This window comes from Acomys minous (assembly GCF_964271855.1).
Source record: "Acomys minous genome assembly, chromosome: 2".
Lineage (NCBI taxonomy): Eukaryota > Metazoa > Chordata > Mammalia > Rodentia > Muridae > Acomys > Acomys minous.
The window spans coordinates 118,896,336-119,040,514 of NC_140484.1; the positions used below are offsets into that span (position 1 = coordinate 118,896,336).

Here is a 144,179-nt window from a genome sequence, read left to right on the forward strand (position 1 = left end):
GGGATGTAAAGTGAACAAATAAATAAATAAATACATTTTTTAAAAAAGAAAAATATTGATACACAATTGGACTGAACGGGATAGGCAAAATGGATTTGGGGAAAATTGCAGAGCTCAAATATGATCAAAGCAGATTGTATGAAATTCTCAAAATTAAAAAAAAACCCTGCATTATATTCAGTTAAGGCTTAAATTCTCTCCATGTCCTCCAAACAGCAAGTGGCTATTGATGAGGAGAGCTGCTGCCTATCAAGCAGTATTGTTAGCCTCAGTCTGGGCCTCTGCTCTCTTGAGCAATCCTCCAGGGCACGTCCTCAAATATTTCACATAATGGGAATGTTGTAACTTCTCTTGATACACTGACAAATAAGGGCATTTCCATTACAAGGGCAATCTTCCATGCAGGTGAGATTACTGTGTTGAAGAGGAAGCACAGACAACTGTTACTTTCACTGCTTTGTTTGTAGAACATTGCACACCTGTGTGCTCTCATCCAGTATGGAAAAACCCTTTATAGGTATTGTTAGGAACTCAGGGCACTAAAAAATCTTGTCCAGTTTGTCCACTAGATGGCTCTTCTTATTTAATTTGTATTTCCTTATGACCAGGGTTCTGCATGGTTTTGTGTCATAGTCACTTATTTTTCCACAAAACAGCTTTCCATATACGATGCTTTCTTTTCTTTCTTTCCTTCTTTGTGTGTGGGGGGGGGTGGGGGGGGTGAGGTGTTTTTCTTTTTTGTTATGTTTTGTTTTGGTTTTGGTTTTTCAAGACAGGGTTTCTCTGTGTAGCGTTGGCTGTGCTGGACTCCCTTTGGAGACTAGGCTGGCCTTACAAAGATCTGCCTGCCTCTGCCTCCCCGAGTGCTGCGATTACAGATGTGTGCCACCACCTCAGCATATCCAACCCACTTACTTTTAGTTAAGACATAGCTCGATTTTATCTCAGATTATTATATTTTATGATTTTATACACTTAGTTTTTAAAGCACAGCTAAGTGAACCATCTATTATTGTATGACTCCGAGAATAATACACATGTGTTTCTTCATGAGCTCTTTATAGTAGCACAGGGGGATACATGTTATAGTAACATTTCTTCTCTGAGCAAATTGTATCTCAAAGATGTTTAGAGATCTGCCTAAACCCACATAGTCAATATGGGTCTGGACCCATATTGGGGTCCGGACCTCAAAGTGTATAGATTTCTCACCCAGCTGGACAGTCTCTCACTTCTTCCAAAAGAGACTTTAAAGTCACATTTCCTTCCTAGCCTTTGAAGAAAACAGTGAAGAGGTATCAAACAATTCAGCTGGAGATAGACTTGAAGTGGAAGAACCGTGGGCTGCTCTTACAGAGGGGATGGTGGTCCACGCTCTCCCATGGGCGTGGCTGCCTCTAGGGCTCGGAGTTACCGATAGTATTTCGGTCCGCTTATTCTTTGTTTGCTTATTTGATGATCCTGGGATTGAACACAGGTCCCACCCAGCACATGCTAGGTAAGCACGCCACTGCTGAGCTACGTCACCAGACCTCTTTCTACTTTTTTTTTACTTTGAGAGGAGGGGCTCATTAAATTGCCCCGGCGGCCCTTTAATGCGTGATCTTCCTGCTTCCATTTCCGGAATCTGGATTAAATCTCTCAAGGGAAAGCCAGGGTCTACCCCTGGCGCCAACACATACGTGTGTCACTTAGAGCTCCCTGGGCGTTTGGAACTAAACAGATCTGACATTGGTTTCCACTTCTCCCCCTTACCCCGATCCCGACTCCTTCGAAGTTGTGTCTCTTCCTCTACTCAGCAAAAGCACTGGCTAGTCAAGGCCAAACGATAGGAATCGCTTCAGCCTCTGCTACCAGAAGCAGACATCCCTGCACCAAGGGAAAAACTCCCAAGCTCAATACACTACCTGGTTCCTGGCCGCAGCCAGAGCCTGCTATTGTAGAGCAGGAGCTTCCTAAGACCCGCCCAGAGATGACGCGTGCTGCCGGGCTGGCCTGTCTCCAGACCTGCCAATTTCAAGAAGGGGCGGTATTGTTTGAGAACGAAGACCAATTCTGAAAGGGAGGCGGAGCCCAGGGGCGGGAGCCTAAGCTCCGCCCAAGGCCCGGTTTTCCGCCTAGCCGAACCAGTACTGCACTGCCGGCCGACGGAATGGATCTGTCCTGGGCCACACAAGAGAGTGAAGTGGTGGCGGAGAAGATGCTCCGATACCGACGGGACACGTCAGGCTGGAAGAAGTGCCGGGAAGGCGTGAGTGAGGGACTGGGCGGGAAAGGAGGTCTAGGGACGGCTCCCAGGGGTTGAAGTCCTCCAAACTCCCTGGCTTCTCCTCTACCCAATGTTTTCTGCACCCTGGACCCAGAGGTGGATTGAGAGTGAATCCACTGAGGGCGGTGACTCTCTAGGATTCCTGGAGGTTCCTGCCCCCTTTCGTTGAGAAGCACACTCAAGGTCACTGGACTACGAGGTTAGGATTGGACCTGAAACTCCAGGTACCAAGTCTTTCCTCCGGACATTATAGCACAACCAGAGAGTGGCAGGGAAATATTTTCCTTCCTTAATGCTTATGGCATAGCTTATGATATACGTACATATCCCTAATTTGCTTAAGAAAGCAAAAGTTCTTGATGGCATTTAAGACTCGAAAGGCTCCTGTAGCCCCTGGAGCCAACCAACCAGGATGTTGGCTGCTCATCGACTGCTATAGGGGCAGCTACCTCCACGAGGAATCCCAGCTGGGCCAGGAACAGGTTGGGTGACCTTGGAGAGCCTTGTCTTGAGATCTCATCTCCAAGGTTTCCTGTAGCTCTAAAATTGTACAATCCTATGCCTTTTGACAGAATGGAGTTTTGGTTTCCTGGAGGCCATCCGAGGAGTTTCCAGGGAATCTGTAAGTGCACACCTTTAACAAAGCTTGTCAGAACCTTCACTCCCTTTCTGGTGTCTCTGGTGTTAACCCATGAAAGATTCCAACCCATCCTGGCCCTCTGTGATCGCCAGTCATCTTCCAAAAAGCATTAGTGTGTGTTTTTTTAATCATTTCTAGAAAGCTGTGTTCTGTGAGGGGTTAGTACCTGTTGACACAGGCTGGATGGGAGGCGGGCTAGCATATTTTAACCCCCCCTTTCTGTCGGCTAGCCCTAGAACTAGGAGGTACATGTAATAGACCTGAGGTAAATCCTAAGATAAACAGGTTTAATTAATGCCATGGGTCATATTCTTCTCTATGTTCCAGGTACCGAGGGGAAGGGATTCTGTGTGGGACACCAGAAGAGGTGTGGCATTGCATAAAGCCAGCTGCTGGAGGCGTCCGGGAGAAGTGGGATGACAATGTAACCAGTTTTGAAATTGTCCAAAGCATCACGGATGTAAGTGTCTCTGGATGTGTTATCTGTAGTGTCTTGACCTGCTCCAGTGACTCGACCCCACCTCCTCTGAAGAAGGATCTAGAACAATTATAGATAAGAGGAGAGCCCTGCAGGCAGCCTAGCCTTGGCCCTGGCAGGAAACTGTGATTCTCAGAGTCCCAGAAATTGTCAGCAGAGCCGGGGGCCTGTAGAGGAGGAAGCACAGGGCAAGCCTGGGCTCCCCATACACGGAGGCAGCCTGGATTGAGACTAACAGATCTAGTTGGAAACATTGTCCCTTGGCAGAGCCATTTTTTAAATTTATTTTTTTATTTTTTTACATATACATTTATTTTATTATACATATGTACAATAGACTACCTATGACAAAGCCATTTTTGTCCTTTGCCCACAGTAGGCCCACTGCAAGTGGCCACTTGTGGATTGTACTTTAGGAAAGCATGTGCCCTGCCAACTAGCCCTGCCCAATGGAAAGCCTTGGCATATGGCAGCGTTTTTCTGCAACTGTCTTGTCTAGTGTGGGGGCCTCAAGTTCCATGGGGCCACAGAGCATGAAAAGGTGGCTGGTTTGAGGAAATGAATTATTCATTTTACAAATCTAAATGTAAATCTAAATAGCCACATGAGCTAGGGGCAGTTACAGGAGACAGCTCCAAGCTTGATGAATCTGTCCTGGCATCATCTATAACTTTAAGGGCTTTCTTACTTTTGACCACAGAAGCTCAGAAGAATAGAAAATCACAGTGAAAACAAATTTACGAGCAACTAGGGGAGCAGACCTGTGTAATTTGAACGTCTGACGCTGCCTGGTACCTACAAAAGCAGGTGGCATTGTGAAACCTCAGTGTTCTGATACAGAATCCTCACTTCTGTTCGGACTGTTGTTCATGGCAGTTTATGTCAACGTTGTCTGAAGGGTAGGGCAGAAACCTTGGGGACAAAGGTAATGTTATATTCTTAACAGTCAAAGATGGAATCAAAACACACAGAGAGGATGATGATGTTTTTCAACTCTTCCTTCATCCCTCTGGTACTACCAGTAAGAGGACCATGAATCTTAGGCACTGATGTACCTTAGATACTATTTAACTTACACCTTTCCCTTACTACCAGACCAATACATGGCCTGGGCTGGGACTCTAGCGATTTTACATGTAATTTGCAGTTGCCTTTAATTTATGACAGGTGGTTCTTTCTTCTTTTTTCTTGTTTTTTTGTTTTGTTTTTTTTTTGTTTTTGTTTCACTTTCAATAGTTAAATAGCTTTATTTCTAAATACCAGCTGGTTTAAGTGTGGGCATTTGAAGAGTCATACTAAATAGATATGGCTTTCTTTTTCTGAGTTAAGTGACACCAGCACTAGAAAAGGGAAGAAGAAGAAGAAGAAGAAGAAGAAGAAGAAGAAGAAGAAGAAGAAGAAGAAGAAGCAGCAGCAGCAGCAGCCAATGCAAAGAGAGTATACAAATTAGTATGCACAAATGTATAAAGTCAAACGACCCTTGGTTAATGCCTTATATATTATACAAATGTAAGAACAGAAGGACTTGCATAAATGTGTGTGTGTGTTATACATATGTGTATGTATGTATGTATGCTCATTTGTGTGTAGAGCCCCAAAAAGTGTCTCCCACAGTCACTCTCCACTTTATATATTGAACAAGAGTCTCTTGCAGTTCTAGCCAGCTTACTCCGGGCATTCCCCGCCTCCATATCCCTGCTGGGATCACAGCTGAACCAACACTCCTGTCCAGCCTGTGTGTGTATTCTAAGGAATCCAAGGTCCAGTTCTCGCACTTGCACATCAAACACTTTACCTACCAAGCCACCCAGGAGTCTTGCACATCATCTTTTGGAAGCAAAAGTGGCTCTGTCTCTTTAGCACACTTGCACCTCTGAAGTTGCCAAGCGCACACAGATAAAGGAGCCAGCAAGAGCTGGGCCCCGCTGTCATACCTGTAATGCCAGCAGCCAGGAAGTGGATGAATGAGGACTTGAGGACAGCCAGACTGCTTGTGAGCTCCAGGCTAGGCAGGGCTACATCTCAATTCAATAAGCAAAGCAAGTCACCAACAAGAAGTATGGTTTTTTTCCTTAATCAATCTGTAATTACTTTTCCTGAACAGCCCATTGAATTTTTTTTTTTTTAATGACAGGGTCTCTTTTATGCAGCCCTGGCTGGCCTGGAACTCAAAATATAGAGCAAGCTGATCTACCCTGCTTCTGCCTCCTATGCTGGGATTACAAGCTTACACCACCAGGCCCAGCCTCTCACTCCATTTTATCCCTTACATAATATAATGCATGTGGGTTTTTTTTTTTTTTTGGAGATCACCAATTTTTATTAGAGATATTCATGTAAATTGGAAAACAATTCTAATCATGTATTTCTTTTGCTCACAAGACCTTTTTCTTTTCTTCTTCTTCTTTTTTTTTTAAGTGCTGGACTGAGGTATGAGTGTAGTTGATTAAGGTATCATGATTACATTAGAAATTGGGATGAAGACTGGTTAAACAGAAAGAGAAGCATATTTTTCATCTCTGCATGAGATAGATGTATGGGAACTCTTTGTTCCCATTAGTTCATGTGTCCGTAAAAAGATTTGGCTTTTTGGCAGAGAGACACAATCTTCAGCAGATCCTAGGCACAGAAGGAGAGAGAGCGCAGGCTGCTGGGGAACTCAGACATCACGAAGAGCAGAGAAGCCAGGGACAAGTGGGGTCTTGTTCATTAGGTAAAACGGTGAAGGTAAGAGGCAAAGACCGTTTCTTTCAGGTGGCATTCATGAGCCTGACTTGGACAGGCCACCAGCCTCCTAATCCCTAACAGAAGCCAGGCAAAGGGTGTGTGGGTGAGACGTGCACCTGGAGTGAACTTCTGTCTGTGTGACAACTGCCTCTGTGGGTACAGACGTAATCAGAAGATGTTACGGCTGTAGAAAAATAATAATTCCTTCCACTGTGCCTGCTGCAAGATAGAGGAATTTTTAAAAAATGGACTTGTTTCTTGGACTATGCTTAAGAAAGGAAACTGACATACTGAGCCCAGTGTGGGGGCGCCATGGCCGAATATTGCAGTCAGAATGCCTGAAGATCCTTTGCATCCTGAGGGGTTTGTTCCCCAGGCAGTGCGAGCTAGGACAGTGAGGGAGAAGACCCTTTTTTCAGATACACACTGTTCTCAGGGGAGTTACTGTTGGTTTTTTTTTTAAGGACATGGAGATTAAATGATTTGGAAAGTGATGAAATCATCATCGCGGCCTCAGTGCACCCACGGGATGTGGCCCTAGTGCCCCAGGCTTCCCTTGGCTTCTCCTGCTTACAACTCCTCATATTGCCCATGCAGTTCATTTCCCAAGCGCTGGTTAGGAAATGCACTTGTCTTCGGCAGGCCTGAGCACCCCGCCCCCCCATATTTTGGCAGATGCTGTGTGTGAGCAGAACCTCTACGCCCTCGGCTGTCATGAAGCTCATTTCTCCCAGGGACTTTGTGGACTTGGTGCTAGTGAAGAAATACGAGGACGGCACCATCAGTTCTAATGGTAAGTAATGGTGGTGTTTAGTGGCTGTCCTAGGTGTTGGGCTCTTTCTTATGCACCCCTAGGTCTTCAAGGAAACCTGGGTGATTGGAAGCCATCGGCAAGCTCGTGTGTTCCATCTGATTCCCTTGTAGAGTTGAGATTTTAGGCTATAGGGCCTGAAATGGGGAGACCATATGCCTGAGCTTTATTATGTCCCGGATTTTGTCAGCACTGTTTTTATCTCTGCTCAGCTCATAGTTCATGCCATGGGCATGCAGATAGCAGTTGATCTCATTTATGGCAGCGTGTCCATGAACATCCTAACCACGTGGTTGTTTTCTGTCCCATTTGCCCTGTGGGGAAACAGAACCCAACGAATCCACTGCATCTGCCTCTGGAGAAGATCGGGGACACATCCTCACTTCCCGTGGGCTGAAATCTGAGAGCGGAACCTTTTCTCCCACCCTGAGCCTTATATTCTAGAATGTTCTTTCTTCTGAAATCCTTAGAGGGTTGGAGAAAACTGAGCGTGGGAGTGAGTGCATGTGTATGCATGTGTCTGAGCATGTGTGTTTGTGTGTAGGGGGGTGGTAAGCATACGTGTATGTGTGGACTGGAGTGAGTGGAAGTGGAAGGCAGTTGACAGGTGGCAGGACCCCTATCTGGCCTGCGGGGGCTTCAGTCTCTGGGCCTGTACGGATGGTAGATCTTCTGTGCTGGTGGTGATGACCTTGCTATCTGAAGGTGAGTTCACTGACCTTATGACTGTCTTCCAGCTACCCACGTGGAACATCCACTGTGTCCCCCAAAGCCAGGTTTTGTGAGAGGATTTAACCATCCATGCGGGTGCTTCTGTGAACCTCTGCCAGGGTAAGGAAAGTGGGTCGAGAACTTTGTCTTGGACCTAACCACTGTAAACTCTGAAAACACGCACTTTGACTGTGATGTACAAAAATACAGGCAGCGATGGTACAAAAAGCATTGCCACAGTAAGTACTCAGTGGCATGATGTGCCATTGTAGGTGGCACCTGGCAAAGTTGTAAGGAGGTGGGGTTTTTTTGTTTGGTTGGTTTGGTTTTTTTTCAGGACAGGCTTTCCATGTGAAGCCTTGGCTGTCCTGGACTCACTTTGTAGGCCAGGCTGGCCTCGAACTCACAAAAATCCACCTGACTCTGTCTCCCCGAGTGCTGGGATTACAAGTGTGAGCCACTGCACCCAGCTACCCAGATTAATTGTTTTGTTGTTTCGTTGTTAGGTTTTTGTTTTGCTTTGTTTTCTGAGACAGGGTTTCTCTGTGTAGCCCTGACTGGCCTGGAACGCCTCTGTAGACCAGGGCAGGCCTCAAACTCAGAGATCCTCTTCCCTCTGCCTCCGAGTGCTGGGATTAAAGGTGTTCACCTCACCACCAGATGTCCAGCCCCGCAGAACAAGTCAGGCAAAGGTCCCTATTTGCAGTTCCATTGAACAAATAAGCAAACTGAGGTCTAGGATAGTTAAGAGTCGTGTCCACAGTCCAAGGCCAGGAGTGCAGTGCAGTGCCCGAGCTCCAGATCCTCTGGACTCTGAAGATACCACGCTAGAGAGGCTATGTTGCACACAGTGACCGCCTTCCTTTACAAGAAATGGGGCAGAGCTCAGGGCCTCAAGGACAGTTCTGAGACCATGTTGTGGATCAGCCCTGGAAAGGAGCCAGAGAGCCCTGAATATACTCTCACACACAGCCAGGATCTTGCTAAGAGCTGCTATGTTATTTTGACACAAGGCTTGCAAGCAGATGTGGGTGATACAGAAATCACCATTGGAATTATACAGTAACCTTATGCCTACAAAGAGCTCCCTGGGCAGCGAGTTACCCGAAGGTCCCAGGTTTATTAGGAGACCCATCCAAGTTAACAAGGAGGGAGATTGCACCTGCTCTTGGCTCTCTGAGTTTCCTGCAGATAGCCAGAGGGGAAGTTGTAGGCTTCCACCAAGTCCCAGGAGGTAGATCTCGGTACCTAGAACACTGTGTCTGCTCAGCTGGCTCTCCAAACGTCTCTCAGAAGCCTTTTCTTAAATGTCACAAAGTTTGGGGTTTGATAGCAGTAAAGCCGTGCCTCAGCAGGCACAGATGCACATAGCTCTGTCCCAGATGCTCTGACATGGGCCTAGAAAACTACGCTTGCTCTGTTCCCAACAATTAGATGCTATGGACTGCCTTAGCTTGCCAGGCAGATTGTCGAGGAGTGTGTAGACAGGTGAGAGCAGAGCCTTTTCTCTTTGAGGCTGAATCTCAGGGCTGGTTTAGGGGACACACAGTATGCAAGCTTCAGGTTGCATTAACAGTGGAGATGGCACAGGTTCTCTGGGAGGGGTGGCTGGGCCAGAGAGGTTAAATAACCAGGCCAAGGTCTCAGAGCCAGCAAGGGATGGAGCCACAGTTTAAACTCAGCCATCTTTCTTCCATATTAACTATGTATTTGTTTTGTATTAAGACAACAACAACAACAATGGATAAAAAAAATCTGTTGTCTAACAGCTTAATTCTGATAGGGTGAGAGAAGATGAACAAGGCAGAGAGGAAAGCAGTTATGCTCTATGCTTAGGGTGAGCCTGAGCTCCTGGTTCTGCTTGCTCAGGAGAGGGGATCCTGCATGTGGGCTTCTGCCACCCCTTGCCAGAGGCTCTTCACATACATAGAAATTAGCCCTCGGTTCTATAAAGCAACAGAGTTCAAACCTTGAATATAAGGTTCCATGTTTCCACTAAAATAATGATTGAGGACTTCATGAAACTCCAGTCCATATAAGCTGTAGTTACTATTATGTGATGCTTTAAATTAAGATTGAGCAACAACAACAACAAAAAAGTCTGCTCACAAAATACCAATAGTGAGTTGCATGTTAAGTAACATCTTATGAAGAATAGTCAGCTTTTCTACACACACACACACACACACACACACACACACACAGCTGAAAAGAATGGCAGTTAATTTTCAGTTTTGCAAATTCCTTTCATGTCAGACATAATAGATGCTCACACCTGTGACAGTATATTGTGGGGCTACAAACCACACAGGCAGAAAACTCCACTGTGTGTGTGTGTGTTTCATAGTGAGCACTGGCCTGGAAGGAGTTTTAACCTTTGACCTCTGGAAAGAACCGAAAATGTCCCAGAAGTCCCCCAGCCATCGGAAACACAGCTAACAACAGTCACAAGGAGCATCTCCTCCTGTCCTGCCCAGGGCGTGGCACCAGCTCCCCAGTGTGTTTGTAGCGACTGTGCAGTGTGTTCCCTGAAGAATATGTTATGCAGTACAAGGAGGGTGGGAAGAGTCCTGGGCACTGCATCCTGAGCAGGAGTGGAAATGACCACCATGTCTGGGCCGCTTCTGCTCATCAAGGCTCCATGCTGGATGCTTCCGTGGTACATACTTAACCCGTCTCTACTATTTCTTTCCTCAGGGAGCCCAACAAAACCAACCTGGTCACCTTTTTCCAGACAGACCTGAGTGGCTACCTCCCTCAGAGCGTGGTGGATTCCTTCTTCCCTCGCAGCATGGCTCAGTTCTACCCCAATCTTCAGAAGGCGGTGAGGACGTTCCGTCACTGACAGCTGCCTCTTGGCAAAGGGATGCCTCCAATCCTTCAGGAGCTCCAGCTGTTCAACCTCGAAGACCATGGAGAGCTGCTGTGGCCTTTTGAGATGCCCTAGTGAACAGCAAGTCTCGGGGTGCCATTCCAGAAGAGCAGCCCATCCCCCCACACCCACCCCTTCTTCCCCTCGGGCTTGGAGTGGAAGGAACTTTCTGTCAACTTGACGTGGTGCACATGCACACATCTGGCAGGGCAGGCCCTGCTATGGTCACCTGACAGCAACATTCCTCAAAGACCCTTTGATTCATTGTGGTCCAGGGCCCTGCGTTGCTGGTTGCTGTCAGATACCTTGTCTCTGTGCTGGTCCTAAAGGGTCATCATCCATTCTGGTCACTGAGTCCTGCTTCCTCTGGCATCTGGAGCTCCCAGACTCCTGTGTTTCTTTTCTGATATACTTTTGTATACAAATTTTTAGCATAAGACTTACCCCCTTACAAAGGTATAAACTTGGAAAAATGACGTTTTTTAAACCACTGGATAAGCCTTAAGGGAGAACGCTTTCAATCTAACCTTTGTTGCATCCTCCATCCGAACCATCTTTTTCTATCTGTTCTTCCCCTCATAAGTTAATGCTCATGTCCCCCTGAAACCAGTTTGTATCTGCCCCAGGCCAAATTGTATCATTGGGAGCGAGTGGGCGGGGCCAGCTGCTCCTGTGTGCACACTGGACTGTGGGGAGAAGAGCCTCCTGGCAAGTACTTCACTGTGACCTCAGTCGAGGTGCTGGAGCAGGACTGCTCTGGTTTCCTGGCCCCACCAGGCTCTGCAGCTGTTAGAAAAGTAAGTCTCCTGTGCTAGCAGGTGTATCTGACAATTGCCACAAAGCCTGCCATTCCAGCAGGGATAAATGGTGTCTCCTTAGTGAATTTAGATTCTTGTTTTTCATCGTATGAAGAAAGGAAAGACTCCTGTCAGCCGACATTGTCTTCAGAGAGATGATTCTCTTCCCCTTCCAGCCAGCTGCTTCCCTTTAGCAGAATGCAGTAACTCTCTGCTCTTTCTCCATTTGTTCTTTATGTTCTTGTAGGGTGGGGGTGGAACGTAGCCAGTGAGCTCATCTGGACACATTTTCATTCTGATGAAGCTGGTTCAGGTGTTTCCTACAATCTGTCTGGTTTTCTTGCTGCTGCTCTGCTCCCTGGGGTTTGGATACTGACTAGTGATCTCTCTCTCTCTCTCTCTGTGGTTTTGTTGGATTTTTTTTTTTTTTTTTTTTTTTTTTTTTTTTTTTTTTGAGACGGGCTCTCTCATTGGCCTGGAACTTACCATGTAAGCTGGGCTGGATTTGCCAAGCGAGTTCCAGGGATCTCTGTCTTTCTGCTCCCCCCTCCCCCCAGGTCTAGGATTACAAGCGAATGCCACAACATCTGCTTTGCTTGTTTTCATTTGGTTGCTTGGTTGTATTTGGTTTTCTCTTTTTTCTGGTCTCTAGGGATTAAATTCAGGTCACATGCTTGCCTGGCAAGCATTTTACTGCCAGCTATCTCTCCAGTCTGTACCTTCTACTGCTAGACCAAATTTACCTTCTATTAAATCTAAAAGGTTGATATAAATGGTATCTTGAATTCCTCATCTGATATAGGACAGAATTCAAAGTGGACTGGAAAAGTAAGCATGCCAGCTCCAGTAACGTGCCATCATTTCTCAGAGTAAGTGAGACTGAGCTATGCAAGAGTCACTGAAGGCCTTTACATGGCCAGAGGAGCCTGGCTGGGGCTTGTGAGTCCACTTCCAGCAAACAGTTCCAGCTTCCAATTCTGGAGAAGCCAGAAGGTTACAGTAGCAAGCTCCATTGGCAATGCCCTGGAATAAATCATCTCTGGTGTTTCGTCTGCGGTCCTTGCCAGGCCTTCCCATGTTACCCGTAGTTAATAGGATGACTGGGGATGAGGATTTGAACCCCTGGATCAATCCCAGTAGAAACCATACTTGCTGTGGATAATCAAGAGTCACATTGGGTTGCACTGAGCTTGGCTATTGGATGTTCAGAAACAACCAAAGCAAATATCCTATTGGCCATGCACATGCTACAGACATGCTGGGAGGCTTTCTGTTTTGTTTTTGTTGGTTTGTTTTGTTTTGTTTCATTCCCTGCTGTCTGTGTTTTAAAGCTCCTGGGCCTGCTCATGTGTACCAGGTCACAGAAGGAACCACGGAGTCTCTGCCCTACCACATCTTAGCCAGACAAGCCATGCATTGTCCTGAGGCTCAGTAACCTCCAATCTACTGGCACAGGACTGCCATTAGTGCAGTGGCTGTGATCACAAACGATTATCACTTAACATCAAGCAGAGTGCCTGACCTGTGACGATAGGACATTGGTAATAATTTTTATTTTATGCTCATATCCTGCAGTTTATGCTTCGTTTCCCCGCCCACATAGCATGATCAGCCCACTGTGAGCATGGTGAGAAAAAAAAAATTGGAGGAGACAACTTCAGTGAGGCAGAAACAAATGTTACTTAAAGCTTTTGGAGTGGGTGGGTGGGAGCTTTTGGGTTGAGTGTACATGGTTGGCAGGAGCCAGGGTACTGGAGATGCCTCATTGGTACGAGGAGGAATTGCAGGTGTGGCTAGACATACTTTATAGGGGAGAGGAAGTTTAACCTGGCTACCAGGCTATGTGACCTCCTGGGGCAGGGGGCAAAAGTCGGGGCTACATGCCCAAGGACATGCAGGCACGGGGAAAGCGGTTCTACTTCCACTGATCTCAGAATGACCCCGTTTCCTCCTCCATCCCACAGCTCTCCAGCCCTACATCTCTCCCTTTTTGTTTTGTAAAGAGGAGGTATCATCATAGTCATCAACCTCTAGTTTAGAGAAAGATGCACAAGGGATGCTCAAGAGAGATGTGGGACAAACAGGTTTGAAGCCCTTTTGTATTTGTGTGTGTGTGTGTGTGTGTGTGTGTGTGTGTGTGTGTGTGTGTGTGTAACTGATCTGCTTGCTCAATGGAGGCTGTGAACATTCCTATAGAGGTGTTCCTGTCAGCAAGGCGTTTCCCTCAGATATAAGACCTGACAAGAGACTGAGATCTGGCAAGCTGGGTGTGGAGGGGAGTAGCTCTTTCCTGTAAGGGCGTGGAGACTTGGATGAGCAGAAAGGATGGTGGGTTTAGCTATTGAACCAGAGCCTGGTTGGTGGTGACTTTGGCAGTGTTGCTTACTTGCTGTTTTAGGAATTGAGGGCCAGGAGGAGGAAGGTCCCATTGGACAATGCACGGCCAAGGAGGGGAGAGTATGGATATATTGGGATTCTAAACGGCTACTCATACCCTTTTGGAGGACAGTCCCCACTCCTGTAACTTTGTTATGTCTGCAATAAGTTTCTCTAACAAAAAAAAACCATCTCTAGTGGTGGGTATTGGGAGGGTTGGGCAAAAGCAGAATTAGAATGGAGAATAACAAAGACAGCCATAAGAATGGAAGAGAGAGAGGCCTGTGGGGGCCCATGGCCTGTGGCCACCAGGTCATGGATGCCTTTGAGGAGATCTTGTGGTCGTGTGTATGTGTGTGTGTGTGTGTGTGTGTGTGTGTGTGTGTGTGTGTGATCTCTTTTGCCTCCTCAGTGCTTGAACTATCAACAAGAAACAGGCCATCTTCTTGGTTGTTAGGGTGATGTCAGATACTTCTGGCTGGAATCCAAATAGGCCTGGGCAAGTCCTGTGGAAAGACCCAAGCAAAACCCCTTCCTGTTTTGAGGAGAGAGTTGGGTCTTTTCCAGAGTCCATCTAAGGGATGATGCCCTTGTTCCAGGATGGGAGGAATTACTCTTGGTATGTGCCAGTGGAAGGAGATAGGAGGATGTTTAGAATTTGTGTAAATATTAAGTATATTTAGAGATGCTAGAGCCATTGCTTATTGTATATTGGGGAAGGCGGGAATTTTTGTTTTTGTTTTTGATGTTGGCCTTTTAGAGCTGTATGCGTTCTTTCTATAATTCCTTGACCCTGGGGATTGTAAGCAATCCCTGAGTGATGAGCAGTCTTCCATTTTGAGCAGAAGGTCTTGAATTTGGAGCTAGTAAAAGCAGGGCTATTATTAGTTTTTCTCTGCTGAGGAATGCCCATGATGGGAAAGGTAGAGAGCATGTGGTGGATGCATCCTTTTTCACTTTCTCCCATTTGGGCTGTAGCCCATATAAAATGCGAGTATGTGTCAACAGTGTGACAAAGACATATTTTTGATGGCTGAATTGGGGAATGTGGATGACAGCATTTTGCCAGAGGGCATTGCACTTGAGACCTTGGGGGTTAGTGCCCATAGTTTGTAAACCTGGGGTAGTAACAAAAGATGCACAGAGGAACAGACGTGAAGCCCTTTTGTACTGTGTGTGTGCGTGTGCGTGTGCGTGTGCGTGCGCGTGCGCGTGCGCGTGCGCGTGCGCGTGCGTGTGCGTGTGCGTGTGTGTGTGTGTGTGTGTGTGTGAATGGAATTGATCTGCTTGCCTGATGGAGGCTGCAAACATTCCCACAGAGGTGTTCCTGTCAGCAAGGGCATTTCCCTCAGATATAAGACCTGACAGGGACCTGTGAGATCTGGCAAGCTGGGTGTGGAGTAGCTCTTTCCTGTAAAAGGGTGGAGACTTGGATGAGCAGAAAGGAAGTGGGTTGGCATCTAGTTTGACAAAGGATTTTGATAACCAAAGAAGCAAATTAATAGCATATTCAATCTCTGAGAAAAGATTAAAGGGCCCATTGAGGGCTAAATAAATAGCATACCTTATATCGGGGAAAGTGATGAGTCAACTCCCTGAATCAAATAATGTGTGTGGGGAGGGGAAGGGGTTCATCCTTGGAGGAGTATTACGTTATTGTCACAGCTCCCCTCTTTCTCTACCAGTAAATAATGAGGGAGCCTCAGTGGTGGGCTTCTTTGCAAATGGGGGAGAGTGGTAGCTACCGCAACAGAGGAAGGGCAGAAACCCATCTTTTGTTAGGATGATGATTATCAATTTGTCCCATGAATTCAATTAGGCTAATAGCAAAGCAGGAATGATTTCTGAGTAGCCATTGGAATATTGGAGAGAAAAGAGGGGGTGACAGGGATATCTGGTTCTTTTCCTAAGGCTTTCAGGGCATTATCCCTGCCATTTCTAGTCATAATAGCTAGTGCCTCAGTCAGCCTCAGAATTCTAGGTGCATTGTACACTGGGGTGTGGAGCCATTCCAGTACCCCCTGGGGCTGATACAGTGCTCCCATGAGAGTAGGGGAGGGGTTAAAAATAAAAAGCTGTACAGGTATTGTTGGATCATATGTGAATGCCACGTCTTTGGGGGCAGCATCAATGGCATCCAAAGCCTCAAATGTATCAAAAGAGAGAGCTCCTGGGCCACAGGGGTTTTTAATCCCCTTTTAGGAGATCAAAGAGAGGCTGTAGGGTGCTTGCTGGTGGGGAGGGAAAACCACAGTGGAAACCAATTAAGGTTTCCCAAAAAGCCTTGGAGGGAAGTGAGAATTAAGGTTTGAGGAAAGGAAAGGGTGGGTTTAAGAGGGTGTGTTGAGGTGAGGGAATAAGCTGTATTTTGTGAGGAGATACTTTTAAATCCTAGGGAGGATAAGTAAGATATTAATTGAGTTGGGAGGGAGAAGTGAGAAAGTCTCCCCACAACAGTGCTTTGGCAATGCTGTGGCAAACCTGGAAGATGGTAGGACTATTTACCATCTGTTGGGGGAAGATTGTCCACTCATATTGTAAGGTGGGCCCAGAGTTTTGTAATGGCGGTTACTAAGAAGGCAAAGCATTGGCAATCCCATGGGTGGAGAGGAACAGAGAAAAAGCAGTCTTTACTATCTTTTGCTGGCAGGAATGGCAGAGAAGAGAGGTGGTCCCCTTTGGGGCATGGTTTTATTAATGACCCTTAAATCTTGTAGCAGTGTTCATCTGTATGAGCTCCTTTTTATAGTGAACACAGGGTTATTCCGTGAGCTGCAGGAAGGATGGATATGGTAAACCTGGGGTTGTTCTTTTATTAACTGTGTGAGCACTTCAAGTTCCCTTCTTGACAGTGGCCACTGTTTAACCCATATAGGCCCATTCGAGAGCCAGTTGAGGCAGCGAGTATTATACTTAACAGCAGCCTTTAGAACTGAAGGGAACCCAGGGTTTTAAAGTTTTTATGAGTATAATTATTATTACGGGTACAATCATTTACCGTATTGTAATTTTGTTTTGGATGATGACTAGTGGAAGTAACTTCCAGAGCCTCCAGGATATCTCTTTCTAGAAGATTGGTGGTGATGTGACCCACAAGAGGTTGTGTCATGCCTGTAGACCCATCAGGGCCCCTGATTTGTAGGCTTGTTTAGTGGCAGAGGCATGGGAGCAGCCTCCTTTGCTAACTAGCTGAGACCTGGGAATTAGTCCCTAGTCTTCTGGTACCTCTTGTTGTCTTAAAATTATTTCACCTGCTCCAGTATCACTGAGGCATTTGAATGGTTTGCCACATGTTTTCATGGTTATCTTTGGGTGGGAGCCTTCTGAGATGTTGGAGACCCAGAAAGCCTCCATTGGAGCAGCTTTCCTCTTATTGTCAGGGCTGAGGGCTGCCCTGTTTTAAATTTAAAGGCTCCAGTAGCTTGCTGTCTTTGTCATAATGGGAGAAGCAATCTCTTTTTCAGCAGGCCTCCTACAGCATTGGGACAGACTGTCGTGGGGTTGGTAGCATTTCCGGTGGAGGAGGCCCCCTTAGGGTCTTTGTCTTTCCTGTGTCCCTTTTTGCCACATTTGAAGCAAGCACCTTCTATTTTTTATTGCTGCTGCAAAGGCCTGGGCAATGGAAGCAGCCTGGTGGGAGGCTGTCCTAGTATCCTAACTGTCCACAACTCATCTATCACAGTGTTCACCTTTGAGGCCTTGACAGGCAAGCCTGCACTCAAAAGTCATGTCCTCCAAACTGGTGTTTTTAAAAAAGGAGGTCTCTGGCTGCAGAGTTGGGGATTTTATTTTATTTTTTAAGATTGTTTTACTTTTAAGAATAAAGACAGAGTCTTTTGAGGTTTTGGCAGAGGAAAATCAGGGAAGAGGCAGGCTCTTGTGAGCCAGAGGGTGGGGTGAGTTTGTTCTAGGCTGGAACAAATTGCAATGGTGCACCTAGTCATGATATCATGCTGCCTGGGCTGCCTGCTGGCTTCCTGGCTGAAAAGCTCATTGCTTTTGATGAGATGAAGAGTTTCCCATGAAAGAAAGGTCAGAAGGAAACTTTCCCTGGGGCCATGTAGCTCTGTGGGGGAATTTCCCAGAATCCACAAATGTCAGAGAGCCAGTGGCCACCCTTGTGGTTTTTAAGTGGAGGATGCATTACCAGATTTTTTTTTTTTTTTTTAAGGAGAAAAGAGTTAGGGCTTATGGATAACACCCAAGCAGGCTGTTAGGGTCAGAGCAGAGGGCTGGGGCTCTTCTACCAACCTCAAAAGAGTAGCCTTGCCCAGAACGTCTCAGCTGCCTCCTCACCGAACCCAGTCCCTTGTGCACCATAAACTGAAAGTAAGAGGAAGAAGGAAAAACCAGACTTCCAGCCCTCAACTTGGGGAGGCCAGATGGGGGCGCTGATTGCTGTCTTTTCTAGGGCATCACTCACCTTCCTCCTGTGTTTCCTGGCAGTCTCTGAACCCCATATTAGGCATCAGCTGCCATTTGTACTGTTTCCCTGCTTTTTATGGCACGATCTGCCAGTCACCACACTAGTGCATCCTAAAGTGGGAAATGGGGGGAGGGGCCAGGAACCGCCTGGGGTGAAAGAGACCTCAAGCAGCTAGGAACGCATCCAGAAACTGGCTTTGTGGGAGACAGCTTCCGTGAGACAGCTTAATTGGGGAAAACAAAGGCTACTTAAACCTTTCGGTGATGGGTAGGGTCTTTAGGCATGACTGTACATCATTGGCTGGGTCCTGGTTCCTGGGGATGACTCATTCACATGAGGAGGAATTCCAAGTGTTGCTGGACATGATATAAAGTGAGAGGAAGTTTAACCTGGCTACCAGGCTCTGTGGCCTCCCAGGGGCAAGGGTCAGGGCGTGGGACTACATGCACTAGGACAATCAGGCATGGGAGCAGTCCTACTCCTCCTGCCAATCTCAGGATGAGATTTCTGGGGTTTAGACACATCTCCACTCCGCTATTGCTCTGGGCCAGCTGCCCCCTCCCTGGCCCCAGTACCACAGCTCTCTGGCCCTACAATATCCATTCCTGTTTCATCTTATAGACACCCATCCCACACCTTAATGCACAACTGCACTTCTCCATCTTCTGGCTCCACCCTTTTTAGGATGACTTCCAGGCCCAACCTAAAACAGTCTTTTAAGTGTCAGGCCAGGCTGCATCTTACGGAAATGATCCTGACGGCCTATCTCCTTTTCCTTAAACCCAGGCAGGCTTCTGTTTGCTCTCAGTGGGAAAACAGTGGAAACAAAGCTATGAGTCATCTTCAGAGGCAGAACATTCAAAAGGCACAGCTTCTACCTGGCCGTTGTGTGCCGAGGATGTGTACCAGTCATCCCGGCATCATGTTGAGATGTACGGGTCGTGAAGAGACTTCTCAGTCATCACCTAGCACCAGCCCCCAGAGGCACAAGCAATGCCCATTCATAGGACCCCAACCCAGCCTTGAGTTGCCCTAGTTGAAGTTGAGGGGCCAAAGGGAGCTGTCCTCCCAGAGTCCTGCCTATCCTGCAGATTTATGAGAGAAGAAAAAATTGCTACCATGAGGTAGCTTTCATAGTCTCTAGGTGATTTTCAAGCCAGGACATTGGTTTCATGGCAAACTCCGATACAACCATTTTATTATGGCACCAGAATATTATCACTAAGCGGTCTATATACAGTCTATAATTTGTATCAGCCACCTCTGTGTGACTCTGTCCTGACATTTACAACAACCCTCTTGATGGGCAGTATCTCAGAAGGTCCAAACCTGAGCAGCAGCTACCAGAAGCACACCTGGGCTTTCCTCAGCCTGGGTGAGGTGGGCAGCGGAGACCCTGAGAATCGGCAGTTATGGGAGCTTCATGCTCCTGCTTTGTCTTAGCATTGACGCCCTGTCTAGGAGTCTGCAGAAGCTGGTGTCGGCTTGCATGGCAGGCCTTTCCTTCTGATGACTATAGTAACAGGTCCATCAGGTAATGCCTTGATGACATTCCAAGCTTCGAACCGTGAAAGACCTTGCACGGCAGTGCCAGCAAGCTGCAGGATTTCATCTCCTGGCTGGACTGTCTCATTCTGTTCTGTCCCTGTAAAGAAAGAGATGACAGGTGATCTTGGGCTTCCTTGGGTAGCAGGAGCAATAAAAGGTGCTTTCTGAGGAAATGAGAAAGCTCAGAAGTGTATAGCGTACCCATCGTTGGCCGCTTGCCAGTGGTTCTAAAGTGAAGCATTTCACAGAATTGTGTCTGAGAGCTCGGACACCAGGCTCAGCTCTTTCTGGGACATAAAAAGCTACAGTGCACAATCCATGATGTTTTTAAGAGAGGAGATGACAGGCAGCCCCAAGCCAGAGCCTGGTTAGAGACTTACATAATTCCTGGAGAGCCCTTGTTTCTTCAGGTCCTCCCTATCCTTATCCCACTCATACTGACTCCCTGTTTCTGATAACATCATCAACATTGTGCTGGAAGGAGTGTGAAATGGTGAGACATTCATGAAGCAATCTTGACAGGGCTTTTGGCTTCAAACATCCTGGGAGGAACTCTGCGTCCACCCAGAAAAACATAGCCCTGCATGTCACCCACTCAGTCAAAGATGTATACAAGAACTACAAAGTAGCCAGGCACGGTGGCGCTTGCCTACAGTCCCAGCACTTGGGGAGGCAGAGGCAAGTGGATCTCTATGAGTTCGAGGCCAGCCTGGTCTACAAAGTGAGTTCAGGACAGCCAAGGCTACACAGAGAAACCCTGTCTCAAAAAAAACAATTCAAACCAAATACAAAAACAAAAACAAAAAATAACAACAACAAAAAAAAACAAGAAAGAAACTATAATGTCTTCTTTTATTGTTTATATTTAAGAAACGCCCCCTCCCATTTATCTGACACCCTGGCCTGTACCGATTGTGAATAACAGTATGATAATAATGACATTATTTTTAATATACATAATAATCAATTATATATTTATAATTTATAATTATACCATTATAGAATTTATAATTTATATTTATAAGTATATAATTTATAATTATATTATTACAGAATACATAGTGTGTTTTATGTTATGTAATAATTAATTATTATAAGTAATTATATAATAACACTATAATAATATGATTGTGAAGAATAGAATAATAATGAAAATATAGTAAGGAATATTGAGCAAGCACCACAGCAGGCATTGTGCTTGTGTCCTGTACTCATGGCAGTATCCCTTGTGGGTACATACCAATGGACTCCCTTTTCACAAGCATGAAAACCGAAGATGGAAAACCTCACTCAGAGCTTGAAAGTGGCTAGTCGTAGGGTCTAGGTTTGAACTCTGACTTACAGGCTCTGTGATCCACATCCTCTGGTACCACACCTGCCTGTAGCTGGAAGCTCATTCCCATGTGCTGTACATAGGCTCAGAATAGCAAAGTGACTTGCCCAAGGTCGTGCTACTGTACATGGCAAAATTGACCTTAGAACCTAGGTCTTGAAGCTGGCTTTGGACCAGTGCTCCTTTATCCACATGCCTGGTCCCTTGCCCAAGGCTTCCAACTAGGAAGTGGCAAGGAGCTGCAGGAAAATTTGCATGATAACTTAAGACATTCATCATTTTCTCAGGAAAATCTATACCCAGCTGATCCGCACGTCAAGTCGTCTGGCAGCCCAGTCCATAATGAATAAGACATCAAATGGGAGATAAACACAAGAATCAATGGATCCAGGACTAGGGTAAATCTAGCCGGGCTGTCAGACAAGTACCAGCCTCTGGCTTTACTCAAAACATTGGCATCCTATGCATCATGGATTATCTAGTTTGTTTGAGACAGATTCGTATAAACCAGGTTGACCTTTCACTCACCTTGTAGCCAAGGGTGACCTTGAACTCCTGGTTGCCCTGCCTTAGGCTCAGTGCTATCACAGTTGTATAATTGTTAAGTACATTGCACGGAAATGATGCTGATCTTTCTCAATGTATCTTTCGGTGCCTCTCAACTCTGGCCCTCAAGCCAGGGCCTAACTTGCCTCTTCGTAACCTTGGTCCTGCCAAGCTGAGCAGAGCCCAGGGCTCAGTCATGGGAGACGACCCAAGAAAAAGAGAAGTAAAAACATGGCCGAGAAAAGGCCCAAAGTCACAAAAGCAGAACTGAGCACATAGGCATCATCATGTGACTCAAAAGGGTGTGGGAAACCACCGTAGCCCAGAAAGTTCCCAGGGTTCTGGGTTTGGGTGTTTGCTAGATGGCCACAACTGGAAAGTATGTAGAGAAAGAAGATTAAAAAAAGGAAAATCCCACCTTTGAAAATCCTGTTGATAGTAAGAGGCTTATCTCCGTGCAGGGAGCCCTTTCCTCCCTCCAGGCTGAAGCCCAGCCCTGCAGAGGTCTTCTCCAGTGTCACCGTGCAGACAGTGGCCTCCACTGCAGAGGAAAGCAAATGGGTTTGGTCAGTGGTCAGCCATTATCCCTGGCCCAGCTGCCCAAGTTGATGCTAGCTGCTTAACCACACGTGCTCACATTACTGCAGCACACCAGGCATGCCGGGAAGGTGTGATGCTGGGACCACACATTACTTCCCAGTGCCACCAAACATGGATCTAAATGGATAAAGACAGAATGTGGCTCCCAAGGGGCCCCTTCCACACCAGCCCCCAACCCCATGGCACTGGGAACACTTACTAGAGTCTACAGAAATGTCACTGGCTGCTGAAGCTGATGCCGCGGAATCAGTAGAGGAGTTCAGGTCATGAGAGGTCTCCACGTTTGCCCTCCTGGTGACAATCACAGCTTGCCTTGGGTCCCGAGCTTGGCGGAGGATGGCTAGGGCATCGTTGTGAGTAGCCCCCTTGAGAGATTTGCCATTGATGGAAAGGACCTCGTTGCCTTTCTGAATTGTGCCTTCCTGAGAAGCCAGCCCATTGGGAAACACCCTGTGAACCTGAGCAAGGCAAAGGGGTTAGGACCCACAAACTACCCAAATCAGAGCTCCATTTGTCCTGGCAGTGCTGGCAGAGGCCTCCGCGTCCCAGAGACGTTTAGGCCAAAGACAGCATAGGCTGACTCTATCTCAGGCCTGGGCCTGCAGTCCTCTTTTTCCTTCTCTACTCAGGGCAGAGCCCACCAATAGGGATGGCTGGTGGGTACTTAGCACTCTTCCCCACACGATGCCCTTGACTGACGCTACAGCCCCATCCAACCCAGGGAACATCTGCTGCCTTACCTGCTCTAGATTGCATTTCTGAGAATGGTTTCCTGGCAAACCCAAGTCTATGCCTTATTGATGAGTATTTATAGGAATAGGTTGCTAAGATCAAAACAATCTGGGGACACCAGGCTAAACAGATGCTCCACAAACGTTCCTGTTTAAGTATGCTAACAACCTAGCACTTGTATGTGTGTCTGATCAGCTGATGGACAAAGGCATGTTGGACGAGTACAAAAATAAATTTGTTTTTGTAACCCAGAACTCATTGTTCAGTATGAGTTTTTATACATATAAGAAGGTATATATATATATACATATATATATATGTATATATATATATATACACATATAAGAAGGTATATATATATATACATATAAGAAGGTATATATATATATATATATACACACACACACACACATATATATATGCACACACATATATATACATATACATGCACATGTGCACATATATAGAGATCGTTTTTTTAAAAGATACTAGCAACTCTACAATGCCAGTTTTCATCTTGGCCCTCTGAGTAAGCAGTGTAATAACATGGCAACTCCCCAAATGCATTTCAGGAGAGCTTAGCCCTTCTGGAGAGACACTCGGGTCCCATTTTCTGCAGGAAGTACTTGAGGTACACTATCCTAAGGCTGCCTAGACATCTCCGTTCTTTAACTTGCCTCTTTCTCATTTCTGAATGATATTTAGAATTTTAAAACAAACAAACAAAAACAGGCAATCTTATGGCCAGAAAGACAGCTCGGTGGGTAAAGGCATCTGCCATCACACCCAAGTTTGGTCCCTAGATCCCAAGCCTGGATCATGAAGTGAGGGGGTCAGAAACCATCTGGATCAGCAGCTGGATAAAGCTGCTGGCTGAGGACAGTAACTCTTGCTTGTAAGATCAACTAGGCAGTAACTGACTAGGGGTTCACAGGCAGAGATGCCTAGACTACAGGCCTGCTGCCCTCACTCGCCCTTTCCCAGACTCTAGGCCCTGCAGAACAGGAGGCTGGGCTACAAGCTCTGCAGGTGAACACTGTGGTGTGTGTATCCTGGGCACAGCACTGTAATCATTATACCCCTTGACCAGATCCCACTGAGGTCCGCCAACCAACATGTCCACATCAATATTGTCCACTTGATCACACTCATTCTACAAGTGGACAAAAGCAAGTAGCCCCCTCCTTTGCACGAGTTCATCTCCTGTGCGTTCCTTTATACATAGTGTGGGAAAGCCTAAGGTCCTGGTCTAGAGGTTTCTAAAAATTGCCCCGTGGCCATAAATTATACCTAATACTGGCAACCATCATGAGCTACATTTCCAAAGTAAAGTATATTATACTGTACCAAAGCTGACACCAATTCATGTGCATGTATGCACACACATGTGTTTGCACATATGTGTGTGTTCATAGGATCACGTATATGTACATACATGTGGAGGCCATAGGACAAGCTCGGCATGTTTTGCTTAAGATGGGGTCTCTCACTAGCCTGGAACTTGCCCAGTAAGGCTAGACTGGCTGACCAGCAAGCTCTGGGAATCTGTCTGTCTCTGCGTGCCCAGCTCTGGAATTACAGATGTACTTCCACGCCCACCTTTCCTTTAACATGAGTTCTGGGCATCAAACTGAGTTCCCCATGCGTGCAAGGCAAGTTTTTCATTGACTGAGATACCTCCCTGATTCTGGCCTCTCTGTTTAATGTATCCTCCACATATTTTCAAACATATAGGGATTAGGGCTTTAAACCGTGCAAACTTCCCATTCAGATGGTCTGGTGTAGAACATGTATGTACACATACGTGTACATGTGTTCACATATACTCATACATATGCACAGTATTTTTGATGCTCCATGTGCGTTTCGTGTTTGTTTTGGCATACTGGGGCTGTTTGGGGTCCACAGAGACCTTAAGTCTGGATCAGATAGGAGCCCACAGTGTGCCTCTTGAGAAGGATGGACCCAGTGACTGTCCTTTAAAACTCCCGTCCTGACCCCTGCCCAGTGGCCTGGTGGTCCCCAGCACAACATCGCTGACACACTAGTCTTCTCACCCCCAGCAACCCACCCTGACTCTGACATGCCCATCCCAGGGCCACTCACCGTGATCACCTTGTTTTCTAGGTCCGCCCCTCCTGCCAAGCTGAAGCCAAGCCCAGCGCCTTCTTCCTTGTGTAAGATGGTGACGTGAATGCTGTCTAATTGCTGTGGGTGAAAATACATACATTCACAAACGCCGTACTGCAGCAGCGTGAACAATTTAGCACATGCTTTAACACCACACCGGTTTGTTTTATTAAACACCAGCTGGGCCAGTACTACCACCTCCTCAGACGTCAGTTTCATCATGCAGAAATTACAGGGAGCTTAGGAGGGTAAACAAATGTATGTAAGCCAGCAAGCCCAGCTCTTTTCCTCTCCTACTCACCCTTTCATAGCCACCTCCCACAGACCGGGCTGCCCATTGCAAAGGCAGCTAGAGAGCCCTGCAGGCTGGAAGATGCTCCTTTACAGTGGCATCATGCGACAAGGGCAGGTGGTGGGACTTGGGTCAAACTCTCAGAGGCCAGTGCTGTTTCACAAGTGCTGACCTCTCCTTTTAGCTACCTCAGAAGAAGGCAACCCTGGTGCTACTGGCATGTTCCCAGAAATACCAAATACTAGGACTTAGGACATCCAATGACTTTAAAAGACCGAGTAAATGTTATTTTCAGGCCCATAGCTCTTGGGCCACCACCTTGTAAGTGGCACTAGGAAATAAAAATATGACCAAGCAGTACCTTGGTTGTGGGATACCAGAGCCCCTGACTCCCAGGTCAGAGGAGGCACATGAGTGGAAAGGATCCATTGTCCCACATTGGCCCACAGCTTTGGGATTATTTGAAGTTGTATTTGTGGGTATGGGTGTGTTGTTGTTGTTGTTGTTGTTTGGCTTGATTTGTTTGTTTGTTTGCTCATTTGGGGGTTTTGTTCTTTTTATAAGGGTTGGTTTGGGGGGGGGGGTCTTTTTGGGTTTGTTTGGGTTTTGGCCCTGTGGGTGATTTGCCATACTAGAAACAAAGTCTTCTCCTAACACTTTAGAGAGGCGGCTCTGAACTTCAAGGTTTACTTTTGTTGTATTATTTGCATTGAATCAGGTCCTGGGGACTGATGGTCCCTGCAGGCTACAAGTGACAGCTCAGAGGCATCTTGGGCTCAGCCGACTTGACCACCACACCCTTGATCTTGGAAGGGCAGCTGTGACTCCCACTAGAAAAGGAGTGCCCTGCCTTCCCAGGCTTCATTATCCCAGTGCAGGAATCGGGGATGGACCCTAAGAACCTTCCAGGAAGTGATCTCCATGAGCCTGCCTCCTGACTACTAACTCCAGCTCTGGCTGGCTGCTTCCTCTCTACACGTCATTGGCTGTGAGCAGCAAGTACGTGGGAAGTGCGGCTTTCAGAATGTTGTGGCTCAGGCACACAGGCCCTCCTGAGCTCACCTTGAGGTATACAGCAGAAAAAAGGGATACTTCAAGGTGAGAACTTACCTCACCTACACTATTTCCCACTGGCAGTGTCATACAGCACCTCTCTGGACACATTAGCTCATGGGATGTTGACACACCGTTGGGCTTAAGCTTAGAGACAGAGCTCCCTGGCTGTGTGACCAAGAACCTTTCAAAAGATGCCAGGACAAAGGGCCTGGCCATACCCCCGCCCCCACTATAGTCTCTCCCTCTCTCTCTCTCTCTCTCTCTCCATCCCAGCTAAGATCAGGTGTTATTATTTGCTGTGTCAAGTGACATGGTGTCCTGCTATCACAGACTGGACAAAACTTGGACCATGACAAGCCCTAAGACCCATAAACTTCTTTAGCTCCTTTCCCCTCTGGCCCAGCTAAGATGACCAAACAGCCCTGCAGATAAACACACAGGAAACCTACCTTCAGTGTCACCTCATCCAGAATTCTCACTTCCTCTATGAGTTGTTTCAGTTCCTCTGAGCTCAGGAGGGAGATAACTGACTGGCCAGGCTGAGAAGAACAGTGGTCCTTGTCCTCAGTCTCCCTGGGCTCGGTAAGCCCCTCTGAATATTCTCTCAGCTCTGAAAGGCTTTTCACAAGCAGAGACAAACACAGTGTAAAAAGCAAGATTTTCGAGCTACTGCCTCCTACAAAGGGCTCTGCTCTTCAGGAAGTCTGCTGTTTGATAGGAGAGCTCCATCCTCAGCAGCATAAACAGTAAATAAGTCACAGCTGGTTCAAGAGGGAAGACCCAGACCCAGGCCTGCAGCAGAAGACATCAGATCCCCCATATGAACCCACACCTCTGGGAAGCAGGTGTCCCCACCTTCTAACCCCAACTAAGGAGGGAGCAAGGCGCGCAGGCCTGGACTCTGCTCATAGTTAGGCAGGGTGCACCTGAAACAGGACCAAAAATATCTTACTCCCCTGCCCAGGTGTTTGTTGCAAAGAGTCTCCTGGCCTCACTCGGAGCTCCTTAATTTGAGAGAGGACCTTTTAGATATGCGTCGGCCTCATGTATCTTTGTGGGCAGTTTACCGGGGGCCTGGCCATGTCCCCCACTTCTCATCTCAGCCAAGGTGAGCTGTTGTCTAAACTACTCCTTACAAGGGAAGACAGAGCTACAATGCTCATGAGTGCACACACACACACACACACACACACACACACACACACACTCACATGAGATGAAATAATTTTTTTATCTAGTGTATCTGAGAAATGCTTAACTGTTGTATAATGTAAAATAGAAGAGTGGGGACTGTGGACAGCAAGCAGGGTACAGACACTCACTTCAGGGAGAACCCTGTATCAGAGGCCACGGCTTCACCAAGACCCTCTGCGGCTGTGTTGTTGCAAGGTGGTTTTGGAGACGCCCTGTCCTTGGAGATGCAGCTGATTTGGCCACAGGAGACTGAAGATGGGAGGCACAGTAGGGACTTCATGACAGCCGATGACAGCTGGCTGCTGATGGAGTAGAGCTTACTTGCCTTTTCATCCAGCAGCTTTGTCTCACAGGACTGTGTCCTGGTCAGGGGGAAGCTCCGTGCCCGCTGACTTGGCATCTTGAGGCCTGGGCCCTGAGAGTCCTCAGTCTGTGCAGTCAGTAGTCTCAGGAGAGGGTCTGGAGACAGCGCTTTGGGGCTAGGTCGCTGACCTGGGGGAGGAGACTCAGACATACCTGGGTCGCTAACCTCTGAGGCATTAGGGAAGGCTGTGGGCATAGGCTCTAGCTCTGCCGGCCTGTGCTTAGCAGAGACTGTAGCTCCTCCGCCCAGGAGACCAGAAATCTGTCCTCCTCCATCTTGCTTTCCTGGAAGTTTTGTGATCTCGCCAGTGCTGGGCTGCAGGCTCAGCCTCTGAACTCTCCTGTCTGGCAACTGTGAGGAGCCAAAGTTTTCGAAGGAGCTGATTCTCTGCCTGATTGAGGAGGAGGCCTGAGAGTGTGGCCCTGGGGGTTCCCTGGAAGTGGGTGTTGGCTGAGCGGCTGAGGCTACTTCTGGGAGTCTTCTGGGATCTTGGACACGATTCCTCAGACCTTTCAAGCTCTGGCGAAACCACGCAGGCTTTGGGGCCACTGGGGGCCCCTTCTTCACAGCGCTGCCATCTGCTGGCTTGTAAACTCTGGGAGCGCCATTGGCAGTGTCGATTTTTGACAGGACCCCCTCTGGGTGGCCTTGTGCCCCATCCTCTTCACCAAGGCTGGTGTTGGGCTGTAGTGGCACATGGCTATGGTTCTCACTCATGATAGGGCTAAATAAGTTTTTGATGCAGTCAGAAATTCGAACCCAAGGGTCTTCAGCGGTGGTATCAAAGCTATAGTCCATGCGCGCCTGCCTCTTCAGCAGCGGGTGTTTTACGGGGGATGCTGGACTCACTGGCAGGCAGAAACAAAGCCAGAAAGCATTACATTCTACTGGGAATTTTTTTTTCCTAAATTCAAGTTACAGTGCAGAACAGCTCTGGAGCAGAAACAGTGACTATGGTGGACGCCGGCTCCAAGGGCTGTCACCTCACTGAGGTGCCAACAGGCAGAACTGGAGAGACAGAGAGTGCCATCTACCATCTTAGCATCCTAGAACTACATGTGTTCTTGGGAAATACCTGCTCTGTCAGGGTAGAGGACTTTAGTACTCAGAGTCAGGCAAGAGCCCATGGCGCCTGACTACCCACTCAAATGTCCACTCAAATGTCCTCTCCACTGTCTAAAGTAACCGCAGAGATAACTTACAAGAAGTGCAAAGCAAAGGTAATTCTTTCGCCTTTTAAACTTTCACTCTACAAGTCTCATGTTGGTCGCCACATTTGACTCGGACTATCTATGTCATTCAAAAGCAAGAAGAATGAGTGTGTCCACTGGATGAGGTGACAACAGCCTACCGACGCCCTCTCATTCCATAGGTATATCATGTCACACACCTCTGTACCTGCCCTTTCCTGAAGTCACAGAGTCATGGGAGTGTGATACTCTGACCAGCTTGCTTGGGAAAAAAAAAATGAGTTGTTCTCAATCAAAGGAATTGATCAAACTGTTCCAGGTAGAGAAAAGCTGTGGCGTGGAATTTGTACTTTGGCTACACATTGGACTGAGGGGGTCCACTCCTCAGTTCTGAGTCCATGTACCTGCGCTATAGGTAGCCTGAGCAATGAGGATATAGTGTGCCCCACAAGATGTTATACTGCATCATCCACTTTGTACCCATGATGTTCTCAGCCTTCCATGCCCAAGGGACAGCATGGCAAAAGCTTTCTCAGAATAAGGTAACATTAAACCGACATCTGTCTGCATGGGTTAGGGAGACTCTGCATTCAACTCCCTTCCCTAGGAACAGGGGAGGTTGGCACCCAAGTCCTAGCAGTCAAGAGGGAAGCCACTGGGACGTCCTCTGTTTAACCATGCATCTTCCTTCTCTGCTTAAGACAAGGCTGCTTGGACCGCATGTTTCTCGGAGAGTGTTCACATGAGAATGCACCCTTGCCTGAGAAACACTGCTTCCTCCTATGCCTTGTCACAGTGCTCAGCCTCAAGGGAAGCAGAACACTGTAGTTGGTGACACCAGAGAGGAGCCATTCATGATCATGAAGGCCTGCTTGGGTAACTAGTGACTCCAGGAAGTCAACACGTAAAGCCTGGCCCTCTCGGCCCATTTCCGCATTCACAAATCATTCAGCCATAAGGGGTTGATATGATAAAAGTTAAGAGTCCAAGGTTTTACAGGCAGGTCCTCTGCAAACTAGGGTGTGTCCTCAATAAGACGAGTAAGAGAAGGGAGGGTGGAGAGGTGGAGTCTCCCTTGGTGGAGCACCGTCTCTGGGTGAGATGTCTAGATCATTCCGTTCATAATGTCCTTAATTCTCTACAGGCCTTCATGTGCTTGGGGACTATGGCTTGTCACCTCCCTATTTTACTCTTCTGCCACATTGGGAGCTCCTCAGGGCGGGAACCAGTCTGTAGCATCCCTTCCTTTCTCATCCCTGGCACCAAGCGCAGCCTCACAAATCTGCCATTCACTTGCTGGCTGCAGTGAACTGCATGTTGAGATTCTATATAGCCTTTGATACTTGCCGACCAGTGAATGAGCCCACAAAAGCAACACAAATTGCCCAGAGTCACAGCTAATGATGGGTGAACCCAGGATCCTCTGTTCTTTCTAGTAAGCCACTAAAATGCCCAAGATCTGGCATTGTATTTAGGGGTGTACCACTTGGACCTACCATTGCTAGCCACCTCCCTGACATGGTGGCCATCGGCAAAGCACTGCTGAGGCTTTCCCACGCTGCACTCTCAAATTCGTTCCTGATGAATAAAGTGTGCAGTCTTGCTGACACCCATGTAACACAGCTGCTCAAGGTAGCTGCGTTAGCCATAATCTTTGGATATATTCCCCATATAGACCTCAGGGATGCCTGCATTACCACCACCACCATCCCAGAATCACTGCTTCCACCAGGAAATCTATCTATTAGTCCAAAGAGCACTTCCATTGTCCTTCTGCCCCAGCGTCCTGGACGCCACACTGTCCCTCAACCCCAGTCCCTGGCTGTGTCCACTGCGTCCATGAAAAACACTGACCCCAGACCAAACTCTAGCTCCTACTTGATCCCGTAGAACTTTCCCCAGAAATCTATTCCTTCTGGAAGATTCCCATGGTGTCTCACCTGGGCTGGCACTCCTCCTTGTCTCTCCCTCTGTGAAAGATGAAGTCTGCGTGCTGGCTGCAGGTCCTGGGCAGCAGGCAGCGGCGCAGGGGGCTCTCCCTGCAGTGTCTTCCTGCAGCAGCAGTGGCAGCAGCTCTCTGGTTTCCTGTGGTGTAAACAGGAAGCCAGACCGTGTCAAAACGGTAGCTGTGAGAAGGCAAGGCACTCTTTGATTAGGACTTGAAAGTGGATATTGAGACACCTCTGGAGGGAAATTCACAACAGCCATGGGGAAGGGGTTCTTTCCCCCAAGTGGGCTGTGACTACGCAGCTAACCCCTCGTAGATGCCCCAGGGGTCCCAAGGCTTCCAACAACCTGCTGTGTGGACATGCATCATAGACACTGAACATTACTGGCCATCTGTGATGGGTGTAAGAGGTGAGGATAATAAAGGTGCTGGCTCTAGTTTGCTTACAATAGCATGTTGGCCAACTATCTGATCCAGGAGGATACACGCAGAAGCCAAAGAAACTGCCCTTTAGTGTTGCTTAAGTTAGGACCTAGGACCACTCAGAAGAAAAACATGTCAATTGCTGGCTCCATTGGTTTTAAGTTTTTAATTTTGCATTATTTATTTGTTTATTGTGTTCACAACACACACATAAGTATCAGAGGACAATGTATAAGAATCCCTCTGTTCCTTCTACCACATGAGGATTGAACTCAGATCCTCAGGCTTGGCAGCAAGCCCCTTTATCCACCTAGCCTTCTCACCAGCCCCAATTTTGTTTTCTTCTGTTTGAGGCGAGGTCTTATGCATCCTAGGCTAGCCTCACACTTACTATGTAGTCAAGAGTGACCCAATGCTTCTGCATCCAAGTGCATGGATTCAAGGCGTGCACCAGCACACTGGCTTATAAGGTGTTGAAGGTCAACTCTAGACTTCTTGTCCACTAGAATCGCACTCCAGTGATTGAGCAGCACACTGAGATTCCCAAGGTACATAGTACCTAGTCAGCACCCATGTTCTGGCTCCAGTAGCACCTAGGATGACACCACCAATCCATTGCAGATTTTTTTCTCTCTCTCCATGGAGAGGCCTGCTGCATCAGGACCTTCCTTAAAACAGTTCTGTGAGGAGCTGGACCAGGTACCAAGTAGCCATCTACTACTAAGGTAGAGTTACCACAAAGCCTGAGTGAGATTCAGGAGCCAGAAGCACGCATCTTGGGCCTCAATAGCACAGAAGGCTTGCTAGACAGATGCCTTGTGTCTAGTTCTGGAACAAAACGGAGACTTTTCAGGAGGCAAAGCACGGTGCCCTCTAGAAGAAAGGCAAAGCCAGGACCCATCTAAATGGTGCTTCTGATACATGTGCGTATGGAAGAGAAACATTTTGCTGTCTGGGGTGGCTCCCAAGTCCTGTTCACTCAGGAGTCATGTCATGATGGGCCAGGTGACAAGGCTATAGGCCTTCTTCCAGATGACAGGCAGAAGCAGGAGCACTTGCCTGCTGCATTCAGTCCTGTCTCGTCCCCTTATACTGAGCTTTTCTTATTCTTTCTTCATGTTACATTGCATCCGCGTGTGCACTTGTTTACATGTATACATATATTATTGGCTAGATCCAACACATTCTCACATGATCACATGGTTTATTTCTGAGACTATATCATGTCAGTTAATAGTATACATTCTAAATCCACTCATTTTCCTGGAAAAAAATCTTGAAAATGTTTTAACTTAATTTTTTAGAGTAGAGAAGTATTCATATATATGAATATATATACATATACCTTTCTTCTCTCTCTTCCCTATGAATATATATATATATACACACACACATACAAATAGGTACCTGTACATTTGTGTGCTCCTGCGTATGTGCATATGGGTGTGGAGGCCAAAGGTAAAACTAAAGGTGTTGTTCCTCAGGGGCTACCTACCTGTTCTTGAGGTGCTCTCTCCCTGGTCTAGAGTGCCCCCAAATTAGGTGAGGATGCCTGGCAGCAAGCCCTGGGGATCTGCTGGCCTCTGCCTCCCCATGGTGGCTCTTTACTGTTGTTTTGACATGGGTTCCGGGGCTGAGCTCAGGACCTCATCCATGAAGGCAGGCCCTTTACTGATAAGCTGTCTCCTCAGCACCCATATTTTACCTTTTAGTCAACACTTCTGATGTTGCATCTTCTTTGGACCAGATCTTTAAATTCAACCCTAAACTTGATTTGATTTCTAAACAAAATTTTCTCAGGCAAATGTTTCCTGGCTTAGCACTTGGTAAATGGAGGGAAATGGAGGAAAGAAGACAGGGAGGGTGAGAAATACAGATTCAGCAGAGAAGAGATAATAGTTCTCTTAAACATGGAGGATCTCATATTTTGAGACCCTATGAGTGCAGTGCCCACAGAGGCCAGAAGGAGGCGTCGGATCCTCGGGAACTGGAGTTACAGGTGGTTACTAGCCACTCTATAGGTGCTGAGGATAAAGGTTGTATCCTTTAGAAGAGCAGCCAGTGCTCTTGAGTCATCTCTCCAGCCCATGGCGAATATCTTGAAGGTCGTTTTGGTAGAGGAAACTGGGTTGGTTTCAGTTACAATAAATAGAAAACATGAATATAATGCTATACAGATCTGATTGAGAAGGATCTTAGCACCTTAAAGAGAAAAAAACTACAGTGAGGAACAAGAGAAAAAGGTAGGAGGAAAAGATGAAGAGGAAAATGGAGGGGGAGAAAGGGGAAAGAGGGGCTGAGGGGCTGAAAATGGAACCACAGGCAATAACATCCATTGAGAAAGGCCCAAGAATGGCCAAGGATGTGTTAAGAATGATGCAAAAACATCAGTTGCTTCCTGTTTTCTGTCAGGCTAGAATCTGTCTTTGTGATCTCACTCCCTGCATAACAATGATCTGTTGGTTGTGTGAATAAATTATAGAAGGGGTTGCTGGCCATGTGAGACGATGCAGGGAGGACAAAAAAGCAATCACAGAATGGCCTTTGTGTTGGTCTGGGTGATGTTGCTGGTGAGGACAGGGAAGGAAGCCAAAGGCAAGGCAGATTGCTCAAGATGTGGGGTGCTGAATCTGAGAAAGGGGGGGGGACTGAGGAACAAAGGAACAGAGACAAAGAGATGCACAGACAGAGAGACAGAGAGACAGAGAGGGAGTGTGGGCACACGCACACACGCATGCACACATGCAGGCACATTTGTTTATATGTGTCTATGCGCTCTCTTGAATACCTTGGCTCTTTGCCTGGCCTTCCCTGCAGAAAACCTGCTTCCTCCCTTGGCTATCTTACTTGGCAATGCTCCCTGACCTACATGTGGCCCCACCCAATCAGGCAGCCCAAGACATGTGGCCCCACCCAATCAGGCAGCCTAAGACATGTGGCCCCACCCAATCAGGCAGCCCAAGAGATTCATCAGGACACCTGTTTACCTTGCCTGGGTCTACAGGAGGAAGGTAACATGTCTACTTCCCTCACACTCATGTTTCTGACTTGCCTTCTGGATTCAGTCTCAGACCCAAAAGCAAGCAAGTATTTGCTAAAAAGGGGAGTTGGATAAACAGATCCACAGCATGGCCCCATCCCTAGTCAGTCCTGTGCCTTCAGCTGTCTGAAAGCCTGCATTTCCTGTTTTGGTAACATGGCTTCTGCTTTCACTGAGTCTTCACTAGGGAATGCAAGACTTTCTTCCCTGCAATCACCTCACTGAAGTTTGTCAGAGTCCCAGAGACCCTATCTCACCTATAGCAGCCCTCACTGCACACATACCCACAGCAATGTGAGCTTAAATTCCTTTTCTGTGAAACTGGAACCCTCACCCTCAGACTCTAGCAAGGACGCAGTGAGACAACATACATAAACATATCTAGCACAGTGCTGTGGTGGTTTGAACAGGAATGACCCTCATAGACTCATGTGTGTGTGTGTGTGTGTGTGTGTGTGTGTGTGTGTGTGTGTGTGAATGCTTGGCCCATAGGAAGTGGCACTTTTAGGAAGTGTGGCCTTGTTGGAACAGGTGTCGCTTTGTTGGAGGAAGTGTGTCACTGTGGGGGGTGGGTCTTGCTGTCTCTCATGCTCAAATCCCAGTGGGAGAGTCTCCTGTTGCCTGTGGATCAAGATATAGAACTCTCATCTCCTTCTCAAGCACTATGTATGTCTGAATACCATCATGTTTCCTGCCATGACAGTAATGGACTAAGCCTCTGAACTGTAAGCCAGCCCAAATGAAATGTTTGCCTTTATAAGAGTTGCCGTGGTCATGGTGTCTCTTCACAGCAATAGAAACCCTAACTAAGATAATGCCCTTCATTTAAAAGTCTCAAGTTTCAGGACCCCTCCCTGTCCTGCCCACCTGCCTTCCTTGAAAGGACTGAAGGAAGACAGTCTTGACTAGGTGATGGGGGAAATGACCACTTCCAGGAGGAAGTTAGATACTGAAGGGAGGGTGTAATTTTCATAACAGCCTGTAGAGGGAGCCACTGAAAGAAGTCCTAAATAGCAAAGGACATCTAGACTTAAGAGAGGCTAATTTCCCAAGCCACCAACTACTGGAGGCAAAGTTAATAGGAAAAGATGGGGCCAGTTCCTCGTATTCCATAGGCAATTAGTTCTCCCTAACTTTTAGTTATTTAGGCCACAACTTGTGGGTAAGCAGAGAACTTGAGAATCCTGGACATAGCCTCCCCCATTGGAGTGAGCCTGCTGCTGATCCACCATGAGGTGAGACATATATGACCCATGCAAAGAGAACCCTGAGTGTTAGTGACAACAGCTGGCAGGCCTGGAACTTCCATTTTGGATCTGCAAAGCTTCTCTGATCTCTTCACAGTGGGCCTAAACACAGTGTTTCCTCTATGTAGAGTACAGGAAACCTGCAGACATTTCTAATGCTCAAGGGCCGCTGTGCAGGATGCAGGGGACATGCGTCCCGCTGCACATACCCTCCTACCTGGCTGCAGGTGGGCAAGGGGTGCCCAGAAGGGTCTGTGACCTTCTTTTTCTCTTCCAGTTTCTTCTGAGGCTCGCTGTCATTTTTAAAGTATTTTCTGGGTGGAGGCTTGGGTTTGGAGGATGTCGGCTTTCTCACCAAAATCTCAAAAGATTTCTTCAGCCTCAGTGGTGGGTGGCTGTCTCTTTCCAGGCTCTCGGGAAGGGGCGGGCTCTCCTGATGAGGCCTGGGTGGGACCCCCGGACACAAGGCCTCTTGTTCCTGCCCTGGGGGCAGGCTGGGACTGTGTGTGCTGCCTTCACTCTCAGAAGGCTGTGGCTCCCCACCTGCACTGCAGGGACTTCCCCCTGGTGACCCAGACATGTAGCTGCTGTCACTGCTGGAGCGGACCATGATCTTCTGGGCCCTTCGATGTGGGGGTGCTGAGTGCTTCTCCCGTTCTCTCTCCAAGGTAGGCCGCCCATGCCAGCTGCTCTCCAGCCTTTTGACACCTGCGTGGGAAGCACAGGGAAATGTCCTAAAAAGGCCAGAAACCCCTGGCTGTGGCCAGGAGAGTTACAGGCGCCACCCTGTGCATCACAGTGCTCAGTGGAAGGCACCTCAGACTTGGAGACTGGTGGTCTTGCATTTGGACTCCAGTGAATTTTCTAACTTTGAGTTGAGAAAAGCATTCAACCTTTCTGAGCCTGCAAGTGGCAGACACAGAGATGCCCCGTTCACACCATCCAACATTACTCATCGAGCAAGAGCTCCGTGTTCCAGCTGGGAGGAGACCGGTGGCCAGCCTTTAGCTGTGAGCCTCTCCATGGCATTTCGGCTGCAGAGAGCTACCACGCCAATGTAGGAGCAGCCCAATTCAAAGAATGGTGGAGGTGAGGGCAGTTTCTACAGATCTACCCATTCCTGCCAACTCAGGGTAACTTGAGTGGATCATGCTAGCTGCAGAGCCCCTGGACTGGCTGAGCTCAGCTCCACAAGGCTCTGTTCCTTTACTCAGCTGCCTTCTGCAGAAGCTGGTCCCCAAGAAACCGAAAAGACATCTTACGTGCTACACATCAGCATCTTCACCCTGGGATCAGTGTAACGCTCCACTTCTGTGCATGTGAAAGGGGCAATTCTAATGCTGCTGAGCTTGCTTTGAGGTTCAAGAGCAAAGAAAGAAACCAAGTGGAGGTGCTTTGCACCCCAAACTTGAAGGGGTATAACCTTCTCCCAACAAAAATTAAACCACATCCCCCTCTTCCCTTCCTTTCACACCTCACACCCCAAAGGTGGTTTTCTGAACACTGGCCTGTATACATCTCCAAAATGCTATTTTTTTCTAGTGACAAATAGTCACAGCTACCCTTTGCCTGAAGCTGCAGCTCAAGGGACTGGGAGCCATGGGGACCTGGTCATGTGTGGATTCATTCGGTGGGGCTAGAAGAGCCAAAGGGGCCCTCATGAGACAACACCAAAGCCAGTGGGATTCCAATCCAAACATACTTTAAAGGAAAAGCTTTTTGCTTTATCTCAGTCACAGAATGATACGTCTTTATCTGAGAAGACTAAATCACTAAAGAAAGGCATGAAAGCCAATATTTTCCAGCACCCAGCCACCCTACCCCTACCACTGCTGACAGGATTCCCCTGCACCCAGTCACCCCACCCTTACTACTGCTGACAGCAGGGATGGGGGCTTCCCTGTCAACTCCCCTGTGCTTCTGTACATCTGGGGTAGGTGGAGCCCTAAGTAGGTCGTAGTGGAAACCAAGTACGGTCCTGCCATTTCCTCTGAATGTTTCCCCACACACGTTGGCCTCCTTGCCAATATCAGTGCTGGGCCCTCCGGGTGTCCTAGCAGATGGGTGTCCTGAGGTGACCTGAGTCATGCCCAAAGACTAAGGACAGGAACCACCTAACAAGCCAGGCCCCTGGCCAGTTTCTTCATGTGACTTTGGCAAGGAGCCTTCCAGGGCCTCACTTATTCTGATAATATGTACATAAAAAATTAGATATGAGGGTTTGGTGAAGTAATACATTAAATCAAGATTAACTAGTAATATTCAGTGTCTATTATTACAGAGTAGGAATTGCAAAATTAAAGCCTACAGGGGCAATATATGGCAAGGCCGTCTGGTGGGTGAGGAAAGCGATGAGAAAGGACTGCAGAGTACCTGCCGCATTTAAAACAATACAAACCTTGTACTTTGCACACAAAGACAAAAACGTGAACCAAACTCAAGTGGTGGGACCCTGTCTTTCAGCCTCATCTGGTGCCGTGCATGCAGACCATGATGCTCTCACAGCGAGGAGGTAGAGGGTGGACCAATGGCTAAACCCCAAGCTTTCTGAGGAGAAAAGGATATTTCAAGTAAGTCTTCACCCCCGCCCCTTACCTTCCAAGCTCCACTGGTGCCTCTCCTTTCCAAATTTGATACCGTCCACAGCCTGAGCCACAGCTTCCTTGAGTTGCTGTTCAGAAACCTGGAAAACATCCATAACCACCTCAAGCAAAAAGTGGAGGCAGACGCAGCGGACTGCAAAGGCTGTACCTGCCATGCTATGGCTTCCACTTTCCGCTCTGCAAAGAATTGACGAGTTCAGCTCCCAGAAGTGCTCTGGGCAGCAACACTCCCCCACAGTCTACCAACAAAGGCATTCCCAGTGAACACCTTGGCTCTCCGACCTTCTCATCACCACTGCAAAACTCTAGGTAAAAGTCACCCTTTTAAGTTATTCCCTTTGCACTGATGTCACCATCCATGTCACAGCCATCACCACGATCATTATAGGGCCTGTGTTCTGCCTCACAAGCCATCGGTCCTTTTATACTAACAGCTCATAGTTAAATGGGAGGGGCTGGCTCAGTGGTTGAGAGCACTGGCTGCTCTTCCAGAAGACTGGGGTTGTATTCTCTGTACCAGCATGGCTTGCAATGGTTTGTAATTCAAGTCCCAAGAAATATGATACCCTCTTCTGGTTTCCTTGTGTACTGAATGATGTAGTACACAGACAAAAGCAGGTAAGCACACACACACACACACACACACGTATACATATGTATATATGTATATATGGGTATGTATATATACATGTATATGTATATACACATATATGTATATATATATACATACATAATAGTTAAGTGTGAGTCTAGGCATCAAGGAGACATACACCCCCTCCCAGTTCTCCATCATCTAGATGCATATGCTTAGACATATTGCTTAACCTTCTAAGTCTCACACTCTTGTTCTGTGAATTATAACAAAAAAATCTTCTTCACAACATAGAAATAGGGAATTTTACAAAGTAGATCATTAGTAACCCAAATATGGGAAACAAAAGAAGAAAACTTAAATAAATAAATTACCTACTTTGGAGAGATGGCTCGGAAGTTAAGAGCACATATTGCTCTTACAGAGGACCAGAGTTCAGTTCCCAGCAGCCATGCAGGGAGGCTAACAACTGCCTGCTTCTGGCCTCTGAGGGCACCTGCACTCACATGCACACACCAACACAAAGAGACATATACATACATATAATTTCAAACAGTAAAATAAATAATAAAAATATTAGCTAACACCAAAATTTTAAATTATTCAATCTAAAGACATGGTTGAAAAGATAACTCTCAAAATGGGAGACAGTACTTACAAATCATGTATCTAGTAAAAAGGTAAAGTGCAGACTAATATAATAAGAATAATAACAAAAACCAAAGTTCATTTAAAAAAATAAGCAAACGGAGTGAGTGGAGATTTCTGCAGAGAAGATATAAAGACGGTCAACAAGCACATGAGAAGAAGGTCAACACCACTAGCCACTGCATGAAAATCTTAATCATAGAGAAATGATCAGTTCACACCCATTAGGACTGCGACTCAAACAAACGAACCAACAAACAAAAAGGACAAGTCCTGGGGCTGGAGAGAGGCCTCTGTGGCTAAGAATGCTTGCTGCTCTTTCAGAGGACTAGGATTTGCTCCCCAAACCCACACTAAACAGATCTGGGCCACCCAGTGCCCTATTCTGGCTTCTCTTGGCAGCAGCACAAATAAACTGGAACCTTTGCGTACTGTTGATGGGAACGTAAAGTGGTTCAGTGCCTAGGGAAGACAATACAGAGTCCTTAAATAATTAAGAACAGAATTAGCAGATGACCCACCTCTGGGCATACACTCCAACAAACAAACAAACAAACAAACAAACAAGCACAGGGTGTGGTGACTTGTGCCTTTGTCCCCAGCACTCAGGAGCAGGAGACACTTGCAACATGAGATTGCTTCAAGTTTGAGGTCAGCTTGAGCTATGTGGTGAATGTCAGGGCAGCTGGAACTACATACAGTGTGAGACTCTTTCTCAAAGGAACAAGAATTGAAAAGATATCTCAAAGCCGTGTGTGTACACCTCATGTTCTGTTTTCCATTGTCATAATAGTCACAAGTAGAAACAAGTCACAATCCACTGAAAGCAGAGTGTCTAAACAAAACGTAGCCTATGCAGAGAACGGATTGTTAGCCATCCTTAGAAAGGGAGGCAAATAGCCCAGGTTATGACATGGCTAAACTTTAAGAGTATAGTGCTAAATGGCTTAAGGCTGTAAAAAAAGCACAAATGTGTCATGGCTGTGCTTATAGGAGGCATGGAGGCAAAACCAAAACCAGGAAAGTGATTACTAAGAGCTCAGGACAAAACATGGTGGTGATTACAGAACAGTGTGGGTGGCCTTGGGCCACTGAACTATACACCTGATCGCCTGCTTCTCCATGACTCATAAGCTGTGTTCAAGAAAACTATTGAGTAACTCCATTTTCCCGTCAAGCCTTGGTTTCCTCATCTGTGAACTGGAGAGGAACAACCCAGTGACTTTAGAGCTTGGCAAACATGGCTGACTTACACTGAGGAAACATGAAATAAACTCAATAGTTTCCCAAAGTGGCCTGACCTACCTATCACCATGGCATCAAGTTTCAAGTCTAGGTCCAGCCTGACTCTAACTGTGAATCATTAGCCCTCACTATAGCTGCCTATAGAAAGCCTCTATCTGGACATCCCAGAGACATCTAAGCCCCAACATTTTACCTCCTAACTCCGAGGTCATTTCTCCTGTCCAAATCCCTTATTCACATTCCGTCTCTTAACCCAAAGCTAAGTAGCCAGGAGCCACTGCAGATTCTATGCAAGTATGGTTCCTTGTCCTTTCTCAAGCCTCTCTTTATGCCTTCTGTGTAGTTTAGAGTCTCACCATCCATTCCTGTCTTCTAAAAAAAATTCTAAGCTCCGCCCACTTTATTCTGCACACAGATTAGAACAATAAGATATGAACCTGTTATGTTTATAGCCACTGGCCTGTAGTTTCTCACCAGATCCAGAAAAGAGCACAGATCTCCTGGCAGTGTGGAGGCGTTTCACAATACAATCCCAGCTGACATCTGTTCTCACTCTTGTCTGGTCCGCAAAGCCTGCCGTCCACTCTTCAGCAATGGCTGGCCCCTTCAGTCTCTGACTTTGAACCTTGCGCTCCCACATACTGAAAGGATTTTCTGCAGCCTCTGCCTAGAGAAACCTAACCTCTGGTGAATGGCCTCTGCTTCCTTAAGCCCTCCTCTTCTGTGTGGTCTCTTTATCAAGGCCATGTGCTTCTTCAGGACTCTGCACTATGAGTTTGCTGGCCTCTGAATCCTCCTCATTGCTAAGCTCCAGACGACACTTCCGTTGTGACTGCCTACCAGATGCACACACAAACAGATCTTCTGCATTTGCTACATGGGACTCTGAGTTTCTGCCTTCCTGTCCCCAAACTTGTAACTCAGTTTTAAGGTTTTTTTTTCCCTAAGTGGGTACCAATTGTTTCTGCCATCTTGTATTTGTCAGTGGATCTCTGCTGGAGAGATTCATTCCTACACAAAGTCTGGATGGGTTTGGAGGAGCAGGGTTCAAACTCTAGTCAGGAACATCTTTGCTCCTATCCAGTTCTTGCTCTGACTTTCATACTGAAAGAGTGAGCCCACACAGAGGAAAGCCCAGGGGCACATTACCTGTGGATCCGGATGTCGGCTGACTATGATGGGAACTGGGCCAGGGTCGCAGTGGCTCAGGATTGTGTAGACTTCATTGAGGGTCATGCAGTGCACTGGAGAATCATTGATTTCCACGATCTCGTCACCGCACCTGAAAAGCACCCACAGGAGCCTCTAAAACAGAAACTCATGACTACGACAGAAAGAGGGGTCACCTCTCAGTAACCCGCTCCTTGCTCCTGTTCATGGCCTCTCATCAAGCAGACTTTCTTTACCACTTGACCAAAACTCAAACAGGGAGGGTTAAAGAAGCAGTTGACTCCTGTCACTGTGTGGAGTGGCCAGTGTTTCCACACCCAGAACGGTCAACATAGATAGAAGTTCATCTGTCACTTTCCCTCTCCGTCTCCCATTGATCCAATCAAGACTGAGCTTGAGGTTTACCCTGCCCCCCCCACCGCCCTACCCCCCCCCCCCAGCTGATTAACCTCCATGAGCTAACTCATCACATCCCAGGGCCTCAGTGTCTGGAAGTATCTGGGAGGAAGGACTGGGAAGAAAGTGCTAAAGGGAAAGAAATAACCGAGGAGGGAAGGGACAGAGGTCCTTGCAAAGAGAAGCAAGGACAGCAGCCGAAGGGACTTAGTTTAGTTCCAAGGTGGGACATGGGTGACTGGCGACTGCTGTGGTTTAGAGTGGTTCCTTCCAAAGGCCTTTGCACCTTAATCCTCTAGCAGCACTACTGAAAGGTGGTGAAACCTAGGAGCTGGGGCCCAGGGTAAATCTTTCTGGTTTCTGGGGGCACTGTGACTGTGTCTTTGCAGGGAACACTGTGACTCTGCCCTCGCCTCTTTTCAGCAAGAGGCGAACACCTTGTTTTGCCTTCTCTTCCTGTCATAATGTGTTTCCTCATCACAGATCTATATGCAGTGGGAGAGGGAGACAGACAGAAGTGGATCCTCCTGAACTGTGAGCCAAAAGTCAACCTTTCTTCTCATGAGGTGATTGCCTGAGATGTTTGCTACAGTAACGGAAGGCTGGCTGGCACAACCACGGAAACAGAAAAAGGCTGAGCTAGAGAAAACAGGACTATTGTATTGTTGATATTAACTGTCCCAACGCAAGCTAAAGTCATCTAAGAGGAAGGAACCTCAATTGATAAAACACCTCCAGAATGTTTCCAAGCCTGGAGAGCATTTATTTAGTGATCAATGGAGGAAGACCCAGCTCACTGTGGATGGGGCCAACCCTGGGCTGGTGGTCTTGGGTTCTATAAGAAAACAGGCTGAGCAAGCCAGTAAGCAGCACTCCTCCATGGCCTCTGCCTCAGCTCCTGCCTCCAGGTTCCTGCCCTGCTTGAGTTCCTGCCCTGACTTCCCTCAGTAATGAACAGTGATTTGGAAGCATAAGTAAAATGCACTCTTTCCTCTTCAAGTTTCTTTTGGTCATGGTATTTCATCCCAGCAATAGTAACCCTAGCCGAGACGTGAACTAACCCGTCTCACCCTCACAGATGGAGAAACTGAGGCATAAATGATGAAATAGCTTCCCTACTACAACCTATATTGGGGATGGACACTTTCCTGTAAAGCGCCAAGGGTAATGTTTTGTTTGCAGGACATGCTGTCTGTGTCACAAGTGCTCAGCTCTGTCATTGTGGGTGTCAGCTGCAGCCCTGGTCAGCAAACAAAAACAATGTTTAAATAAAACCAGCTGGGTCAGAATGAGAACTTGAGACTCCTGATCCTGCATCCCCTGCTCCCCTTCTGTGTTCCTGCAGAGCTGATCCACTTATCATGCCAAGATTGCACACATTCTCAGACGTAACTGAAGACCCCTGCCATGCAGCATGAGACAGTCCCTACCCCAGTGTGGGCCTCTGCTAGGAGGCAGAAGAAAAAAAAAAAAACAATCACCCCCAACTCGAAGTTGCATCCTCCGGCCCTGCAGCCAGGTGCCCTGACTCTGAAGCTAGGTCTCAGTCCCTGCAACTGAGCCCCTATCCCCGCAGCTGCGTCCCACGCACAGCTGCAGTGGTTCTCCTGCAGATGGCAGCACCCACCTATTTCCAGCTCAGCACCGCTTGCCACACCACCTGGAGCAGGTTTGCCTTCCTCACACAGCAAAACAAAATGGAAAAAAAACAAACAAACAAAAAACCAGGGCAAAACCTTCCTGCTTAGCAAAAGTGTGTCCTGGAGGCCGATAACATCTGTATCACTGGCAGATGTTAGAATGGCTGCTAAAGTATTGTGACATGTTAAACTATAATCAGATTGCTTGCTGACTGCTGTAGTTCTTTGCGGAGAACCGTGACTGCAGTATCGCTCTGAAATTACTTTGCTTCTCTCAGCAAGGGCATGCATGCACACAGCTGGTTTGCATATAGAGCTGACAAGTAAACCTCATAGAGATGCCCGTCTGTAACACCGTGGATTCTGTCTGTCGAATCTGAGTTAAAATATGTTTCCTCTCTGTTTGCCCTCACAGCTTAACATCTCAGAGGCCATGTTTATTAAGCTGTTACATGCACACAGGTTTCTTGGGAATCACTGACACTGGACTTAAAAGCTCCGGGGTGGGGCTGTGGAGATTCTGTATCCCGGCCTCTTTCACGGGTGATTGACATGGCCGCTGCTGTGGTATAAGTGAGTGAAGCCTGAATCGTCTGCCGTTTCTCCTAAAGTCAATCCCGGATGCTCCTAATTGATGCCATCCCTGCTCTAAGCCAAGGGTCTGTTCAGGAGGAGAAATGAGGACCCACCGCAGCCGTCCATCCAGATGCGCCACAGATCCCGGCGACAGCGTGTGAACGAAGATGCCCGAGATGCATTGGAAGTAGGGGACGCTGCACAGGCCAATGCCCAGGCCAACACCGGCCTCTGGAATGCAGAATGGGGGAAGGGGTGGAGAAGTGAGCTTCCCCGGGCGTGGGGGCACTAGCCTATGAGGTGTCGCTGACACCTGACGTTCTGGGATGGACAAGTGTCCCTGCATTGACACTCATTCCACTCCTGTGTGCAGAGTGTCACTGTGTACAGGGGCCATTTAGGGACCAAGAGATGGCCAAAGCAGACAATGAGGAGGGGGCGTGGGAAGGTCAAGTTGAGAAACACTAGGAAATGAGAGAGGGGAGACTGCTGGGAAGGAGGACAGAGGGATGTGAGCTACAGGAAGAGGAACGAAGGGAGGGGGCCATGACATGAGTACTGTGCAGGAAATGAGTGGCGAACGTGCTAGGAAGTGGCAGGGCGCTTCTTCCATGCTACACCGACCACTTTTAGTGTGAGCCGTGGATGGCAATAAGGAGCCAGGATGAGAAGATGGAGCAGAGAGTTGGCTAGCAGAAACAGCTCAGGCCGAGGTTGGAGGCTGGGATGAGTGTACTATGTTGTTGTAGGTCCAAAAAGGCCAGTGTGGGTGGAACATGGGCAGTCTTGTGGAGAGTGGGAAGGGATCAAGGGCCAGGTTTAATAGGCCTCGTGCACAGGTGTACAGAAACAAGCCCCGTTGAGCTGAGAAGGGATGCCATGGGGCAGTCACGAATGAGGAAGTGGCCTAATTTAACTTCCATCTTTACTAATATGCCTGGCTCTATAAGGAGAAATAACTAGGCATGGTTAAGAAGAGGAGCGCAAAGGTTGTCGGGAAGGTCCCCTGGATAAAGAGGCTAGCAAGGGGAGAAACGAAAGTGCAAGGAATGTATGTGTGGTTTTCTGTTATGTGCTTGCTAATCACTGTAGCAAAAGGCACTGCCTGGGTTTAGAGGGCACAAATAAGCTTGCAGAAACAGGATGAGGAGCCAGTGGGATATGGCTCAGCTGGTAAAGGTAACTGACTTTAATCGAAAGAACCCACATGGTGGAAGGAGAGCATTAACTCCCACTAGTTGTTCTCTATGTGGGATGCACGCACACACACACACACACACACACACACACACACACACACACGCACGCACGCACGCACGCACGCACGTACACAGGTGCACACTACATAAATAGGAAGGAAAAAGAGAGAAGAGGGGAAGTGAGGAAGAAGGGAAGGAAGGAAGGAAAGAGGACGAGACCTGGTGTCAAACCCAAAAGCCGTAACATCCTGCCAGTCAGCATCATTCTAGGCTGTTTCCATGCAATGGGGGCCTGGGCAGCTCTGAGAGAGGTGAACAGAACCTGGCCCAGCACCCCTACCTTTCTTTAGAGACACTTCCACCATGATTCTGTAGTTGGGCTTGGCAGTGCTGGCGGGAGATGCTGGCGTTTCCAAGGAGAAGGGGCTTCTGTCCTGAGCACCACACGTACTGGAGCTCAGGGAGCGGCACAGAGGCGGTGACAGGTGGCTGCACAGTGAAGGAGGTGTGGTCAGGCGAGTCCTCACTGTCAGGGTCAGCAGTCCCTTCTTGGCTTGCTGGAAAAGAGTGGCAGTGTCTAGCGTGATTCCCGGACAAGTGAAGAAAACACAGCGGGTAGCAGTGATGGATGTGCCCCAGGGAAATGCAGGTGAGTGTGCATAGGTAGGATACAATCATGTGACAAGTTACACATGACATGTGTCCGTACACATACATGCAGAGTATACGTATGATGTATGGGTGCATAGCCCAGATAGACTCTTGAATTGAATTGAGCTAGCTGAATGGAAATGCAAAAGTAGCTTTTAATGGTGTCTTCAAAACTCCAAACACAGCCATAAACCTACTAGTATAAACACATGGCATGTTTTGAGGCAGCTTTATAAATTTTAAATAGTTTGAATGTCCCTTGATAGCAGTTTTGATTATACTATGATCTGTAGAGGAATATCTTTAATACTGTGGCCAAGGGCAGCATCAGCTAGGTAGGTACCCTGCAAAGGGTCAGTTTTTAATTTTGTGAGTTCAGAAAGTTTGGCTTCATTGTCTGAAGTCCCCAGAGCATGGACATAGACTGGGAAGTCACCTTGAACTTCTGCAGAGCGTCCTGGTGTGTTAGGCCAGCCATTGATTCACCGTTGAGTTCCAGAATTTCATCACCTGTCAGGAGACAGAAAGACAGTAGCTATCAGGCTTTCTTCAGGCTTTCAGCAAATACCCAGGACCTCATGTCCTGCTTCTGTGTGTGCCTTCCAAGCCTGGACCTCAGCCTTTTGGGTTCACCACACTTGAGTAGTGCCTGGGGCCACCAATCATCAAGTTCTGACTTTGCCACATTGAGATGTAACTGTTTCCTTGCAGCTTGCCATAACTGTTTCTTTTTGGCGTGGATCCTGTTTTACACAGCGTGTCTGTGTTAGAAGCCAAGGATGCAGAGAAGCTCAGAATGGTGGGCCTCTGAAACCAAAGGGAACAGTGACAGAACTCGACCCGCGTCACGAGAAGACTCCATATGACTGAGAACACACACAGCCAAAGTATTTTAAAATCTTCCATCATGATAGCTCACGGCTGTAATTCCAAACCTTAGGAATTACGGGCCACAGAAGCACTAGAAGTTGGAGGCTAGCCTGGGCTATTCATCGAGTCCACAGCTAGCCAGGGCCACAAACCAAACAGAATCAAAACATAATTAAATGTGTGCTGAGAAAAGGATAGAAAAAGCCAAAGCTTCAGAATGTCCATTCTTAATTCCACAGGTTCTGGCTTTTAATTTATCAAAATATCTGTCCCAAAGGGCCAAATAACCCAGTTCTGGGCTTTCCTGTGGTAACCTGATTTGGCCATAGCTGGTGAGCAGTGATGAGCCTAGGTTGTGCCAAATCCATTTTGCACAGCCTTGTGGGGGGAAGGAGAACAAAAACAAATTTTCAGTAGCTTTGATGTGCACAGCAAGCTTGTCAGGGCCAGGATATTCCTCCAGAGTAGATTTGAGAATGTCATTTTTGAAAACAATTTGGCCAATTATTTGAAGCTAGAGCCAGGAATTGGCTGATTAAACAGGAATTGACTGGTTGAAATTCTCTGTTTTTTATTATTGCTATTAACTTAAGGGAGACAAATTCCCAACACCACCCCCTAATGGTTTCCTTACAAAAGTAACAAAACCGCAAAGGCACACACCCTGGATTCTGACCCACACTTCTTCCCCTCTCCTTGCCTCCTATTCTTTTCCTGATTTTGGTTTAGCTGTTCCTCTAAAGCTGTGCTTGGCCTCTCCATTCCCCCCCCACCTCCCCCCACCCTTCACCTCCTCCACACTTTTCTTGTTAAACCCCTGAATTCACCTTTTCCCAGAGCTCCCTCAAAGGGCCACCACTTTTCTTTGGCCTGCCAGACAGCGCCATCTAGTGCTCACCTAGGCACACTTGCCCTCCTGCAGTTGCCACTTACTTTTCCACGGTTAGCTTCCTTGGCCTTTTCCTTTTCCAGTTGGCTGAGACTAAAAACATTCAAGTTACCCCACTATTCATGTACTCCCTCGTCCCAGGATCTGTCTGTTCTCATCGACTCTAGACTCCTGGAAGAGTTACTGTTCCAGACAGCCTTAGGAACCGCAGTCAGCCTCCCATGCCAGCCTCAGCTCTTCTCTTCTGCTTCCTGACTCTGGCCAGCACACTGCATCCTACAGACCGCTTCCTGACTCACCTCTCCGACAACAAATGAAAAAGTCCCCACTGCCCACATGATACAATCCTTACACCCAATGCTGCTCAGTGCTTGGGTTGCCAGAATTTTCTGTAAAGAACAAGACCATAAATATTTTAATCTTTTTGAGTCATACCATTCTCTTGTTATCGTGGCTCAACACATGGCTGGACCATCAAGGCAGCCATGGGCTTATATGAGAGAACATGCATGAAATTTAGATATTGTCCTAATTTACACATGTCACAAGAAATCAAGATAGAATGGTTTTTAATGTACTGTTTTTTTAAATTTTTTATTAATTCATTGATGATTGGCTGATGTGTATGAGTGTTTTCTCTGCATGTGTATCCGTATGCCTTGTGCCCTCAGAGGCCAGAAGAGGGCATCAGATCCTCTGGAACTGGAGTTACAGATGGTTGTGAACCACTGTGTGGCTGCTGAGAATAAAACCCCCGTTCTCTAAAAGAGCAGACAGTCCTCTGAACCACAGGACCATCACCCCATGCCCCGATAAAATATTTTTAATCATTTAGAGAGGTAGATGCCTTCCTTTTTTTGTGATATATGCTTGGCCTCTGTGACTATAGTGTCCTCACTACCTTCTGGATAGCTCAGTATGTTACAGGTGGTTGGACTGCCAACCTGGCTCACAGGTACTGTCCTGGCATAAGGAATCCTTTCCAGCTCTGCTCTTCCTGTCCCCTTCCTTCCCTTCCCTTCCTCACCACTCCTCTTCTTTCTCTTCCCCTCCCTTCCCCTTCCTACCCCTTCCCTTCCCTCCCCTTCCCTTCCCTTCCCTCCCCTCCCCTTTGCCTCCCTTCCCTTCCTTTCCCTTCTCTTCTTTTCTCTTCACTTCTTGTCCTTGAATTTTGCCCCCTGCCTGAAACCCATATATATCTTTGGTCCAGGTGGTTTGCTCAGTCATCCAAGCACAGATTTGAGGTGGGGCAGGGGCTGGCAGCTGTGTCCTCCAGGTCTCTTACTCACTTAGAGAAAGCTTCTGTTCTATGGTGAAATGACTGAAAAGGACCAGACTCCATCTTAGGCCTGTTGTCTATTTTAACACGCACAGGCCTTCAGCCCTGGGACAACAAAGGGACCATCCATTAGCCAAGGACAGACAGTTGTTCCCAGTCCTGAGTCAGATGGCTGTTGCTGACTCCACACATTGCTGACTCTCTGGCCCTTACCACATCCTGCTGACTCCTGCCTTGTTAAAAGTAATTAGTCCTCCTGGTACTGACCAGTCGAGACAAGACTGCCCTTCCTCTTCCTGTATATGGCTTTCTGCTTATGGTTTTTGTTTGTTTGTTAGTTTTCTTTGTTTTGGATTTGGGTTTTGGTTTTGGTTTTGTTTGTTTTGCTTTAAAAAGATGGTGACAAGCTTGCTCTTTGTCCAGGTTTCATTCTTGAGATTGAGACTGCATCCCTGGCTGCCAGTACCTGTTGCCTGCAAAATAAACTTTTTGCTCCACTACAGGGTGTCCTTGGTGTTTCGTTTGTGCGACTCCTAGGCCCAACAATGGAGATAGGAAAGGAGCTGAAAGGAAGCAGCTGGAGTTAGAAGGAAGGCAGAGGGGAGGGCTGTGCCTGGGGGAAGCCATTAGCAGTTCAAAAGAGGACTCCGATGTCCTCTTTTGAAGGCCTAGATGCCACCCTGCCTGATATGCTTCTCCTGCAGGAGGGCCCACGTTGTGGGCATCTGGGTAATAAAGGGTGATGCTTTGGGTCAAAGGTTTCACCTCTTCCAGAAACACGAGTCTCCAGATGAAAAGAATGGAACATGGAACTGAGATCTGGGCCAGAAGATCTCCAGTTCAGCCAGAGGTGATTTCTAAGCAATTTACTGCTCTTTTAGCTGGGCTGCCACCACCTGGGCAGTTGGCAGTGGGGAGCTTAGAGCTCTGAAACCCAAGCCAGGTGGCAACAGAGGGCCCTGCCTGACTTGGACAAGGTGGTGGCTGCTTTGAGAACAGCCCATAATGTAGGCTCAGAGTTCTGAATCCAAGAAGCAGTGGTGGAGCCTGGTTTGGTTTGTGTGGACAGAGAAAGAAGGCATCAGCAATCTGTGCTGACACTCTGGTGAATGGCAGCTTGACTGCAGCCAGCAGCACATGGCTGCCTGAACAGAAGTCAAGTCCAAGGGTCCAGCGGTAAATTCTTTGGGGGGGAAGGGGAGCCCTTCTTTCCCCCAGAATAAAATGACGAGCCTCAGACGGTCTTGGTGGAGGACTAGAGTGAGAGAGAGAAAGAGAGCATTTATTTTGCGAATCAGGGACATTATAAACCTTGGGCAGTGGGAGGGGTTTCAGGGATGAATGTGTTTGATTCGCTGGGGCCAGGAGTGCCTGGGATACTTCATTTACATACGGCATCACAGTCCTAGCATGAGAAGGGGAGCACAGTACTGAATTAGCCTATGGACAGCAGGGGTGGGGCAAGAACTTTAGGTACAGTTAGAGGTATGGAAAAGGTCACTGATTGAAAGCTAACATTCAAAGACCATGGGGGGAGGGTATTTCCAGGAATCCCCAGGTACAAACAGAATGGGTTTCTTATTGGTAAGGGGTTGGTCCTGTATTCTCCCTGAGGGCTATGTGATGCTCCTTAGAGAATCTAGGATTTTCCCAGATTAGGCAGAGAGGAAGGAACCCAGCTGACAAAGGGAGTCTGTCATTTTAGCACCGAGATCAGGAGCTTTCGGGTAATGTCAGATCTCAACCTTAACAGCAGGGTCCAGCAGTCGTATCTGTTCTTTTGTGGATTAAGTTATGAAAAAAAAAAAAAGATACCTCTTTGTCGATTCGGCAGAATGGCTGGCTGTTTCTAACTGACACTGTGGAGAGTAGGAATGTTGCAGATCAAGAGCCAATATTATCTTAGGCTATCCTTGGTTGCCTTAATAGCCATGTATCACTCACCACCTTTGTCCCTGAATGATATTTTTCAGACTATCAGGTAAATTTTTCTGAATGCATTAACTCAGTAGATCACTACCTTCCACCAACCTAAAAACTAAGAATTGTAACACATGTCTTCGAAAACCTAGAGCAGAATTTCACCCACTTTGCCACAATCCACCTGCCTGGTGTTCCCACTGCTCTAGGTGCAGTGCCTTAACTTCTGACTTCCCTTCCTTCTGTGACCAGAAAAGAGTCCGTATGACTCCCTTTGTGGCAACCGAGATGCATGCTCCTGGGCCATGTGCACTCAGATTTGACTCAGAATAAACTTCCACTTACTCCCACCGGTGTGAGAACTGTGGCCTGTGTCCATGTGCTCTGTATCCCTGGAGCCTAGAGCTTAGTGAGACCCTGAGAACTGTACCCACTCATCTGCCAGAAGATGGAGGAAGGCAGGGAAGATAAAGGAGAGGGAGTATCCGTGAGCCCCAGAAACTGAACAGGGGCACTGGAAAAGAAGGCATAGAGTCAGCAGAGAACAACGGCTTCAGTCCCATGGTGACAACAGAACCGGGGAGGGGAGGGGAGGCATTGTTGCCAGGGGATGATAGTCTGGCCATCACTGTGATGGAGCCCTTGGGGAGAGAAGTCTCCCACTGGCTGGAGGCCTGCCTCCCCCACAACCACAGAAGTGTACTCTGAAAGCTGAAGACACATTTTATACTCTCAATGTCTTCTATGCCCTGGCGACTCTGGATTGTGCCTTTGGCCTCTCTCCCACACTGAGGCATGGAGACCTACCTTCCTGGAGCCGCCCATCAGCCGCCGCTGCTCCCCCTGCAAAGATGCTCTTCACGTAAATCCCGATGGGGCCGTAAATGCTGTCCTTGCCCCCAACAATGCTGAAGCCCAGGCCCTGGGGAGAGAAGAGTGGGCTAGATGTTTCAGCTGTTTCTTGGGCTAATCTTTCCCAAGGACCAGCCTTGGCCCTGAAGAAAGGATTCAGGGAGAAGACAAAGTCCCTTTAGTCCCAGGGGTTCCAGAGGTTAACCGAGCAGGGTGGGAAGAGCAGACCACGGCCAGCTTGGGCGGTGGAGTATCAGTGGCTTTGTCAGGCTCACCTATGAAGCTGGCATTTCCCACACAGATGGAGGCTGAATAGAGTTTAGACTTGTATCCCACTCTCTCCACCTGACTATTTTCATCCATCCAATCACCTCCTCCCTCTGAACCCCACTTTAAGGTTGTAAAATAATGGTGCTTAATTGATAGGCTTATTTGAAAATACAATACAATGCCCAGCAACACCAAAGAGACATCAAACTGATTAATGGTGACACAGCTTATGCTATGGAGAGCATCCTTTCTGTTCCAAAGGCCCCTTGCTACCCTCATTCTGTGCCCAACCTGTCCCCTGCCTAAGGATATCGATCACCTGTTCTTCCTAAGGGTGTTGTCCTCTCTGTCATTATTTCTAGGTCATTCTCAGGAGTCGACAAGCACATCCTACGATTATGTCAGTGGCACTAGGAGAAGCTGGGGCTCAGCAGATAGTCTCAGCTGTGGAGACAGCTACAAGGCAGCCAAGGCAGGTCCGATGCAGAGCTGCCCTGACTCCACAGAAGGGAAGCAATGGTGTCTACAGCATTAAGAAAGGGGATGGGGGGGTCTGGCTTCTCCTGTGGTCTTGCTAGTGGATTAAAGGGGCAATCTGTACTGGTTTAGGTAGTGGTAAAGGGAGCACCTACAACTCCATTCATTATGTTGAAAAGGGAAGGATCTCTGTAATTCCTCGTTAAGCTTAGTTCAGCCTCAGGGAACTCCCTTCTAGACTGTGAGCTACCAGAGGTCAGCGAATCTCATTTTTCAGTGACTGGAGTCAGACAAATGCTCAAGACACATATGGGTTAGAATAAATGCAGGTCTTTGGGTTCACCTCAGGAGCGTCTAGAAGGGGCTGGGAGCTTGGTTCCTAGGCAAAGCCTTGAAGTGATGGTTGCTGTTGGTAATGGCACCATTATTCATATAGATCGTTTATCTCAGAGCCCACATGGAAACACAAGTATCTGTGGTGAGAGTGCACCCCAGATATGTCTTGGGCTCACCCCAAACCATGCCACCTTATGCCTGGGGCTTTTTATTGGGTACCTTTTTGGTCACTGTGACCAAATGCCTGGCTTAGTGGTCAGAAAGTGGGGCTGTCAAGAGAGAGCCACACTTTGCATGCTTCTCTCTTGTCACTCGAGGGGCCTCTCTTTGTATTAGCGGCTGAGCTCCTTCACCTCACACCAACTGAAATGTTATTAGGTAGGTTAAATAAGTTCATCTGAGCAGCTGGGTGGTTTAAGCTGGCTTGAAAATGTGGCAGCAACTGCCTGTGCCTGCCCTAGTTATTTTAGGCATGTGCAAGTCTGGTACAGCTTGGACGTGAAATATCTGAATACTCTGTCCTCAACTGGTGGTGCGGTTTTGGGAGATTGCAGCACTTTTAGGAAGCAAGGCCTACATAGAGGACACAGACCATTGGAATATGGGTGATAGGGTTTATGGCCTGACCCCACTTCCTATTCAGCCCCTTTTTCTGGCTTCACTGAGATAGGAGCAAGGAACCTAATGCTCCCAACACCACAAGCAAGAGCATCTTCTGCCACAGCACTTTCCCTACCGCGGTGGACTGTGCACTCAAACCATGAGCCTAGATAAACCCTGCCTCTCTTAGGATTTCCCTTGTCAGGTATTTGGTCACATGGCCAAAAAGGTACCCAATACGAAGCCCAGGCATCGGGTAGCATGCTTTGGGGTGAGCACAACAGATATTGGGGTACTATCTCACTATTCATACTTTAGTTCCCTCTTTGATACTTCTCAGTCATGGGGTGGACATAAGCATGATGTGTCATCATCTAGACAGAGTCCGTTCATCCGTTCTGACTCTTCGGGATGCTCCTACAGAGGCCAGAATTTCTGTGGCCATTGCATGACCTGTATAGAGCAGGGACACAGAGTTTGTAGATTTTGTGTTTAAGTCTAACTTTCTTCTACTGGCATCTGAATGTGGAAGTGAAATACAGCCCTATAAAACCTACGTAAGGGATTTTAATTTATGCACCAAACAAGATTAAGTTGTGGAGACTATCAGGTCAAGAAGGAATAGGGAACAACCTTGGAGCAACACCATGGTTGTCCTCAGAGAGCAAATGGTCCCTCGGTGGAACTGGAAGAATCAGTACAGCTTACAGGTCAGCGAGTATGTGAGCGTGTGTTGGCCTCTCTGCTGCACTGAGTGTACCAGAGCCCTGTTCCCAAGCTTCCTGGGAGCAATAGCTCTTAGCAGAAATCAATGCTCCAGGGCTTCCTGTTGGTGACGATCTTTGCTCACCTTCGCTTGGCCCTTCATCAGCACGATGTTGGAGATGACTGAAGCCTGCAGACCCCCAGACAGCTGCCCGAGCTGAGCTGTGCTCAGCGACCGAGTTGGTCTTGCAGTACCCTGTAATGAAGAAGCCAAGAGGGCAGGCATGAGCTACTTGTGATGTCAGCCAAAGAGAAGAGGCCCACCCTCTATCTATCTCCCAAGGGCCAGCAGTATAAGGCTTAGAAGCTGATTCGTGGAATGTCATTCAGATGTGCTGGCTTAGGCAGGAAGCTTTGCTCCTGTTGACCTGGCTGCAGCCCAGCAACAAAGGCTCACAAAGGCATGTAAAGGCAGTAAACCAAGGGTCATAATAACACACACCACCCTGAAGGCCAAGCAAGACCTTCAGCTGAATTTGAGACATCTCTATGAAATTGTGTTCATCTCAAAGCACATTTACCAAGATCCCTCCCTACCGCACCTGCCAGGCATGGTGCAGTAGGTAATAACTCTAGAACTCAAAGACTCAAAAGGAGCACATGGATTCCAAGGGAGACAGATGGAGGTTAACCAGCTCCATGGAAGACGCAGAGGATGTCAACAGACAGCAGATCTATGTCCTTGAGCCCTAGTGGGGAGCAGCACAGCTTGGTGGTAATGCTGACACTTTGGAAGCCACATCTGTGTCCCAGATTGTTCTGGCTCTGCCAGTTATCTGTGTATGTATGACCTTGGAGAAGTGACTTTGTCCCTTTGAGCCTCAGTTTCCTACTGTAGAAGATCATTTTCAAAATTGGCTTACCTGTGTGCATGGCTTCCGGGAATAATTGACTATGCAGGCACTTAGGGCAGGGCTTGGTCCCCAGAAAGTGCCTATACACCCTCCTTTCCCTATGTGCTGCTTTAATAGTCTGGGTGACCCAGTGACACCCTAGTGCTTCCCATCTGGCCACTAAACCAACATGTCAACCGTGAGCATATAAGCAGGCTGCAGGATCTGCGCTCACTAAGATCTGATGCTCCAAGGTGAGGCACACACATAACTAGCCTGCAGGGATCATGGGAGGCATTTGGGTGTCAAGGCCATCACTCCCTGAAAAAATAAGCTCATCTTCTCCTCCATCTCCCCTCTACTCCCCTCCACACTGTTTCCTTCCCTCTTCTTTCCTGTTGCTGGCTTGAAGCTGCTCATACTTGGCTGGGTGGTCTAGCCAATGCTACCACAATACCCCAGGTTTTGTAGACCTAAGCCACACCCAAGCCTGTCCTTCCCCCATCCCAGAAACAATCATTCTGGAATCTTGCCTTGCTGCCTCCCTTGGGATCCACTATGCAGACAAAGTGGGACCATGCATGGGTATCAGTGGTGGTTAACCTATCAACATCACTGGCCATGAGATGTCCAGATAGTCAAAGTTTATTCTGTCTCTGTCTCTGTCTCTGTCTCTGTCTCTGTCTCTGTCTCTGTCTCTGCCTTTCTGTCTGTGTCTGTCTGTCTGTCTGTCTGTCTGTCTGTCTGTCTGTCTGTCTCTCTCTCTCTCTCTCTCTCTCTCTCTGTGTGTGTGTGTGTGTGTGTGTGTGTGTGTGTGTGTGTCTGTGTGTCTGTGTGTCTGTGTGTCTATCTATATCTTTGTGTCTCTCTGTCTCTGTCTGTTGGGAGAAGGAGGCCCACCCACACGATGGAAGGAAAAACACCAGCTTCCATAATTTGTCTTCTGACCTCTACATCCACACTGTTTGCACTCCCCCCACCCCTCACCCACCACCCCCACAAATACACACAAATAGTAAAAACAAAAAGTAAATGTTTTAAAATAACGATGCAACTTCAAGTCTCAGTTCTGTTACACACTAGTGCTTTGAATGATAATAGATTCCTTAGTTTGTCAAAGCCACAGTTCCCTAGTCCTCCTGCCTCAGGGTTATTGTGCAGGTGAAATAAAGGGACTTGCCGGAAGCTTCAGCAGAGAGCTTGAGAATGGGGAGTTTCTCTAACCTATCGGCTCCTAACAGCATAGAAGTGACAATGGTTACATGTACATGTCTGTACCTGGCACAAGTGGGCCTTCCTAAATGATGTTTCGCCTACTGGGGTGCTTTAGCCAACCAAGTCAGCTCTCTGCAGTCTGTGAGCAGGGGACTACTGAGAAGACTCACCCAGCCACTGCAGAGATAACGCAGCCCTCCCCCTCCCATATGTCCAGGCCCCTCCCTCCATCTTACCGAAACTGGGTAGTCCAGTTGTTGAGAGAGGGACTTCCTGTTGCTACAGAGAGAATATGGCTGCCTGTCGGTGGGAGCCGCAGATTTCTTGGTCATTGGAAAATCAATTTCTCCCGAGCAATAAGGATTAACACCTAAGCAGAGATGGGAGTGGGGAAACAAACAGGAAGACATCATTTGTGTGCACTCAAACACCAGGCTTGACAAAGAACAAAATCAGCCTTGCCAGGCACCAGCACTCCCTTAGGTAGGGGTCTGTGTGGGCAGAAACTATTCAGCATCCAGGATAGTTGGTGCAGTCTCAAGGCTGTGGAAAAGACAGCATCATGTTAACTCTCTTCACCCACAAATTTGGTGTTGCAGAGTGCAACAGGATTCTTCACCAGAGTGGACCAGAAGTGGACTCCCACTTCACCCCGTCCAACTCAGCAAGAGGTGATGAGGCCTCCTGTATGCCACACGGTATGCTACGTTATACCCGTAGTCCAGGCTGCCATAGAGTTTGAATCTCAACCAAAGGGAGAGGAGACAGCACAGAGGCTCCTGAAATAGGAACTGAGAAAGGAGCCAAGCAGGGAGAGAACAAGTGACCACCACACAGGGAAGACCAGGCAGGGAGAGGGTGGGCCCAGGGAGTCCCCCAATCTTCCTGACAGACCTGCTACTGCCTTTTACACACTCTGGCAGGTGCACACGCCTCACACAGACAGACAGCTTGAGTCTTTGGGGAGCTACTGAAACGCTGAGTGTCAGCTTCATGGTCTGTGGGGGACACCTAGAAGCTCTGCCACCACTCACTGTCCACCACTCAGCTATCGCAGTCTGTTTGAAAACCTTTAGGGTTGACAGACTTAACCCGCTGACATCTAGAGCTGCCCAGCTTGGATACTAAGTCAGCTGCCACAGGCCATTCAAAACTGTCTAGTAGCCACACGGAGCCAACTAAGAGGAGGAATGGGCAGAGTAGTGCACACCTGTAATCCCAGTTCCCACAAGGTAAGGACAGAAGAATCAAGAGTTCAAGATCATCCTCTCACATATACCAGCTTTGAGAAGAATGAACATTGTTTAAGATCCTGTCTCAAAAAGAAAAAAAAAAAACCCAAACAAATAAAAAACCAAAAACTCTAAAGAAAAAAAGAGAAAAGGAGAGGGTCTCTCAGTCTGGCCTACACAGTATGACCCTGCCTCAAAGAACAACAACAACAACAAAAAAAAAAAGGGTAAAAAATAAAAGAAGTGAAAGGAAATGATGCAATTGGTTTAATCATATTAATATATTTTATTCTGTCCACTATGTCTAAGCTACATGCCTTCAACATACAAAATATATAAAAACATTAACAAGACGTTCATGTTCTATTTTTCCTTGTACTTAGTCTTTAGCCAGGCATGTCTGTGGAAAGACTGCATGCAGGCTTTGTCCCAGGTGAAAGCATTCCTGGCAGGCTTTGCCCCTGTGCAGGCTCTGTCCCAGGTGAAAGCAATCTTGGCGGGCTTTGCCCCTTGGACACACCAGGGATACTCTCTGAGATTAACCTTGAGATAGACTGGGTGGAGCCATCCTGGGCCTGGAATTCAGGAAGCGGACAGGGACTCCGCCCGGATTATTGTGTTTCTAATCCAACCTGGATGGGTGGAGGAGACTGGCCCTTGAGAGAGAGGAGGAGAGGAGGCAGCAGGTTCGGATCAGGCTTGAGCACATGTGGATCAGGAAAAGGATCAGCAAACAGGCTGGACCAGCGCTCAGGCCAGACAGAGACACCTAGGGACCTGTCCCATGGAACAGAAACCAGAAGGTTCACTCTTGTTTCCCTTTAACCTTTTTTCCCTCTTGTGTAAGATAGTCGGTTGTATAATAAAGTTTACTTGTTAAGAAACAGAGCCAACACCTGTCCTTTAAAATGTCTGTGTTCTCCACAAGGAACAGCCATGCGCTCAGGGGCCATGTGTTGCCGATGCACTGGCAGCGGGGTTCCAGAGCCCAGGAAGGGACAAGGTTTTCCCAGCATCCTTCAGCTTGAGTAAGTGGAGACCCCAACCCCACCATCCCAAGGATAAAGTGGTGGCTCACAGAAAATGCAACATGCTTGAAGGTTTGAGATTTCCTTTGAGGAGGGGGGTGGGAAAGGTTTGTTTATAGAATTAAAGATAAGTAATGACCAGCTAGATAGGGTCAGAATGAGGGTCTCCGAGGATGTATGATGCTAAAGAAGATTGGAAAGGGAGATTTCGGTTCCTCAGTACTATGAAGATAGCTGGGGAAATGCCTTGCTTCCAGAAGTCCCTTCAGAACAACTCCCTGATCCTCTATGATTTGCAGGGACCAGCTGCTTCCAGATGGGCCAGGAGGAAGCAGCAAGAGGAAGGCAGGAAGGATGCAGAGCCTTTGGATCCGAATAGGTAGAGAGGGCCAGAGGTCACCTAGTCCAAATCTGCCCATCCACCACACCTATGTAAATGTTTAACAGGAATGCAGATCCCACACCCCTCCTGGCCCACTGACGGGGTCTGAGCAGCCTTCCCTGGTGATGCAGCCGGTTATCATAGGCTTTCCAGAGCCCTGGTCTCCCCCTTACTCACTAGTGAGCAAACTGAGGCTCAATGGCTTCATAGCAATAGGCAAGTCTAGAGCATAGCCCGGACCTCTGGGTCCTAGGGCTTCTGCCTATGAATGAAAGAGAGGAAGAGAAATAAGGACAAATGAATAGGGTGCCATTTAGAATGAGTGACAGAGAAGATCAGTGGCAGAGCCATGAGCAAACCCAGTGCAAGCTGCTGAGGCCATGCTGAGATGGGCTCTGCCCTCCCTGACCTAGGCAGCGACTGCACTTTTGGGTGTTCTGTCCCTTCTGTGGATTCAGCTCTATATAAAGAGAGCCAGCGGGTTTGTACTCCAAGGCTCTGGCTGGTTTGGGTCCTCCTTTACTCTGCTTGAAAATTACCTGTGGGTGCACACCAACACAACAGAGAAATGTATCAAATTTATCATCTCCAATGGAGGGAAGCAAAAACTCGCTATACCTACAGCACTGGCTGGTGTGATAGCAAATGTGGTTAGAAACCCAGCTCAGAAGCCCAAATGGTTTTAGAAAGAGCAGCTGTAAGTTGAGATGAATGTAACATCAATAATAAATTTGTACTTTGAAATTAAGTTGAATTATGAACTGGAAAAGTTAATTGGCAAAGACACTAAAAATGAGTAACACTCTTAAGCTCCTTGTCTCTCATGAAAGAAATGATTTAAAAATTGTATTCTGAAGTATTTATTAATTAAATTTAATACACTACTAGTTATTTAAACTTAAGGAAAACCCAAATGGGATTGAACAGATCTTAGAAATTGGAAACAAGATACAGAAAAAGGCAGAAAACAAACTAATAACCAGTTACTATGGAAATGCAACACAGAATGAACAAATAAAGGTGTTTATGAAAAGATGGGGTCTGGAAGTGGTAAGGGTCCCTGCTGCCAAGCCTGACCACCTGAGTGGAAGAAGAGAGCTGGCTCCCTCAGCTTGTCTCCTGACCTCCATAAGAGCATATACTCTGTGGCACATGCTCCCCTCCCCGCCTCATATACATAATAAATTTTTTAAGGTCACGGTAAAAAACTGATTGTCAATAATGATGCTGGTCTCCAGATAATCATTCTGGAAATAAAAAACTACAATGCCTTTTATTTCATATAAAGTGCTAAGAATATAAATTACGAATATAAAAAAATTATTATGAAGAGAAATCATTTATAAATTAGAGGAAAATGCAAACATACAATGCCGGTTAGTTTTTGTCAATTTGACACAAACTAGAGTCACCTGGACAGAGGGACCCTCAGCTGAGCAGTGGCCTCCATCAGTTGGATTGTGGGCAGTCTGTGGGGCACTTTAATGACTACTGGTTAACGTGGGAGGGTCCAACCCACTCTTTGGCAGTGCTGCCTCTGGCAGGTGGTCCCAGCTTGTGTAAGAAAGCAGGCCTGTAAACAGCATTCCTCCATGTTCCCTGCCTCTGCTCCTGCTGCAGCTCTTGCCCTGACTTCTCTTCGGGATACTGTCATTGTACAGTAAGCTGCACGAACCCCATCACCATGGTGGTTTTAGTCATGGCATTTATCACTGCAGCAGAAAGCAAACTAAGACGTGCACAGATTTAATGTCCTTCCAACATGGAAAAAACTTCATGGTGAGAGAAAAAATGATCAAGTCTAATAGTATAAAAATCAAGGGAAAAACTAAGTAACACACTGGAGGAAGTGTGTGTGTGTGTGTGTGTGTGTGTGTGTGTGTGTGTGTGTTTGTGTGTTCAACTAGAAATTTAACCAAGCATTTTGCAAATTAATAAGAGAATGATTACCTCAATAAAAAACTAGTAATAAACGTACTAAGTAAATGCAGAAATCTTTCAGTGTGCCTAATGAGGTCTGCTCTCCAGCTGTTTTATCAGCCAATCTGCACGTTGCAGTTTGCATAAGAAACCAAAGGCACACTTACACAAACACCCAGACACACTGGGGTCCTGGAGGCCGTTACCTGCCCAAAGCCTGAAAGACACAGGGAAGAAATTGTGTCAGTGGGCCCAGTGAGCCACAGCCAGGGAAGATGGGCCACTTGGGTGATGGGCAGTCAGGGCTCCAGGGAAAGCAGCACCCCAAGGCTCTATCCTCAGCCAGCCACTCACTGATGCTCTCAATAAGTGAACTCAGTTTGGGTGCAAAAGGTTGGGAGGTGGGTGGCGTTATCTGAGGGATCAGCTCCCAGCATGGCTGACTTCACGAACACGTGTGTGGTCTGTGCTATCACCAGGGCCTCTGGCCAGGCGACTCCCAGCTCGGTCTCACGCTGGGCTGTTGCCACTTTGAAATCTTTAATAACGTTGAACAAGCTCCCTTTGTTTCATTTTAGAGCCCCCACAGAGTGTGTCATGGGTCCCAGGTGCAAAGCAAAGCGGAGAAGCAGAAACAGGCAACAACTATTCAAAAACAAAAAATAACTCCGTGTGAAGAAATTGGCAGGTGATCGTGTCAGGCTGAAGTTCAACAGTGTGGCCAAAGTCCTTAAGCTGTGTCTACCTACTGGTTAAGCCAAAATTCAACTCCTAGGCAGTCACATTAACAAGAAACCAAGCTACACAAGCCTCCAAATGGGTCATTATTCATTTAAGGATGGCTGGTAGTGCCACAGAATAGTGAGGCTCAGGGAGTCGGAGAGTTCCCGGAAGTCACACAGGTAAACACTTCCAAGGAACTAGATGCCAATGCAAGCACACAGGCCCCCAAAAGTGCTCATTTTGTGTTGCTTTTGTTGTTGTTGTTGTTTTCTGGTTTGGTTTTGAGACAGGATCTGCTGCTGCAGCCCATCCTGGCCACACACTCCTCATGATTCTACCTCTATAGGCCGTGTGATGGGACTAGAGGTGTAAACCACCATGCTTGGCTTTCAAGCATTCTTAGTGATGCACCAGCCCCTCCTGCCTATGTGGTTGTCACTCAGCCTCCAGGAACCCCCCCCCCACTAACAGATACTAGAATATGTGGGTGCTTTTCTATGTTTTTCTTTTTTTTGGTTTGGTTTTTGTTTGTTTGTTTGTTTGTTTGTTTTGCTTTTGTTTTTCAAGATAGAGTTTCTCTTGTCGTCCTGGCTGTCTTGGACTCACTTTGTAGACCAGGCTGTCCTTGAACTCACAGATATCTGCCTGCCTCTGCCTCCCGAGTGCTGGAATTAAAGGCATGTGCCAACATGCCTGGAACTTTTCTGTTTTACATAAAGACAGCATTATCATCATATAGTAGATGAATATAAATGTACTTCTTATGCTGGGTTATTTAGAAGATAATGAGAAGAGAAAACAACTGGCACATTTTCTGTAAATGTAATTTTTTTCAAGTATTTCCCATTTGCAGACATAGAGGCTAACTGGGGTTCCCTTCAGGAATTGACTCAGGCACAAAGAAAGTTTCATATACGAAGTAAGAAATGTGGATTATGCTAGTGAAAGACTGAAAATAATGTAAATACCCAGAAGGAACAGCTGGTTAACTAGATTTTAAATGTTCATACAATGAAATTTTCTGTTTCCACTTTTAAAAAATGGTGTCTAGAACAAAATTTCCAATGACTTGGGCATACAAGCTTTCTGTAGCCACGCGGGAAGAGCATGGAATTAACTGAAAATGTTAGCACAGCTTAGTGTTAGCATCTCCAGTGTTGTTACACGTTACACACTGTGCTCTTAATTTTTTCATTCTTCTGATTCTATTTACAGTAATCAAGAGTCCTGAGGTCTTCCAGCCAAGGCCCCTATCATATCACAGAAGAGGCAACAGAAGTTGTGGGGAGAGAGGGAGAGGCTTGCCGAGCTAGCGATCAGAGAAGTAGCAAACATTTCTCTCTTCTCCTCTCACAGTCTCTCCCCAGCACATCACCCAGCCAGAGGGACTGGCCACAGGGAGACAGCAAAGTGAGTTCAGAAGTTCGCTAGCTCTCTGGGAAGCACACTGATGAAGAATGCCCTCTGAGAGACAAACAGCTGCCGCCTTGGTTGGTCCTCAATAGACCAGGGAAGAGTCAGCTTCCTAATTTCCCCCCCCCCCCCCCCCCCGCCCAACCCCCATCCCCGCCCACAGCCCGGACAGTCCTGATGGTGATTTGAATGATAATGCCCCCCACAGGCTCATGTATTTGAACACTTGGTCTCCAGTTAACCATGCTGTTTAAGGAGGCGTAGGAGGTGTGGCCTTGTTGGAAGACGTATGTCACTGGAGGCTGGTTTGGGAGTTTCATCACGACTGTTTGTGGTCTCCTTCTGTTATTGTGGATTCTAACCCTCTAGGACCATAAGCCAAAATAAACTCATTCTTTAAGTAGCTTTGGTCATGGTGTTTTATCACAGCAACAGAAAAGGAACTAAGTATAGTCCTGCTCCTGAAAGATAGTTTAGCAAGATACTTACTGGTGGAGTTGCTGCGAGTCCTTTGGTGGCAGGCTTTAGGAAACAGGAAGTTGCTACTTGGTGCTTCTGGTTTTCCAGTCTTTTCTTTAGAGGAAGTTGTAGAAGGTTCCTGTGAAAACAGTTGCCATCTTTTTTATTCAGCAAGTAGAGTTGACAAGAGCGCTTAGGATAATGGGGGTGTTTGGCATGGACCAGAGACTTATCTATTGGTTTGTCTGTATCTCTTCTAAAATAGCATGCACTCTAAGGGCATGGATTTAGGACCACTCTCAGCCATTTATTCACAGATACACATGCATTTAATTAAAAGGCACATAACAAATAGAAATTACATAAATATTAAACAGGTGCAATAAATGTTGGATGCATATGTCATTGTGACATCATTAGACATGGGGGATTCAGCAATGATCAAGACAGACAAGGGCCTGACCTTGGATAACTGACATTTTAGTAAGCCAAGGCTAACAGTAATCAAAGGTGAAAGGTCACTACAGAGAAGGGCAAGTGCTGTGACAAAAGGGTCAGAGAATAACATGACAAGAGCCTTGGAGACATGTACTAGGGACGCTACTATCCTGAGCTCCAACCACAGGCACTCACAAAATTATTGTTGAATATTATAGAGCTTGGGTTATGCATTCATTCTTCTGATTATTGTGGTTTTATTATATTGTTGATTTCTATTTGTCAGCATTTAATTTAGAACCTTAAAAGTCAATAACAAATCAAATTGTTTCCGATTCTCTTTTATTTCTGCCTTACCATATTGAATGTCATCACTTCTTTTTGTATGAATAGTTTCTGGAGCTGGGGAGACAGCTCAATCTATAAAGTACTCGCCGCACAAGGATGAGGATCCCCAGTACCACGTAGAAGACCAGGTGCAACAGAGTATCCCTGTAATGTCAGTGCTGGGGAGCAGAATAGGGTGGGTCCCCGGAGCTCACTGGCCAGGCCTTGCTGAATCAGTGAGCTCTGGGCTCAGCTTGAGACCCTGTCTCCAAAAACATGAGGTGTAGCATAAATGAGGAAGATACCCAGTGTTGACTTCCGATCTCTGCACACACACATAGTATACACACAGGGAATTTCCATTGTACTGAGTATGTTAAACAATACAGTTTGTCTTTTTCTTCTGTCAGGGTGAAAGAAAATATATGAGTCTTCCTCGTGTGAGAGAAGAGTGTGGAAGAATGTCTACTGTCTTGCGTCTCCTTTCTCTGAGACACTAGCAGTGAATAGTGACGGCACACAAGTTGACAGTTGAGGTGAAGGGATTATTTTAAATTCTCGAGTCTGTTCTATTTAGTAACTTTACTAGCTATGGAAACTGTGACGATTTTTGGGTTACATTGGTTTCCTCACTCATTACTGCAACTGTGTGTGTGTGTGTGTGTGTGTGTGTGTGTGTGTGTGTGTGTGTTCAGGGAAGCTGCAGGTGGGAAACTCTCTAAACATAAGGCATGTCTGTGGCTGCCGGATTTGAATGATTAGGTAAATGACCTTTGGATATTTGTCACTGGGCCTGGCAACTATAGCTATGGGTAGCTTAGGTGTTCGGGAGTGGACAGTTAGTGTTGCAGTGTCGGGGAGACCCCTATTCTGTCTGTCATGACTACCTAGCTGAGAAGGCAGGTATGGCACGGCCTGGTCAACTCCATGTGCTGAGTGGTAGCATCTCCAGCACGGACGTGTTGCCAAAGGAAAGAGAGAAGCCTGGTCTGGCTCTGCCTCTCACTTGGTATCTCTGCCCCCAACCCCACCCCCAAGCAGTAGACCTGCACCAAAGACACTGCTTGCCTCTGGCCTACTTGTTTCGAGGCTTTCCTCTGCTGTGTTGTCAACGGCAGCCTCATGAGCCTCCCTGAATCCAATACCACTGGCACTATGGCACACAGAAATTCCTCACAGGTTCCAGAGCACAGTTAAGTCCCTTCTGTGGCTCCTGTTCTGACAAGCCTTTCCCACAAGTTGTATATTCCTTTTGAGTTTTGCAGGAGTTTCCTGCCAGGTGGCAGAGTTAGCCAGGTGAACTTTGTAAGAAATCTGGACCCGGAAGTCCACTTAACAGCCTTTCAAAAATAAAGCTATATCCAGTCTGACACAAGAAACCACAAATCAATTCCCTTTTATTTCCTGTGTAAGCCAGTGTAAAAATCAGAGATTAAGTCTGGGCAGACTCCTAAGCTGTCATTTTTCTTTTTAGCGACAGATGGCGCTGTGTTAACCTGAACAAAATTACCAATCCTTGTGCCAATTTGGGAAATTCTTTAAAAGCTACGAAAACTGTGATTATATACAGAGGCAGTTTGATTTAGTTGGATTCTTGGGAAGCTGATCTCCAAATTTAAGTATTCAAAGTACTTATTCGAGCATGTTGGAACATCTAACCTAATACCCAAAAGACACTTTTAAATTACAGTAGTCAGTGAGGTCACATCCCGCTAATGGGGAGTTCCTCTCCAGCACATTTCATGCACTCCCATGAGACAATGGAAGTGGCAATCGAATGTGGCCTTGGGACCTTTGCAGGCCTGCGGGGCACAGCAACTAGCTGGTCTCCTTGTCCAAGCATGATTTATTCTTGAAGCACCGTTGAGACACGTATTCAGACAATATATCCCACTTACAGATGCTTAATAATGTGAAAGTAAGACATGGAATACTAAAACTTCTCTTAAAATAATGATTAAAAGTGTAAGTTTTAAAATATATTATAACTGTCTGGCCACAGTAATGTAAAAAAAAAAGGACAAGATATAGAGACATCAGGATAGCAACATTCATTCAACAAAAGTTTGTTAAGGACTTATAGACTCTTAGAATGTACCTCTTCCTAGTTGTGAGAATATGTACGCAATAGGTTAGACATAAAAGACCCAGCTCACATGAATTAGGAAAAAGGTATTTGAATGATGCAGTTACGTCTTACTTTTTCCTTTCTTCTCAGTGTGTGTACTAGTGTGGTCATGTGTATATAGAGGCAACTCAGCTGCCACTCCTCGGAAGCTGTTGATCTTGTTTTGGGAAACAGCATTGTTTTGTTGACCTGGAACTCATCAGGCTTGGTCTCTCTGGCCAGCAATCTCCAGGGATCCACCTGTCTCTGCTCCTCTGTGCTGGTGTACATGCTCACAACACTAACCCCAAGCCCCAGTCTTTCCTATTTTACTGTAGGTTCTGGGGATTTGAGCTCAGATCCCCCTGCATGTGCAGCAAACACTTTACCTGGAGTTGTTTTCCCAGTCCTTTTCCCCCTTTTGAGATAAGGTCTCATATAGCCCAGGCTGACCTTGAATCCCATATATAGTCAAAGATAACCTAGAATTTCAGATCCTCCTGAGTACTGAGGTTATAGGCCCAAGACACCACACCCAATTTAACATGTTGCACATTTTCTAGGTTTTCAAGAGTATTTTTTACTTTGTTACTTTGTCATCAGGTCCAAACTAAGTTGGTAATATGATATTTATTTCAACTATTACAATAGTAGATTTTCTTTTTCATCATAAAGTCCCTTATCTAGAATAGAACTGCTTAGCTAGTCAAACCAAGATGGCAGGAAAATCACAGGAAATAGAACAAACCTATTTTTTCCTTTATTAGAAAAATGAAACAAAAACAAAATAATGATGTTCTGTGCACATGTGGAGAGCCTTTTTCTGAGATTTTCAGTGTTGCTTGAAAAATCCGTGATCCACAAGAAATTAAGCCACCTTGACCCTTCACAGGCTCTGTAGTTCCCAGAGCATATCCACGCCTCATGACTTCGCTCTCCAGCACAGTGGGACCATATGCTTGAGCCCTCCTGCCTTACCACTCTGTACCACCCCCCAAACAAGCTATCTCAGATGTAAGTCTCAAGACAGTTGGTCTTTTCCCTCACCAATCTGGTCAGTCTGTGAACTGACTGGAAGCTCCACATGGTTGCATCTATTCAGACCCGTGGCAGTCAAGCTTCTGGATAATAATTTTTTTAAAGTGTGAAACTGAAGTATATCTCTTTAGCTGTAGAGAGAACTAGCTTTAAAGACACCACTGTGTCAGGAATAGAAACACACTGATGGATGATGACCAGACTTAAGTGGTAGTTTTACATCAAATGTGAGGGGGGAAACAGTGCATCCTAAAAGTTTGTGGACCAGGGAAGCAAAGGCAGACGGATAGTTGTGAGTTCGAGGCCAGCCTGGTCTGCAAAGAGAGGCCAGGACAGCCAAGGCCACACAGAAAAACCCTGTCTTGAAAAAAACTAAACGTTCCTGAACCAGGCGATGCGAACCAGGCGATGCGTGGGGTTTTTAATTCTGCCTGGGAAGCCAATGCAATAGTGCTCCTGTGTGCTGTGAAGTTGTTTCATTGCCAAGCAAGAGGCTAAGTAGATGGATGTTGTGTCAGATAAGAACTTGAGTTTATTGATTTCTAGAGCCCACAAAATGCCTGGCATGAGGTGAATTCATAACCTCAGCACTGGTGATGTAGACACAGGAACATCCCTAGGACTCGCTGGCTGCCCAGTCCATCCTAATAGCTGACTTCCAGGCTAATGTCACAGTCGGTATTGGAAGGAGGCAGATGGAATTTGTGAGGGTGACACCCAAGTTTGTCCTCACGCCTCCATATGCACACACACACACACACACACACACACACACACACAGAGAGAGAGAGAGAGAGAGAGAGAGAGAGAGAGAGAACCCTACACACACATTCATTTTTTAAAAAGGTGTTGGAGAGACAGCTCAGCAGTTTAGAACACTGGCTGCTCTTCCAGAGAACCAGGGTTAGGTTCCCAGCACCCACATGGCAGCTCACAACCATTTGTAACTCCAGTTCCAGGCGATCCGATACCCTCCTCTGGTTTCTATGGGTAAATACATATGCGCGATTCACAAACACACATGCAGGCAAAACACCCCCACACATAATAAAAAGAAATACAACTCAAAACAAAGTTTTAAGATGTCAAACGTGGTGACCTTCTCACTAGAAATGTATGACGGGATGAAAGAAGGAGCCGTGAAGCCAGCAGTGTTGACTTCTCCACGGCTCTGAACCTCAGGCTCAGTTCCCTTTTCTATAAGCTGAGAGGTGTGCTAACCCTCTCTTGCCATCACTCTCAGCTCTGGACGTCTGAATGCAACTGATGACTATGTTCACAGCCTCCAGGGCTGCTTCGTATTCTGAAGTGATCACGCATCAGAAAATGATTCACAAGAATCAAACTGCTTCCCTTGGCTCCCTGGGGAGCCCGGCCACTCTTGGACAAGCATGTCCTGGGTGGGTCAGCTTCTCATCAAAGGAGTCTGTGTAGGAGCCCTGAGTGAGAGTGGTTCCACAGAGGCCTCTCTGCCGCAGACAGAACAGAACTCTTCTGTTCCTGTTGCCAAGGTGGGGCTTCTCTCCATCCCGGGGCTTTGTCACTGAGGTCAAGGGGCTAGCGAAGTCATTGGAACACACTTCCCCTTGTTCTCATTAAACCCTGTGGTCATGGCATCTATTCAGTGAGCAAGGCACTCCGCCATTACCTAGACATCCATCTCTACACCAACCAGTCCCAGCGGGACCCAACAGCCTTGGGGCCCACTGTCCAGAAAGCCCTTCATAACGTTTTGCCAACATTAAAATTGGTCATATTGCTTCTAGGGACCAAGAGCCAGCTCTAAAAGTGGGTAGCTACATAGTCCTCATGGGATGAGAGGATGAACCCAGAATGACGGCAAGGAATTCTGGGGCACTGTGTCTTATAAGCAAAAATGATCCCAGAGCCTAAACTCCTCCCAAGGCTTACAAGTCCTATTGCTCCACTGGGAGAGCTCATGTTGCATGTGGCCTGCTAGCTGGCATCAGTGACAAGCTTGACACTTTTGGAGCTTGCTGGCTGTGTTCCTCCTCAGTGGAAACTTTTCTGTTCTCTTTTGAACTGAGTTGCTGTGAGTGCTGCATCTGAGGGAACCACAGAACATAACCCAACTATCCCCCGCGAGGTCCATTTCCTGTGGTTGGGTTGACATCGCAGCAACAGGCTTTGATCATGAGGATACATGAGCAGGGTCCAGCAAATTGGTCCTGCAGCAGCCACCTGGTCATGTGGGAGATGCTGCTAGTCTCAAGGGGAAGGGACAAGCACAACCCAGACATTCCTTTGGATGTTTGCTCCCCTTATCCACAACATGACCACTGTCACCAAGTCCTTCTTATTCTACCTCCTCAGGCCTTCCAGGATACCAATCCCTGCTCCTGTTCAAGGTCCTTGATCAGCTCATCCTACTACAATGGTGTTTGATACCTTGAAATGAATATTTCTAACAAGTGATGCCTGGACAGACATTGTCCCACATACAAGAGCAGGAATTGGACTCCTTTCTCACACTATACACACAAAGTAATTCAAAATGGTCGTTGCGTCTATAAGAAAGAGACAAACCCATAAAGCCCTAAGAAGAAAATCAGGCAAATGGAAATGTAAGCCAAGTCAATCCTTTCCTCTCTTGAGTTGCCTTTGGTGGTGGAGTTTGTCACAGCAACAGAAATGACACAGAACGGTAGTCATGCCAATCAGAGCCGAGGTGAGACACCACTTCACACCAGACACAAGGACGATCTATGGTCATGCCACCATTATTCCCACCAGCGTAGAAAAGTCACACAGTGGTCCAGAGGCTGGGGGGGGGGCGGTTCCTCAGTGGGAAAAGTGCTTACCTTGCAAGTACCAGCACCTAAAGTCTGCTCCCCACCCCCCACCCAGCACAGTGGCACACAGTTATAATTCCACTGCTAGGAAGGTAGCTATCCTTGGGACTTGATGGTCAGCCTACACTGCACAGTGAGTTCCAGACCAATGGCAGATTCTGTCTCAAAAAAAAAACTGAAGTGCTTTCTCTCGTACATTACAGCCTGTAATGTATATATGCATATATGTAAACTGCTGTTAAGTGTGGATACAATATACTATTTAGAAAGGAGGTCAAGAAAGGGTGATATTAGGTGACGGGGAAGATGGAATACAGGTAAAACGTCACAAGAGTTGTGGAACAGGATACAAAGCTAGTGTGGTTTTTTTCTAGTTTCAACTCTATCAAAGCTTTTTTGGGGGTTATCAGGTGATGAATGAGTGTATAAAGATGTAATTGGTAGTGAAAGTCTAAAACTAATATCCAAGAGCCACAACTTCAGAATGGTATTCCAATAGTTCACCAACATGTATAGAATTGGGGGCTGAACAAGTCTTTGACTGGCTTCTTTAATCTAGCAGTGTGATATTTTCATTTTAGAGCTCATTGTAATAAAGTAATTTTATAATAAAAATAAAAAGACAAAAGAAAGTCCTCTAAAGATAAATTCAACTGCACTGATAGATTACATTGTATCACCACTACTGGGCCTGTCAGTAAAAACTGCTGCTAAAAGGTACTTGTTTTTCTTATCATGGAAGTGATGTAAAAATCAGACACACTATATGGGCTTTCAGCCTTCACCCAACTGCATTAGAATCAAGGGAACGTCATGGTACTGGGAATGGAAATGGGCTGACTAAGTTCTTCAAATTTATTACAGTTTTTTAGTAACTGGGAGCAACTCCGTGAGCCTCTTCATATCCACCAGCTAGTTGTCTCGCTTGTATATTAAAATATTTTTGAATGCCTAAAAAATGAGGTGGATGGCACCTGAGGAATAACACCCCATGTTGACCTCTAGCCTGCACATGAATGTGCAAGCAGGTGGGCCTGCCTCCACACAGACATGAATCTGCATATGTGTGAACACATACATTACATATGCATACATGTACACACATATACATATATCTCATGTACATCATATATATCTATACACATACACAAGTCTCGTGCTGATGGTACAAACATAAGGCAGTAAGACTGATTTGGAAAACAGGTTAAAGATTTGTCAAAAAATTGTTTTGTCGTGATTTTTTTTTTCAAGACAGCGTTTCTCTATGAAGCTCTAGATGACCTAGAATTCACTATGTGGGCTGGGCAGGCCTCTAACTGTAGAGGTTTGCCTGCCTCTGCCCCTTAAGCTCTTGGATTAAAGACATGTACCACTACACGCAGCATGATTTGTCAAAAATTGTAATGCAATGTCATCCAACAATTTCATTCCTATGTATATACCCGAGGACTGAAAACATACACCCATGTAAAAACTTACACAAATGTACAAAGATGAAGTATATATAATATCTAAAGACAGCAAGGTAGCTGGAGAGCGACATATTCATGTATTATAACACTATACGTAGATTAGAAGTAATAAAAGACTAATGGAGTCTACAACGTAGATCATAGTAATCAAAATAAGCCAGTGGGAACTATCACATATGCCTGACTCCACTTATGCGATGTCCAGTGCGGTGTTGATAGGAATAGGGTAAGTATGATCATAGTCTCTGAAGCTCAGGGTCTTACAGGGAACAGGGATGGGAGAGAGGTGTGGTCTCGGGAAAACTGCTAAAGCCTTTGGCATCTCTTTTGAGGTGGTAAGTGGTTTTGAAGTTAGCAGTGATGGTTGTACAATTCTACAGACATGCTGAAGCCACAGAATATTTTACAGTTAATTATATGATATATGAACTGTGTAATAAAACCACTCAAATGAGGCAGAATGGTGGTGCATGCCTACAATCCTAGAACTCAGGGGTCTGAGGCAGATATTTTTAAACGAGTGCAAGACTAGCCTGAGTTACAGAGCAACATCCCATCCTCTCTAATTCTAACTCTCTCTCTCTCTCTCTCTCTCTCTTTCTCTCTCTCTCTCTCTCTCTCTCTCTCTCTCTCTCTCTTTCTCTCTCTCTCTCTCTCTCTCTCTCTCTCTCTCTCTCTCTCACACACACACACACACACACACCCACACACACACATACACACACACACACACACACACACACACACACACACACACACACACACTCCCACACACCTGCAGGGAGTTGAGTGAATTAAAGAGCACCTGTGATGCCTATCACGCGCCCTGCCGTCCCATCTCTAAGGAATACCAACCCACCTCTCAAATGATTCTCAACTCTGTATCTCCATACTATCAAATTTTATTATAGAAAATAGTTATATAAAGCACATGCGGATGTTTGTACAAGGATGCCCATCTCCACATGTGTAAAACAGAAAACACTGTAGATGGGGCATTCAAGATCAGGGGAGGATCGTGTTTTCCGTAGTGTAGTAACCACTGACTGTGTTCCTTCAGCTAAAACTAAGTAACTGTCTTAAATGGGATGGAAACCTATCAATGGAAAAGCATCATTATGAGGTATAGCCAGAGCCTAGTGGCTGCATTTAAGGCTGTGAAGAGCCAGAGCTTAGTGGCTGCATTAAAGGCTGTGCGACAACCTCTTGAAAAATAGGCAAAGCCCAGAATCTGCTGTGTCTCTGAAATCATTCCATGAGTGACTGGATTTAGATTTTGCTGTTTGTAACCTCATGGGGTGCACAGAGCAAAAGAATCTCAACTCCTTCTTAAGACCAGAGCCTAACAGGACATTCTCTTCGCATCAAGAAGACGAGCCAAAGGATTATCTCCTTATTTTAAATGTGAACTAGAGTGAATCCATGCCACCCCTGAAGAAATGAAAGGAAATTATCACCACAGCCCTGAAGGGAAGCGAGGAATCCACTGCCCCCTCCACCCCACCCCCTGAGAACTGATGACTAGCTGTGAGCTCTCCAGGAGCTGCAGCCCTAATTCATGCCACATGGATGTTTCCCCACTCCAGACAAGAACTTTTGTTGATCCTGCTCCGGGCTAATGATGCCCCAACTACCCCACAGAAGCAAATTTGCCTCTTCTGTGAAAGAACCAGCACTGGACCTCCAAAACACCCAGAGCGAAAGTGATGGGACAGAGGAGCCTTCTGAGAAGGCAGTTAAGTCAAAGTAAACCTCGCTGAAACAGGGCATGAGCAGAGAAAGCCACGAGAACCACACACACACAAACACCAGAGCTGCACAAACTGCAAACTGTACAGAGCTGTACAAACTGCACAGTGGGCACAGTGGGCACAGACTGCAAAATCAACACGCTTCGTTCTTTAAAGACATCAGGGAAGAGAGTGAAAATTCAGAGGAGAAACCGAAAATTTCTCAGCAGGCTCAAAAAGGAACTGGATAAATTACTAGTCAGAAGTAAACAGACCAAATGGGGTATTTAGACAGCACTGGAGGGAAGAGAAGACAGCGCAAAGATGTGGAAAATACTAACAAGAGTTTAAAACAATATGCTAGACAATGGCAAGCAAATTTCCAGAAGGAAGGAACCTATATCAACTGTCTGTCTGTCTGTCTGCCTGTCTGTCTGTCCCTCTTCTATGTTCTATCTATCTATCTATCTATCTATCTATCTATCTATCTATCTATCATCTATCTATCTACCTATCATCATTATCTACCTATCCATCTGTCTATTTATCTACCTATCATCTAATACTTGACATGACAATATCTGAGAGACATTATACCACAAACTCATCAAACTCAACAAACTCTAGGTTTAAAAAAAAAAAGAAATTAAAGCATAAATTTTTTTGAGGAAAACTAAAAAGAATACTCAAATATTTACTTCTTAAAAGCAGTGGGCAGGAGCTAGGGAGATGGCTCAGTGGGTAAAAACACGCTGTGGGTAAGCATGAGGAACTGAGTTGCATCTTAGCACTAAAGTAAGATGGCAGGCACCATCATGTGTACACCTGTGATCTCAGCGTTTGCTGGAGAGAGGGAGACAGGATTGCTGAGGCAATAGTCATTAGCCTAGCTCCGGGTTCAGTGGAAGACCCTGTCTTAAAAATAATAAGGTAGTTTGAGCACTGGAAAGATGGATTAGCAGTTAAGGGCACTGGATGCTTTTCCAGGGAACCAAGATTCAATTCCTAGTGCTTACAATGGCTGCTCACAACTCTCTATAACTCCATTTCCAAGAGGTCCACTATTGTCCTCCTCTGGCCTCTTCCAACACCAAGCACACAAGCTGTGTACAGATAGCCATACTGACAAAACATCCTACCCATATAGTTGTGTGTGTGTGTGTGTGTGTGTGTGTGTGTGTGTGTGTGTGTGTGTGTGTTTTGCCATTTACTGCCATTTCTCTAAATCTGGGCACAAAAGTCAGCAGCAAAGGCTAAGTAATAAATCTGGACATAAAGATTGAGTGAAAAATTTTGGTGAAAATGCCAGGTAAAAAGGCTGGGTAAAAAAAGCCTCTACATAATAAAATTCATCAATTTGTAGGTGTTCCAATTCATAGTCTGTTCACAGATGGTGCATTATAAGATCCCCAATTGGTCACTGAAAGTGTGAACGACGTACATATATGGCAGAGAATAATAAAGCAGAAACCCAACATCCTTCTCAGCCTCCATATGCACATGCATCTGTAATTATGCCTCACATACTGTACAGCACATAAATAAATCACGTAGAAAGAAATAAATTAGTTGTTTAAGAGCAGCAGGCAGACAGAAATGAGAGACAATCTTCCAACAGGAACCAATTAATTCACTTCTCAGCAAGAACTGTGTAAGACAAACAACAGGAAACAAGTCATTAAAAAGCATATGTGTGTTTACTTATGTTGTGAGGTGGGGTTAAAAATAAAAAAACAAAAATTAGATTAAAATATGGATACCTAAGATCATGTACATACAAGCAGCACTAAACAGACTCAGAAGGTTGTACTTATATGTTAATCCATTTATATACATACATGTAACAATAATAATTAAAGAAAAAGAGACTAAATTTGAGAAGGAATTAGGAGATATGGAAAGAGTTCTGGGGGAGCTGGTGTTAATATAGTATACATATATGAAATAAAAAATAAAACAAAACTAAAACTTTAACAAAAAAGAAGAAACAAATGTTAAAGAAAATAAAACTGGTGCACTTTATAAACAAAACAGAAAGACAAGAATTATTAGGAGTGCTGCAGAACACAGTGTCTCTTTAAACAAACAATATTTCCTCAAATAACCATTTTCAGGACCGTCAAACAGTTTCCAGTATTGACAAACAACTGAAATGTCATACTGGCAACACTACAAATAAATTAGGAGGTATTAAAGAAATTAAGTGGAGCAAAATGAAACAATAGTGTTTGGATAGTTAATGTTGTTAAGGAGGCCCAGAGTGTACTGGGGGCTGTTGCACTTAGGAGACTGTCTTGGTAGTGCATGACTTCGGTCTTTGGCTAATGTAATGATTATGGATGTATTTTAAAAAAAACTACACAGATGTACACATGAATTGTAGTAATGTCAAATTTGCCACTTTAAAAAGCTCATCACTATTATTTTAAATTCTGTATATAGGTGTGGATGTGTGGGAATATGAGCACAGGAGTGCAGGTGCCCTTGGGGGCCAGAGGCATTAGCTCTCCCTGGAACTGGAGTTAGAGGTAGTTGTGAACCACCTAACAGCCTCTGAAAGAGCACTGCATACTCTTAACTGCTGAGCCACCTCCCCAGCCCACAATTTGTCATTTTGATGTTGTATTATAGTTACGTGAGATGTGCTGTTGTAGAAAACTTGTGGAGACTTGGATCTTCTCTGTGGTATCTCTGTCGTTTCCTGTGATTCTGTAATCATCTCAAAAGCAGTAAGAATGTGTTTCTGAAGGCAATTGGAAAATATTTGTGCATCTGGAAATTAAGAGGCGTCCTTCTAAGAAAGTCGTGACTCAAAGGAAAGCATATTGGAAATCTAAGACATTCAGTACAAAATGGTCATGAAAATACACTTAGTAAAGCTTCTGGAATGCAACTAAAGATATAGCAATACATGTAGGAAAGAGTTACTGCCTTAAGTGTTTGTGCTAAAAAGAGAAGATGAGAATAATTAATGACGTAATCACCTAACAAAATTGAGTAAGGCAGATAATAAGGAACTTCTAAAATAAAGATGAGCATATAATAGATCCATTGAACACATTAAAAAAGTTGGTTTTGTGCAAAGCTTTTAAAATGCTGGTGCTGCTCCAGAAGAGGTCCCAGGGGGAAAAGACAGAGAACAGAGATGGCCTAAAAGAACATAGCTATAGATATTGTCTCAAGAGTTAAAAGATGACAAAGAGACAAGGAGACATTTGAGCAATCAGATGGAATTGGGAAATTATAAGAAAGCATGCTTTATCAAAATCAACTCCAGAAAGATTGGGAAATCTTCGTGGTCTTGTAAAAATGAAATAAGCTGAATAGTAATCCTCTCCACAAGGGAAACACTAATACCAGATGGCATAAACTGTAAGTGTTACAGATCATCACAGAAATAAGCAATTTGAGACTTTGGTAACTAAGGACCATATCACATATTTTATGAGATTTGTTATGGTTTGGATATAAACAGTCTCTAAAAATAAAACAAAACAAAAACAAAAAGCAAACAAACAAAAACCACATGTGTTGAAGGTTGGGCCCCCAACTGGTGGCTCTAGGAACTTGAGAGATGGTTGGATCCTGAGGCCTCTACTTCAAAAATGGATCAATCCATCAATGGGTTCATAACAGGTTACTGGGAGAATAGGTGGGTACTACACTGAAGAACTAGGCCGATCAGGAGTGTGACCCTGAAAAATGTACCTTGCCTCCAGCTCCTCCCAATCCCACCCTCTACTTGATACCAACCAAGAAATTCCAGAATCTTCAAGAGGTGCATAGAACCTTGCATCAGAATAAAAAAAGAGAATGTAAAACACAATCTCACACTTAAATATCAGATCACAAACAAAATAGAATCAGCTCTGTTTAGTGGTCCAAAGAGAGGCCGTGACAGAGGCCTATACAGAGGAAATAAAGTCATTGGAAGAAATTCAGGAAAATGCAAACAATCAGGTGAAGGAAATCAATAAAAACAGTTTACGATCTGAAGATGAACATGGAAACATAATAAAGGCACAAACTAAGGAAAACCTGAAAAGAGAGAACTTAGAGAAGAAAACAGGAACTGTAGAGGTAAGCATCATCAACAGAATATAAGAGATAGAGGAAAGAATTTCAGGTGTAGAAGATACAGTGGAAGAATTTGGTGCAACCATCAAAGAAAATGCTAAATCTAAAAAATTCCTGACACAGAACATCCAAAAAATCAAAGACACCAGGAAAATATGAATAATAAAAGATGAACAAGTTCTAAGAATAGTAGGAATTAAGGAAAGAGAAGATGCTCAGCTGTAAGACCCAGAAAATATTTTCAACAAAATCATAGAAGAAATTTTTGCAAGTTTAATGAAAGAGATGCATATAAACACACAAGAGGCCTACAGAACGCCAGAGTAAATCATAAAAGAAGATCCGGGCTAGAGAGATGGCTCAAAGGTTTAAGAGCACCGGCTGCTCTTCCTAAGGTCCCAAGTTCAATTCCCAGCAACCACATGGTGGCTTACAAACACCTGTAATGAGATCTGGTGCCTTCTTGTGGTGAGCAGGCACACTTGTGGGCAGAATACTGTATAAAGAATAAATAAATCTTTAAAAAAAGAACAAGAAAAGAAAATCCTCCCACCACATAATAGTAAAAACACAAAATATACAGAACAAAAAAAATGTATATTAAAAGCAGAAAGGGAAAAAGGTCAAGTAACATACAATGGCAAACTTGTCAGAATCACACCTGACTTTTCAGCAGAGACTATAAAAGCCAGAAAAGCCTGGGCAGAGGTATTGCGAACCCTAAGAGACTACAGATGCCAGTCCAGACTACTATACTCAGCAAAACTTTCAATAACCATAGCTGGAGGAAACAAAATATTCCATGACAAAAACAAATTTAAACAGTACATATAGATAAATCCAGCCTAACAGAAGATGGTAGGAGGAAAACTCCAACCCAGAGAGGCTAACTACTCCCAGAAAAAAACACAGGAAGTAGATAATTTCACTTTAACAAAACAAAAGTCAGTTAAACAAACAAACAACAGAAACAACAACAACCAAAAAATAATCACTACCACAACCACCATCAAAATAAAAGAACCTAATAGTCACTTGTCATTAATCTCTCTCAACATCAGTGGTCTTAACTCTGCAATAAAAAGACACAGACTAACAGAATGGACGCATAAAGAAGACCCAACAATTCTGCTGCATTCAAGAAACACATCTCAAGTACAAAGATAGACATTACCTCAGGTTAAAAGGCTAGAAAAAAAAGTCTTCCAAGCAAATGGACACAAGAAGCAAGCTGGAGTAGTCATTCTAATATTAATAAAAAGAGATGAAAAAGAACACTTCATAATCATCAAAGGAAAATTTAACCAAGATAACATCATAATTCTGAACATCCATGTCCCAAATACAACGGTACCCACATTTGTAAAAGAAACATTAATAAAGCATAAACCTCATATAGATCCCCACACATTAGTATTGGGAGACTTCAACACCCCTCTTTCATCAAAGGGTAGGTAATGAAACAGAAGCTAAACTGATGAATAATGACACTAACAGATGTCATGAATCAAATGGACCTAATAGATATCTATAGAACTTTTCACCCAAACTCAAAAGATTATACCTCCTTCTCAGTAACTCACAGAACCTTCTCCAAAATTGACCATATAGTAGGGCACAAAGCAAGCTTCACCAAATAAAAAAATATTTAAATAATACCCTGTATCCTATCAGACCACCATGGACTAACGCTGAACCTTAACAAGAACAGAAATAACAAAAAGCCTACATGCACATGGAAACTGAACAACTCTCTATTTAATGACAAGTGGGTCAGGGAAGTGATAAAGAAAGAAATTAGGGACTTCCTAAAATTCAATGAAAAGGAAGGTACAACATACCCAAATTTATGGGCCACATTGAAAGCAGTGCTAAGAGGAAAGTTCAGAGCACTAAGTACCTCCTTAAAGAGATTGGAAACACCTCACACAGACAACTTAATGACACATCTGGAAGCCCTAGGGGAAAAAATCAGAAACAACAAAGAGAGTGGACAGCTGGAAATAATCAAACTCAGAGCTGAAATCAATTAAAAAAGAAACAAAGATAATAATTTAAAGAATCAACAAAACCAACAGCTGATTCTTTGAGAAAATCAACAAGATAGACAAACACTTAGCCAAACTAACTAAAAGGCAAAGAGGCACTATCCAAATAAACAAAATCAGAAAAGAAAATGGAGACATAACAACAGACACTGAAAAAAATCCAAAGAATCATTAGGTCTTATTTCAAAACCCTATACAAGACAAAATTTGAAAATCAAAATGAAATGGATAAATTTCTTGATAGATTCCACTTGCCAATGTTGAGTGAAGATCAGGTAAACAAATCAAATAGTCCTATTTCTCCTGAAGAAATAGAAGCAGTCATCAAAAGTCTCCCAACAACAACAAGAAAAGCCATGAGCCAGATGGTTTCAGTGCATAATTCTAACAGACCTTTGAAGAAGAGCTAATACCGATACTCTTCAAACTACTCCACAAAATAGAAATAGAATGAAAATTATCAAACTCATTCTATGAGGCCACAGTCACCTTGATACCTAAACCCCACAAAGACCCAACAAAGAAAGAGAATTTCAGACTAATTTCTCTTATGAACATTGGCACAAAAATACTCAATACTCACAAAATGAATCCAAGAATACATCAAAAATATCATTCACCATGATCAAGTAGACTTCACCCTAGGCATGCAGGGATGGTTCAATATATGGAAATCCATCAGTATAATCCATCATATAAACAAACTGAAAGAAAAAAAAAACCATATGATCATCTCCTTAGATGCCAAAAAAACATTTGACAAAATCCAACATCCGTTTTTGTTTAAAATCTTGGAAAGATATCATGGATACAAGGCACATAGCTCAATATAATAAAGGCTATATACAGCAAGCCACTAGCCAACATCAAACTAAATGGAGAGAAGCTCAAAGAAATTTCACTAAAATCAGGGACTAGACAAGGCTGCCTACTCTCGCCATATCTCTTCAATATAGTACTTGAAATCCTAGCTAGAGCAATAAGACAATAAAAGGAGATCAAGGGGATCCACGTCGGAAAGGAAGAAGTCAAAGTATCTCTATTTGCAATTTATATGAGTATATATAAGTTACCACCAAAATTCCACCAGAGAACTCGTACAACTGACAAACACCTTCAGCAAAGTGGCTGGATACAAGATTAATTCAAAAAAGCCTGTAGCCCTCCTGTATACCAATGGCAAATGGGCAGAGAAAGAAATTAAGGAAACTACACCCTTCACAATAGCCACAAATAATATGAAGTATCTTGGTGTAACTCTCACCCAAGAAAATGAAAGGCTTATATGAAAAAGATTCCAGTCTCTAAAGAAAGAAATTGAAAAGATATCAGAAGATGGAAAGATCTCCCATGTTCAAATATCAGGAAAATCAACATAGTGAAAATTGCCATCTTACCAAAAGCAATCTACAGATTCAATGCAATTCCTACCAAGATACCCACACAATTCTTTACAGACCTTGATGGGTCAATTCTTAACTTAATATGGAAAAAGAAAAACCCAGAATAGCAAAAACAATCCTGTACAATAAAAGATCTTCCAGAGGAATCTCCATCCCATATCTCAAGCTGTACTATAGAGCAACAGTAATAATAATAAAAAAAAAAACAGCATCGTACTGGCATAGAAATACACGGGTTGATCAATGGAATTGAGTTGAAGACCCAGAAATAAACCCACACACATCTGGACACTTGATTTTTTATAAAGAAGCCAAAACTATACAATGAAAAAATATATCATCTTTAATAAATGATGCTGGTCTAACTGGAAGTCTACTTGTAGAAAAATGCAAATAGACTCTCATTTGTCACCCTGAACAAAACTAAAATCCAAGTGGATTAAAGACCTCAACATAAAACCAGACACACTAAATCTGTTAGAAGAAAATTTGATGACGAGCCTTGAACTCATTGCCACAAGAGAAAACTTCCTGAACAGAACACCAATAGCTCAGGGTATAAGACCAACAATTAATAAATGAGACCTTATTAAACTGAAAAGCTTCTGTAAGACAAAGGACACTGTCAACAGAACAAAACGACAGCCTACAGACTAGGAAAAGGTCTTCAACAAGCCTACATCTGACAAAGGGCTAACACTCAAAATATATAAAGAATTCAAGAAATTAAACACCACCAAACCAAATAACCCAGTATAAAATGGGGTACAGAGCTAAGAGAGAATTCTCAACAGAAGAATATCAAGTGGCCAAGAAACACTTAAAGAAATGTTCAATGTCCTTCGTCATCAGGGAAATGAAAATGAAAATGAGAACCCATCCTACACCCATCAGAATGGCCAAGATGCATTCAGGTGACAGCACATGCTGGTGAGGATGTGGAGAAAAGGGAACACTCCTCCGTTGCTGGTGGGAGTGCAAACTTGCACAAACACTTTGGAAATCAATCTGGCATTTTATCAGAAAATTGGGAATAGCTCTACCTCAAGACCCAGCTCTACCAGTCCTGGGCATATTCTCAAAAGATGCTTCACCATACAACAAGGACATTTTCTCAGCTATGTTCATAGTAGCTTTATTTGTATTAGCAGGAATCAGGAACAACCTAGATGTCCCTCGATGGAAGAATGGATAAAGAAACTGTGGTACATTTACACAGTGGAAAATTACTCAGCTAATAAAAGCAAAGAAACCTTAGAATTTGCAGACAAATGGATGGAACTAGAAAAGATCACCCTGAGTGAGGTAACCCAGACACAGAAAGACATACATGGTACATACTCGCTTATAAGTGGATATAAGCCCAACATAAATGTCCTCTGAGACACTCTACCCAGTGCTGGATCAGGACAGATGCTGGGACTTGCTGCTGGACTGCAGGTGAGAGAGGTATGGAAGAATGGAGGAATGGAAAGACCTGGGTTCAGGAGCTCCATCAAGGCCAGCAGATCTGGACCCAAGGGTGTCTGGACAAACTGTTGCACCAACCAAGGACAATGCATGAAGTAAACCTAGACCCCTTGTTCAGATCTGCCAATGGAGAGCTCATTCTCCACTGTTGTGGGGAGAGTGGGGACTGCCTCTGACATGAACTCTGGTGCCCCCCAATTTGACCACTTCCCCTTGGTAGTGAGGCCCAGTGACACAGAGAGGAAGGGGAAGCAGGCTATCTGCATGAGACCTGATAGGCTATGGTCATATGGTGGGGAAAGAGGCCCCCTTCTGTCTGAGGTCTAAGGGAGGGGAGTAGAGTGGGAGAGGGAGGGGGGATGGGAATGGGAAGACAGAAGCTAGAGATAACAATCGGGTTGTAATCCGAGTAAATTATAATACATTTAAAAATTTTAAAGCACTAGATAAATCAAAATACAATTCAAATAAATTTTCATGGGACCTATGGAATACTAGCAAGAAATCTCATGCTGGTGTCTCCAGGATTGTGGAATTTGGAAGGCAGGAGGTAAGGTTGAAAAGTAGCCAAGGAGACAATGGCTGACTACTCTCCAAAGTAATGGAAAGATACAAAATGACAGATGTGAGAAGCTGAGACAGCTACCAACAGGATAAACCAAAATAAATCCACATAAAAACATATTATGCATATATTAAGGAAGATGATATAAGCTAAGAAGGACAAAAACCACATCTTCTCTCTTATTCTCTAATCTTAGCATGTCACACACATGCGTACATTTCTAAATGGGTATAGATGCAGAATGCCTAAAACATTAGAAAGGAGACCATGAGAGGGTAACGAGAGGCACTGGGGGAGGGGCAAAGGCCACATGTGACATGAAAAAAGACAAGAGTCCTTGGAGAGGTCATAACGGAGGACTGAGGAGCAGGGAGGTGGGGAAGTGAGAAGACAGAATAATCTACTAAAATAATCTACTAAATGCCGTAACGATATCTAAATCTTTGTAGGGTAATTTAAAATATCTTTTAATTAAAGAATAAATTTTAGTTAAATTCATCAATGCATTTTGGGGAGAAACTGACACTTAATACCCTTTCCATTTTCATAAGCATGGAATACAGACATCTCCATTACTCAGGCAGACCTATTTTAATGCCAATTCAGTAAGGTTTTGTATTTTATTTTTCATCCTGGATTTCTGTATCTCCCATTATATTATTTCCTAAACATTTTTTTAACGTAATCATAATACTCTCTTCTTAATAACACTGTTTCCCAATTGCTGCCTTCTGCCATACGGGGTGCAATCTTTAACTCAGTCCTTTAACTCACATTCTGTGTGTTACTGTGGATTCACATGGAGTTATACGAATACAACGCAGAGGGATGTGAGTCCCTTCATACTCTTCTCTCCAGTGGTAGCCTCTGCAAGATGACAGCCCAGTGTCACTGTTAGCTCACCATCATGGTCACCACCATACAGAGCCCTCCTGCTGCACTTACCAGCTAAAATTCCTTCCCTCTGGCCCTCGTTTCTATCAGTTCTCCTAGTTTTCTGGATGCTTACAGGAAGCTCTCTTTCGGGACACAGTTATGTGCTTCGTGGGAATTGGGATACGTGGCTTTGTGCTTTCCAACATGGAATTGCTTTCGGGAATGCTATCCTAAGTCAGCTGGCTGTGCTTATCAGGCTAGTTTCTGGGCTCTCTCTTCTCTGTGTGACTCCTTCTTCCAACACCACAGTGTAGATTCCTGTACTGATGAATGAGTCTTGGAACTGTGTACAATGACTCCCACCTTTCTGTCATTTAAGCTAGCTCAGTTCCTTTGCATTTCCATAAAAGCTTTAAAATGAGATGGGTTTGTTTTTTTTTCTGTATTTCCACTTTCACAAGACTTGCTGAGTTGACGAGGATACAGAATGAGCCATAAATGTACACCTGCTTACAGAAGAGCAGGTAGGTACAATCATTTCAGAAGCCAACTTGGCATTATCTAGTTCAAAGAAACACACTCTCATTCTAATGCCCACCACTCAGACTGCATAGCTGTCCTAGAGTGATCTTTCAGACACAGTCCGCAGAAGAATGCTTCACACAATTGTTGTTTGAGATACAGGAATACCATAAAGCAGTAAAAACCAACATGTGCTACAGCATGCATTTGCACGTATGACCTGATGAGGGTGTGGTGTGACAGAGGAAAGTTGGCCAGCGGGGACTGACTGACAATTGCATTCATGTCTGTGTTCGAGGCTAAGCAGCACTGAGACCTCCAGCTGTGAACGAGAGAGTGTAGACACTTCTCTCCCCATACCACAGACTCCAGAAATCACTCAGAAGACACAAGAAAAGGACTCTGAAAGTCACAAAGAACTGGCTAGAGACCCCAGGATTTGAGGAATGCCTTGACAAGTTACCTGAGGTGTAGTTCCTTCTATTCTGTATCATATTGCAGGGGTATGTGAGCCTGCAGCCCACAGTTGCCTGAAGGCAAAGCAAGAAGATGAGTTCTCTCTGGATGTTAAAATACCAGGAAAAGGGAGGAAGACCTGTGGGTACCTGGAATACAGCCTTGACCCTGGCTTCACAGACTGGTTTAATATGCTACCTTGAGGACCATAAAGCCATTTCCCCCCAAAGTGAGTTCAAGGACAGCCTGGAACACTTGGGGAAACCCTGTCCCAAAATAAAAAATAGAAAGAGGCCCAAGGGTATAGGTCAGCTGTAGAGTACATGTGCAGAATTGGTTCAGTCTTCAGCACTGGAAAGGGAAGGACATAACTACCTACAAGAAATTCAGAAGGGTGGAGTAAATAAAGAGAGGCCAGAAGTAAAAGGGTAAAAAAAATCATATCAAACAAACATTAATCAAGGATAAGCAGGGCTAACCAAACATCATTCAAGGAAGTAAATAGATGGAGCAAAGATACAGACAAGCAAGGATAGAGTACACACAAGTGAAGGACAGTGTCACCTGTGAGAGGAGCAAGAGAGTATAGCATTGAGTAGGGACACTCACAGGACTTCAGTTTATTTCTTAAACCTGTTGTTTAAGAAATATAAGGGTAAGTAGAACACTTTTTAAGAGTATGAAATATATCTGACCCTTATCTTCTCCTGAGCTCATAGTAGAAACACAAATTAGTAAGTGAATTCCTCCTGCCTGCCCCTGGCACCTAGGATATATTCTTTGATGGAAACACACAACTATCTGGGTTGGTATTTCAACTAGGATAGTGACACTAGGATGTACAGTAAAAGGGGGAAGTGGCGAAGGCTTCATGACAGATCCTCCACTGAAGCACTATTGCTCCTGCAGTGCAGCATGGGTTCTGACCTCATCAATGGATGAACCTACTTGCAGATTTACAGCTCAACAGGCTTGGAAGGAATGACTTTGACGTAAAGCAAGCCTCCCCCACCCGACTCTGGCTCTCACTCTCGCTCTCATTCTTTGTTCCATCTGCTCCGCGGAGAACATGCTCCTCCACCACAGGCTCATGCCGCCATGATGTTCAACCCCACTACAAGCCCAAGAGCAACTGAATCAACTGTGAGCTAAAACCTGTGGATTTGTGGTCCCAAATACACACTTCCCCCTTTAAGTTGATTCTCTTGGGTATTTTGATATAGTACTTGAAAGCTGACAAACTCACTGGGCCTTACGGGGTGATCCAGGCTTGGGTTCATTAGCATTCAAGAAGTCAAACACTTGAAGGCAGTAAAGAGTGACCTGTGTGCAGAGGCGAAGAGAAGCTGAGATGGGCTGTAACTACACGCAAAGGACGATGACCAGAGTGAGCACCAGAGATGGAAGGGTAGCTGCCTCACCGATTGTTGCCAGTTTTCTTTATTCTCCATCTACCCATGCAAACTCTTTACTAGCCAAATGGTGTCTTGCCAAAACCAATGGGATTGAAAATGCCAGCTAATGAAGCCAACTTCTAAGGAAATATTTCCAAATGTCTTCTAGCATTGGAAACAACTAGAAATCACATTAAATTTGGGTGAGCATCAGCAAGTGGGCATGAATCATACCTGTGGGTTGTGCCTCCCCACTTCCTGCACATGGACCACCCTTGCCTCCCTTTGTGTCTTCCCATATACTCTGGGGACTCAGCAGCTCCGTGGGAGTCCTGGAAGCCCAAACTTCCCTCACAGTGACTGCTCTCAGTACCCACAAGTGGCTCTTCTGTGGCAGGAAGAGACAAGCATCCAGGGTTTAGGGTTTCCTGCTTGCCAAGGAAGACTAGGCCTCAAGCCACAGACTAAGCCGCTCATAGGCAGAGCAGTGAAGGAGCCTTGACAACCCCCCTTCTGCACCGACAGCACATGCCAGAGATGCAGACGCTTGAGCTAGCTGACTGCACGACCCCTGAGTCACGCTACATGAGTGGTGACTTTGCCTAGCCAGTATTTTAAATTTGTAAAGAAAAGCAGGATGTACCACACAGCAGTTCAAAGCATTTTATATCTTTTCACGGGGGGGGGGGGGGGGGGTGGGGCAGCTCTAGGAGACAAGACCCACACAGACACACGTGTCTGGCCTCCTGGCTGCTAGCCTCCTCCCAGACTGAGCACCACTGACTCTTGATCTCAGCCAGAGAATGCTGACAGAATGTCTAATGCAAGGCCACATGTTGGCTCAAGAAAGGGAGTAGGCCAGTAGACTCTGTCTTTTTAAAAATCTTTTTTAAAGATTTATTTATTTTATTTATTGCATATGAGTGCTTTATCTGCAGAAGAGGGTATCAGATTACATTATAGATGGTTGTGAGCCACCATGTGGTTGCTGGGAATTGAACTCAGGACCTCTGGAAGAGCAGGTGGCGCTCTTAACCACTGAGCCATCTCTCCAGCCAGTAGACTCTATCTTAAGGGTGGCCTCATTGTGCCGGCTCATACAGAGTTCTCTCCATAAATACTTACATGGCAATTACTCTGTACCAGTTCCCAGTCTCAATAAGGTCTGTGCCCCACAGTACCTTAAAAAGAGGACCAACTCCAGAGTACGAAGGGAGCAAATGGGTTTTCAGGACTATGTGGTGAGTGGCTAAGATCCAGGCAGAGAGGAAAGGAGGGGCAAATAGTGTTATCAAGTTATATCAGAAGCATTTGTGTGTCATCCAGAGCAGAATACAGCAGGGATATGTACATCTTTCGCTGCCAGGGCTTGCAGGAGGAGGGCAGTAAACAGGGGACTGAAGGTGACCACCTGCTTACACCTAAGGCCCTTGTGATAATAGGCCACAAAGAAGGTGATGGCTGAGAGTTGGGATGGGCCTCCCTGCAACCACTTTGAGGGCAGAACTCTCAGGAGCCTGAGCCCGAGCCCTTAACTGAAGCGGGCCTGCAAGTTCTAGTGGCAGAAGGACAGAAGAATGCATTTGAAGTCTTTTCACCTTGGTCGAACTGTTTAGACAGTTGGCTTCTGTTTGTCATTTGTGCTCTAAGCTCAGGTCCTGCCTCTGCTAGAAGCAGGCAGAGATGACCTCAGTGAGACACAGAAAGACAGGAAGGAATGAAGAACGTTGGGGAGATAAACATGAGCATCCATGCAAATGAGCACTGACTCCCAGAGTAACAATAATGATATGCTTGGAAATTATTCATGTGTGCAAAATTAAAACGCACCACAGCAATAGAGTAGAGAATGTGAGTGTCGATGGAATTGGGTGTGCCACATTCTTACTATTATTTACATGCTGTAATGAAGTACTACTTTAAATTAGATTATAACATCTAGAAAGCATAGTTATTTATTTTAGAGATAAAACTAACCAAAGACAACCATAAGTAGCAAGCTAATCCAAAAGCAAATGTAATAAATGTATTAATCTAAAAGATAAGACAAGAAAAACAAGCATAGAACATTCAAGACAACTAGAAACCAAACGACAAGACAGTAGACATAGTACCAAACACCTGAAATGACACTAAATAGAGGCAAAGGTAAGATGAAGTGTGTGACTTAGAAGATAATTATATACTGCTTATGTAACTTACACCTTAAATGTACAGGCACAAGGTAAAGATAAAGGGAGGGGAAAGGATACGCCATGTCAGCCACTCATAATTATTTTGCTTCCACCTCCTGAGTTCTGACATTAGGTGAATATGACCCATTCCAAATAATCTCCTTTTCTCTGTAATGTATCCAGTCTGTGGTGTTCAGTTACACCAGACAAAGCTGAACAGTCATTGGCCTCCAAGTGTCTCTCTAGGATATAATAGCTCTTCATGGAACCGTTCAGTGAGAGGGAGTATGAGCCTCTTGGAAGAAGGGGCAGGGTTCATTGCTCATTGTGATGACACTTGTCTTCTCTATGCAAAAATCCCCTGAGGATATAACACCGAATTTGTTTCTTTAAACTTTTTTTTTCAATATTATGTGTATTTTCTCTGCATGAATGTCTGTGCATTCCTGCCCGGTGCCTGTGAAGGCTAGAAGAGAGAGGTTTGGATCCCCTCAGCCTGAAGTTGCGCATGGTTGCATGCCATCATGTGTGTGCTGGGAATTGAGCCTCGGGCTACCTGAAAGAAAAATAGGTGCTCTTAATTATTGAGCCATCTCTCCAGCCCCCAGATTGGTTTCTTTACTCCAGATGATAGCTTAGAACATGCAAACCTCCAGTTTCTGTAAAGACTGAAAGCAAATACTGAAGAGAAGAGAAGAGAGAGGAAAGGAGGGAGAAAACGAAGGAGGGAGTGCCGTCTTCCTTGCCTTGGACACTCTGCTCAGAAGGCATTTTAAAAAATACTCTTCGGGGGCAGGAAATATGGCTCAGTTGGTAGAATGCTTGCCTAGAAGGAAGAGGGCCCTGGGTTTGTCATCACCCCTCCTTAAACTGGGTGTGGTAGGGTGTACCACAGAGGTTAAAAAGTAGGAAAATCAAAAATTCAAGGTCATCTTTGTCCACATAACTCTGTGAAAGAGAGAGCAGAAGAGGGAGGGGGAGGAGGGGGAGAGAATTAAAAAATAGTATTTATGTGGAAAAACACAGCAGGTCTGGAGTGTCCAGGAAAAACACTCCCTTCCTCCTAGGTCTGGTGGACTGAGTTTCTGTGGAAGCTGGCCCAGAAGCCTCAGGGCCCCGCACAGACTCATTGACACTCTCACAACCGTCTCTGCTGGCTTTGCTCAGTGCTGGGTGTGCCACACACAAGCTTCCAGTGACGCTTTCTTTTTTTTTTTCCCCCCCCTTAAATTTTAAGTTGGCTGTTTATGCAACTTCCTCTTCTTTGAATTTCACATTAGGCGTTTCTGGAGCAGGGGCTGGCGTCACAAGGTCTCTTCCAGATGTTGTTTTGAAATCAGTGTAACCATGGCACTGCTGGAGGCTGAGAGGTCCATCTGGGCCAACTGAGTCACGCCTGAAAACAGGGTGCTTCTGTTGAGAGGAAGGAAGGAGGGAGCCTGGGGCAGTGACTAGAATGTCCCCACTGAAGTAAGAAGTGGGTGGCTGTGAGTCGCTCTGAGGAGCCTCCACGAAAGGTATTGAGACCAGCTCTGGCCTGGGACCTCCCTGACCTGGCACTTTTGATAAAGAGTTGGTGTTCAGACAATTAAAACCTTGACTTGCTTGCAGCACTTTAATGGGTCTTTAAAACTCTCACATGCTTTCTTCTTTTAAATATAGATCTTATTAATTTATTCATATTACATCTCGATTTTTATCCCATCTCTTGTATCCTCCCATTCCTCCCTCCTTCCCGCTTTCCCCCTACTTCCCTCCCCTATGACTGTGACTGAGGGGGACCTCCTCCCCCTGTATATGCTCATAGGGTATCAAGTCTCTTCTTGGTAGCCTGCTATCCTTCCTCTGAGTGCCACCAGGCCTCCCCTTCCAGGGGACATGGTCAAATATGGGACACCAGAGCTCATGTGAAAGTCAGTCCCTACTCTCCACTCAACTGGAGAATGGCCTGTCCATTGGTTAGATCTGAGTAGGGGTTCAAAGTTTACTGGATGTATTGTCCTTGGCTTTTGCCATAGTTTGAGCAGGACCCCTGGGCCCAGATCTGCCCGTCATAATGTTCTTCTTATAGGTTGTTAGTACCCTCACATGCTTTCTTAAAGGAGACACATCTCCAGCCCCAGCCAGGCAGTCCCTCTCTCTTTTCCCTTGTGGCTCACTTAGCTGTCACCCTGGCCTATTCTATTTGCTGTCACACTCTTCCCAGCCTCAGCTTAGCCCTGACTCCTGTCACATCCACGCCCTTCATGGTCCAGACTTCTGCCCTCCAACACCCTGTTTCCCATAGGCATCTCCACCAGAACCACCCTGCCCACTGTGGAGACAGCAATGGTAGTCTGGTTTGTCCCTGTCCCCATTGTTAGCCTATAGCACCATTAAGGCCACAACTCTTATATGTTGCCTGGCACACGCAAGTTAGTTAATTAATTACTCAAAAACAGTGTCTTCATTCCTGAAAACAGTAATATGGTGTCCATCAAGCAACTGCTATGTCCACCGAGTCGGCACTGATGACCACTCTCATGCAAACACCTAGCTCTATCTCTGCAAAACACCACATGAGGAATGTTTTATCAATTCCTTACATGAGACAATTGAGATATGAGGTGGAAACATGAACTGCCCAGGATCAGAAACAGAGTGCATGGGAAAATTCGATTCCAACCCAGACAATCAGAGCAGTGACCCCCCCCACACACACCCCTACCTCATGCGGTCAAGGATGAGGCTATGATTGCTTTCTCTTTAGGGTCTTGGGACATGAAGGACAAGGAGATAAGAGTGGTGAGCATAGCATGTGGGAAGCACAAAAGAATAAACAAAAAAGGACTTTTGTCCTCATATCTTTGGTCTCCTTCTGTTTTCCTACCTTCACCGGATACCTCACCAGGACAGGTACGTCAGTGGAGCCTTGGACATGCCCACGTATACCGAGAGGACAAGGCCCAAGCTCTCAAACACCCTCGCCCCCACCTCTTGCTTAAGGAGTTTTCTCTACATGGAATCCTTTCCATCATCTTCTGCCTAACCTTTTCCTGATCTTTCCAGCCCCTACGTTAGCTCTCCCCCTCCTTCCCTGTCTCACATTGCCTCTGTGTGTTTCTCTCTGTCTGTCTCTGTCTCTGTCTGTCTGTTTCTCTCTCTCTCTCTCTCTCTCTCTCTCTCTCTCTCTCTCTCTCTCTCTCCCTCTCCCTCTCCCTCTCCCTCTCCCTCTCCCTCTCCCTCTCCTTCTCCCTCTCCCTCTCCCTCTCCCACCTTCCCTCCCTCCCTCTCACATCCTCTCTCTGCTCTGGCTAAAATGTGTCCCTGGAGGTGACTCCTCTCATGCCTTCACACTCTGCATCTTCCTATCAGCAAGTCCTTCTGGCTTTGCCTGGACCACCAGAGTCCCTGCCCTGACTATTTTCCGGGGCTCTGTCCCTACCCCTTCAGTTTAAGCCCACATCATTCCTGGCCTGACTTATCACTGTAGCCTGCTAAGAAGGCCCCCACCACTATTTGTCAGGCCCCAGAATGCTCCTATTAAGACAACCTGGTCATGTCATTTCCCTGCATCCCATCTCTATGATAAAGCTCCATAGCTTTGCTACCACCCTGCTTAGGACCCTGTCTGCTACCTTAGCTCCACACATCCCATTGCTTCCCTTTCCTCTCTGCCTACCATGTTCTAGACTTTTTGATCTTCGCAACATACTTTCTATCTTAATTACCATATATATATATATATGTATATATATATATATATACATATATATATATATATATGATGTCATGTATCCCAGGCTGAACTTGAACTTACTATGTAGCTCAGGCTTGCCCTGAACAGCTATCCTCTTAAATCAGCCTTCTGAATGCTCCTAACAATCTTTTCTTCCCCTTGTTGCATTGCTACCCTTCTGTGATGGCCCTGCTGCAATGGTCGCCTGACTCACTCCTCAGTGTTATTGAGATTCTTGATCAAGAGTCTGGTTGGTAGAGAAGACTGAGCATGTCTCACAAAGCACCCTGGAACCCCCATGATCTACATCAAACACCCCTTTCCTCATCCAGCATTTCTTTGTGGCCCTTCTTTACCAGATTCCACATCATGCCTTAAACTGTTGACATCTGCATCCCTTGGCCAGATGCAAGCTGCACTAGGGTAATTCATCACACAATGCCTGCTCTAGTTAGGTACTCAGCAAGTACTGCCTGAAGGGCAGTTCATCACACAATGCCTGCTCTAGTTAGGTACTCAACAAGTACTGCCTGAATGAAGTAAGGAGACACCTCAAAACATCTCCTTCTCTCTCAGCCCCTTATGCAGCCTCACACTTCTCTTGGAATATAGCTTTTACTCTAAGAAGCTTCTTTATGGGCAGTATCTAAGTGAAAACAGTGTCCAGCATATAGTAGGTGCTCAAAAAAATGCCTTGCAATTAAATAGAAGTGAGTGAATAAAGTCCACACTAGGAATTGGTGAGACCCCCCCCCCAAATGATTTTGGAATCTTGCTAATCTGAGCTCCCATCTGCAAAAGTTCATACTTTCATCAATGAGCTTCACTCTCGGGCCAGAGATGTAATTAGCTTGGTACAGTGCTTGCCTAGCATGCAGGAAGCTCTGGGTTTAATCCTCAGCACGGCAGAAACAAGACATGGTGGCAACACCTGCAATCTCATTGCTGGAGAGGCAGAGACGGCTCGGTGGTGTAAGAAATTCAAGGCCAGCCTGGGACGTATGAAACCCTGCCTCTAAACAAACTAATTTAATTCTTGTCTTGTTTCATGGCAAGCTGGGAGCCTGGACAGCTTACCTGAAGGCCATCAAGATGCTCGCTCTGTCTTCTGCCCTACAAGCTGAGCTCAAGACTCATCAGTGGGAATTAACCCAAAGGTTATGGCACAGCCTAATCTAGGAAGGGCCTTAAGGATGCTACTTGTGTGGCCAGTAGGACAACTACTGCTAAATGCTTTGTGGTGTGACTTGATGCCACATAATAGATAAGTCCCCGAGTGAGTTCCCTTCTGACGGTCAAAAGTACAAAAGTGTGTAAAAAAATGCCAGACCTCACCAAGGCCGCAGAATGCCTTCTCTGTCTGCTGCGTGGTCAGGTGTCTGCCTCGGAGTCTTGGCAAGAGACTATGTGAGAAACCTATCTTACATCAGCAGCACTGACTCCAGATCCAGGGCTCTTTGGAGCCTTGAAAAGCTACTCCTTCTACAGATGGCACAGATGTAAAATTATGGCACTCCTTAGGGAATAACTGCAGCACAACTACAGTCTGGATGCCTCGTATCCCATGATTTCTATCATACAGAGACTACCATTTAAGGGGGGATATTATTCCCAAGCCTGGAGAGTCCTCAAACACTTATGTTGAAATTGACTAAAGGGACCTGGAAAACATTCACAGCTACATTCTGGAAGCTAGCTTTCCATCCCATGTTCCTTACCTTGTTTTCCCAATGCCTCTCCTGTGTCCAAGTACCTGTCTCCCTGGGTATTCAGAATAAGTGTGTTTTGACCTGCCTACACTATGCCCAAGGATGCAGATGACATTTTTTTCAGCAGGGATCTAGGGTTCAGTCTATCTCCAACTGACACCACCTCTCATCAAATACCTCAGAGAAGCGTATTGACTGTTCCTGATTCACTATCAAGCCCATTGCTGTGAGCCCTAGACAGCCCTGCCTCATCTTTCCTTGCTGCTGTTCACAGTGAGAACTCTTTGCTTTTCTGACTTTTGCTCAAATGGATTCAAAGACTAATTCATGGCGTCAGACGGCAACTATGGGCCCTGTCAGACGCGCAGGTCTTGGCCATACCTTCATGAAGAACATCTTCCTGCAGTGTTTGCCTCGATCGCTCCCAGGTGCTTGGAGTTGAGCAGCCTCTGAGGCCAGTGCCAGGTCTGGCATGCTGCTGAGCCCAGCCTCCGACGTGTCTGCCAGCTGCACGGAGGAGTGAAGGAAACCTTCCTTGCCCTGGCACAGTGAGGTCTCAAAGGGGTCAGGGTACTTCTCATCAGGGCTAGAGCCGTCATCACTGGTCTTGGCATTACAGAGGATCAGGGAACGGGAAATGGAGCGAAATTTTGTGGATTTCCGGCTCTTCCCAGAGTGACTGTGGGGCTCCATCCTTAGAGAGGAAGTGAGGCCACGCTTCTTCCTCTCCTGTTCCCTGGGCCTTGGCCGGTGAGCGGCAGCTGAACTGGGCTTAGTTGCCACCGCATGAGTCCCTGGAGGAAAGAAAAATGGGGAAGAAGTGGTGTGACTTGCTGCCGGCTCAGTTCCCGAAACTGAGTCGTGGATGCCCCTTAAGCAGAGCAGTGAGTCCCTGGACCCCGCTGGTCTGTAGGCCAAACGGAGCTTAGGTAACTCAAGGACTTAACACCGGCTCCGTGGCCCAGGCTCACGGAGACTAAGTCTAAACTCTTTATTCAAACCTTCATCTGCAGGCAGGAAAACTGCAGAACTGAGAAAAGAAACTTCAATCCAATGTGCTAGCAAATGAGCTGAGAGTCAGAGTTATGGGAAAGGCTTAGGAATTGAGCTGCTCTTGGCGACCATGGCTTTGAAGGGCTAAAAAACTTGGGAGCTAATTTTTAAATGAAACTCTGGTCTCTAGGACAGAGCACGGAGGAGGTCAAGGAGGACGGAGCCTACTGCCCCAGCCTCCGTGTTCTCCTTAGTTCTCCCGCAGTGTCTCCAAAAAAAGCTCAAGAACCCAGGGCTCAGCCAGTGACTGACGATGTATTCTAATCTCAGATGAAGATCTGAAGACTACAAAGTTCGGGAATCTTCCAAAGTCCGATTTGCTGTGGCTGGGGTGAGTGCAGATGGTTCAGCACACAGCTAGCTCTTGAAAAACACGTGTGCCCTTGCTCAGGCCCAAAGTCACACTCTGGCCAGTGTAACAGCAAGGGCTACCCTGTCAGCCATCCCCACCGGTTCATTCTCCCAGCCTCATGACCCTAGATTGGCTCCCCCATCAGGCGCACAGCCCAGCACCGTTTCGCCAAAGGGCACCTCTCATGGATTCGGTGTCCATGAGATAGGTGGCAGAGCGGCCTAATGCTGTAGCCAGACAAGTTCTGATTTGGGTCCAAGCCACAAAATAAAGCCTGCTGCCAAAACAACACACTGTGGGATGCTCTTGGCAACTCACCCTGCTGTTTGTGCACATGCAGGCTGGAACCGGGAGATGCACAGAGCTTCCAACATTTCATTACATAGAAATCTTCACAGGTCCCACAACGAGAATGCCTTCTTAGGAGACTGCCTGAAACACCACACACACACACACACACACACACACACACACACACACACACACCAACAAAACAAAACAAGCATCATTGCGTCTTGGGCTGACAGAATGAGATGTCTCAGCAAATGAAGGTGTTTGTCACCGAGCCCAATGATGACCTTGGTCTGATCCCTGGAACTGACGGAGTAGAAGACTGAATCTCCTAAGCTGCCCTCTGATCTTTAAGCTCCACACATCTATATGGTGTATATGTTCATAATCATACATGTGCACACTAAATTTAAAAAATGAATTATTATAAAAAAATAACCCTTAACTGGCCATTTCATGAAGCACGCCTTGCCAATATCCCAAAGTCCTTTATTCTTTGTCCTTCTCGTGATAGAAAAATTCCAGCCATAATGAACTGCCCTATAGGAACAGCTATGCTTGGTGGCAGGTTTCTGAGCCCTGCAGGCCACACCCATTCTTGAGCAGATTGGTACAAGGAAAGCTTCATGGACAGCAGCTGGGCTCCAGTACTGGCCAACGAATGTGCTGTGTTTCCGTACTTAGAGCAGTCATGCATTCAATGCATTCAAAATGTCACTGTAGTGTGTCAGGCAGTGTTCTGATTACATTACAACCCAGTCCCTCATACTCGACCCCCCAACCTCCATTTAGGCTCTGATATTGTCCTCTTGCCACAGAAAAATGACCAAAGCTCAGGGCAGTGATCCTCATGAAACTCTGGGGTGTGACTAGGGCCTGGGCCTCAAGCTGGTTCTCCACAGCCCTAACTGCATCCTTGCTCGCCTTCGCTCAGTGGCTCCTGCTGCCTGGGATCTTGATGATGAACATGTGAACACACTCAATCCTCCTCTGTCCCTAAAATGTGTGGTAGGCCATGCACAGCAGTGCCTGCAATCTCAGCATCCAGGAGTTGGAGGCAGGAGGATCAGGACTTCAAGGTCACTCCAGGACAGATGAGACCCTATCTTGGAAACACACACACACACACACACACACACACACACACACACACACACACACCAAAAAAAAAATTGACTTCTTCTCCTATTCTTGCAGCTGCCCTTCCTGTCACCCCATCCTGGTACTCTTGAATATAATGCTCTGTGTTCTGCACTTTCTCTCCTTGACTCACCACTGCTTCCAGATCCGGCACCAGGGTTTGCTTCCTTCCCCTAAAGCCACGGAAACTCCTGTATCAGTTCCACATTCAATGTGTCCACAGCCTCTAACCCCCAAGCTGAAACTTGCTTTGTCTCTAGAGAGAGTTGCTCAGTGTCTGTCCCAGGGTCTTTGAGTTCTCAGTGCTGTTTTCTTCCTGTTGCTTGTTTCTCTTTGGAATATCCGCTTTCAAAATCCAAACCTTCACAGCTACCCTTGGGCTGCTGTCTCCAGCACAGGAGGTCTTCAGCTCTCTGTCCTTTCAAATGCCCAGAAGTAGTAGCTCAATGCCAAAATCACTGTAGATAATAACTTAGGTGGGACCTTCTTCCTTTCAGTCAACCTCAGTGGGGTGTGCATGGTATATGTGTGGTGTGGGGGATATGTGGTGTTGCGGGGGGAGTGTTTTGAGTATATGGTATGTGTGTGTGTGTGTGTGTGTGTGTGTGTGTGTGTGTGTGTGTGTGTGTGTGTGTGTGTCTGTGTGTCTGTGTGTCTTTGTGTATGGCTATATCACAGCCAGAAATAGCATTCAGCCATTTGAAAGTTTGAAAACTATTAGGCTTTGTGTTAAAAATCTTTCCAGGACTTTCTGAAACCAGGCAAGGGAGATGTAAGAAGCATTTGCTCAGCACCCACTGTGTGGAGAGCAGCATTGCCGTGGAAAGTTCAGGAGTCATGCAGATGGGTTGAGAAGTGCAGAAAAGAACAAGAAACAGAAGGACAGAGGGAACGTGAGCAGAACCAAGCCTAGATGTTGTCACACAGCGGCTGGATTCAACAGTGCCTGAAGCTATGCTATTTATTCTGTTATGTGAACCAACATATTCAGGTTTAGGGTTAAAAGTGTATCTTCCTGGAATAACAGTCTTCTGCTCTGCTGTGAGGGATCTAAATTCTGGAAAATAATGACTTCCTAAGGCCTTAGAATGAGTTTCCTAAGCTACTTAAACCCTAGCCAAGGCTTGCCACACTCATAGTAGCTGGTTCTGAAAGTCTTGCTTTACCAATTTCCATAGACCCTAGAATTACGTACCCTCTTCCCTTTCTCCCCCATGTCCTCTCCTAGCCTAAAAGTTCCCCAGCTATGACCAGTCACTCACTAGGCATCTTCCAGAGCAAAGAAGCTACGGGGTCCTTTGAGGTTCAGGTGCAGAGCTGTAGGCTTCCTTGGCTGGGGACACTAGCTGCATGCAGGACTTAGGCCAGATGAGAGTCAGATTCCTTGGTGGAAACTTCTAATCCCATAAGGATAGTTTCAGAGTGTGTCCAGCGAGTTCTGTCAGCTGTAAAAAGCAGGCTCTTGTACAACAAATGGCCGTTTCTAAGGCTGGGCCCTCATGAGAGATGGCAGAGACCATGGGATGGAAAGGAGAAAGCGGAGGTGCAAGGCACTCAACCTCCATCTACCAGCAGAGACTGCTCCAAATGAGCCTCGCCATCCCGGAAAATGTGAAAGGGAAAGGAATGCAAGGGGTGAGGTGGAGAGACCAGAGCTAGACTTCTATGGAAAGGGACTTCCCTCTAGGCCTGGCACCAAGAGAGACAGAGAGGGGGAGAGGGAATAATTGAAAACACAGCATGGCAGTCATGTGGCTCAGCTTAGCTTTGGTAATTGTGCTCAGTACATTGGAACCAGCTCTTGCTTTCTCATGGAACCAAATGTCAGTGGTGCTGGGGAGGGGGGGGCACCCGCTGTGCCGGCCTCCTCCTCAGCCTTCTCTGAAAGTTCAAACCAATACTCTTTCTCTTATGTGGTGCCCAGTCCCAGGATTTCTTGCCAGTGTCTTGCCAGGTTTCCTCTGTCCCTGGTGGGTTCTGCACAAGACTACCCTGGAGTTTCCTACACACAGAAGGGCTTCCATACGGAACTCCTCAGGGGGCCTCCTGCCCTTCTGGCCCAGCAAAGGTCAAAGGGCTAGAGAAGTGCTCTCCTGAGTCCTGCCCAGTGTCCCTCCAAACACCTGAATAAGACTGGTTGTTTATGCCAGGCCCCTCAGAGTGTGAAGGTGCTACAGGGAGCCACCTCATCCCATCATGCAGGAGCCTAGGTGGGAAAGAGGGATGGGGATCAATGTCTTCACTGTTGGTCAGGACACCTGAGCACAGCTGAGCTGTCCTCTACATGGAGTGCAATGCCAAGGGATGGGGGTTGGCCTTGAAGAAAATTCTAGACTGCATGCAAGGGAGCAAGGTCTGTACATCTTCCTTCCCTCTATGCTACATTCCCTCTCTTCCTTCCTCACTTTCTACCCCATTTTGCACTTCCTGCTCCCTGCTTCCTTTCTTCCTCTGTTCCTTGTATCTTTCCTGTCCCCTCCTTCCTTCTTTTCCTTGTTTGCATGCAGCCAGTGTGTTGGGGGAAAAAAAGAAACATCACTAGAGTTGCAGCCTCACATTTCTATCTGGATGAAACATCACTCGCTGCCTGGAGAACTGGAGAGGATTTTAAATCACCACGGGGCAAAAGGGAACCCTTTGATAAATGTGTTTGGAGTCTCTGCATTCTCCCACAGTGTCCTATTTCAAAGGCAGTTTTGAAGTCTGGCCATTCCAGCCCAGGGGGTATATTTTTTGGTCTTGAACTGAAAAGTGATTCAGAGATAAGAAATGAAATGAGGAGGTGAATGAATGTCCCTTCTCCTACCCAAAGAAGATCTTTAATAGAATTCATGGGACCCACAGCTGAGTCTGACCATGTATGTATGTATGTATGTATGTGTATATATATATATATATATATATATATATATAGAGAGAGAGAGAGAGAGAGAGAGAGAGAGAGAGAGGCCTTAGTATCCCACCAGTCAAGCAGACTGTGTTGGAGTATATTTGTCATTTTTACTTCCTCTACCTTACTATATCCCCGAGGAGACCAGCTGTACTCACTGTGGCTTAGCACAATGCAGGACCATTGCATATGATGGACCAATAGCTGAAGAGAATCTCAGAGGCTCTTCCCACTGACCGCTGCACCAACACAGGAAAACCATGCCACTTGGGACCACAGACTGAAGGATTCCAATGATAAGACAGTGAGTGACAAGAACCCACATGAGCTGGTCTCTGAGGGAAATAATTCAGACAAGGACTTAAACTTGTTTATTCAGTAAATTTTATGGGGACACACTCATTCAAAAATAGGAGAAATGAAAGCCTGGCTAGGGAAGGCCCACCTTGCTTGGCTCTCTGAATTAATAAGAAAGAGAAGGCTAGGCATGGTGGCACACACTTTTAATAAGAGCATTCAGGAGGCAGAGGCAAGCTTATCTCTGTGACTTTGAGGCCAGCCTGCTCTATGTAGTGTGTTCCAGGCCATTCAGAGCTACACTGGGAGACCTCGTCTCAAACAAAAGCAAAAAAACAAGGAAATGATGAAAGAAACTAAGAAAGAAACAAAGGTAAAAGAGACAGAAAAGAGCGTGAAGCCGGCTCTAGGTGCTGCTTCCTGCGGCTGACTCTCGCCCTTGATGACGCTGCTTCTCTCCCTTGGGAGAGGGAGAGGGAGGGAACGCTGTCTGAGTGGACCTTGGTTCATTGACTGCAGCATCTAAAGTTAGAAAATTAAATCTGGGGCAGTGGGGGAGGATGGCGGCGGCTGTTGCGCGGCGTGCATGGACGTTGGAGCTGTTGCGCAGCTGCCCAAGAAGGGCATTATGAAGTTTCTGCAGGGTCACGGTTCAGATTTGTTCCTCGCAAAGCATAAATTATTAGGAAACACAAAAAATATAGCTAAGACTGCTAATAAGGACCATTTGGTTAATGCCTTTAACCATCTTTTTGAAAGTAAACGTTTCCAAGGGTACCGAAACTGTACGTAAAGTGTCCGAGCAAGTGAAAAACACGAAGCTTAACGATGATAAACCCAAAGAAACCAAGTCTGAGGAGACTCTTGATGAGGGTCCACCGAAATACACAAAATCTCTTCTAAAAAGGGGAGATAAAACCAACTTTCCTAAAAAGGGAGATAATTGTTCACTGTTGGTATACAGGGACACTCCTGGATAGAACGGTTTCTGATACTAATATTCAAACAAGTTCAAAGAAGAAGAAAAATGCCAAGCCTTTAAGTTTTAAGGTTGGAGTAGGCAAGGTTATCAGAGGATGGGATGAGGCACTCCTGACTATGAGTAAAGGAGAAAAGGCTCGACTGGAGATTGAGCCAGAATGGGCCCATGGCAAGAAAGGACAGCCTGATGCCAAAATTCCACCAAATACCAAGCTTATTTTTGAAGTGGAGTTGGAAGATATTGACTGAAACCGGTGCTTCAGCTCAGCAATAATAAAAACTTGATATGACTAATTAGCGCTTGTTGCTACTGTCAGGGAAGAGTCAACCAGAAAAATCCAAGGCTTTAAAGCTTGTTTAACTTGATCTCAGTTTTTGTGGAATGGAATCCCCTTTAAATCTCAGATATTTTACTATAGCTATGTAAAGTATTAACAACCTCTTTTCCTTTTACTTCATAAACTAAAAAGCTCAATAAAGATGTCATGGATGATCTTGATTTTTAAAAAAAAATTAAATTTGTTCCTTAATTTTTTCTCCTGACCTAAGATGTGCTTTCTACCTCTTTTTCTCTTGGGCTTGATTTGTAGAAATAAAAGCATAATAATAATAATAATAATAATAATAATAATAATAATAACAACAACAACAACAACAACAACAATAAATAACTAAAAGAAAGAAAGAAAAAGGAATAAATAAGAAAAATGTAAATAACTGCAAACAACCTAAGGGTGCACCAGAGGAGCCAACAATAAATAGGTAATGATACATTTTGTAGGACACTACACAGCAAGAGTAGGAATGAAATCAATCTACATGTATCAACATGATGGGATGTTGGGAAGTCCTAAAAAACTAAGAAACATCATAAATGCATTTTATAAACTTAGTCTTCATTTACAAAAATACCCTTATGGGTAAACAGAAAACCACTAATCACTTTTGGGAGGTGATTAATTTGAAGGTGACTAACTAGAAGGTGACTAATAATGGGAGATGTATTTAAAAGAAGCCTTTTCTTTCTAGATAATTGTTTTCTTTGTTTGATTCCTTTTATATCAGTCAAAACTCATGAATATGATCAGAAAAATCAAAGTTCTGTTTTAGGAGACAAAATATAATGCCATATCTAATTTTTAATCATCTGATACTGTCCTTGTGGTTTAATCCCCATTGGCTAGTTTTCACCATGCAAAAAGCTGCTATGTAGTCTAGGAGAGGAAAGAGACAATCAATATAGCCCTTCTGTGCCCATCTGGGGCACAATAATCCCAAGGAAGACATCCCCACTGATACAGTAGTGGTTATTTGAGTAAGCAAACATTTTCTCTTGGACCTAAATCCCACTCCAAAAGATGGAACGCAAACCTGGCTCTGCAATCGGAGTCAGGAACCTGTGTCTAGACAGGGCGCAGGCCGATGGGAGAACCTACATTATTATTCTGCTAAGTGGACATAGTGTTAAACCAACCCCCAAATGACCATAGATCAGTGGATCTGTCAATCCTCATTAGAGAAGCTTCTTCCTGCAGTAGATGGTGATTCCTACAGAAACCCACAGCTGATCAGTGTGTGGAGAATAAAAGACTGTGGAGCACTCAGGCCTCTCTTACACCTGTATCGCTCCCTCCCCGAAGAGCTCAGACATCTCTGTGGAAAGTGGATAGAAAGACTGTAAAGGCCAGAGCAGTAGATGTTGACAACATATAGTGATTTCTAGAAACAGCATGGCAGTTGTACATATGAACTCACAGTGGTTGTGGCAGCAGTACAGGACTTATACAGGCTCAAACCATACAAAATCCCACCATGGATGGGAGGATGCAGGCAGGAAGTCCTGATCCTAATGAAGAAACTGTTGGCAACTGATAGCTTCTAGGAGAGGGAAGTCAGTTTATTTTAAGAATATGACCCCTTTACTCCAGCTAAAACTTCTAGCTACAGTGGATATGGAGACTGAAAGGCCACCTCCTAGGACACTAACCCTCCCACAAAGCCTTAGATCCAAAATTTACCCTGCCTATAAGATGTGCAGGGATAAAGATGGAGCAGAGATTGAGAGAATGGCCAACCAATGACCCATCCCATTGAGAGAGCCAACTCCTGACACTATTCATGATACTCTGGTATGTTTGCAGATAGAAGCCTAATATAGCTGTCCTCTGAGAGACTCCACCCAGCAGCAGATGGAAACAGATGCTGAGTCCCACACCCAAACACTAGGCGGAGCTTGGGAAGTCTTGTAGAAGAGTGAGGGAAAGGAAAGATGGTCCTGGAGGAGACAAGAACTCCTCAAGAAGACCAATGGAGACAACAAACCTAGGCCCATAGGGGCTTACAGAGACTGAAGCACCAACCAAAGAGCATGCATGGGTTGGACTTAGGCCCCAACACACATGTAACCGACGGGCATCTTGGTCTTCATGTGGGTCCCCTAGCAAGTGGAGTGGGCATTGTTTCTGACATGGACTCTGTTGCCTACTTTTGGATCACTTTCCCCTTGCTGGGCTGCCTTGTCTGGCTTCAGTGGAAGAGGATGTGCTCAGTCCTGAAGCAATTTGGTATGCCAGGGTGGGTTTGTATGGGGGTGGAGGTAGGAGGGTTCCCCTTTTCTGAGAGGGAGGAAGGGAGAAGAGGAGAGAGAGGGCTGCAATCAGGATGTAAAATAAATAAATAAATAAATAAATATCTTTAATAAAAAATAAAAATAAAAAGTATATGACCCCTATAGATCAACTACACTCCAGGCAATGGTCTCATACTCAAGACTATTTGGGGAGGGTTGGAGAGATAGCTTAGAGGCTAAGAGCACTGGCTCCTCTTCCAAAGGTCTTGAGTTCAATTCCCAGCAACCACATGGTGGCCCACAACCATCTATAATGTGATCTGGTGCCCTCTTCTTGTGTGCAGGCATACATACACTGCATACATAATAGATAAATACATCTTTTTTTAAAAAAAGAGTATTTGGGGAACACAAATTGGACTGAATAAGCTTTAAAAAAAACTCAGAGTAAGTGGGTAGGAAGGTAGGGATGGATCTGGGAAGAATTTGGAGATGAGGAGTTAATGTGACCAAAATATGCCACATATGAAAGTCCAAAGAATTGAAAAATATTATTTAAAGCATTTTGCAATGTTAAGGACATATATTAAAGTAAGAAAATTTGTAATCCAGCTGAATAGGAATACATACTAAATAATACATCATAGTGACATGCTTTGCTGTAGAGCCCAAGAACCCCAACTCTGACCATCAGAATCTACTGAAGCCTTCAATGACTCAGTCTTGTGACCTGTCAAATGGACATGATAACTATAGCTGCTTCTCATAAGCTTTAGGATAACAAGTGGAAATATAGAAGTTTGGTCTCCGCAGTGTGTTAGTTGATTATTGTCACCGTGTTGGCCATCTTTGTCACTATTACTTAAAACTAAGTCTCCTCTGAATCCTCCTTTGTTCACACAATCTAAGAATCTTGAAAGTTGAGTGTCTTGTTCTTATCATTGTTATTTAACTAGTTAGTTAGTTTGTTTGTTTTTCCTTCTGTAGAGAGACTTGTAGGACTCAGACAGGTGCTGAGTCATTGTCCCAACCCTCTTATTGACTTATGTCTGTAATTGAATCTTTTACCTTCAGTTTAAACTCTGTTCTTTACAAGAATGCCATGGTTATTGTCAACTAATTTTCAATTTTCCATCTCTGAATTTCTTGGTTTGTTTTCTTTTTTTTTTTTAATTAGAAAAGTCCAGTTTAATTGTTTTGTAACCACGGGGATATGTCTTGGACATCTGCTTTTCTGGCATGTGTTAAGGTTGACTTTGTAAGATAGCATATGAGTAAGTGTTCTAAGTACTCTTTGAACTATCATATGTGCAGAGAGAGGTTGACAGCTCATATATTCTCTCCCTCTGCCCCCTCTTTCCCTCTCCCCGCCCCCAGCCTCTCGTGTGCACACACACCTCATTATCTTCTTTTGACAATTATTTCAGTGGTGGGAAAGCATGTTGCCCAGATACCACCTGTGCAGTCAATACGGCAGTCCCCTGTCTCCTTCAGCAACTTCTGTGACCATTGCTGGGCTTATGTGGTTTGGCTGGAAGTAGCAACATCCACCCTTGGGGGATGAGGAGAAAAGAGGGAGGACAGACAAGTGAGACTGGGCTAGGCACCTACTTCTCGCCCTTGCTATGGCTCAAGGATCTACTCACCCTGTTAGGAGAGCATAGTGTCAGAATAAGAGAGAAGAGCTCATGGCTAACTGGACCAGAAGTCCTTGCCTTGGTCAGCAAGGAGATGACCACTGTGTTCAAAGAGAAGTCAGGCATGCTTCAATTTATAAGGCCACACCCCCAAAACTTCTATGTCCCACTGAGGCCCTAGAATATTGCTTTTGAGATCTTATGATCTGATTCCAAGTTTAAGTTCATATGTTATATCACGGTACATACCATTAGCCACACACAATATACACAAGTAAATAAAAGTTCATGAATTCAAAACTAAGCATGTTTAACTAAAGCAAAATATCATCACATAATACCCTTATTATGCTATAAATAAAAACACCAGGGAGTTCATGAAATATATGGCTGTGAGGGTTGTAAATCACTTTCCTTACAAGGATAAGGGCCAGAGAGCGTTTTTGAGCCATAGTACCCTTAGATGTGGTAGCCTGCCTATTAATGTCAGTACTCAGGAAGCTGAGCCAAGGGATTCCCCAGAGCAAGACAGCTAACTACATTAGTCAAATGGATGGTCAGTGAAGAACCCGCCTCAGTGAGCGATTGAGGAAGAACCCCGCACGAACTTCTGAGCCTCACACATGCACAAGCACACACATACAGACATCCCCTCATACACAGGAACACACACATATACACAAGTACTAGGCACATACACAAGCAAAAAAATTGATTTTATGAAGGATCCTTTACACTTGTTTGCCCTTATTCAGTTTATATGTAAAAGGGAATCTCTCATTAACTGTATCGATTCCTAACCTGCTTGAGAGTTGCGTTGAAAACCACGAACCTGAAGCTTGCTTTAATGCTTCCAGCTGGTTCCTATGGAATATGTGCTTGGAGTTCTCATTTCCCTGGATTCCCTGAGTCTCTCTGTGTGCCCTTGGAGCTCAAAGCACTGGCTGGCCTTTTTCTGTCACCTTTTGGGGGCTAAATTCCCCGCTCGACGTTTTCCTATGGGGTAGCAAGATTGAGGAAAGGGCTCAGAGTTACTCACGGTTAGCCTGGCCAGGTAAGAGATGCCATGAGCAGTAGAGAGGAAGTGCCGATCCCAGGCACCCCAGCAGCAGGGAGCGCCTGTGGATATGCCAAAGTGCATATTGGTGGTGACCAGCTCCAGTTGGCAGAGCCGGGCAGCCACACCCTAGCTGCTGTACCTTCCCACTACAGATGCACTTCTGGCCCCACGGTGCAAGACCCATGAAGACCTATTCTGCCCGGACCCTGACATCTGGGCCACGGTGCAGGGAGCTAGGAGTCTAGGAGTTGTTTCTGTGGCATCTAATTCTCTCCTCCAGGGACGCTTGTAGCAGGCACTGCAGCTCCTGATTTTATGCCTTCCTCTCCCCAGGCGGCGTGCTCACGCACAAGCTGCGCTCAGCAACCCCATCTGCTCCGTGCTCTTTTCGGGCAGGGACCTCTTCATGTTTCTGGCAGATACCCGGCAACCTTGTCTAACTACAAGACAGACACCGATGGGTCCCGAGTTCAACAGAGATCCGAAAGAACTTGGAGTTCATCGCTGATTTGAAGCTACCTCCCAAACAGAAACCTAGGACTCTTAGAGCCATTTGTTTGTTTTCCAAGTCTTGGATTTTTGTTCCCCACATATGGGAGTGTGTGACTGCTGACAGTGAGCTGTGTTTTTAACATGAAAACCATCTCACACACGGAAATGTATTACCAATCTCAATAGGCAGTGCAGACACAAAGAATTCCCTCTTCTGATAAAGTGTGTGTGTGTGTGTGTGTGTGTGTGTGTGTGTGTGTGTGTGTGTTGCTGCAATATGCACATGTTCTAGATGAGTGTATTGGATGTACTCATCTGTGCATGCACTCATGGAGGCAAGAGGTCAACACTGGGTGTTTTTCTTCTATTGTTAGCCACCTATTTTTTGAGGTAGGGTCTTTCACTGAACCCGAAGCTTGCTGTTTTGAATAAATTGGCTAGTCAGCAAGCCCAAAGATCTGTCTGTCTCTTGTCTGCCCAGTGCTAAGCTTAGAGACCCAAGATGCAGAAGCCATTTCTATCCAAATACTGGAGATCTGAACTCAGGCCCCTGTGCCTTGGTAGCAAACACTTTGTCCACTGAATAGGCATCTTTCCAATCCCTAAAATTACTGATGGTGTTCACTAGTCCACACAATAATTAATTTCTATGGTTCACTGTGATTCAGGCACTTGGGCCACACAGGATAAAGACACAGTCCTTTATAGCCTACTGGAGACCACACAGACAAATGGAGTCTATTCCTCCTGGGAGAACTTTTCCAACAGAGGCTTGACTTTAAATGCCTTCACTGAGGCAACTCTTTGAAGTGTGTCACCAAGGACCTACCCCTGAGCAGAGACTTGGAAGCTGGGTGAGGAGGGGTCACACGGAGCATTACCCATCCTCATTTAGGTCAAAGAAATCTCTTGGTGGTGCTAGAGCCTGGGAATGTGGAAGACAGGACAGTGAAGCCATAGCCCATTAAAATTTAAGCTGCCACTCAGGAATATGACCTCTCTGCGTTGTGACCAGATTCAATTCAAAGTGCTCCCCCACATCCCCAAGTTCTTGGGTCTCTCATGATGGGATCCAGAAGACAGGGGTGGAGAGAGTTGACAAGAGGGCAGGCCCTCCCTTGGCTTTTCTGCCAAAACTCTATGTCTATGAGTATTCAGAAACTAATTCTAAAATGGTTTCTGAGTATAATTAAGCATTTCCAAGGAATTGTGGTCTGATAATGTTTTTCCAAAGGTGTGTGTGTGTGTGTGTGTGTGTGTGTGTGTGTAAGCATGCACATGGGGGGGAGGGGAATAGAAGATTTAGGTCTTTCCTTCCACCTTTACACGGGTTCCAGGTAGTGAATTCAGATCACAGTTTGTGTGCGACATCCCTTTACAGCCAGCCATCTTGCCAGCCTCGGTGTTGCCTCTGTTATGTTTTTACTTGTGGATATATGACCAGTTTGTGTTTGTTAGGGTGTGCCTTGGGGCAGTGATGAGCATAAGCTAGGGTCAGAGGTTATGGTGAAGTCCCAAGATGTACCCCATTTTAGCCGAGTGAACCCCACCATTCAGGTAGAGCCACACCATGTGACCTCATAGATAGTGTGTGGGAAGATGTCAGCACAGTGCCTGGGGTTGGAAAAATGGCTGAGAAGTGGCAAGGCAGTAAGTACCATGAAGGAACAAATCATTAGCTGGGGCTTTCAGCAAGGTACAGGCCACTCTCGCAGCTGCTGGGCACGGGAAGGGCCTCTGCTGGGCTCAGACAAGTTGGCCACCATGTAACTGCAGGTCAGAGAGGAGGACAGAGAAAGCAGAGGTCTGATGACCTTCTTCCAGGGAGCTGAGAAGAGGAGGGAAACTATAGTGTAGTGGCCCCAGGCTCCTTCAGGAAGCCCCAACATGTCTTCAACTGCCTCCTGGGACGCAGCTGTCATCTTTGGGTAGCTCAGTGGGAAAGGGACAATTTTCCCTAATAAGAGCAAAAGGAGAGATGCTGTCCTGTGAGTTCAGGGCATCTGTTTCTCTTCACTCTCATGTCTGTCACCTGAATCCCCAACAACAGGAAATAATCACAGTATGAGCCAGAGGATGGGATTAGCACCTCTGGGAAGGAACCAGGGCAGGAATTGGTCAAAAGCAGAGTGGAGGAGCCGAACGCACTGTGAATTCTCCTCTCACCATCAAAGCCCTGCTCCCAATGGCCACCTGGCCAGGTCAACAGGAAAGCATCCTTCCTGTTGAAAGTTCATGGAGAACTTTTAGCCTCCCTTCCTCTTCCCAACTGCTTCCACATTGTCACCAGTGAGGACAAGACCAAGTTCTGACTCAGAAACACCAGACTCACAGCCAGGGCGTCCACCCATGTCTAGAAAAGCCACATCATGCAACACGGTGACACAGGGACTCCTGCACGAACAACTCTCTCCACTGAGCCTTCCCTGACCACCTCCAACAGAGCATCACATCTCAGCGACCAAATCCCACCCCATTCAGGCCAGATGAGTCAGCCATCTATAGGAAATGGTCAGTGGGTCCACACCCTGATTGAGGGGCCATTCACTCACCTGGCCGTCCTGGTCCAGTTCCTTCAGGATGTCACCACCTTTGCTTCTCTCTCCACTTGCGGGGACCAGAGCACAGTGTAATCTGCATTGCCTGGGGCCTGGGATTGGAATGAGTGGGGACTGCTCCACTCTCACGCTGAGGCCAGCCCCAAGCCACATCCCAGCTCGGAGGGATGGCACACCCTGTCACATGCTGCCTTCACCACCTGCTCTGGACAGGTGACTCTGGGTAAGTGAGTCCAACCTGGCACAGATTTGTGCAAACACTCCCAGCCGGAGCCATCTGACTTCTCCACATGAAAGGTTTGGTCCAAACAGGGGGAAGAAAGGACTGAGAGCTGAGTAAAGTCTGCCATCTGGGCTGGCGGTGGCAGCACCCAGGAGGCAGGCCCTTTCCAGAGCACAGTGACACTCCCGCTCTGGCCCTGAGTGCCCGTGACATCCACAGGCAGCTGAGGTAGAGGATTGTACACAAGGACTTGGCACCTGCCACAAGGTTCCCATAAATGTTATTGCACAACAGTCCTGATGGCCAAGCACTTGAGACCCCAACTACTCAGGAGGCTGAAGCAGGAGGTTCACAAGTTCAAGGCCAGCCTAGGTAGCTAAGTAAGGCCTTGCCTCAACACAGAGTTTCAAAAAGGAATGGTAGAGCCAGGGCCATGCTCATGCCTGGCAAGTGCAATCCTTTGAGTTAGATTCCCTAGCACTAAAACAAACCCATAAATAAGAAAAGAAAAGAAAAAATACCACTACACAATCCTGCTGGCAACTGTTATCGTAACCATGTCACAGAATCACCACTCAAAAATTCAATGCACATCTACTCACTTTGTGCTATGCTTGGTGACCTTGAGTCATAGCTAAGCACTGGATCAGCAAGGTCGAGAAACTTTCTCCAAGGTCATGAAACAAGGTGTTTCTGACTCCAGAACCCGGCCCCATGTTCCACATGACACTGGCATAATCCATTGACGATCAATTGTTTAGCTTCCATGAAGCATAGAGAAAATCAGTCTTGAGGGACACGGCCCTCCTGGGTGCTTACTATCATGTGACTAGCATGTTTTTCTACCTCCTGACTCTTCAGAGAGCCTGATCTCAGGTGACATCTAATCCATCTGCCTCGAGAGAACTTTCTACACACCTCTACTAAGTACAGCCTGTGAGGGGAACAGGCTGACCCTGACATGGCCTCTCTGGCATGTTTTCTGACACCCTACCAAATGTTTCAGATCCCTATGCATTAACGAGGGTGTGGGGGCAAACTGTAGGATGCCCTTGACATTCCATGCAAGACTGTGGAGGTCCATCCACTGTTAGGCTACCAGGGTGGTCACAAGAGGCATCTTGGGAGGGCATTTTGAACATAAAGTTGCCTTTGTCAAGCAGGCAAGGGGACAGTCCCCTATTGTGGGACTATGTCTGGAGGAAGGTGCAGGAATTTCTCAAGTGCTGGGAATGGGGGCGTTGCTCAGCACTGCCCGCTCTGTGTGCCCATAGCTTCTCTTGAAGTTATCAACACAGTGTGACTGGAGCGCCAATGGGCGTTGTTCGCTCTGGCTACTTCCCTTGGTGGACAGGTTGAGGAATATGCACCTAGACCTGAGGACGATCCTAGGAGCCCTTTTTTGTCAGAGCCAAATCCTCCCCATCATCTGGCCTGAGTCCAGCTTTCCCCTCTCCCTCTATTTTCAGGTAATCCTCCCTCTCTCTCTCTCTCTCTCTCTCTCTCTCTCTCTCTCTCTCTCTCTCTCATTTTGTTTTCTCTTTTCAAGACAGAGCTTCTCTCAGCTGTCTTGGAACTCACTTTGTAGACCAGGCTGGCCTTAAACTCAGAGATTTCACCTGCTTTTGCCTCCCACGTGCTGGGATTAAAGGCGTGCACCACCACCCCCCGGGCCTCTCTTCTTCTCTTAAGATAAACTTATTACCAAGTATAGTCAGAACCCTGACTGACCCTGACTCATATGCAATGATCTGCACTCCAAACCGGAAACTCCATCACACCTAGTACGTCAGGCCTTCTGAAGAAGAGGACTCTCCCTCTCTGCCCAGCAGTCCCTGGCCTCATGGCTACCCAAAGAAAGCAGAGAAGAGGCATCCAGGCATCTCTGCCTCGGTGAGAACTCAGGAAGTGAGTTCCGTGAATGCAGCCTCCCATACTGGGTCTAAGGAGTGAAATCAGAAACTCTAAGGTGCAGGGTGTTACTGAGCTCCTGCGAAGTGGACCAAGTGCTCACAGCCTCAGGAATGTACAAGGTAGAGGAGGCCTGTCTTCCCTGTGCTTTTTGGCATTATTCCTCACCCTGGGAACCTCCTGCTCACTGAATTCCTCAGCCACCTTGGCCTTTGGATTGGTTCTCTAGCAAGCCAAATTCACATTACCACAGATGCTCCCTCTTCCAAGATGTTCCCCTTCCAACTCTTTCAGAAGCTGGCCTCATCCTAAATACAGCCTGTCCTGTCTGCTCCATCTCAATTACACCACACACACACACACACACACACAACGCACACACACAACACATACACATACACACAACACACACACACACAAAATACACACACACAACACACACACATACACACAACACACACACACACAAAATACACACACACAACACACACACATACACACAACACACACACACACAAAACACACACACACAATACACACACATACACACACCACACACCCACCACACACACACACACACACACACACACACACACACACACACACCCTCTACTACGTCACCCTTGTTTATTTCCTTTGGGGGAATCTTCCACCATTGGAGAGTGACCTATTAGCCTATTTGCCTCGCTGTGATCCATCAATCTGTCCGATCTAGAATACAATCCCCCAGACAGGGACCTCATCTGCTTTGTTCACCACAGGGTCCCCCAAACAAGCCAGGCCCACATAAGGGCTCCATAAACATTTACAGAGTGAGTCAACACATAACTGAGTGAATAAATAAACGACCGAGGCCTCATAATGGCTTTCTACATTTGTTTGTGCTTTATGGTTTACAAAGAGACCTTACATCTAATTCATGTGATTAGACTCAGGTTAAATAGCGCTTTAAAACATACACTTCACTCTCACCCCACTTAAGACTTCAGAATGAGGGGAAGTATATCCCCCCAAGAGAACAGAGTTTAGTTATAAGACTATTAGTTTTGGGCTTGTTTCAGAGATGCAGGACAAAGAACCTATGGGATGGTGACAGTTTCCACTGCACAGAACTAACTGAGGCTCAGCTGTAATGCTGAGAACAGCCAACCTACTGTCTGCAGCTCAGTTGTTAGCCTTTGGAAGGTGCTATTTTCCCCACTCTTGTCCTTAGGGGGGAGGGGCTGGCAAGATGCAGAGGCCAGATGTAAACCTGACATCATCTGGATGGCCCCACCCTTTTAATGTGAGTTGAAGAAATGCACTTTGACAAGCTGAGCTGCTGGAGATCTCTGCCTGTCCCACCATCAGCATCTGTTGGATAGGCTTGGAAAGGGTTAACACAAAGCTGGAGGGAGTGGTCCCAGCCTGGGTGCTGCTAGTTTAAGGAGAACCCTGGGGTGGTTTCCTAAACACCAGCACACTGCCAGCCTCTCCACCTGGATAAAATGGAAGGCTGGTTCTTATTGCCTGGCAAACAGGGTGAAAAGGCAGGTGGCCCCACCAGCCCTGGCAGGAACTAGGATGCTCCTGGGTCCTGCTGGCTCCAAAATAGCTGAACCCTTTATCTTTTCTGGCTTTTTAAGAGTGTCAGAGGTGTTCTGAGGAGGACTGTGTCTAGTATTGCCAGGCAGTAACTAGCCCCACTCTCTCTGCCCACACAACTATCTGAAGAACGCTGCCTCCTGCCCCGTATCAGAAAGCAACATTTAAAAGATGAAGAAATCCTTTCTTTTCCTCATCTGTTATTGTCCTGGTACGACTGACTCGGTATGTAAAAATGTTAAATCTCTGCCAAGGTCATAGGCTTGTCTCCTACAGATATGACTTACAGATATGCCTTATTTCCTCCACTTCCCAGGGACAGCACACCCCCAGTCCCCAGCCGCCCGCCCCCCCACCCTTGACAGAAAGAGTTGCCAGCTACTGTTTCCCAGAAAACTTGTAAGCTTTTCAAGTTGTGCCCCAGTCACCTCCTCTGGGAAGCCCTCCCAGACATGGTCTGCCAATTACATCACTGAATTTAACACCGCCTCCCATCAGAGCGCCCCGGTGCCTGTTTTTCCTCATCCGTGCATCTGCTTTAAGCAATAACCGTGGCTTCCCCATGCCTGGCACTGTGGCTCACATCTCCCTCTGCAGCCTTGAAACCCAGCAAAGGCCTTAGCACAAGAAGCATGCTAAAGTAGCCGTTAGATGAAAGGACCAGAGGAGGGAAAAAGAAAAAAAGAGGAGAAAAGTCAGGGTGGAAAGACGAGAAGGGAAAGCAAGGGGAGAGGGATGCTGAGGTCAGACATGAACACAAGTTGGACGAGCAGGAGGCAAAACTTGCATGAGGCTGGGTTCGTGTGCTCTCACCCTGGCAGCAGAAGCCAGAGTGGCAGAGAACACAGTACTGGCCTTGCAGCCCTGCAGCCCTGCAGCCCTGCAGCCCTGCAGCCCTGCAGCCCTGCAGCCCTGCAGCCCTGCAGCCCTGCAGCCCTGCAGCCCAGGAGCTGTGTCCTCAGTTCTGCCATTCACTGCCCGCGTGACCTACTACAAGCCACTCTCCCTTCTGAATGCCAGATTCTCCCTTGCAAATTGGTTCTTATAAGGCCTCAAGAACGTCGGCCTGACATACTGGCGGCTCAAATAGCAACTTTGCCTCTAGACCCCACGCTACTACAGTGTGCCATTCGTTCTCCAAAGGGGGAAGGAGGAGCCAGCAGGGCACAGCAGCCCCAGTGTCCTGTATCTGGACCCTCTCCCTCTCTGTTGCAACATCACAGTTGAAAGCTTGACCTCCAACACTGCCCTTGGCCGCTCTGAGTATACTTTCCACTACAGTAGCTCTTTGCCTCCAGGGTTGGAAGCCAGAGCCAGGCTGGCCTGCATGAAGAAGCAGAGGGCACCCTCAGGGAAGCAGATGAACACCCACTCCCTGCCCAGGATCCACTGGGGTTCCCAGGAGGCCCGGGGTGGGGGTGGGGATGGGGGACATGGATATACACAGAGATTCTGTGTAGTTCTTTCATCATCCCTGATCTGCTCCCATGATGCACCTGCTCCGTCTTCCCTGGTCTGCTCCTCTCATTCAACTATCCAGCCTTCACCTGCTCCCAGTGACTACCTGGGTCAGCCTCTCTAACTTCCCCTTTAGTTCCTGCAGTTGAACGTGACTTGACTCATGCTGCAGAATCTGAATTCCACTGGTACCCACTGGGAGGCTTGCCTACTAATTACAGGCAAGGATTCTGCCTCTGGAGCTAAGAGAGTCTGAAGCTGACACTACATTCTATGCAGATAAGCCTTCAGATTTGGTGGCATGCTATATGACCACCAAGCAATTTGCAAGTTCATACAAAAGCTTCCTGGCGCGATGGCATTTGGGGTGGGAGGCAGCACAGGGTCTTGTGTGGCCCTAGCTAGCTTCACATTCACAATGAGGACAAGGATGACAGTGGACTTACCTTCCTGCATCTGCCTCCCACATGCTAGGTGTACAGGACCTCACCACTATGCCTGCTTTAAGGAATGCTGGGGACCAAACCTTGAGCCTTGTGCCTGCTGGAGAGGCACTGCACCAACTGAGGTGCATCTCCAGTCCAGCATCCCCCATCAGTGTGCATCACACCAGTACATGCGCTTCTCAAAGGATCCTAAGCATTGGTTTAAGATAGTGTGTTTCACTATCTGTAAATTGGCAGATGTTGAGGGTATTTCTATACCTTCCGGGGTTTAGTGACACCTGAAACATATAGAAGTACATCAAAAAAAATGGAGCATGGAAGGAAAGCAGGCCTAAGAGAATAGTAGATACAATGAGGGAAACATGATAAAAATCGAATGCAACTAATGGGTGCAGGCATGGTTAGTGTGACGGTTTCGATGAGAACAGCCACATAGGCTCCTTGGTTTGGTCACCAGAGAGTGTCCCTATTTGAATAGATTAGGAGACTTGGACTTGTTGAAGGAAATGAGTCTCTGGCAGTGGGCTTTGCTGTGATTCTCAGCCGCTGCTCCAGCACCTGCCTTCGTGATGACAAGGGAGTAAACCTCTGACGCAGCAAGGCAGCCCCCATCAAATGCTTTCTGTTATACGAGTTGCTGTGGTGGTTGTGGTCATGGTGGCTCTTCAGAGCAATAAAATACTGACTAAACTGTACGTACAGTGGTTTCTGCCTCTGTATGCTTGAAACCCTCCATGGTGCTGTTTTGGAAAACACAAAATTGAAGGCAAACTGAAGCATCAATATAGGAAATTGTAAAATAGCCTCTGGCACGGGCTGGTTTTTTTTTTTCATCAAGGTTGAAGGTTCTAGTGTCTTTATAGGAACTAAGAACTTATCCAGACCCAATGAGCCTGGGTGCAACTCTCTCTCTCTCTCTCTCTCTCTCTCTCTCTCTCTCTCTCTCTCTCTCTCTCTCTCTCTCTGTGTGTGTGTGTGTGTGTGTGTGTGTGTGTGTGTGTGTGTGTGTGTTTATATAAATACATGATTTTCAATACATGGACCACCCTGGGCAGAATTCAAATCTTAGTCCTGCCCCCCATGGCCACCTGCTGAAACTCCCAGTGCCTGCATTTAGCTCTCTTGTCAAACAGAAACGAGAACATTGCCCTGGCATGATGGAGAAGGTAAGGGAAGCTCTGCCTGGGGAAGCCATGCCTGCTTGTTTCTGCTGAACACACTCAGGAGGAGGAGGAAGAAAGGGGGGAGGAAATGGGGGAGAACTGACCTTAAAAGGGGGTGTTCCAGAGGGCACAGGGAGGCTTCATAACAATATCCACACTTGGGACCAGGGACAGAGACAGGGGGCTGATGGCCAGATAAACCTTGCACCACTAGCGCAAACATCCCCTGTAGGATGTCTAGGTTCATTGGGGAGTTCTGGGGCCACTTTCTTCCATTGGACTGACACCATCCAGTACCCTTTGCTCAGAACCTGCATTTTTATTCCTATCCCTGACCTGTGTAGTGATGGTGATACCGTTTGTTCAGACAGGATGTCCCTGTGTAGACTAAGCTGGCCTTGAACTCACTTTGTAACCCAGCCTATTCTCAAACCCACAGTAATCCTCCTGCCTCAGTCTCCTAAGTACTAAGATTACAGGTGTTCACCACTACACCCATCTAGAAAAATATAGCACAATCTGGTCCCAAACTCTTGACCCCACCCCCACCCCATCATCTTAAGCAAATTGCCTACTGACAATGCACCACCATAAACCTACCCTGACTTAATACACACATGCCCTGAATAAGAAGAAGAGGTAGAGGAGGAGGGGGGAGGAGGAAGAGGAGGAGAAGGAGGAAGAAGAAGAGGAGAAGGAGGAGAAGGAGGAGGAAGAGGAGGAGGAGGAGGAGGAGGAGGAGGAGGAGGAGGAGGAGGAGGAGGAGGAGAAAAACATAGCAAACAAGACTGTCTCCCAGAAGTCTATTCTGACCCACAGAAGATTAGGTTGGTTTCCCCAACGAGTGCCTCTTGAAGGCCTTCAGCTTCATGTTTTTTAGTCTGCTGTTTATTTAATGTGTACCATTAGATCCTGAGCACCCAGCACAGGGCCTGGAGCACAGAGTGATCTAGACAAGCAATGTGCTGCAAATGAATCCCAAGTGTTTTAAGAAAGTGATTTCACTCTTTGTGTATTGAAAAGTAAATTTAAAAGGGGGCATGGATTAGAACAAAGTATAACGGCACACATATGAAAATGCATAATAAATCCCATTGCACTTTATACTAACTTTAAAAGTCAATAAAAATTAAAATTTGCGTCTATAAAAAAACCTACAGTCCAATGCACTTCTCTCATGAAAACTGCGATGGAAACTTTTCCCTGATAATTTATGTTCAACTTGCTCCTGCTGTTTTTCAATAGTGTTATTCTCAATTTATACTTTTTAAATATATACTAATTAATTCAACACATCTACTACCTTATGGTTTTGCTAATACATCTTTCCAATGAATAACTATTTTTTAAATAATGTAAGCTAAAAATGCAGTGAAATGAACATTACAAGCTATGTCCACAAAAAAGAAAAGAAAAACAAACAGAAAATAAAGAGGTTGGGGAAGGAGAAATAAAATCAACACTGCTATCCCTATACTTGTCTCAGGAAACACTATAAAGCTCTGTACTATTAAAGACATATGTAGTGTCTCATACAGGCGGAGTGCTTCCCTGGGGCAGAGAAAGTGAAGAGCAGAGGTCTCCAGTGCAGCCCCTCCTGCCTCCAGCCTTATGCAGAGCTGGTGTTTGCCTTGCAGGCGAACCCCCTGCTGACAACTGCTCCGTTCACAGGGATTCCCCAAGGGCCTGGGTTTCATTTTTCTAGCAGGAGAAATTAAGACACCTGCAGTCATGTGACCTGGACAGATAAGAACAACCAGCATGATCACATTAGCAGTAATTTACACTTGGAAAATGGTGCTGATAGAACCGGGTCATCTCTAGCCCATCCCCTACCTAACCATTGTGTTGTCAGGGACCCTGAGTTCTATTATGGACCAGGACTTATCCAAGATCACACTGCTTTCTAAGAATTCAACTGGGCAGTTTGCTAAAGCCCAATATTCCTGACATGTAAACTTGAAAAAAGTAGGCACTCAGTCAGGTTTACTGTGTGGCTGTCACCTGCAGAAGCTCCTTAGCCATGACTAAGACATCCAGTCCCACAGCCAACACACAGGTTGCTCAGGACAGACCACGGACAAATTCTTCTGGCACTTCCCAGAATCCGAAAGCTGCCTTGCTCATGGTGATGGTCCAGCCTCAGAGGCACCCCACATGCAAGGGATGAGAGAGATCAGCCAGAGCCAATGCTGAAACTGCATCACTGCCCTGCTGTGCCCTTTCCCTTCATGGGTGCTGTACCCACAGCACTCTGCAGGGAACTTCCCACTCTCACAGCTCTGCCTCAGTGTCTGTTGCCAAGGAAACCCCACTGGAGGAGACACAGGCAGAGACAGAAAGTAAGTAAGAGCTGAAGTGTTTCTACCCAGCCCTGAGTACTAAGTACCATGTCAATGCTCGCTGGGGCTGATTCCCCAGAGGAAAAACATGCACCTTCATGGTCTTTTTCCAAAAAGAGGCATTTGAATCAAAGCCTGCTCCTTAAGAGAGAGGAAAACGCTACTGCTTTCACCTAAGAGCCTAGGTATCTGTGATCATTGCTGGGCTACCTAGGAGACTTGACATGGTCACCGTGTCATTGTGGCCATGCTATGCTATGAGGGACATTCACTGACTTGAGCTCCGGTGTTGTTTCTCTCACCCTGTGAGGCAGGAATGGATTATCCCTGATCTGAAAGGGAGGAAACTGAACCATAGCAATGCTGAACACCTTTTCCTGAGGTTAGGAAAGCAGTGCCTCTTGGAGCCACATACACCACGCCCCCGGTTGGGTGGTGGCCCGCATTCCTGCCTTCTCTCTGAATTCAGAGGTTCTGCTGGGTTAATCAGAGGAACTCAAAGAGTTTTACCCGAATCTTCCTGGAGCTGGAAAAGTCAGGCTGTGCTTTTGACTTGCCTCACCCTCCTTTTTTAGGGTGACCTAAGGAGACCATGAGCACACTCCCTTGGCCAAAGTTAAAGCAGAACCTAAGTTTCGCCTGCAGCGACATTCACAGTTGGGCAGATGGATTAACTTTCTCCTCTGCCCAGTGCCTGTTTGTGTCTGGTTCCGGAGCACACGCAGGGGGGCTGTCGTAAGAAATGACATCATCTCATGGGCTGTACCTGCAAGGAAGGCAAAGCCTCCTTCAGTCAGGGCGGCTAAGACCCTCAGAGACCAGACTTGGGAGGTCCCATCTGATCCCCTCTCCTACCCCACTGTCAATTCTCTCTTGTTCTGCCTCTGCTGCTGAGACCCTGACAGCTCCAGGACTGAACATGAATGGCCCTGCTCCTTCTTGCTAGCAATGGCCACAGAAGAAGCAAGGTGTGCTCACCCCCTTGGTGAGCCAAGTGCATGGAGAGAGTACGAGCCCAGTCAGCCCCTGACAGGGACAAACAGACTCACAGCACACGTGTGCACACAGTTACACACAGGCTGCACCAAGTAAGGAAAACCGCTCTCTCACCCCTCTGGGAAGATGTCCAAAACGATCAGGCCCCTTCAAAGTCCCCAGAGATAGACACTGAAGAGGCTGCACTTACCGGCCTCCCTCCTTGGGAAGATGGTCCTGGGCAAACTCATGAGCAGGGGCCAGTGACAGTCTCTGACAGACCACGCGCAAGAGGCACCGGAATCCTGAAGCTTCTCCGGCTGAGAGTCTTTGAAAGGGAGTTACAACTACAAAGTGACTCTCTCCTTAGAACTGTTTTTCCTCTGCAGGGAGGGAGGAAGGGGGAAAAAAATCCCTTTCCCACTGCCAGAAAATCTTTAACGTTTCACAACGGCCGTTTCCAACTCCAGCCTCCTTGCGAAGCGAGTGAGTATTTCACTGGACTGGAGGGAACCCTCAGATCCTATGCCTCTTCCCGGACCACAGGCAGAAATGAGAAAAAAAAAAAAACCTCAGCCTTCCCCGTGGGCTCTGAGAACACTGTGAGAGGGCAGAATCCAGCGAGGGCCGACATATGGAAAATGTGCCCCCCAGTTGGGGCCACCAAATCACTCCTGTCTTTGTGCCCGCCCTTAGTGTTTCCAGAGAGTTCTGCTGTGTTTATGTACTCGCATGGGACAAACACAACACCCCAAATCCTAGCCCGACGTTACAGTGATTCATTCTCTCCCTCACACACAAACACAGTGCCTGTTCAATCCAAGTGGGAAACGCCTTTCATAAAGTGTGCACAGGGCCTGGTCAGAGAGGCTGGTGCTGAATGCAGCCTGTGTCCCGAAAAGGGCAGAGGGGCTCTGGGGAAGGTGGAGGCTGACTTTAATCAAGACAAACAGAAGGCACTGGGCTCCTGCCCCATGTCTGGGAAAGACAGGATCAAAGAGCAGGGGTTCCAGTGCACTGTTAAATGTCCTCCCCCTCCTCTGGCCATCTTCCTCCCCCCCCCCACTTGCCTTCTTATACTGGGTAGTATTTTTGGATTTGGACGTGATGTACTGTTATTTTAAGTGACCAATTTGACTGCTGGCTTAAACAAATCCTTGGATTTCTTCACTAAAAAGACAAAAAGCATACGCAGTTAGTGGGCCAACAAAACTGAAAGCGGGGAAGGTCAAAACTGACTCTTGCCATCACAAGGAAGAAAGTGAGAAAGACCCTGGCATAGTTCTGGTGGTACCTGTCAAGAGACCTGGGGCTTGCTGGATTAGGCTCCCATGGTGGCTACCCTGAGCCCTTTGAACTGCTATCACTGTACTCAAGTGTCTACCAGGTAGTAAAAGACCAAGCTGTGCATCAAAGCTTCTCAAACTTTTTCTCCTCAGGATCCCTTTTCACCCAAGAAATGTTTACATGTCCTTGGGTGTACAGGTATTTAAAGTCGATTTTCAAATCAAACGTTTATCAATAAACAAAAAATAAGTTTATTTTAAGGCAATTCTTTGGCATATTTACCATTTTTTCTGTTTATTAAAGAAGAAAGCAATTCTGAGTACTAGTGAGAAGGACGTGATTGTTATTTTTTACATAAAGGGTTAAATTTTGGATGAGTGCTTGATGCTGCAGGATGTAGAACATCTTCAATGTCTTTGAGTTTGTCAGTATTTTTGATTTTATGAGCATCAGTGCTTAGAACACTGCTGAGCATAAATATGTGGCCAGAGTATGTTTATGGCTATTTCAGAAATGACTGGAAGTTCAAGCCCAAGATAAAATACATGTAATACATTTTTGAGAAAACCCAAATCAGTCACTCAAACAGCAATTTTTAATTAATTCATTGAGAATTTTATACAATGTAGTTTGATCATATTTGCCTCTCCCTCCTCCACCTCCTCGCTGACTCACTATCCCCTCTCCTTCTCCAATTTTGTGCCCTACTCTCTCTCTCTCTCTCTCTCTCTCTCTCTCTCTCTCTCTCTCTCTCTCTCTCTCAACCCATTGAGGCCAATTTGCGCTGCCCATAAGCTCTTGGGTGTTTGAGTATCCAGTGGATCATGGTTGATATACCAGCAGCCTTATCCTTGAAGAGGACTGGTCCTCCCTCTCCTGGAAGCTATCAATTGCCAATAGCTCCTTAGCTAGGGATGGACTGTCCCCTGTCCATGTTGTCATTTTGCCTGGCTTCATATTGTGCAAGTCTTGTGTATGCTGTCACAATTTCTGTGAGCTCATAGGTGCAACTGCCCTGTTGTATCAAAAAAATACCCTCTCTTTGTAGTCACTCACCAACTCTCACTCTAACCGTCTTTCCACCCACTTTTCACACTGTCCCCCGAGCCTTCGGAGGAGAGTATGACACCGATGTCAGACTTAAGGCCGAGCGTTCCACAATTTCATTCTTATCCCCTTAACAAGTGTGTGTCTCACAGACATTTTCTTTTTAGTTTTAGTTTTAGGTTTGTTTTTTGTTTTGTTTGTTTGTTTGTTTTCTGTTTGTTTGTTTGTTTTTTGTCCAGACGGGGTTTCTCTGTGTAGCCTTGGCTGTCCTGGAACTCCCTCTGTAGACCAGACTGGCCTCAAGCTCAGAGATCCACCTGCCTCTGCCTCCGAAGTGCTGGGATTAAAGGTGTGCGCCACCACCGCCCTGACATTTGTTTTAATCAAACACTCGGATACAACGCAAACCAGAGGTATAAAAATGTAATGCTGGCATCCTGTGGCCAATGGTGTGGTAGTGCGTGGTACTAGGTGGCTGTAAAGTTGTGAGACTCCATGGGCACAAGCAGAATTACCAGAAAAATCTTAAAATTTAGTGCATGTTTGATGTAAATTGGATTTTGATCATTGTGTGTTCAGAATCGCTTTACCCTTGGCACATTTTCTACAACCTTCACATTCTGTTGTGTGACCCCTACATGGGGTAGGTACCCACAATTGAAGAAGCTGGTGGTTCTCCGCCTTCCTTAAGCTACAACCCTTTAATACAGTTCCTGTGCTGCACTAAGTTCCCCCTCTCCCCCCAAAAGTAGCTATTTTTGTTGCTACTTCATAACTGTAATTTTTGCTACTGTTATGAATCATAATGTAAATATTTTTGAAGATAGAGGTTTGTCCAGGGTTTGCGACCCACTGGCTGAGAAGCGCTGGTCTAGGTAATCATTGTCTCTCAGAGTGGCAATGTGGGTTGCCAGAAACGCCCATGCTATCAGTATCTGAGGTCAGAACAGCTCCAGCAAGTCACCCTGGGTGAGGCTGGGGACCTAAAATGGCACTTCCTGCTGTCAGCTCTACTCTATGCTGATTCAGGAGTGAACTTCCCAGGTGCTGGGCCTGTAGGATACTCCAGAAAAACCTCACCCTGCCTGGTGTTGCCATGGCCCCCAACTGCCATGGCCCTGGAAACTGGCTAAATAAGCAAGGGAGATATGGTGACCTTTACAGTCACAGAAAGAGGTCTATGAGATTGTGAGACTATGCTAAGTGAGTAAGACAGTTTACAAAACGGGCTGTATTGTTCATCCACCTACATGACACAAAACTAAATTTGGAGGAGTAAGGTGGAATTTTTTTTATTTTCATGAATATTCCTTTGTACATCCTATTGCATTAACCCCACAATCCAGGAAGGAGCCACTGTTTTAATCCATACCAAACAAGTTAATTAAACACATTGCTCAGGACTTGGAGGAGTATGTTATATTGCTCAACAGTGGAGTTCTCACTTCCCTCTCACTCCCATTTCCCATTTCTGTGATCCCCCCTGGCATTATCAAATCGCAAATGACAGACTAAGGCACTGTTCATTGCCAGCAAAGGTCTGTGCAGCAAGTGACCAGTTCTGTCTTCCAGGCTGTGTCCTCAGAAGATGTCGGCATTGACATTCCATCTTTTGGTCACTTTCCACACATTCTTATAGACAGATCTGCCTGCCACATGTAGTCATAGGGGACAGCCTGCACAGCAGAGATCCCAAGAGAGTTGAAGATGACTCAGAAAAGCCAGGAAAGTAGTTTCCACCTAATGATAAATTGGTTTCACAATTAAGCTTAGTTGTTTAGGGGTTAAGATGTTTTTAGGTCTATATAGGTGTTTTAAGTTGATAGAGATGAGATATGATAGATACTGGTTTACATTCAGAATTTTAGACTCACCAAGATAGAAAAATGTTTTCTTCAAGGTTGCCAAATACAAATAGCCAAAGCACTATGAATGTAACATGAATATAATTCCTGATTGTTCTTTGGCTCTTCTTGCTCTATGTGGTTTATTTCATATATGTATAATAATATAAATGTATAACTAAAAAATATTAATAAAAAGAGAAAAAAACAAAAATTTAAAACCTAACAAACAAACAAAAAAGGAATTAGGCCATGTGCTTTCAGCCCAAGGATGTTAAAACACACCTTAAAAAAAAATCAATTTTTCTGCTTCCATTAGTTTGTGGGTTGTTTGTTTGTTTGTTTGTTTGTTTGCTATAGTAAAATATATGTCAAGAAGTCAAGGAAGGAGGAGTTTATTTTTGCTCACAATTACAGGGTATAGCATGAGGCAGGAGCATGAGGTGGCTGGTCACATTACATCAGCAGTCAGGAAGCAGATAGATGAATGTCCATGCTCAGTTTACTTTCTCCCTCTTATTCAGTGCAGGGCCCTACCCCATAGTATGGCGTGTCCACACTCAAGGTAAGCCTTTCTCCATCAGTTAAACTGGATTGGAGAATTCCTCACAGATACACCTAGAGATTTGTCTGCTAGGTGATCTCAGACCTTGTCAAGTTGGCAACATAGATTGACCGTCAGCATTAACCATTTGTTCAAGCAACCTCTTGTTTTTTAAATGTTTGTGGACTTCATCCTTCTCTTAACTCAGGAAATTAGAAGCAACCTATTATCTCACTTGAAGTTTTTTTGAATGCTTTATCATTTTTTTAAACACTTGACAGTAAAGATAAATTGGGCCCCATACAATATTCCAAGAAGAACAAATAACACAGATTTCTTCTCTAATGTGGGAGATTTGTTAGGTATAAATCATGGGGAAACAAGCCACAAATTCTGGTAGGTCATCAGTGATAGTATTAGAAACCTCAAAACCTTCTCAGCTGTCAGCCAGTTCTCACCTTTCACAGAGCACAAATAATGACAAAACACAGATGCCTTTATTAAGCCTCAATGTCTCCCCCTCCCCCCATTAAAACTGTAGAAACAGATGCTCGGAGAGTCTAGGGTATTACTTTGGAGCCACAGAACTGAGAAAAGACAGACGAGGGGCTTACAACCAGTATACATACAAAGCAAGCCAAAAAGTGCCAGCCAGCTCCTCGACCAAGAACTACACAGCTGCGTCAGTGATGAAGTCCCACCACATCTGTTCCCAGATGAGACTACAACAATCTTTGGTACCCAGACTGATCCATGGTGGCCATCATTTCTGGAGGACCTAAGCCATGTGTCTTGAGAGAACCAACCTCTTCTCTGAAAGCGCATCACCCATAAAGAGCAAGGGCTGAAATGGACCAATGAGAAGTTGTTCTGGTTGGATGAGTAGCAAGAAGAGGACGGCTACCTTCGCCTCTACCTCAGCAGGCCATAGAGCTCTGTTGAGCACCTGCAAAGACTTTTGATCTATGGTGGCCTTTTCAATAACATGGGAATGCTGATGCCTAGAGGAGAAGCGACTAGCTTAAAGACAAGAGACAATGAGAGTCCTAAAGACCACAGCCCACCTCTCCTTTACTACCATATCCAACTCAGTGGCTAAGGAGTAATTCGCTATACTGTCTTGTCCATAAACACCAGGAAGATAGACACTTGGGCCAGGGACTGCCTTGTCCACAGGGGTCCCAGGCAGGGTACTTTTTAGTAAATTGCAAAAATGGTTCCAAGTGACTTAATTTACCTTCCATGTGTCTTATACCCTTCTCATCTTATATATTTAACTAATAGACTATTTTCTGAAGGCTCAAAGACATAGCATCCCATTTCATTCTAGAAGCCTTTCTTACAAGTGTTTTCTATTATGTATGTTTTGCATTGTGTGTACATACGTGCATGCACATAAATTCATATTCATCATTATTCATCTGTGGCCAATACACAAAATTCCAAAATACTCTGTGAACTGTGTATGAATTTCCAAAGAGCAAGCATAGGTCATAGTGAGAAATTCACCAAATCAACAGGAAGTCAGTTCAGCGTGGCAAGGACTTCTTGGCATGTGCCCTGGACTAAACATGATGTTTCGTGTCCCAGCTGGGCATCCATACGCCCATCCATCCTCGTGGGTCTGACTCAAGTCAGCTCTTAGTAGAACTAGAACACCACAGAGAGTGTTGAGCAGTGTAAGGCTACCTCAAGCCAATCCTCTGTCTCTCCCTGCCCGTGTTCCCTCCCAGTGAGTTCCCTCGACTCCTATTCCAGCCTTTCTCTTTCTCTCCAGTCTCTTCGCAATGAGACTGACCAGTGTTTGGACCCTTTCTAGAGACTCCTACACTGCAGGATCTCTGTCTTTCCTTCCTGCACAACAGCTTGTCTTCTTTCTTCAGGGATGAAGTGTACTGATTCTCACTCTGACCCTTTCGGTTTAACACAGCAGCTGCTGGCCACCCTAGTTACATGTGATGCCATTATGATGGACAGGATAGTCTAGACTGGACCTCACACTGATAGACTGAACACACACACACACACACACACACACACACACATACATCACATGTATCCCACACCCACATTCACCCATATACATAGCCATGCACACACACATACATACATACATACATACATACATACATACATACATACATACAAATGTATACACACACATATATATGTGTACACACACACACACACAGTGACTCCAATACAATCTCAGAGAGGGACCATAAAGCAACATGAGCCGTAGAATATCCAGACCAAAGAAACCCAAAAACAACTCAGGAACCAGAACTAAAGTAAATGGCTTACCCTGAAACATGATGACTTTATTCTGTGCTTGAAGGGTTAACGTATAATCACCCACTATTTGGAGCTTAGAATGAACAGTCTTGCCCTTCCTACCTGATATCAGCTTGGTCTGAGAGTTGACTCTGTGGGTGCAGCTGGGGAAAGCTGGGGGAGGCAGAAACATGGCTGGAATGTTGGGATGGAGACAGCCATAGTCTAGGGACAAAACCCTATTGTCTGAATCCCACCTCTCCAGGAGAACTTGATGTTCATGGATGATTGCCAACGAGAAAGAGAGCCATGGTCCTTCTAAGGCAACAAAAATATAGGTGAGGGCTACAGAGACCTAGCAATCAGTTCACAAGGGAGGCCCCAGGGTCAAATCACAAGACAAAGAGAGGTGGAGAGAGAAACCATACTTAGCAAAGGGCAAAAACCAAGAGCTAGGAACATGGGGAGTGGGTGACTCGCATGATTTTAAGGTCAGGCATGAGATGGGAGAAAAAGAACTCGACAATGAGAACACAGACTGGACCTCATACAGAAGATGGCATTAAGGCATTCCCACTCCCGCCAGGGGCTGCATCCAATGCATTTCCTTTCTTTTACACAGCCTATGGAGCCATGAGAAGTCACTGTGGCTGCAAGGACCCAGAACATTCCTAGAATCAGCCATACCATAGGCTTGGTCCTCACCTGGGTTCCCGTCCCTTTGTCTCTGTGATGAGCAGGCATAGTTCCTGAGCAGGTTTGGCACTCACCTGGGTTCCTGTCTTTATGCTTCTACTGTCTACAAAGTATACATCTCTGACTCTCTAAAAGCTAGTTTACCTTTTATTTTCCTTCCACTGGTGTGCCTCTACCTTCCTCTCTCTCTCTCTACTCCTGAATCCTAGTCTGTTCTTGTTCTCACATTTTGTAATGACTCCAGAATAGCTGGCCCTCATCCTGCCCTGTGCTAACCCAAGCAGAAGGCATCCCTGAAGCCCCAGGACAAAGCTATGTCTCTTTGGTCTTCTGCTGCCATCTTGCTCTTCCTCTTCTACCACTATTGTCCCCATGCTGGTCCCTAAGAGATTTGAGCCCACACGCCATTGACCATATGCTGTGCTTCCAAAGTATAGCCTTTCACCCACAGAGAGGAACCTTCTCACCCACCTAAGAGCAAAGAAATGGCCATATCTTTACATGGCCACAGACCATTTTGCACATCTCCCTCATCCCTCGTCTTCCTGAGGCCACACTGGTAGCAACTCATACTACAGAATCTCTGGTACTTTTTGCGTGGAAGTCCATAAACAAGTACATTTGGATTTCAACTCCATCACCAAAAAGATCTACCTTCATTTATTCCAAAGATGCATTTGGTGTTGCCAAGTAGCAACTGAGTCGCATGGGGTTCTGTCTTTGAAAGCTCTGAGAGAGGAATGGGGGATAGAGGAGCTTGGATTAGAAGTTCAGAAATATAGGACAATAAGCCATGATATAGAAAGGATTACTTCAGACTGAAGAGTCGGTTAAATACATGCAAGAGGACATAAGGGAAAAGTAAACAACATCAAGACAATTCATCTAAGGAAATCTAAGAAAACACCACAAAATCAGCAAAATGATGGGAATCAATACACATCTTTCTATTATAATTCTGAATATTGATGGTGCCCATTCATCAATGACTAGCAGACTGTATTAGAAAATAGGATGCACACATTTGCTGCCTCAGCAGTTAAAGTCACTGGATATTCTTCCAAAAAAAAAACCTGGCTTCAAGTCCCAGGACCCACTTAGGAATTAACCTACCAAGAAAATAAAAGTCCCCTACAATGGAACCTTTAAGACATTAAAGAAGATACTAGAAGATGAAACTATCTCTCACAATCACAGATAAAAAAATTAATGTTGTGAAAATGACTCTCAAACCAAGAGCAATCTACAGACTCAAGGCAATTCCAATCAAAAGCATAAGGCTATTCTTCACAGATATCAAAAAAGCAATCCAAAAAGTTATCAAGGAACACAAAAGACCAAATATAGCCAAAGCAATCATGAACAAAAAGACTGTTGCAGTGGGTGTGCCTTACCTGATTTCAAGTTAACTGAGATGCAGTAAAAAATAAAATAAAATAAAACAAACAGAAAGCCTGTGTAGTATTGGCACAAAAAAAATTGGACACATACATCTAGACTAGAATAAAACAGATAATCCAGGTATAAGTCCATACAACTACAATCTTATTTTTCACAATGGTGCCAAAAATATGGACTGAAGAAAGGCTGGTATGTTTTTTTAAATTGTCTGGGAAACTTGGATATCAACACAGAGAAAGGGGAAACTAGATCTTTTTCTCTTACCATTCTCAAAATTCAATTCCAAAGAGATCAAGCACCTCCCCCAAGAGGCCTGACACCTTGAAACATCTAGAAGAAAAAGTAGGGAGTATGCTTCAACATGGCCTCTTAATGGAACTCTAGAGCTGCAAGAAATAAAACCAAAAATTTAAAAGTGGGATCTCATAAAATGAAAAAGTTCTGTACAGCAAAGAAAACTATCCTTGTTGGAAAGGCAGCTCACAGACTGGAATATATTTACCAGATACACATCTTACAGAGGGATGAGCATCCAAAAAACATAAAGAAGTCACCAAGAAGTCAAATAAATCAACCAAAATATGAGCTATGAAGCAAATAAGAGTTCTCAAAAGAAATGAAAATAGCTAAGAAACACTTTTAAAAAGTGTTCGACAATTTTAGCCACCAGAAGAAGTGCAGATTAAAACTACTTTAATATCCATCTCACCCCAGTAAGAATGGCCATCATTATGCATACCAGTAACAGCAAACATTGGAATGGATGTGGAGAAACGGGACTAGTGGGAGTGAAAACTAGTACAGCCACCTTGGAAATCAGTCTGTAGGATTTTCAAAAGCTCTCAAAAATAGAACTAACATAAGACCCAGCCACATCGCTCCTGGCCACATCCCCAAAGGACTGTGGATTGTCCTACAGAAATACACGCATGTCCATGTTTATCATGATATCTGCCAGCTGACAAGTGGCTAATGAGAATGTGGTGCATACACATAAGTGAATTTTTTTTTCAGCTGTAAAGAAAGCTGAAATTGCAAAGTTTGCAACCAAAGGGATGCAGCTGGAAAAACTTGTACTGAGTGAGGTAGCCCTGGCCAGGAAGGACAAAAGCTGCATGTTCTCCCTCATGTGTATAGCCTACCCTTGTGTATGTTTAATGTGGAGTATCTGTGGTTGAGATCCGGGAAACTAGAGAGGGAAGTTCAGGGGTAAGGAGGGGTATCAGAACAGAGGTAACAGGGGGAACTGGGAGTGGAAAGATTTAAGCAAGGTGGGAAGTAGAGGGATTGCAGAGATGAGGATGTTGGGGCGACGACTAGCCAAAACAAAAGGTGTGTCACCATATATAAATGTACTCTTTTATAACCCAAATAGACAACATAAAAGTGAGAGTGAAGAGACTCACCCTGCGTGGCTAGATATTGCTATTCCTAGACACATTGGATTACTAAGCAAAATTTCCGGTCCCAGATGTGGAACGCTTCTGCAAGAGTTGATTCAGGAATGCCCCCAAATGCCCCCCAGGACAAACAGGGTTTGTCAGTTTTCTTGGTTGCCCATTGGAACTAGAGCATAAGGCCCTCTTGGTGAAGACACCACACACCTTACTTGTAAGATATAGGGAAAGCAAGGTATAGCTGTGCTGAAAACTTCCTGCTAGCTAGCTTTCAGAATGCTAGAAGGTACTCTCTGGGCTGCTAAGGGAGAAAGGGTATCAATAGCAATGAATCAGGAGACTCATGGCTGCCCAAGAATAAGTGATAGTTGAGGACTCAGCTCCCGAGAAGTTATTACATCATTCTCTCTAAGACTCGGGTGCCATTGCACAAGAAGGGCAGGAAGCACGTGGGAGCCAGAAGGCAGATGAGAGATGGGAAAGTGGCGTCTTCTAACTCATACAATCACTGCAGGCATTCACTTACAACAATTTCAGTTACTCACACTGGGCCTGGGCCTGTCAACAATCAATCCTGAGAGGGGTAGAGGCTTACAGGCTCCTTACTGCTGAACAAGTGGCTATTGATAGATTCTAGGAAAGGGGGAGCCAGTGTCATCCATGTACATTTATTGCTTAGCCCAGCAGATAGCTCCAGCAGATAGCTCCAAACCCATGCTCACACAACCAGTCCTGCTTAAACTCAGTGGGCTCAAAACTAAATTAATAAACATGAGCATGAGAAAAAGATTTGTAAGGAAGGTTGGGTAGGCAGGGCTAGCAGAAGGATAGGAGAAGGTAGCGGTGAGCATGATCAGTATGCAATAAGCAGGTGCGTAAAACTGTCAAAGAACACGTTTAACTTTTTAGAAAGTCGAAACCTGAACAACAGATCCAAGTCCTTCTTTAAGTCCCAGCCTGTATCCACTCCGACGCACACCTACCTCGGCACCAGGCTCCAGCCATGCTGACTCTGGTGGATTCATTACTCGCAGCTTTCTGTCCTCCCCTCTTCATGCTTCTGGGAGCTGCCTCCTCCTCCACCTTTTCTCACTTATGCTCTGACCAGTGTGGTCATGCCCGTTTCTCAGGCTGTGTAAAACTCTGAGTGTTCCTGACGCTGGGTTTCTCCTCCTCATCTGTGTGTCTATCTTCCCTGGATTGTGAAACTACTGAGGGCAAGACTGAGGTCTGAGTCTTTGTGTCTTCTTACACAACAGTCCATCATACAGCAGGGACCCAAGTGTTTCTGAGCCAATATAGTGTCATGGCTGACTGATGGTTCGAGTTACGAAGATGCTAATGACGGGGAGAGTGTCTGGGAAGAGGAGGACCATGGAGAGGAGAGGTGCCCAGTGTATATACAGATGCAGGAACTGAACATCAAGAGAGAGACCTGGAATAGGGCTAGGAATTTAGCACTGTCTAACATAGAAGCCTGGCATGGTGGTATGTGCCTTTAATCAGGAGGCAGAGACAGATGGATCTCTGTGAACACAAGGAGTTCAGGGGCAGCTTGGTCTACATAGTGAGTTCAAGCATAGCCAAAGCTACACAACAGAGAGACCCTGTCTCAATATATATATATAAAACATAGGATATATATATAACATAGGATATATATAGGAGTAATAATGTGCCTTAGAAACCCCAGCACTCAAGAGGTAGCAATGAAAGAGGCAATGTAGTATCTGGCAGAGGAGAAAGTGTGGTGATGGACACCTGTAATCCCAGTACTTAGAGCAGCAAACAGGAGGACCAAGAGTTCTGGAGGCTCAGCCTCAGTTACAGAGTAAATTCGAAGTAAGCCCAGGCTACATAAGACTCTACCTCAGAACAAAGAAAAGGGGAGAAAATAAAAGGCTCCAATACAGAAGCCAAGAAAAAGCAGAGCGCCCATTGTGCATGTTAAGTCTTCATGGGCTTTGAGACAAAAAAATAAAATAAAAATAAGCTTCAAGAACCTTTGGCAAATGTGTTTGGCTTCCCGACTGCTTTGGCAGAAAAGCTAGCTTTCAACAGCCTGTTGAATTAAATGGCTTTTGTTTGTAAGGTTCTAAGGAGAAACTTGTGGGGTTGTGCAGAGGACATAACAAATTGACCTATCTGTCCAGTGACTTCGCCCATGTCCCCAATCTAGTGCTAATCTGTACAGCGCAGAGCCCGTTTCCCATCATTCAAAATCTCTGTGTATTTGAATGGAAATATAATCCATGTGTCCGTGATTCATTCGCCCTTTATGTAACCAAATGTTGGGCTGTAGCTGTTTGATGTCCGGGAGGCCATCCGAGCACTCTTTGCAGCCAGAGTCCTAGGCTGCCAAGGAAATTAGGAGGAGAGAAGCCTTGGCCAGCCTTATCCATAATCAAAGGCAGTCAGTCATCAGGGAGACAAGGAATTGCTCTCCCAGCCACGTTCTCAGCCCCTGATTCCAGACACTGGGTCTAAATGAGCCACATCAACAAACAGGCGATGCCTGGAAACCCCTTGTCAGTTATCTCACTCATCTTTCATGGGCGTTGTATCGAATTTTGATAGTTTTCCTGGTAATGTTTGCTTATCACATCCTAATAAAGGATAAACCTTCTAACGCAGAACTGGATCAATGGGGAGAAAGAAGATATCATGATACATTTCAGGAACAAAAATGCTGTTTTCCTCCCAGGAGGGGTAAGTGAGCTTGTCTTTCCCACAAAGCCGTCCAAAGCGTGAAGCACTAGCAATGAGCCAATGCAGCAGAAAAGCCATCGAAATGATCTTCTCAGATTATTTTACATCATGTGGCAAAAATATTTGTAATAGAATTATGAAACTGTACTATTTAACATAGATAATATTATATAAGTAGAAGCGGATTCATTTTTATTATGACATAGTTTTGGCATTTAGTATATTAGTCAATCTTTCCAAGAGGTGACTCAGGGAACCAGGCTGTCTCTACCTTGTTTCCACAATCTTCGTTTTTATTAATTAAGTATTTTTTTGTTTTTTATATACATTTATATTATTACACATATGTATACAAAAAACTACCTATAGAAAGAAGAACCACGACACAATCAGGAATTATATAAATGCTATTTTCTTAGTGTTTTGGCTATACCCTGGTATAATTCTCCACACTTTCTTTCTGATGAAGAATTACATTGAGAAGGTGCGTGTTAGAACCTGCACCTAACACTCACCTTCTCGATGTGATTCTTCAGCAGAAAGAAAATGTGGAGAATTATACCAAGGTGTAGCCACTGGTGAGTGGCCCATGCTCCAGTAAATATCTACCACTCCATCTCACGCAAGCAATGCTATTAAACTCGTTGGTTCAGTGGGCATGGGAAGGGGATGTGAGAGTAAGATAAACAAATATATAAACAAATTACTCTGTGTGTGTGTATGAGAGAGAGAGAGAGAGAGAGAGAGAGAGAGAGAGAGAGAGAGAGAGGAGAGAGAGACTGTCAAAGAATAAGGAAATGTAAATGAAAGACACTTATAAAAAATGTCAGTTCTGTGTGAGTGGCATTACTGACCTAGATGCTACTTAAAGGTTCCTGCACCACTCAGTTCTATCACCCTGGGAGTAAAATTTCAATGTGAGGGGCTGGAGAGGCAGCTCCAAAGTAAAGAGCCTTGATGCTCTTGCAGAGAGCTCAAGTTCAGTTCCCAGTTCCCAAGCTGAGTAGCTCACATCTGTACCTCCAGCTCCAGGGGAGCCCACTCTCCCTTTCTTTGCCTCTAACAATACAACACTCACATGTACAAACTAGAACACGAATGCACACGTACACACACACACACACACTGAAATTTTAATTAAAGCATTCAGTGTGAGTTTTAGGAGCATAAACCATATCCACCCAACAATCAACCACAAACAAATACCGACATGCAATGGTTTAATATAAGACATTACATATTCACACAAAGTATGACATGAGTGTGGCAGTGACTAGCTGTGGCCTATCACACACGGAGGCACTGAAAATGATCAGGAATTGCCTTGTTTTCTACAGTGACCATGTATTCCTTTTTAATCAGAACACTATAAGTACTGAAGCCAACAGGTAGCTCAGTTTTGCTTTGTGGGCATAACTGCTTAAACTTGACATTCTCTGAGTGTATGGACCTTCAGGATCCTCTGTGTGTGTGTGTGTGTGTGTGTGTGTGTGTGTGTGTGTGTGTGTGTGTGTGTTCTCCTGCTTGAGTATCATCCACTCTATGAAACACCCAAGATTTCTCCCCAGGCCCTATCTTCACACTCCTTCTTATTCTTCGATGCATTTAACCATGGTAACTTATTTTAAGATATACTGATGCACCTTCCTCCTTTGCATTTCTGGTTCCCTTCTTTTCCTAGACAGCCTGAATCTCACACTGCCAGAAAGAGGGAAAACAGTCCTGCCTGCTATACTACTGCAAGAAGTGATTTCCCTGCTGATTTTCTTAGACCATTCCTCCCTGGCTTGTCAGAAGACAGGTCTAGATAGTCAGTCTTATGATGCAGTCCATAAACTAGAGGAAATACCTTTGCTCTTAGAGGCAGAGAGACTGAAGCCTAACTCCGGTCACACTAGGTAATGGGCAGGATAAGGAAGGAATAGGCTGGAAGGAGAAGACTGGAAGGAGAAGGAAAAGGCTGGAAGGAGAAGACTAGTGCAATCCATTGACCTTGGTGTCCGAGCTGAGTTCACCTCTCAGATGCAATGTCAGCACAAGCCTGTCTATGCAGCCTGGAATGTCCCAGTTAAAGTAAATCCAAGCTCCAGCAAGATTAGAAACAGCCCCCCGACAGTTCCCCAAAGTGGGCTGCTCTCCATTCCCTGGAATGTTCCAGCTTATCAAAGAGGAAGGTTTGGCTCAGAGCTTCCTAGAGGAGGTCCTTACTACAAGCACAAAGTGGCCTATTCTTGAAGGCAGCACCAAACACCACTGAGGACCAATAAGAGGTGAGGCCAAGCAGGGAACCATAAGAAGGGATTTAACAATACCATCGGGGCTGCTCCGCAGAAGGCGAGAGCCTTGGCTGAGCATCCTGGAGAGATCCTCTGATTCAACAAGAACTGAGAGAGGAAAGGAGCTTCTGCAGCCCTGTGCGCCTCTTAGATGCCAGGTCGTGTTACAAGGAAGGAATTCTGGGATCGTGAAAATTGGTAACTGAACATAATGGCCTACTAAAGGAACGTTTGGGAGGAGGGGACCCAAAGTAATCCCTGCTGCTGTTAATTGGGTTTACAAAAGTCAGCAATTAGAGGTGAGCTGAGGTTCCTGGAGCACCCTGGTGGTGGCTGGCTGCATCCCTGTGCCACCTCCAGAAAGAGTGAGGCATGCCCCTCACCTCAAACTACATGAAAGGAGCTTCGAAGAAACACCTAGCAGTATTAATTGGCATCCACTCTCCTCTTCTCTTGTTTCTCACATGAGCAGACCCTAGGCTGCTGCTCATTACCACCTGGAGAGACTAAAGAGAGAAAGAAAGAAAGGACTATTGGGTTGCCATTTTGCCATTTTGATGGAAGGAAAAAGAAAAAGGAAGGAAGGAAAGAAAAAAGGAAATGGCTGCTTTAGGAACTTGGGGGCTCAAAGAATTCTTCACTATTTCCTATAGACCAAATATGCAAGGCCACACTATGGGCTCATGTCGTGCCAAGCTGGTGGCCCTCGGGAAGGGAGGCAGACCTGGGTGGGCAGAGCACAGCAGCACAGGGCTACAAGAAGAAGAGTGAGCAAATGACTGGGCATGACCCTCAGTTAAATCCATAGAGGAGAAGATGCTCCAAGTAACTCGCTTAACATGCAGAACAGTCGGCTTGGCCATTTGCCAAGACCAGAAAACACAGAAACTGGATCTTCTGTTAAATGCCACCATCAGAGAACCTCCTGGGCATCCTCAAGCTCCGACTCCAAAGCATCAGAAACTGCAGTGGGTGAGATGCGGAAGCAGATACAGGCTGAGACCAAAGCTCAAACTCAACACCAAGTTTAGAATTTGATTACTACGTGGGGGGGAAAAATGAGACAGCATCTTACGTATCCCAGGCAGAGTTCAGTGTTATGCTCCCCCTAACCCAGCCTCCTGAGAGCTGTACTTCCTGGCTAAACCTTACATTTTAATGTTAGCTAGACTATGCTGAAGTGCTTGGGAGCGTAAAACAGTCAAAGCTCACTCTACTGAGGGGATAATCATCTTAGGAATTAATTCTTTGCTTGTCCCACCCTGGGCTGAAGAAGGAGAGAGGACGGGAAGTAAAAAGGTATAGCAGACAATGAAATAGACAGACAGAGAGGGGGCGACTGTCCGTGTCCTGCAGGTCCCCCCCCCCCCGTTGTGGCTTCCTCTTGAGACCTCACTCTGCCTAGGACTTTCTCTTCATTCAGCCATGGAACACGGAATAAAAACCAGGAAGTTGACATTCCCCAGAGCAGCCGTACAAGTGCAACTTGCAGCATCACATGGCCCCTCCCGCAGGCTGGCACATCCTGCCTCTCAGAATTCACGTCCCAGCTACTCCCAGCTTCTCTTTCTTAGGAAGATAATTTGCTATTAACTCCTTTCTTCCTTTCTTCCTGCTTCCAACCACCTCCCACCTACAGGGGCAAGGTCACTTTCTCCTTCTTTCATGTCCTGGAAGGCCTCTAATTTGCCCTCTCTGCAGACATTGCTGGCAGCCACTCTTCTGTGAATGCCTACAGACTGTAACACTGCCTGTCCTGAGGAAGCCAGGGAGGTATGGAAGGATGCAGAACCCAGAGGCCTCTTCTGCCACTCTCTCATCCTGCCACAAAGGAGGAACTCCTTCCTCCCCATCCTGCCAGCCCCCAAGCAAAGCAGGCAAGCTATGGACCCTGGCAGCTCAGCGCAAGGGTGGTGCTGCTTCCTGCCCGTCTGTTTGGAAGCACATTCAGGAGACATGAGCAGATGTTTGGCAGATGTTCAACCTTGTTCCCATCAGCCAACAATAATACACTGCAGAGACTGTGCTAGGAGGGAGGGAGGGAGAAGGAGGAGGTTGCCCAGCAGCGAGGACAGCCACAGGAGGTACCATCCCTCTAGGGATGGGGGAAGCAAGGAGGACATCCGTGTGTGACTCCGTGTGCTGAGGCTTTACAGCATAGTGCGTACAGTGCCAGGATTCTGGAGTGGAGCCCTGCGTGGATCGGTCTGCGACCTCAGCTATGACAGCGGAATACACACCCCAGTGCCCAGGAAGCCTGCAGAAGTTGCCGGCATCTGAGTTTCTCCTTGAGGAAAAGGGTGGGATTGGATGGACTAAAACAGCCCAAGGCTGGCCTCAGGACACACAGGACACCTTCAGTGATTATTGCACCGGGACTAAATATTCCCCCAGCGCTGATTGAGACAGGTATCCAGAGAACCTTCTCTGGCTGTCCAGAGCAGGCACCTCCTTCTAAAAGCCATCCATCTAAGGTGGAGGAACACCATGGAGAAACTGCATTTCTAGATAAGCCAAACAGCCTGTGTGTTCTTCTTATTTTAAAAAAAAATATATTGGGTATAAGATATTTAGTTAACCAAGAGAACCAAGAGACTGTGAATGTTGTTCGGTTTGCAGTAGACAGGACACTGTGGTTCAACCCCCAAACCACAAAGAAAAAAAAAAGGAAAAACAAAAGCTTAATTGGTAAACATGTTACATAAGAAGCACAATGTGATAGTTTGAGAGACAACACTCAGGCTGAACCTTAGATGCTTCTAGAACACTCTTTCAGAAAACCTTACCTTTTAAAAATGTATTTATCCTTTCACAGTTTCATACATATATCCTGCATTATTCGCTCTCATTTTTTAAGAAGTACAAGTGACCGGTAAGTATTTAAAGTGATGCTCAGTATCTTTGGTTATATCAGGAAAATAAAAATCAAAACATTAAAATCCCATCTCACCCTAGCTGGAAATGGCTATTTTAATAATAATAATAATAATAATAATAATAATAATAATAATAATAATAATAATAATAATAAAATCAGTGGCTATGTGAGGTACAGCGATACAGTGCTACTGAGAATGTAAGGGTGGCCACTGTGCAAAGCAACATGGAATTGTCTCATAAAACAATTCAACTACCATATGATCAGGACCGTACTAATTCTCAGTATGTACATGAAGGAATAAAAGTGAGCACATAAGAGAGACACCTACACACCGATAGCTCTTGCCACGCTCATCACAACAGCCAAGTTATGGGATCAACCTGGGTGCACATGAATGGATGAATGACAAGAGAAGAAAAGAACATTGTAAGCTCAAAGTAATGTTGGCTATGTAATGAATTTGAGGCCAGCCTCAGCTATTCAGCAAGACTGACTCAAAAACAGAACAGAAGACAAAACTGCTAGAAGGAAGGAAAGACAAGGGAGAGGGAGGGAAGGAGGGAAGGGAGAGAGGAAGGGAGGGAGAGAGAGAGAGAGAAGGGGAGAGAAGAAGGGAGTTGGAGAGGTGATCCAGTAATTAAGAGCACTGGCTGCTCTTGCAGAGGACTCGGATTTGGTTCCCACTAGCACACAACCATCTGACACCATCTCTGGTCTCTGTGGGCAACAAGCACACATGTGATACACAGACATGAATGCAGGCAAAATGCTCATATGCATAAAGTTAAAATTAAAAAAGAAAGTACTCTCTATATACACAACATCATTGCTAGTAAGGAAAAACAAGTGGGGGTGGTGTCTGCTGCCTGTCGGACCAGCATGTGGAAGACTGGGGCATGAGTTCAAGGCCAGCCTAAGATACATCAGAAGGTCTTGTCTCAAAAGACAAAGAGAATGAAATTATTTCACTATTGGAAGATACACGGAACTGGAGATCATTATGGTAATAGAAATCTGGGAAACAAAAAAGACAATATTTTTTTCATATATGGGGGTGGGGGTGACCTCAAAGTTGAGAGACTCTTTGGAACTAAGAAGGGCTTGAGGAGAAGCAAACACATAGGAAAAAGGAAGGGTACTGTGGACACACTTTAATGAAATAAACACATGTATAGAACCTCATGATGGAACCCACTAATTTGGGCAGTTAGCATATGTTAGTAATTAAAAGGAAAAAAGAAAGTCCATCCTTTCATTATGATTCAAGAAATTGCATGATTAATTAAAATTAAATATTGCCAGCATTAGTTTCCAAATTTTTCCATTAATGTCTTTAAAATCAGCCACACACCCAGGTGTTTTGAATTATATAAGCAGCCATTAGCAGCCTAAGACTCACCAAGCTACATGATGCCTCATGGAGTCCGAAATGAGCCACTAACAAAAACTGGCATTCATGATGAGTGAGTCTGCTTAGCTGCAGATGCCCAGGAGGAATTAAATGTTTGAATTTATTCTTTAACAAATCAAAACTCTGCTTTGTGCTATGTTTCCTTTTTTCATTTAGAAAATAACTGTTGGGACTTTATTATGAGGTGTCTCAAAAAAATCTATCATAGTGCCATTCGAGAAAATTACAAGTCACAGATAAGTGCTGAAGAGCCAGGGGAATCACAGTTTTCCTTTCATTGCAGCATTCCCAAATCAAAGATATTTTCAACTATATAAACTCAAAAAATATGTAAAACAAAGACATATACAATATATATTAATATATGTATATACACACACATATAGAGAGAGGGGGAGGGAGGAAGGGAGGGAAGGAGGGAGGGAGGGAGGGAGGGAGGGAAGGAGGGAGGGAGGGAGCTGTCATCCATACTACTGCAATTTTTTCCAAATCATTCCAACGGTGACTATGAGCTTTGGAAGCAGGCATAAAGCTTGGTCCTCGTTAACTGGAAGTGTGCATCCTCGCTCAGAGCATCTCTGTACTCACACCATGAGCCCTTAGCAAGCACCTTCTTTTCTCTTCTTTAACTCTCCATGTGTGAGATCTCTCTGAATCTGTCCTTCTGTGACCTGCTCATTTCACGTAGCATAATGCCCTAGGCTCATCTATCATCTATGTTGTCACAAATGCTTCTTGTCCTACCTTGTATTCCTGACAAGATGGATGCTCAAGTCTCTGCCCTTCTCCATGGCCACCTCACCGTTAGTCCCCACTGCCTCAGAGTGGACTTTACCTGAGCTGAGATCGCCTTTAAGCCTCCCTCCCACTGCCTCCTCTGGTCCATTGCCCTGTAGGCATGGGTCTTCTCACCCAGCTCTGGTGAAGTAGAGCCCCGGGTCCCCTCAAACAGCTCAGTGTCGACACTGCTCACCTCCTACATGAGTTATCACAGAAGGCCATAGCATCCCTTTGCGCTCCCATTCAAAATTACCACCCATCCCAGCAGTTCCACTGCGCAGATGGGGCAGAGCTAAGTGCATTCAGCTTCCAGCATCCTGCTTCATCCTTCGTCAGTAGCAGGACACATTTGCAGCAGGTCTCAGTATATAATATGGATGCACATCTAGTCACACCCTAGAATATACCTCATGTCTGAGTTTCAATATTAGTACCCTGGTCAGCCTCAGGATCTCTGTCTAAGAGACAGCAGAGTTAAATAATTAAGTGCTCTGGGCTGCCTGACTCCCTTACTGATCATGTGATGCAGACTTTGCAAACCTATCTTATGGATTTCCCATTCTGTAAATTTCAGCTAATGCTAGTACCTATCTCATAAGCTGTGAGAACTGAGTTGCGTGCCATGGGGGTATTGAACCTACAAAAGGCCCAGCACACAGAGGTGATCAATAAATGTTAGTGATGGTGACAGTGATGACAAGGTTGCTGTACACAGGAGGCAGACTGGAAACTCCATTCACTGCTTTCAGGGAGCTTACAGCTCAGCATAGTAGTAAAGGAAAGAAACACCATCTTGATTCACAATGGGAGTTGGTGATGGAGGAAACACCTGCTCATGTGCAGGGCCAGGCAACTCTATTCTCCCATCTTCCTAAGCTTCCATTTACAACATAATGAGAAAACAGTGATGAGTGGCCGTAGTATGTGCTGAACAGGTGCAGCAGACGCCAAAAGCATGTGTGCCTACGTGCGGCTTCTCACAGTATTGTAGAAGAGAAACAAGTGCTAAAACTTGGATTTCGTGGGACTGGAGAGATGGCTCAGCACGTAAGAAGAGCATTTTCAGGAAGCTCTTGCAGAGGATGCAGGCTCAGCTGCAGTATCACGCAGCTAGTGAGCATCTGTTACTCAGTTCCAAGGGATCTGCTGCCCTGCTCTGGCCTCTGAGGGAACTGCACACATGTGGTACACATACATGCATACATACATACATACATACATACATACATACATACATACACACACACATACATACATACATACCTAAGGCAAACACTCTAAAATAAAAATACATAACAATTTAAAAACTTATCATCAGAAGGCATCATGCAAGATAAGAGGAGATCAGCCTGAGGGCAAACAGCCCTGAGACCTGTTGGCGAGGCGTGACAAGCAGACGCAGAGTGTTGAGTGAGATGGTGGAGACAGGTGACACTGGAGCCTGTGGTGAATAGAAGTTCAAAGAGGTGCCCTGACCTCCCGCAGCCACACCTCCAGAAGGTGGCCAATGTCCTCCCTGAGTCTTCACTGGACCAATCGTCTCCTCCCATTTCTCTAAACCACTTTGCCATTTACTTTTCTGAACACAGCAGACGGCAAGGGGCAGACACGACTTTGGAACTGCACATTTTCGGGAGTCCTGGGCTCACATTGGTGAATAGGACCCAACTCTGAGATCCAGATGAATGCCCATCAAGGACAAGCTTTAACTTGAAATCTGGGCACACGCCCTCCCAAATCTGCTTACAGCAGCTTTTACAAACATGTATGTGTCAAATTCCATATTTTTATAATTTAAAACCTTTAAAAGAAAATTTATATTTTTCTTCTTAATGAAGTGCTTTTTATGATTTTTTTTTCTCTCCCTCTTAAAACATTCATCTTGGAAGCTGGAAAGTCCCATGTAATTTGAAATTAAGCCCAACTAATTGAGCCTTTCTGGATGTCGGCTTGTTAACATTATTAATGTTGACATCTTGTGGCCACCAGGAGTAACTGCATGCCAGATCTGGAGGAATGCTTGTCTGCCAAGTGTGCAAATCACTCTCACCCGACCTGAGCCCCCAGTTCTGCTCTTTAAAGTACTTAGCAGTTATGAAACTGGGTTGGGCACCACCTCCAAATAACTGCATGTCAGAGGACCTGCCTCTGTCTTCCCAGAAGCCTTGTGATGCCTCTTTCCTGAATGAGCCTCTTTCCTCTTCTGGACATTGCCTAGTGACACCATTGACCCCTGCAGTATCTGACATCTTTTGGTTCTGTCTGCAGCCTGACAGTCCATTGAAGACACCACTGCTGTTTTCCTTAGGATGTGTTTTGGAAAGCATCTTTGAGCCTTGAGTGTTTCTTTTTTGTTTTGTTAGTTTTATAAAGTCAGTTCAAGCTTTCCTCCTTAGTTTTCAAGCAGGATATGTGTTGTTTTCCTTTTTGTTTATAACAGTTTATCTGTTGACCAGTTTTTGGCTTTACACAGGTCTCCACTTAGGACTAGGGCCTAGTACCTTAGGCAGGCTCTCCATGGGGCAGTAACTGAATTTATATTTGCATTATCATCAAATATATGAGTGGAATTAAATGATCATTTCTTTTAAAAAAATTTTTACACGGTGAATTTTACTAGTAAAAAAACCACAAAATATTTTTAATTTTGCCTTTGGTGAAGGAACAAAGGTAACAATAACAAGAACAACAACAACAAAAAAAAAACTAGTCTGCAGAAACCCACTCATCAGATCTGCTATCCCCACTTCAGGCCTTCAGGTGACTTCCTCACAGCTGTGATTCCAGAGTCATTAATGGCCTCTTCTGCTTGACCTTGAGTCACACACACACACACACACACACACACACACACACACACACACACTTCCCTTCCAGCTTCAACTTCCTCTTTCCCTCATCTGCCCTCCCTCCTCTGATCAGAAGCTTGCCCTGACGAACTGTTTACTGTAATAAGAGCAGACTACGGGTGGGGGGGGAGTAACCACCACTTGTTGGTAGCTGGCTAAGAGGCAGAAGTAGGTGGATCTCCATGAGCTTGAGGCGAGCCTTGAAAAAACAAAAGAACGAAACCAAAAACAAATTTCCACGAGGCGACCATGGGGTGACCCTGCTCCTTGCATCTTCCTCTGTCCTTCCTCTTCCACGTCACCTTTTTGCTCTCCTCTCCTGAGCACTGCTCCCCGGGGGAGGCCCTCAGACAGGAGCACACCCCCTCTACTCCCTTAGTGCCTGGGCTAGGACAGGTTCTCCTTGGAATCCATTGATGTAGCTGGATCACAAAAGGCTGTTGCATGTGGCAAAGAAGATGGGCCCCTTGGGGAAGGTCTTGGAGCTGGGGAGTGAACAAGCCTTATGTCTGGGCTCATCCTCTCCCTACGGCAGGAAGCTAAGGCTCCACTCAATCCTGGACTTGGATTTGCTACCAGTGACCAAGAACTACCAGCCTAGCAGCTGAGGACACTGTATCTAGAGGGCAGCAGCCTCTACTTTGGGTGTCTCCAGGCAACCACCTCACCTTCTGGGAACACTCATTCACTCTTCCTCCTATGCTTGGCTCTTAGCAACTCTGTCCTCCTCTACCATCTCTCCCTCTTCTTCTTTTTCTTTCCTCCTCTTTCTTCTTCCTCTTCCTCCTCCTCTGTGCTTCCTAGCACTGCCTTAATTCAAAACCCTGTAGTCCCATTCTCCTCGGTCCCTCCATTGCAATCTTTCTTACTCACCTTCTCAACTCCTTTCAAGAGCAACCAACTCCAAAATTTTCAAGTTCCACTGCTTGATACAAAAACCAAGGACAACATTCAGCCTGAAATATGCATACAGAAGCCCAGAGCAGGCCCATCCTGGTCTCCTTACAGCATCTGTAATGTCTTTGGTTGCCACAAGTGGAAGACTGCTACTGTCACTTAGTAGGTGACATCAAGAAAAGCTGAAGGCACAA

The 144,179-nt window shown here is 45.8% G+C and overlaps 2 protein-coding genes and 1 pseudogene across 6 annotated transcripts; 2 read left to right on the plus strand and 1 right to left on the minus strand.

Annotated features, from left to right (window-relative positions):
• The first annotated feature begins 2,091 nt into the window (after positions 1–2,091).
• Positions 2,092–12,078, plus strand: STARD5 (StAR related lipid transfer domain containing 5). The gene is made up of 6 exons (XM_084756472.1): positions 2,092–2,251; positions 2,842–2,891; positions 3,237–3,369; positions 6,790–6,907; positions 7,663–7,756; positions 10,334–12,078. Exons 1-6 carry the CDS (start codon positions 2,153–2,155, stop codon positions 10,479–10,481), a joined length of 642 nt encoding a protein of 213 aa, XP_084612598.1. The 5' UTR covers positions 2,092–2,152; the 3' UTR covers positions 10,482–12,078.
• IL16 (interleukin 16) lies at positions 11,531–120,395 on the minus strand. 4 transcript variants are annotated; one of them, XM_084756438.1, is made up of 19 exons: positions 119,904–120,395; positions 94,652–95,064; positions 63,964–64,072; positions 57,013–57,146; positions 54,814–54,924; positions 52,236–52,350; positions 46,907–46,980; positions 46,160–46,376; positions 44,734–44,851; positions 41,988–42,120; positions 38,346–38,433; positions 35,968–36,458; positions 31,033–31,177; positions 27,667–28,750; positions 26,794–26,962; positions 24,973–25,074; positions 22,334–22,592; positions 21,953–22,075; positions 11,531–19,752 (listed from the first exon to the last, which is right to left on the minus strand). In XM_084756438.1, the coding sequence occupies exons 1-19, from the start codon at positions 119,941–119,943 to the stop codon at positions 19,565–19,567; spliced, it is 4,113 nt and encodes a 1,370-aa protein (XP_084612564.1). In that variant the 5' UTR covers positions 119,944–120,395; the 3' UTR covers positions 11,531–19,564. The 4 variants fall into 4 exon arrangements, with proteins under 4 accessions (XP_084612564.1, XP_084612565.1, XP_084612563.1 ...); XM_084756439.1 differs by lacking the exon at positions 119,904–120,395 and adding an exon at positions 109,585–109,720; XM_084756437.1 differs by lacking the exon at positions 119,904–120,395 and adding an exon at positions 106,520–106,838.
• Positions 100,854–101,574, plus strand: LOC311586411 (peptidyl-prolyl cis-trans isomerase FKBP3-like; annotated as a pseudogene). Its single transcript has one exon. The product of its transcript is annotated as a peptidyl-prolyl cis-trans isomerase FKBP3-like (transcript).
• Positions 120,396–144,179: the final 23,784 nt, after the last annotated feature.

Coding starts and splice junctions, on each gene's coding strand:
- STARD5 (XM_084756472.1), top strand. CDS start 2,153: ATGGATCTGTCCTGGGCCACACAAGAGAGTGAAGTGGTGGCGGAGAAG. Junction 2,252..2,841: donor GGAAGAAGTGCCGGGAAGGC/GTGAGTGAGGGA, acceptor GCCTTTTGACAG/AATGGAGTTTTGGTTTCCTG. Junction 7,757..10,333: donor TTCTGTGAACCTCTGCCAGG/GTAAGGAAAGTG, acceptor TTCTTTCCTCAG/GGAGCCCAACAAAACCAACC.
- IL16 (XM_084756437.1), bottom strand. CDS start 106,724: ATGGGTCTTGCACCGTGGGGCCAGAAGTGCATCTGTAGTGGGAAGGTA. Junction 52,351..54,813: donor TGATGAAGGGCCAAGCGAAG/GTGAGCAAAGAT, acceptor TTCTCTCCCCAG/GGCCTGGGCTTCAGCATTGT. Junction 31,178..35,967: donor CCTTGCCCACCTGCAGCCAG/GTAGGAGGGTAT, acceptor TTTACACCACAG/GAAACCAGAGAGCTGCTGCC.